Raw genomic sequence first — 118,967 nt, forward strand, 5'->3', positions numbered from 1 at the left:
TTAGTTGAATTCAATTCAGTTCAGTTCAGTCGCTCAGTCATGTCTGACTCTTTGTGACCCCATGGACTGCAGCACACCAGGCTTCCCTGTCCAAACCCGACTCCCGGAGCCTACTCAAACTCATGTTCATCACATCAGTGATGCCATCCAACCATCTCATCCTCTGTCATCCCCTTCTCCTCCTGCTTTCAATCTTTCCCAGCACCAGGGTCTTTTTCAATGAGTTAGTTCTTCACATCAGGTAGCCAAAATATTGGAGTTTCAGCTTCAGCATCAGTCCTTCCAATGAATATTTAGGACTGATTTCATTTACAATGGACTTGGTTGGATCTCCTTTCAGTCCAAGGGACTCTCAAGAGTCTTCTCCAACACCACAGTTCAAAAGCAACAATACTTCAGCGCTCAGCTTTAGTTGAATTAGTACATGCTAAACGAACAATTGGCACCCCGCTCCAGTACTCTTGCCTGGAAAATCCCAGGGACGGAGGAGCCTGTTAGGCTGCAGTCCATGGGGTCACTAGGAGTCGGACACGACTGAGCTACTTCGCTTTCACTTTTCACTTTCATGCATTGGAGAAGGAAATGGCAACCCACTCTAGTGTTCTTGCCTGGAGAATCCCAGGGACAGGGAAGCCTGCTGGGCTGCCGTCTATGGGGTCGCACAGAGTCGGACACAACTGAAGTGACTTAGCAGCAGCAGCAGCAGCAAATGAACAATGAAGGGTAGGGATAGGACCCTACCAGGGTCCTATTTGGTCCCAATCAGGAATCCAGGCATCAACCAAGGATTAATTAATAATAATTCCATGGGGATTTTTATATTTAAAGAGAGCATTTTGAGCAATACTAAACTGAAAATACAATCAAATGAGAAAAAATTTTAATTTGTTACTATTTGTGGGGTTTAATATATGTGGCAAATTCTGAGCTCTCTATTCAAAGAGAACATTCTGACCCATAAAATCTGAAGGTGATATGAAACAATAACAGATTTGGATGCTCTATTGTCCCCTCTGTCCTAGACTCCCTTGTGATAGGCTTAGCTCATTTTAAAAACTGCAACTCAGGGAGGTACCAGATCAAAGTGTCCATAGAACAAAATATAGCCCATTTTCTTATCAGGAAAAGACCAGAAACCTTGGCCTCATTAACACTGAGTTTTTACCCACAGAACAAACAGAACAAGCAAAGTTCTGAATCATCACAATTACTTAACAAATGTCTTCTGTTAGGCTGAAAGTTCTTTCTTATAATATACATTTTTATAAAATTCTGATATAATTTGTATAGAAAATGTCAATATTTCAGGTTCTACTAATTTGGCATTTATGATCATGCAAATCTCTTTCTCGATTTCACCTTTGCATCATCCACAGTAAAGTAAATTAAGAAGGTACATAAAGTATGCATAAGGTAAGTATATAAAAATATAAGGTTTAACCTACCGTGAAAAGGATTATTTCATATGCATTCAAGTGAAGCTGAAATGCTAACCATACATTATTTTAGTCTCTCATGATAGCAAGGACATACAGACTACATCTAGAAAATGGGATACTGCATGCAAAGTCTGTAAATTACAAAGGACTCTATAAGTGCTGAGAAGCCCTGATGTTTACCCTGTAATGAATGAGCTTTTGCCCCAGTCATATGGGGAAAGGTAGCTGAATAAGAAAGTCATTAGTCATTGTGAGCCTTTGGGACAGTCACTGATGCCTGTTTTCTCTTCTATAAAATGAGAATATTTGACCAGGTGAGCTTAAAATTCTTTCACACTTTAATGTTCTATAAGTCAGAGAGTTTATTTATGAAGAGCAGATAATTTCAAGGAGAATAAAAGCCATGCAGAAAAAATTAGAGTATTTATTAATATCATAATAAGTACCAAAATTTTAGAAAAGTCAATTTAAAAATATAGGAATTTGGAAGAAGGATAGATGACTATTAACATGGAGTAGGTAAAAATAATTTTAAAAGATGACGGATTGGCTCTTGAAAATAGGATAAGATTTGTATGGAGGAAGTAGATATTATGAGCAAGAGAGAAATATGGCAAATGAACAATGTACTATTTGTCCTTGTGTTGTAAAGAACTTGCCTACCTTAAGGAAAAGACTTCAGTTGGGAAAACTGAAGAAAAAGACTTAAATTGGGAAGACTTAAAAGATAAAAAGGGCCCTAACAATAGGGAGTTTTTGGATATGAGGCTAAGGAATATGGATTTTATCGAATTAGTAATGGGCAGTGGCTGGAGATTTGAGTCAGAGAATAATAGAAGGAAGAAACATTTCAAAAAGATGAGTGAGGCATAGCATGCAAAGTGGACTGGAGAGGAAACTAGAGCCATGAGTTGGGAAGACCTTCCCTTATAAAAGTGAGTGGTAGGGCTTCCCTTGTGGTCTAGTGATTAAGAATCCACCTACCAATGCAGGGGACACAGGATCGATCCCTGGTCAAGGAATACCGCACATGCCTCAGGGCAACTAAGCCCTTACGCCTCTTGCTTCTTCCTCTTTATGCTTTTAAACTATTTCTTCCTCTTTATGCTTTTAAACTACTGAGCCTGTGTGCTGCAACTACCGAAGCCCTTTTGCCTAGAGCCGTGCTCCACAACAAGAGAAACCACCACAATGAGAAGCCCTTGTACCACAACTAGAGAGCAGCCCCAGCTCCCCGCAGCTAGAGAAAGCCCACGTGTAACGATGAAGACAGCAATGCATCCAGAAGTAAATACAATTTTCTAAAATGAATGGTAATAAAATTACTAGTGTGAATGAAAAATATAGAGAATGAGGAGGCTTTCTGGGGAAAAAAAAAATCAAAAGAACTTGACCACTAATCAGGTATAGATACTATGACCAATAATAGGAAAATCAGAAAACGAAGTTAGTACATTTTTGTGTGAGAACAAGATAAGTTTGAATTTTGAAATGTTTATTCTAAAGAAAGTATAGAAATACCCTGAAGGCGATTATATATATTTGAGCACAGTGGAGGCTTGAAGAAAGATAAAGAAGAACAAGAATGAGACATGGGAAAATGCCCACTCTCAGAAGGTGAAAAGAGAAGCCTAAAAAGAAGATGAAGAATGACCAGAGAGGAAGACAGAAAAAAGAATCAATATAGTGTTAACTATAAAAATATTGTGCTGCTGCTGCTGCTGCTAAGTTGCTTCAATCGTGTCCGACTCTGTGCGACCTCATAGACGGCAGCCCACCAGGCTCCCCCATCCTGGGATTCTCCAGGCAAGAACACTGGAGTGGGTTGCCATTTCCTTCTCCAATCCATGAAAGTGAAAAGTGAAAGTGAAGTTGCTCAGTCGTGTCCTACCCTCAGCGACCCCATGGACTGCAGCCTACCAGGCTCCTCCGTCCATGGGAGTTTCCCGGCAAGAGTACTGGAGTGGGGTGCCATTGCCTGGCATGCTGCGATTCATGGGGTCGCAAAGAGTTGGACACGACTGAGCGACTGAACTGAACTGAAAGTTTCACAAGCATATGCATCAAAGTAGTACTGTTCTTCGCACCTACTAGGAGGCTCTGGAGTTTTCATTTTTTATTTGTTGGAGTTAAATTAGAATAGTCTTGAGGAAGGGGATATGTGTATACTTATGGCTGATTCATGCTGTCGTACAGCAGAAACCAACACATTGTAAAGCAATTAACCTCCAATTAAAAATAAATTTAAAAAAGATCCCTCCCCCCCCAAAAAACTGGAATAGTCTTTGCACTACTAAAAATGTCTGCAAGACTTCCCTGAGTGTCCAGTGGCTAAGAATACATGCTCCCAATGCAGGGGGTCTGGGTTTAATCCCTGGTTGGGGAACTAGATCCCACATGCTGCAACTAAAGATCCCACGTGCTGCAGCTAAGACCCAGTGCAGCCAAATAAATAAATAAAATAAATACATTAAAATGTCTGCAGATGCAAGAGATATACAACAATTATTTAAACCATCATTGATATTTAACTCCAATCAGAACCCAGAAATAAACCCATGCACCTGGTCGTAGATTAATGGTCAATTAATCTGTGACAAGGCTTCCCTGACAGCTCAGTTGGTTAAGAATCCACCTGCAATGCAGGAGACCCTGGTTTGTTTCCTGGGTTGGGAAGATCCTCTGGAGAAGGGATAGGCTACCCACTCCAATATTCTTGGGCTTTCCTTGTGGCTCAGCTGATAAGGAATCCTCCTGCAATGCGGGAGACCTGGATTAAATCCTTGGGTTTGGGAGATCCCCCAGAGAAGGGAAAGACCACCCACTTCAGTATTCTGGCCTGGAGAATTCCTGGGTTGCAAAGAGTCGGACACAGCTCAGCGACTTTCACAGCTTCACAATCTATGACAAAAGAGGCAAGACTACACAATGTAGGAAAGACAGTCTCTTCAATAAATGTGCTGGGAAAACTGGACAGCTACATGTAAAAAAATAAATTTTTATCATTCTTTAACACCATACACAAAAGTAAGCTCAAAAGGGATTAAAGACTTTAAATGTGAGACTGGACACTGTAAAACTCCTAGAGGAAAACATAGGCAGAACATTCTCTGACATAAATCACAGCAGTATCTTTTTTGATTGCTCTCCCAGAAAAATGGAAATAAAAGCAAAAATAAATGGGACCTACCTAAACTCAAGGACTTTTGCACAACAAAGGAAACAATAAACAAAACAAAAAGACAACTCGCAGATTGGGAGAAAATATTTGCAAATGATGTGACTGACAATGGATTAGTCTCCAAAATTTACAAAGAGCTTGTGATGTTTAACAGAATCAAAACAAACAACCCAATCCAAAAACAGGCAGATCTAAACAGACATTTCTCCAAGGAAGACATACAGATGGCCAAGAGGCACACGAAAAGATGTTCAACAGCGCTAATTATTAGAGAAATGCAAATCAAAAATACAATGAGATATCCACCTCATGCCAGCCAGAATGACTATCATCAAAAAATCCACAAACGATAAATGCTGGAGAGGGTGTGGAGAGAAGGGAACCTTCCAACACTGCTGGTGGGAATGTACATCAGTATGGCTACTATGGAGAACAGTATGGAGGCTCCTTAAAAAACTAAAAATAGAACACCATATGACCCGGCAATCCCACTCCTGGGCCTATATCCAGAGAAAAACATGATCTGAAAGGATATATGCACCCCAATGTTCATTGCTCTATTTACAGTAGCCAGGACATGGAAGCAACCTGAATGTCCATTGACAGAGGAATGATTAAGTCCAATCAGCATAAAAGTTAATTCATGCCCCAAAATAATAAAGATAAGCCTTTATCAGCTAGGCCTATATCAGTTTACTGAATCAATATTTTGAAAATACACAATCTCGTTGAAGTACACAACGAAGAGTTCTCTTTGAAAGATATACTCAACTGTATCTTCATCATTGGGTATTTGTGTGGAGGGACACATTGGTTTTTCTGCCATGTCAGACTGAAGGAGCTGAAAACAAAGGAACAAAAACCTTAAAAAGATGAAAAGGCTACATTCCTACAATATAATTTACATCAATAAGAGAATCCAATATAGACATTATCCCAGATTTTGGCTTTCAGTCCATACTATTGACCTGTTTTAAATTATGGGTATTTTTCTAGTTAGGCTTCTATATAATAAAGAATATTATATATAACATTCAACTTATAACATACAGTAATACATTTAATCACAAACACACAAAAAGCATCTAAAGAAAGGTAAACTCCATTTTGAAATCAAAAGGACACAGTTCACTCTTCTTTAAATGACCCTCTGGTCATGAGAACCAGAAATAGGAAATTTTGCTTTTCTTTCTCCCCCTTTTTTTTTCTTCAGTGTAGTCGCCATGGACTGTAACCCGCCAGCCTCCTCGGCCCATGGGATTCTCCAGGCAAGAACACAGGAGTGGGTAGCCATTCTCTTCTCCAGGGGATCTTCCCAACTCAGAGATTGAACCTGGGTCTCCTAGTTCAGATTCTTTACCATCTGAACTATCAGGGAAGCCCATAGTTAATTTACAATATTATATAATTTCAAGTGTACAATAGTGATTCAATATTTTTACAGACTCTACTACATTTAAACTTATTGCAAAATAATGGCTATATTTCCCTGTGCTGTACAATATATCCTTGTTGCTCATTTATTTTATACATATTGTATTGGGAAGATCCCCTGGAGAAGGGAAAGGCTACCCACTCCAATATTCCGGCCTAGAGAATTCCATGGACTGTATAGTTCATGGGGTCACAAAGACTTGGACACGACTCAGCAACTTATACATACTACGTTGTGTCTCTTAAGCCTATATCCCTATCTCACCCACCCTCTCATTCCATAGTATCTTATCAGCAGAGGCTGAGGTGTTAAGAGTGTACTTATTGAAGGAAAACTGGGAAAGCAGAGCTTCTAAAAATCTAAATGACTCCCATAGACATGGAACTAAATTAATGATAGCTCTCATTTATGAAGCACTTATTATGCACCTAGCATTGTCCTGTGTGCTTATGTGCTTTTATTTTAATCCCCAGAGTAAATATGAGATATACATATTTTCATCGCCATATGCCAAAAGAGAAAATTCAGAATCAAAAAAATTAAGGGACTTACTTGCTCAAGATTTCAGTTCTGTCGCAGACACAGGTCTGAACTGATTCCGAAGCTGGTGTTCTTTCCACTGTCCCCACTTGTGGACTTAATATTCTCTGTCTTTGCAACAATTTGGAATGAGGGAGGAGAGGTACAGGAGAGCACACTGTGCTGATTTCTAAGCACCATTGCCTGAGAAGGACATGCTACCCTACTTTTGAGCACAGCACGAAGATACTGAGACTATGAGGCATGTTTTAAAAGGAAATATTATATATGGGTATAGCAAAGAGAAAAGCAAACAGAATTAAAGAATGATTCTGTACCATGGTCTTTTCACTTGACATATCCTGAGGATTATTCTACTTTAATACATAAATTTACCTCCTTTTTCCTCCTTATGGTAAATAGTGGTTTCTATTACAGATAGTATTGTGTTCTGTGATATGATTTACTCTGTGCATGTATTCTCAGTCGTGTAAAACTCTGCAAACCTATGGACTGTAGCCCGCCAGGCTCCTCTGTCCATGAGATTCTCCAGGCAAGAATATTGGCATGGGTTGCCATGCCCTTCTCCAGGGGATCTTCCTGACCCAGGGATCAAACCTGCATCTCCTGAAGCTCCTGCATTGCAGGCTGATTCTTTACCACTGAGCCACTGGGGAAGCCCATGGTTTACTCTAGTCTAGTATATATAATGGCACTCTACTCCAGTACTCTTGCCTGGAAAATCCCACGGACGGAGGAGCCTGGTAGGCTGCAGTCCATGGGGTCGCTAAGAGTCGGACATGACTGAGCGACTTCACTTTCACTTTTCACTTTCATGCATTGGAGAAGGAAATGGCAACCCACTCCAGTGTTCTTGCCTGGAGAATCCCAGGGACGGGGGAGCCTGGTCGGCTGCTGTCTATGGGGTCGCACAGAGTCGGACACGACTGAAGCAACTTAGCAGCAGCAGCAGCAGCAGTATAAATTTAAGATTCTCATGTTTCAGTCAGTACAGAATCCACCTGCAATGTGGGATACCATCTGGAATGCATGAGACCTGGGTTCAATCCCTGGGTCAGGAAGATCCCCTGGAGAAGGAAATGGCAAAAAAGGAAGGAAAAAATTCTAGAGATCTAATGTAAAGCATGGTGAGTGTAATTAATAATACTGTATTGTATACTTGAAATTTGCTCAAAGAATAGATCTTAAGTGTTCTTCTCCCTCCAAGACACACACACATACAAAAAGGTAACTACATGAGGTGATGGGTATTTTAGCTTCATTGTGGTTATCATTTCACATTGTGTGTGTATATATCAAAACATCACATTATACACCTTAAATATATACAATTTCTATCTATATTTTCAATTTTATCTATATTTAAAGTTTTATAATTTTCAATTATATCTCAATAACTCTGGAAAAAAGAGACGATTTTTTAAAAATAAGAGTATCTCTGTGTTACTGCCGACTCTTTGGCAAGTCTGAAGTAGAAAATTTGAAAACTAGAAGTACACGTTAACTTGTTTTTTAAAACCTAATTAATGGTACCTTAAACAAGCAGGGGTTTACTTCTCTCGCATAAATCTAGAGCAGAAGTTTACAAGGTATAGTCCCTGGGCCCCTGAGGATCCCTGACTCTTTTTCAGGGAGCCCATAAGGTCAACTTTTTTCTAATAATACTAAGGTTAATTTGCTTTTTCCCCTGGGTTAGCATTTGCATTGATGGTTCTAAAGCAATGGTAGATAAGTCTGCTGCTACTTTAATCAAGGTTGTAGTGGTGATGGTTTAGTCACTCAGTTATGTCCAACTCTTGCTACCCCTTGGACTGTAATCCAACCTGGCTCCTTTGTCCATGGGATTTTCCAGGCAATAATACTCAAGTGGGTTGCCATTTCCTTCTCCAAGGGATCTTCCTGACCCAGGGACCGAGCTCTGGTCTCATGCACTGCAGGGAGATTCTTTAATGACTGAGCCACCAGGGAAGCTCAGTCAAGGGAGTGAGTATCCATAAAATATTTATACCATGTGTGATGGCACTCTTGAGTAAAACAAGTTATGTGGCTATGAGAAATAGTAACTCCTTATTTTATGGAATGTCAATTTCAACTGTAAAAACAACTGACAAGTACTAGTTTTTTAGGCTTGGTTATTTCTAAGACAGGTTCTTGAAAATAAATGAAGTGTTCTTTGTAACACGAAGGAAATGAACTGAAAATACATGTTGTAAATGGTAAAATTTGAGCTTTAAGTTTTTGGAGAACTTGTATCTACCATCTTGACAGCTTCCAAATTCTTAACAAATTTTCTCAAAAAGATTAGTGACGACATTAACAAATATACATTTTTATATTTTATAGTGAAATATGTCAGCCCTAAATAAACTAAGGTTTTCCAATCTCAGCACTGTAGACTTTTGGAGCTCTATAATCCTTTGTTGTGCACTGTAAAATGTTTCACGGTATCTCTAGCTTCTATCCAGTAGATGTCAGTAGCAGCCCCAGAGTTTGACAACCAAATCTCTAAACATTGCCAAATATTTCCTGGAGGATAAAATCATACCCAGCTGGGATCTACTGAGTTAGGTAACTCAGTAAATAGTTATTTTCCAAATGGCCAATGTGTGACATTACAAAGTCATACATGAGTTCAAGATCCATTGGGGGAATAAGACGGACAAATAGATTTTGGTGGCTCAGACCGTAAAGAATCTGCCTGCGATTAATCAGACCTGGGTTTGATCCCTGGGTTGAAATGATCCCCTGGAGAAGGGAATGGCCTTTGGTAGAGTATCAAAGAAAAATAGTCACAATTATGTGAGAAGACTTATTAAAGGATTCTTTTTTTCCAACTAAGTATCTATATGAAGCCAGATTTTCTTCAGAAATATCAACCAAAACAACGTATTTCAGAAGATTCAGTGTAGAAACTGATATAAGGATCCAACTGTCTTTTTTCTCATCTTATGGTATTAAAAATACATAATATAAAATTTACCATTTTAAGTGCAGTGGCATTCAGTAATTCACATTTCTGTGCAACCATCAGCTTCCTCCATCTCCAGAACTCTTTTCATATTCTCAAATTGATAGTCTGTACTCATTAAACAGTAACCAGCCATCTTCATCCCACTTCCTGCCCCTGGCAACAGCTGTAATTTCTGTCAGTGTCTGTGTTTAACTACTCTGCTGCTGCTGCTGCTAAGTCACTTCAGTCATGTCCAACTCTGTGTGACCCCATAGATGGCAGCCCACCAGGCTCCCCCATCCCTGGGATTCTCCAGGCAAGAACACTGGAGTGGGTTGCCATTTCCTTCTCCAGTGCATGAAAGTGAAAAGTGAAAGTGAAGTCGCTCAGTCATGTCCGATTCTTAGGGACCCCATGAACCGCAGCCCACCAGGCTCTTTCGTCCTCTAGGTATTGCTTATAAGTGGAATCAAACAGTATTTGTCCTTTTGTGACTGAATTATCTCACTTTGAATAATGTCTTCAATGTTAATCCATGTTGTAGTATGTTTCAGAATTTTCTCCCTTTTTAAGGTTGAATGATATTCCACAGTACACATATAAACACCACGTTTTGCTTATTCATTCATCTGTGAATGAATACTGGGTTTCTTTCACTTCTTGGCTATTGTGAAAATACTGCAACAAACATGGAGATGCAAATATCTCTTTTGAGATCCTGCTTTCAATTCTTTTGGTTATCTATCCCAAAATGGAATTGCTGGATATTTTAAGGCTACATTTCAGTTCAGTTCAGTCCCTCAGTCGTGTCCAACTTTTTGTGACCCCGTGAACTGCAGCACGCCAGGCCTCCCTGTCCATCACCAACTCCCGGAGTTCACCCAAACCCATGTCCATTGAGTCGGTGATGCCATCCAACTATCTTATTCTCTGTTGTCCCCTACTCCTCCTGCCTTCACTGTTTCCCAGCATCAGGGTCTTTTCAAATGAGTCAGCTCTTCACATGAGGTGGCCAAAGTATTGGAGTTTCAGCTTCAGCATCAGTCCTTTCAATGAATATTCAGGACTGATTTCCTTTAGGATGGACTGGTTGGATCTCCTTGCAGTCCAAGGGACTCTCAAGAGTCTTCTCCAACACCATAGTTCAAAAGTATCAATTCTTCAGCACTCAGCTTTCTTTATAGTCCAACTCTCACATCCATACATGACCACTGGAAAAACCATAGCCTTGACTAGATGGACCTTTGTTGTCAAAGTAACGTCTCTGCTTTTTAATATGCCGTCTAGGTTGGTCATAACTTTCCTTCCAAGGAGCAAGTGTCTTTTAATGTCATGGCTGCAATCACCATCGGCAGTGATTTTGGATGTTTAAAAAAATCGCCAAACTATTTTCCACAGCAACTGTATCATTTTACATTCCCATCAGTAACACATAGGAGTTCCGATTACTCCACATCATTGCCAACACCTGTACTCTGTTTTTTGACTAGTAGTCATCCTAGTGTCTGTGACTTGGTACCTCATTGCGGTTTAACTTGCATTTCCCTAATGATGAGTGACACAACATTTTTTCGTGTGCGGATTGGTTATTTGTATGCCTTGCTTGAAGAAATGCCAGTTGAATTCCTTTGCCTATTTTTTTAAATATTCATTTTTATTTATTAATTTGGCTGCGTCAGATCTCAGTTGGGGCATAGTGAATCTTTAGCTGTAGCATGTGGAATCTAGTTCCCCAGACCACCGGTGGAACCCAGGCTCCCTGCAGTGGGAGCATGGAATCTTAACCACTGGACCATCAGGGAAGTACCCCTTTGCTCATTTTAAAATCTCAATGGCAGTTTGTTGTTGACTTATGGAATTTTTTATTCATTCTGGACCTTAATCCCTTATCAGATAAATGATTTGCAAATATTTTGTGTATTGTTTTTTCACTCTATTATTACTGTTCTTTGATGGATGGAAGTGTTAAATACTGAAGTCCAATTTATCCATTTTTTTCTCTTTTGTTGCCTGTGCTTTCGATGCCATCTAAAGGAAATATTAATAACTGCCAAAAGAACATCATGAAGCTTCACTCCTATGTTTTCTTCTAAGAGTTTTATAATTTTACCTCTCACATTTAGGTTTTTTGATCCGTTTTGAATTAATTTATGTATGTGCTGTTAAGTCTAAGGTCCAATTTTATTCTTTTGCATGTGCACATCCAGTTTTCCCAGCACTGTTGAAAAGTCTCTCCCTTCCCCGTTGAATGCCTGCATTAACAGATATGCATTTGCAATCGATTTTGGCGAATTCCAATTTTATCTCCGTTAAAAGAATTCCATTCTTCTCATCAGTATATTTGTATTATATATTCAATCGTTATTACTATATCTTTAGTTTCGTCAATATAAAATTGGGGAAGGGGCGGTATTTCAGGACTGAGGAGAGCGACGATTTGTGTGGTCACCTAGGGGACCGCACGGCGCCCCTCGCTGGAGCTTCTGATCGTCAAGGGCTCTCTGGGAGGGTCCTGGGTCCTCTCTGAAGGCGCAGTTCTGCGAGGCCGGGAGCGGGGGCCGGGGACCGGGTAGTCAGCGCGGCCCTGGTGAGAAGCCTACCGGGGGGAGAGGGTGGGAGTTCCCAGCAGGGTCCGTGGGAAGAGGTCGGGCCCCGGCACCGCCGGCGCATGCGTATCGCCGAGCCGGAGCCAGCGCTGCGCGGCCGCCATTGCTGGGAGGCTTTCGTCAGAGCCTGGCTGGCCCCGGCGGCTGGTCCAGCCCCAGGGGCCTGTCACTGGGCGTCATTGGCTCAGGCATCAGGGCCCTCATCACCTTCTCCCGCCTCGGTCGGGACAGGCGGCGGCGGCTGCGGCGTCAGGGGGCGGAGCCGCCCGGGGCGCCCTTTGTCTGTGCCGGCGGGTGAGTGCGGCGCCCGCGGGCGGGTGGCTGGAGAGGGGGCTGGGCGGGCGGGGGTCGCGGGGCGGGGAGCCCTCGACTCCGAGCCCCCCAGGCGGCGCCCTCCGGCTTCTCGGACCCCCTGTTCCCCTTTCATGGGAAGGCCTTCCCATTCCCAAGATTACAAACCTATTTTCCTCTAATATTTTCTGCAATTTATTTTTGTATAGGCGTGGGTGGGTATCATTTTTGGAAAGTTTTTCCCATCTCAAGAGTATTAAAAGATTCACCTTTATTTTCGTCTAATACTTTTAAAGGATTAAAACAATTTTTTTTTTTACATTTTAACCTATTGGATATTAATTTTGTGATAACCTGTAAGATAGAAAAATGCCTTTTCCCCCCCGTCATCTTGCCGTCATCTCTTTCCCACTGAATTGAAATGACACTTATCTATTCTACAGACGTTTGTATACTCACATCTGTTTCTAGCCTGTTACACTGCTCTCACAGTTTCTGCAGTGATACCATTTTGTTTTAATATAAAATAAGTTTTAATATGTGGCAGAGCAGATCCCCGTAATTGTGTCTTTTGATTTAATGAACTTTGTTTCTTTTACTTACTTTGAATTGTGGGAAATATTAAAGGTACAAAAATTACCATTTTCCAAGACAGAATTGATCATGGCACTTAGTAGGTGCTCTATTAAATGGAGAATATTGAAAGTCACTCTGTTGCTGAAAACTTTTGTATACTTCCCTGATGCCATTAGGATAATGTTTTAGTTTCTTAGCAGTGACCTCAAAGCCCTTTTCTTCCAAGGGGCAAGCATATTTTAAATTCATGGCCGCAGTCACCAGCGGCAGTGATTTTGTTTGCTCCTTGGAAGAAAAACTATGACAAACCTATGCAGCATATTAAAAAGCAGAGACATTACTTTGCCAACAAAGATCGATGTAGTCAAAGCTGTGGTTTTCCAGTAGTCATGTATGAACATGAGAGGTGGACTATAAAGAAAGCTGAGCACTGAAGAATTGATGCTTTTGAACTGTGATGTTGGAGGAGACTCTTGAGAGTCCTTTGGAATGTAAGGAGATCAAACCAGTCAATCCTAAAGGAAATCAACCCTGAATATTCATTGGAAGGACTGATGCTGAAGCTGAAATTCCAATATTTTGGCCACTCTGAAGGAGATCAGCCCTGGGATTTCTTTGGAGGGAATGATGCTGAAGCTGAAACTCCAGTACTTTGGCCACCTCATGTGAAGAGTTGACTCATTGGAAAAGACTCTGATGCTGGGAGGGTTTGGGGGCAGGAGGAGAAGGGGACGACAGAGGATGAGATGGCTGGATGGCATCACTGACTTGATGGATGTGAGTCTGAGTGAACTCTGGGAGTTGGTGATGGACAGGGAGGCCTGGCATGCTGCGATTCATGGGGTCTCGAAGAGTTGGACACGACTGAGCAACTGAACTGAACTGAACTGGTGCAAAGAGCCAACTCATTGGAAAATACCCTGATGCTGGGAAAGAATGAAGGCAGGAGGAGAAGAAGACTATAGAGGACAGAATGGTTAGATGGCATCCCCAATTTGATGGACTTGAGTTTGAGCAAACTCCGAGAATTGGTGAAGGACAGGGAAACCTGGCATGCTACAGTCCATGGGGTTGCAGAGTTGGCCATGACTGAGTGACTGAACAACAACAAAGCCCTTCATGACGTTAATATTGCATACTGCTTTGCCTTCCGTCCTTGCACTTTATGTTGTAGGCATACCAAACTGCCAGGACAGGACCCAAAACCCTCTGGGGAAAATGCATTAATTAAATTATATCAAAATTATATCAGAAAAGCCCATGTGCCAAGTATTTTGAAAAATATTTGCTATATTTGAAAAGAGCAAAGGGCTTAAAATTAGAGACATAAAATACTTGCAACATGTGTTAGAGAAAGTACCGTAATATGTAAAGAGACTTGTTGAAAAAAGAAAAGTGTGGGACTTCTCTGGTGATCCAGTGGCTGAGTCTGCTCTCCCAGTGCAGGGCGCCCTAGTTCAACCCCTGATCAGGGAATTAGATCCCACATGCCGCAACTAAGACCCAGCACAGCCAAATAAATAATAATAATAATAAAGGTGAAAATCTTAACTTAAAAAAAAAGTGGACAAAGGATATGCACAGGCAATTTATAGACGAATTACAGCAAATTACAGGAAACCAATAAACAAAAAAAGTGCTTAACCTCATAAGTAATTATAGAATGCAAATGAAGACAAAGATACTTTTCACCGTTTAGACTGGGAAAATATATCAATATTGGTGCTAACAAAGTGTCGAGGCAAATGCAGAGGGGCAGGGCCCCGGTTGTACAATTTAGGAAATATTTTGAGTGGCAGTATGACTACACCTAGTAAAATGTTAAGTGAGTTCACTCTGTGGCTCAGAAATTCTATTCTAAGATCTGTCCTGCTGAAATACTTGCACAGGTGCACAGGGATGTGTGTACAAAGATGCTCATTACAATATTGTTTGTAGTTTGAGAAAGGGATACCACTTAAATGCTAACTATGAGTGTGGTTAAACGTATTGTGGTAGATCTGTACAGTGTAATATTGTGCTGTTATAAAAGTAGAATAAGGTAGTTTGTTATGAAGTTAATAAAAGGAAAGATTTCTAAGATCAGCATTTCCAAAAGTGTGTTTTATGGAACCCTGTTCCCATCAGAAGAGAAGGCAATGTACTCTTGCCTGGAAAATCCAGTACTCCACTCCAGTACTCTTGCCTGGAAAATCCCATGGATGGAGGAGCCTGGTAGGCTGCAGTCCATGAGGTCACTAAGAGTCGGACACGACTGAGTGATTTCACTTTCACTTTTCATTTGCATGGATTGGAGAAGGAAATGGCAACCCACTCCAGTATTCTTGCCTGGAGAATCCCAGGGACGGGGGAGCCTGGTGGGCTGCCGTCTATGGGGTCGCACAGAGTCGGACTGAAGCGACTGAGCGGCAGCAGCAGCAGCAGCATTCGCATCAGATGCCATAAAAAGTACTCTCAAACTAGTTATGTTTGTATATAATGTATAATATACTTGAAATATTCCTCATTCCCTTGGGTTCATAGGAGGAGAAACCTGTCTTCCTAACATGGTTAGTGCAGTTTTTGTTGTGAATATATGGTTTTCAGGTGATTGGGTTTGAAACCCCAAGACATTCTTGTGAATTCAACCTGGCTCTTCAGACCATGGGACCTTTTTTGAATTTTTGCTTGATAAAATAAAGACCTGATCCTTAAAGTGCTTTTAAATTATTTTTGAAAGATCTTCCTATTAGTGAAAACTGGTTGTAAAATGTTAGATTCTTGGCATGTCTTGGCTTGAATGGCTTCTTTCTCTAACAGGGCCATTCCATTGGAACCATAGTTTCCTTTCTTTCTTCCTATTACTTCTCAGAAATGGTTTTATTCTTTGTTTCTATCAGTAGTTTTTGAGAGGAGTTTTTCAGGTCAACTTTTGTGAACGGAGAACAAATGTATTCTCATGATTATTAACAGATCAATACATTTCATTCTGTTATTGGTACTGGTGAAATGCCTGTTTTTTTCTTCTTTCTGGGGAGAAAGCCACTCTATTTGAAAGTCTTTCTGTGGGAAAGGACCACATGATTTCTGTTCCAAGAAGAGGGTGGGAGAGGACTAAGGCTAAATTTGTTGTAGTTGCTGCTTCTGTATCTCTCTGCTCTTTGAGAAATTCTAAAACTGCTTTTTTGATTGTTTTAATGAATTCCACCTCCTGTGGTGCTCTGTCTTTATCAATGAACAGTGTGTATATCTCTTTTTAGACTCCATAGGTCTCTAGGGGACCAACACTGCTGGAGTTCTTCTGCTGACTCTGATGCATCTCATTACAAGTGCTCAGCCTGAAATTGTATCTCTCAAGATCTCTGCCAGGAGGCAGATTCGAATATCACAGTGACGTATGTACATGTAGGATTGATGCCTTTAGTGAAAAAAAAAACAGCAGCAGTGTAATAGCCAACTTCAGGAACCTCCACATCTCAACTCTACATGAAGAAGGCAAGATCCTGAGAGTGGCTGCCCTGGGAAGCAGAAATCACTCTCATGAATATCCACTGTCTCCTGACCCTCTCATGAGATCAGGCACCTTTAATACCTGCGACTGGCTGTTGCCTTTAAGGCACTGGAAAATCAGCCTTCGGGGACTGACAGGGCTGCTGAAGCTGTTAGAACTGGTATGTCTCCTGACTGTTGTGCCCGAAGAGAATAAGGCTTTGGTAACATTACAACTGAAGGACTGCCAAGAGGTGTAGTCATCCTCGTGGAGGACTGAATCCAGGTACTCAAAAAGGAAGGTGAACATTCTGAGAAATGAAAAGAGTGAAATCTCTTTCTGTATTGGAAGGGTCATCTTTTTAATAACGTTTAATGTTTATTTTTATTTATTTATTTATTTTTGGCTGTGCTGGGTCTTCCTTTGCTGTGTGCAGGCTTTCTCTAGTTGCAGCGAGCAGGGGCTACTCTCTAGTTGTGGTGTGTGGGCTTCTCATTGTGGTGGCTTCTGTTGTTGCAGAGCAGAGGCTCTGCAGTGCACAGGCTTCAGTAGTTGCAGCATGTGGGCTCAGTAGTTGCAGTTCATGGGCTCTAGAGCACAGGCTCAGTAATTGTGGTGCATAGGCTTAGCTGCCCCACAGCATGTGGGATCTTCCTGGATCGGGGATTGAACCTGTGTCTCTTGCATTAACAGGGGGATTCTTTATCAATGAGCCAGTAGGGAAGGCATAGAAGGATCATTTTTTTTTTTAATCATTTTTTTAAATTAATTTATTTTTTAATTGAAGGATAATTGCTTTACAGAATTTTGTTGTTTTCTGTCAGACATCAACATGAATCAGCCATAGATGTACATATGTCCCTTCCCTCTTGGACCTCCCTCCCATCTCCCTCCCCATCCCACCCCTCTAGGTGATACAGAGCCAATGTTTGAGTTCCTTGAGACTCACAGCAAGTTCCCACTGCCTATCTATTTTACATATGGTAATGTAAGTTTCCATGGTACTCTTTCCATACATCTCACCCTCTCCTTCCCTCTCCCCATGTCCATAAGTCTATTCTCTATGTCTGTTTCTCCACTGCTGCCTTGCAAATAAATTCATCAGTACCATCTTTATAGATTCCATATATATGTGTTAATATATGATATTTATCTTTCTGTTTCTGACTTACTTCACTCTGTATAATAGGCTCTAGGTTCATCCACCTCATTAGAACTGACTCAAATGCATTTCTTTTTATGGCTGAGTAATATTCCCATTTGTATAGGCACCACATATACTTCTTTATCCATCATCTGTCAATGGACATGTTCTAGCTATTGTAAACAGTGCTGCAATGAACATTGGGGTACATGTTCATTGTACATGTACATGTCTTTTTCAGTATTTGTTTCCTCATGGAATATGCCTAGGAGTGGAATAGAAGGATCATCTTAAAGAGAGTAGAGGAGATGCCTGGACTTTGAGTTTAGGGGTGAGTTTATGCTCTTAAAGAGTAAGAATAACTCCTCAACATAAATTCTCTGGATCACATCATCTCAGTGGTTCTCATCTGCTGCTTGGAATCATTTGGAGACTTCAGAATTTAAAAATGCTGTTGCCCAGGTTCACCTAAGATTGTTAAATCCAAATCTCAGGGAAGAGGGGCTGAGCACTGGCATCTTTTTAAAATCCCCCCCAAGTGAGTAGCTAGTGCTAAAAACCAATGAGCACCCTGAGCTTCCCATATGTCGCAACAAGTGGAGTTGTACCACAGAGAGACAGCCATACTTTAAATTCCTCAGTGTAATAGAGGAACAAGAGTGTCAGAGTTACGTCACCCAGCCTTTAGACTTATGTCTTAGAGGGCTTCTGTCTAAACCGTCTGCCATCCTGATACAAGACAAAAGGTGCAAGATTTAGGTGAAGCTTTAATATCATTCCTTGACAAGATTCTTCTCTTCTTTTCTCAGGAATGCCCTCTCAGGATGCTGTACTTTCCCAGGAAGGAAACACAGAGAAGGAAATGAATGTTGGCTCACAGACAGTCATGTCTCAGGTAAGTTCAGTTTTTTTTTTTTTTTTTTAATAACTTTATTTTTTGGTGTTTTTTTTTTTTTTGGCTGTGTTAGGTCTTTGTTCCTGTGGGGGCTCTTCTCCAGTTGTGGCAAGTGGGACCTACTCTCTAGTTGTGGTGTGCAGGCTGCTCATTGCGATGGCTTCTCTTGTCACAGAGCATGGGCTCTAGGGAACATGGGCTCCGTAGTTGCAGCTCCCAGGCTCTAGAGCACAGGCTCAATAGTTGCGGTGCACAGACTTAGTTGCTCCAAGGCATGTGGGATCTTCTCAGATCAGGAATCAAACCCATGTCTCCAGCATTGGCAGGCTGGTTCTATACCACGGAGCCACCAGGGAAGCCCCAGATAAGTTGTTTTCCTCTCCTCTGAAATGCCATGGTGGCTCGCAGAATGTAGGTACTTTTATTTTTCAATTCTCAGAAGAACTAAGCTCCCCAAGTCCAGAGCCCTTGAGATTCCTGTGACAGATGTGACATATCTGTATGTGATGTTTCCCACCCACCTTCCATACCTCTTTATAGCTCTTCTCTCCTTCAGCATTTTTATCAGCTTGTAGATTCATGTCTGTCCTGGATGTTGTAAAGGCAACACAAGAAGCCGTAGACTATCTTTTAATAGTGCATGTGTGCGTGCTCAGTTGTGTCTGACTCTTTGTGACCCCATGGACTGTAGCCCACCACGCTCCTCTGTCCATGGAATTTTCCAGGCAAGAATACTGGAGTGTGTTGCCATTTCCTACTCCAGGGGATCTTCCCAACCCAGAGAGCAAACCCACATCTCCTGCATTTTTTGTATTGGCAGACGGATTCTTTAAATCACCCTTCCCTTAAATAGCTCACTAGAATTTAAACGCTTGCCATTCAGTCTTCAAACAATGAATGATGCCCATGTCACTGACCACTTGGAGGTAATGGAATTATTAATATACCTGAGGACCTCTGCTGCCACAAATTAATGTGGCAAATTAACGCCACAAATTAAGCCAGCCACAGCATCAGTCCTTCCAGTGAATATTCAGGACTGATTTCTTTTAGGATTGACTGATTTGATCTCCTTGCTGTCCAAGGGACTCTCAGGAAAGTCTTCTCAAGCACCACAGTTAGAAGACATCAATTCTTCAGCACTTGACATCCTTTACGGTCCAACTCTCACATCTGTACATGACTATTGGAAAAACCATAGCTTTGACTCTGTGCAGCTTAGTCAGTGAAGTGATGTCTTTGCTTTTTAGTATGGTGTCTAGGTTTGTCATAGCTTTTCTTCCAAAGAACAAGTGTTGTTTAATAGCATACTCTATAATTTACCCAGTCATCATTTATTGTCTACTTTCCCCTGCTGAAGTTTCATAAAGGAAGAGAATTTTAGTCTCTTGTTCACTAGTATATCTCAAGCCCTATAGGTGACCCATAGGAAGCACTGAATAAATATTTGTTGAACAAACAGGAATTTTGCATATGATAAACCATATCTCAACCCAGTGGTGAAAAGATGGTTTATTCAATAATCAATGATATTTCTGTGGAGCCATGTGTAAAAAGGTAAAGTTGAATCTATACCTCATACTTTACATCAGAACAGTCTTCAAACTGATCAAATATTTAAATATGAAAAACTAAGCCACAAAAGTTACACAAGAAAATAATTTGGGAATTCCTTTATAACCTACAACTGAGAATCCAGAATCCGTAAAAGAAAAGACTAATAAGAAAGAGAGAGGGACAGGAGAGAGAAAGAGAGAGAGAGCCAGCTGAGCAAAGGGCAGAAGACAGAAAGGAGAAGATTATTTTTGGAATCATAAAGGACCTCCAGGAGAGTTAGTGGGGCCCTAAAGGACCTTTCACAGGACTTAAAGGATAGTAAGGAAAATCTTGTCATGAGCTGAAGAAAGGGGACACTTGAAGAAGAAATTTTGGTCAACGTTGTCACCTTCAGTAACAAGAAAAATAGGAACTATACTTAATGGACTCAATGATATATTTAAGGAGATTTTCAGGTAGAAGACTAAAAGTGCCAGGTGTCAGCTTCTGGGTGGTTAAAGTAAAATGTGAGAGGAAAAGATAAACTAGATAAAGAACCATTACATATAAAGGAAGCAGACAAGAAAATATGCTCAACCTCGCTAATCGTCAGGGAAATGCAAATCAAAACCACAGTGTGCTGTCCCCTCACACCTGTCAGAATGGCTGTCATCAAAAAGAACAGAAATAACAAATTTTGGCGAGGATGTAGAGGAAAGAGAACCTTCATACGCCGCTGGTGGCGATGTAAATTGGTGCAGCCACTATGGTAAACAGTATGGAGGTTTCTCAAAAAGCTAAGAATAGAACTAGCACATGACCCAGCAGTTCTGCTCTTGGGTATATACCCCCCAAAAAAACTAAAACACAAATTCAGAAAGATACATGAACCCCAGTGTTCAAAGAGGCATTATTTACAATTGCCAAGACATGGAAGCAACCTCAGTGTCCGTGAAGAGATGGATGGATAAGGATGTAGTGTATGTATACAATGAAATTACTCCTCAGTCATAAAAAAGAATGAAATTTTGCTATTTGCAGCAACATGGATGAACTTGGAGGGCATTATGCTAAGTGACATAAGTCAGAGAAAGACAAATACTGTATGATATCACTTTTATGTGAAATCTGAAAAATACAACAAACTAGTGAATAAAACAGAAAAGAAGCTGACTTGCATATATAGAGACCAAACTAGTGAGAACCAGTGGGGAGAGAGAATGGGGAAGGGGCAATACAAGAAGTAGGGGATTAAGAGGTACAAACTATTATGTATGAAATAAGCTACAAGAATCTACAACACAGGGAATATAGCCAATATTTTATAACAACTATAAATGGAGTATAACCTTTAAAATTCATGAATCACTATATTGAACACCTGTAACTTAAATAATATTGTACATCAACAGTATTTCCATTTTTTTAAAACATCAAAAATATGTATATAAAGGAGCCAGAAATTACTGAGTTTGAAAATAAAACTGTTTCTCATTCACACCTCTCAACATGTGCCCAGCTCAGCTACATTATAGAATTGTTGTTTACTTGAATGGGAGTGTGTGTGGCAGTTATTTCTATGAGTTTCCCACCACTTTGAGTTTGTGAAGGATAAAGGGTGGGGCGAAATACCTATTTCTTCAACTCACAGAAAGAAAAATAGAGAGAAAGCTTTCAAGGAACCATACCTGGGAACTATGCTCCAAGAGCTTCATCTGCCTGTGGACCTGGTGTAGATGATAAGATCCCAGACTTCAAATTGATGCATCAAACGTAGGGGTCTTGAGGAAGATGAATAAAATCTGCATAAGGAAGGGATGTGAATATTTACCTTCAGAGGGTAAACAGTAGCAGGTTGTATTTTCTGAAAATGGCACAATTTCTCCCATTCCATAGGTTCCTCTTATACTGACTTAACTACTCTTATCAGGAGAGGTGTGATTGTGTGCCTTCCCCTTGGATCTGGCTTGTGACTGTGGTGGAACCGAAGCCACGTGACTCTTGAGGCTGGATGAAGAAAGGTGGTTCTCGTGGGAATTTTGCATTTGGCATCCAGCTACCATGCCATGAGGAAGCCCAGGCAGCCTGTGGACAGGCTTGTATGGAGAGGACCAAAGGCACCTGACTGAGCTCCCAACTTTCAGCCAGTACCAACTTGCCAGCCAAATGAATGAGCCTCTTAAAAAGTGAATCTTACAGCCCAAAGTTGAGCCTCCCAGCTGAAACAAAGTGGAACAAAGATGAGCTACTCCTGCTGAATCCTGCCCATGTTACAGATTCTGTGAATAAAATAAATGATTGTTATTGTTTTGAGCCACTAAATTTGGAGGTGGTTTGTTATACAGCAATAGATAATGACACAATGGATACCACCCCTACAGAAGTCAGCTTGACAATATGTATCAAAATTGCAGATTCATATACTCTTTTGCCAGACATCTTGTGGGGAATGTATTCTAGATACAGACTTATATACAACAGCAAAATAATATACTTTCAAAATAATTCACTGCAGCATGATTTATAGTAACAAGAGAGTAGAAAATAGCTAAAATGTCTATTAGTAGACTAGTTACATAAGTTGTGGGATAGTCACACAATACCACACAGCTATTAAAAAAAAAAAGGAGGAAGAAATTATGAACTGATGTGGAGGGATTTCCAGCATAAAGTGTTCAGTGAAAAAAATCAGAAGCAAAAGATTACCTAAATATGCTACTTTGTACAAGAAAGAAGAAACAAAAATATATAAATGTATCAAATTCTTATTTGAGGGAAAAGAGAAATTGAAAGGCTAAACTTGCATCTAATGAGATTGGTTACTTGTAGGACTTAGATGGAAAAGGGGTGAAAAAGAGGGAATGGAGGTGGGCATATGCCAGGAGGGCTTAAAATTGAAAATAAAAAGAAATAAGTGAGCCAAACTGTATTTCAAATTACTGATATAACCACACTGAAAAGGAGTTAACTTTTGAAACTAAATCATTTCTTGTACTCTGTGTCCTCAGGCTAAAAACAAAACAGTTCTCAATACTGAACTCTCATTTGTAGGCTTGTTCTGTGCAGAGACATGTTCCCTGGTAGCTCAGCTGGTGAAGAATCCGCCAGCAATGAGGAGATGCCAGTTCAATTCTTGGGTCGGGAAAATCCCCTGGAGAAAGGATAGGCTACCACTCCAGTATTCTTGGGCTTCCCTAGTGGCTCAGACTGTGAAGAATCTGCCTGCAATGCTGGAGACCTGGGTTCAGTCTCTGGGTTAGGAAGATCCCCTGGAGGAGGGCAAGGCAACCCACTCCAGTATTCTTGCCAGGAGAATCCCCATGAACAGAGTAGCCTGGTAGGCTACAGTCCTTGAGGTTGCAAAGAGTCAGACACGACTGAGCAACTAAGCACAGCACATGTGTTAGCAATACCAAAACCACTTTCTTTAAAATCTAGGATTGAGCAAATAAGTAAACACATTGTCCATAATTTTGTTGTTATTGTTTACTTACTCAGTTCAGTTCAGTTGTATCTGACTCTTTGTGACCCCATGGACTGCAGCACGCCAGACTTCCCTGTCCATCACCAACTGCCAGAGCTTGCTCAAATTCATGTCCATCAAGTCGGTGATGCCATCCAACCATCTTATCCTTTGTCATCCCCTTCTCCTCCTGCCTTCAGTCTTTCCCAGCATCAGGGTCTTTTCCAGTGAGTCAGTTCTTTGCATCAGGTGGCCAAAATATTGGAGTTTCCGCTTCAGCATTAGTCCTTCCAATGAATATTCAGGACTGATTTTCTTTAGGATTGACTGGTTGGGTCTCCTTGCAGTCCAAGGGACTCTCAAGAGTCTTCTCCAACACCACAGTTCAAGAGCATCAGTTCTTCAGCGCTCAGCTTCCTTTATGGTCCACCTCTCACATCCATACATGACTATTGGAAAAACCATAGCTTTGACTAGATGGGGGCTTCCCTGATAGCTCAGTTGGTAAAGAATCTGCCTGCAATGCAGGAAACCCCAGTTCGACTCCTGCATTGGGAAGATCCGCTGAAGGGAATGGCCACTCACTCCAGTATTCTTGTCTGGAGAATTCCATGGACTGTATAGTTCATGAGGTTGCAAAGAGTCGAACACGACTGAGTGACTTTCGCTTTTCACTTTGACTAGATGGACCTTTGTCAGCAAAGTAATGTGTCTTGTCATAGCTTTTCTTCCAAGGAGCAAGCATCTTTTAATTTCATGGCTTCAGTCACCATCTGCAGTGATTTTGGAGCCCAAGAAAATAAAGTCTCTCACTGTCTCCATTATTTCCCCATCTATTTGCCGTGAAGTGATGGGACTGGATGCCATGATCTTAGTTTTTTAAATGTTAAGTTTTAAGCCATCTTTTTCACTCTCCTCTTTCACTTTCATCAAGAGGCTCTTTAGTTCCTGTTTGCTTTCTGCTATTAGGGTGGTATCATCTGCATATCTGAGATTATTGATATTTTTTCCAGCAGTCTTGATTCCAGCTTGTGCTTCATCCAGCCTGGCATTTCACATGATGTGCTCTGCATATAAGTTGAATAAACAGGGTGACCATATACAGCCTTGATGTACTCTTTTCCCAATTTGGAACCAGTCGATTGTTCCATGTCCAGTTCTCACTGTTGCTTCTTGACCTGCATACAGATTTCTCAGGAGGCAAGTAAGATGGTCTGGTATTCCCATCTCTTGAAGAATTTCCCACAGTTTATTGTGATCCACAGAGTCAAAGGCTTTTGCATAGTCAATGAAGCAAAAGTAGATGCTTTTTCTGGAATTCTCTTGAAGGGAATTATAAGATAAGAGAGATATGGGTCAGAGAAGGGAATTACAGATATAAGAGAGGATAGAATAAACCCTGCTATGTTGGATTAGATTTAGAGGTATCAGTATGGACCCATGTTTTTTTCCTAACCAGTTGATCTCTTGACCCATGAGTTTTAATATCACTAAACACAGGGTTGTATATAGAGTTGTGTGTGTATACAGGGTTGGATATGGAGTTGTGTGTGTATACACAGATGTTTTTCTGGAATTCTCTTGCTTTTTCTATGATCCAACGGATGTTGGCAATTTGATGTTTAGTCACTCAGTTGTATCCAACTCTTTTATGACCCCATGGACTTCAGCCCACCAGGCTTCACTGTCCATAGGATTTCCCAGGCAAGAATAATGGAGTGAGATGCTTTGCCCTCCTCCAAGGGATCTTCCCAACCCAGGGATCGAACCCACATCTCCTGCATTACAGGCAGATTCTTTACTGCTGAGCCACCTGGGTAAGACAAGCCGGGTGTCTCATGGTCAGATAAGGGAATTACAGATATGAGAAGAGAGGATAGAATGAACCCTGCTATGTTGGATTAGATTTAGAGATATCAGTATGGACCCATGGTGTTTTGTTTTTTTTTAACCAGTCATTCTCTTGACCTATGGATTTTAATTAATATCAGTAAATACAGGGTTGGATATGGAGTGAAGTTGTGTGTGTATACGTACATCATTGTATATATTCCCCTCTCTCCTAGATACGACCCCTGAGAGGGCCTAGAAGAAATGGTACTCCGGTAGCACTGGATGCAGCTAGTGCCCAGATCTTGGGGTCTAAGTGCCATTTTTCATTAAAGGGAACCAGGCATAGCACTTAAGGATTTGACCAACAGAGCAGAACATGACAGACTGCCTCCCTGTATCAGCTGGGGAAGCAGAGCAGCTCAGTATTTTACCACTAGAAGGAATCAGGAATCCTTTGTCTACTGCACCACCTTTGACTCTTCCCTTAAGGGCCCCTGTAAAGGAAAAACAAAAAGGTTTCTGGCTGAGCGGGGATATACTTAATGTTTCAGGAATCACTGACATTCCAGGACGTGGCTGTGGACTTCACCAGAGAAGAGTGGGACCAGCTGTACCCTGCTCAGAAGAACCTCTACAGAGATGTGATGCTGGAAAACTATAGGAATCTGGTTGCACTGGGTAAGGAGGGCATCTCTGTAAGTCGTGTCTGATTCTTTGGGACCCCATGGACTTTGGCACGCCAGGCTCCCCTGTCCTTTACTATCTCCCAGAGTTTTCTCAAATTCATGTCCATTGAGTCGTTGATGCTATCTAACCATCTCATCCTCTGTCGCCCCCTTCTCCCTTTCTTTTCAGTCTTTCCCAACATCAGGGTCTTTTCCAGTGAATCAGCTCTTCTCATCAGGTTCCTATAGTATTGGAGCTTCAGCTTGAGCAGTAGCAGTCCTTCCAGTGAATATTCTGGGTTGATTTCCTTTAGGATTGACTGGTTTGATCTCCTTGTAGTCCAAGAGATTCTCAAGAGTCTTCTTCAGCACCACAGTTAGAAAGCATGAGGCCAGGATGGAAGAAAGGCAATCAGTTGTGGAGACAAGAGACCTCTGTTTCCTGCTTTCTCCTCTGGTGAAATGTGTTGACTTTGAGATGGGTAGCTTTATTTTGCTGCCTCAGAAGCCTCCCCTTTCCAAATCCAAAGACCCTAAAGATAAAAAAAAGTTTGGAAATGAGTTCTGAGATTTTTGTTCCCTGTGTAAAATTCTAAGACATTTTCCTCTTGAACAGGGCATCAACTGTATAAGCCAGAGGTGATCACTCAGTTGGAGCAGGAGGAGCAGTGGATGATGGGAAGAGTCAGCTCACCAGACACTCATCCAGGTGAGAAGAGAGCATTTGAGTATTTGTGACTCAGTGAAGGAAAATAGTCACTTTTGAAATAATGGAGTGTGCTCCGAACATCTCCCTCTGGGATTTAAAGGATATCAAGGCATTTTTAATGGGTTTGGTCCTTGGGTTGGGACGATCCCCTGGAGAAGGAAATGGAAACCCACTCCAGTATTCTTGCCTGGGAAACCTCATGGACAGAGGAGCCTGGAGGGCTACAGTCCATGGGGTCCGAAAGAGTTGGACATGACTTAGCAACTAAACAGCAGCCGCAGCAGAGGCCTTTTAAAAATTTCAGTTCATATTTGACATTTTTCCAAAGTAAAAATGACTATTTTTTTCTGATTAAACAGATTATATATATATATATATATACTTACTATTTTAAAAATTTGCAGAACACAAAAATTATTTTGAAAGTTTTAGTTTGTTCATAAATACCTTGATATTGCAAATCTCCACAAAGCACTTTCTTACTATTTTTTTGTTTATACATCATTTCAGGATTCTTTAAATCTTTTTCTTTTCCATACCAAAAACCCTCTACCATTTTTACCCATTTTTCATTATTTTTTTTCTTTTTATTATCAAACATGTTAAAGTTGTCTAAAATCTGTAGCCTTGGTTCTCAGTCTCTTGTTCACCTTTGTGATAGGATCCCTGTCATACTTATGTTATTAAAATTGTTTTCTTGGAGATTACCACTAAATTCCTTCCAGTCAAGTCCAGTGGCTAAAACAAACCACCATTATCATGTTCCAGGATCATGTTGCATTTGACTGTGTTGACTTGATTCTTGAAAATTGTCTCGCACCTGGGCTTTCACACCATTCTTGCCTCTTGTAGCCTCTCTCCTGTCTCCCAACCTGTTCTTTTTTTTAATTAATTTATTTTTAATAAATTAGCAAGGGTAAAGCAAGGGTAATTGCTTTAATAAAGCAAGGGTAATTGCTTTACAACATTGTGTTTCTGCCATACATCAACATGAATCTATCATAGCTATCCTACCTGCTCTTTTAAATACCTTCTCTTGCTCTTTATTCTTCTAAAGGCACGTCTTTCTTATGGACTTGGTGTTCATTCTTCAGTACTGTGCTTTTAAGTAGCTTCTCTATGTCATTTTTCCATTTCTACATTTCTAGCCTCAGTATTTCATGTACATTCTTTTCCCAGAGTTTAGCTTTGTTTATGAATGTCATACTGTCATTTTAATCAAGTATTTCAAACCCTGGACCTATTGATTCTCTACTCCTTTAAACCATCCTACTAAATGAGACTTCTTGACCAAAAAAAAAAAAACAAAACAAAAACCAAAACCCCAAAATCTTAGCTCCTTTTTGTGGGCATACCACCTGGTTATATTAGGAAACAGTGGACTGATGGGTATGTGCCAGATACTGAGTCATTAAGCCAAGTTAATGTACCCTATCTTGATTCTTTGCTCAGACACCTTGTTTCATCATTTGGGCTTGGTTTTCTGTCATTCAAACTTGAGCTTTGTGAAGCTGACTCTGACTCAGTTGTCTTTCTTGCTTATAGTGCTCTCGGTTATCTTAGGTAGGAAAACTTACTCCTTTTTCAGCCTCACTGGACCTAAATTTTTAGCCTGACAGGTGGTGCACCCCAGTGCTCTAAACCCTGTTTAGAGGCTGATAATTAAAACACTTTGTCAAGAACCCCTGAGCAATTTTCCTGACAATGATGATTAACATTATTTTCACAAACCTTCCTATCCTGGAACCTGGAGAATAGGAAACTAAAGAAGGAAAATGAAAAACTCCCTTTTCAGGCAAATTGCCAGTGTAGGTGCCCTCACAGAAACCTGAGCTGTTCTTTCCCACAGGTACATATGCTGCCATGTGAAGGAGCCATACTGTCTCCCATTATGTCCCTGCCCAAAGACTCCCAACTCGAGAAAATAATTACTACACTCAAGAAAATTTCCAGGTAATTCCCTGGCAGTTCAGTGGTTAGGACTCAGTGCTTTCACTGACAGGGCCCAGGTTCAGTCCCTGGTTTGGAATTTAAGATCCTGTAAGGTGTGCAGCATGGCCAGAATAGAAAAGAAATTTGTAGACTTCATTATCAACTGTACCTGGGTGGTCAGGGCTTTTGGCCCACAGATGAGGTTGAATAAGTGGTTTCTTTGTATCCTCCTCATCAGGGCAGGCAGCCTAGCAGTGTCCTCCAAGGAGACTGCTTACATTTTTGCATTTTCCTGTGAGACACAATCAGTTGTTTCTCTTATAAGGATGTGGTAAAATGTTTCTGTTGATGGAGGAACTGAGATAGAATGATCTGGCATGTGCAGCCTCATTCTGATGTGCCCTCTCGGGTATTGCTTGTCTCATTGTCTTCTACGTTAGCTGATGTCTATTTAATATCTAGAAATTCTCTTCCTAGCTAAGATGAGACATGGAAAATGTCTGATGGATCTAGCAATGAAAAGGTTAGGAATGATATTAATGAGAGAAGTGACAGGGGAGTAATTAGCAAAACAGTCAGTTTATACATTGCTGAGTAAACAGGGGGTTAAAAAAAAAAAAGTAGAGCTAGTAGTTGGACTTGCCTAACAGTCCAGTGGTTAAGATTCCACACTTCCACTCCAGGGGGTGTGGGTTTGATTCCGGGTCAGGGAACTAAGGTCCCACATGCTGCTGGTACAGCCAAAAACTAAAAAACAGTATAGCTAGTACATATATGGTACTTCTTACAAGAAGCTCAAATGAGAAGGTGAAGCAAAAAAAGAGGGTGACTGCTAGACTAGAAAGAAAGTGAAAGTGAAAGGGGCTCAGTTGTGTCCAACTCTTTGCGACCCCATGGACTATACAGTGGATGAAATTCGTAAAGCCTGAATACTGGAGTGGGTAGCCATTCCCTTCTCCAGGGGATCTTCCCACCCCAGGAATTGAACCCAGGTCTCCCACATTGCAGGCAGATTATTCACCAGATGAACCAGGTAGCTAGACTAGAAGGCAGTGTCAAAACAGGATCATTCTAAGCAGGAGTGATTCCAGCTTGTTTAAAGTGCTGAATGGAAGGGGTCAGGGAGAATGTAAGTAGAAAATAGAAAAGATGGGGCAAGGTTCTAAAAAAATGGGAGTGGGATTAGAGACAAGGAAATTAGAGTAACCTCCACTTGCTGCTTGGGCTACAGTTCGTGGGGTTGAAAGGAGTTGGACACAACTCAGCAACTAATACAATATTTGCCACAGCTAAAAAAGCCCACATGCAGCAATGAAGACCCAGCACAGCCAAAAATTTAGTATTAGTTTTATCATTTTAAACAAAAGTTTAAAATAGGAAGAAATACTTTTGAAATAAACAGATAGTGGGCACTGCAATAGAATAATCCACAGGTAAGATTGAGAAGGTCCTGGACTTGGCCCTGTGTTCTCTAAGCACAGTCTTTTCTGCCTCCCACCTCTGAGCACAGACTTTCTTCTGATATTTCTTATTCTCCTTTCCATTTTCTCCCAATTATGTATATTCCTGATGGATCTCTTTTTATGATTACCACTCATATTTTAAAATTTCTCCCTGCTCACTGCTTCTTGTCATCCTCTTATAGTCTTTGCCCTTGTTACATGGCTTCATTTCTAAACTTTCAGGGCCACATTTTCATTGTCTGCACTCCTGTCAGTTTCATTTGGTGATACACTATGCAACAATTTCTTTTTCAAACAGAGAATACTGAAGTGTTTATATGTTCTAAATTTCTTTTAGATGGGGAGAATAGACCAGAAATTAAAAAATCAAACCATAATATGTCTGATGAAAATCAAACCCATGACATGATAATGGAGAGACTAACAGGAGACAGTTTCTGGTACTCCATCTTAGGTGGACTCTGGGATTTTGATTACCAGTTAGAATTCAACCAAGAAAACCAGCAGAGATACTTAGGACAAGTATCTTTTACCCACAAAAAGATCACACAGGAGAGAGGCCTTGAATGTAGTAGATTTGGGGAAGACTATAATCTGAACTCAAACCTTCTTATGCAACAGAGAATTCCTTCAATGAAAATACCCCTTAATTCTGACACACAAGGAAATAGCATCAAACGTAATTCAGACCTGATTTACTATCAGGGAAACTATGTAAGAGAGAATCCTTATGAATATAATGAGTGTGGAAAAATCTTCAATCAACATCTTCTTCTTACCAGTCATATTCATACTGAAGGGAAACACAGTGAATGCAGGAAGGCCTTCAGCCAGAACTCATCTCTTACTCAACCTCAGATGGTCCTCACAGGAGAGAAACCCTATAAGTGTGATGAATGTGGGAAAAGATTCAGCCAGAGAATACACCTTATTCAACATCAGAGAATTCACACAGGAGAAAAACCTTTTATATGCAATGAATGTGGTAAAGCCTTCCGTCAACATTCATCCTTTACTCAGCATCTGAGAATTCATACTGGAGAGAAGCCCTATAAATGTAATCAGTGTGGTAAAGCCTTTAGCCGGATCACATCCCTTACTGAACATCATAGACTTCACACTGGAGAAAAACCTTATGAATGTAATTTTTGTGGGAAAGCCTTCAGCCAGAGGACACATCTTAATCAGCATGAGAGAACTCACACAGGAGAGAAACCTTATAAATGTAATGAATGTGAAAAAGCCTTCAGCCAGAGTGCACACCTTAATCAACATAGGAAAATCCACACTCGGGAGAAATTGTGTGAGTATAATAAATGTGAGAAAACCTTAAGCCACAGTCCTTCCCTTACTCCACAGCACATAACTCAGAATTTTTAGCTTTGTCCTTATGGGAATAATGGGAGTGGTAAGGAAATCATATGAATATATAAATACAGGAAAAATTGGGCTAGACCTTTTCATCCTGTTCAATATTAGATTATTCATAGTGGGGAGAAAGCTTATAAAAAACTTTTAATGCATAGAAACCAAATAAATTTAGACCTTAAATTTAGCATATTCCCAGGAGAAGTTATACATAGTGAAAATAATTTATTTTATAAACAAGATTATATTAGGAGTCATATTCTAAACTTTTTTTAATGACCAGAAATCCTGTAGGCAATGACCTATTGTTATTCCCTTGTGATTTTTATAGCATTCAGTTTTTAAATTATATAAACATTAATTAATTGAGGCTATTGTGTAGTATAACCAGTCACATTAACTTGAAATAAACAGAAAAGAGCAATATTTCTCAAACTTAAGTCATTTGTGTGTATCCTTTACCAATTTTATCATACTTAATGCTTACTTAATATTTTTCTTTAATAGGACTCAGGGTTTTTAGCCTTGTCCTAGGAAATATTATTTATGGAGATTGTGAGTTTTGTATGCTAATTATATTCTAATTTCCATCGAAATAAATATATAATTTTGAAGTTGAAAATATTCATTGGTGTACCATCTAAGTCTTCTGTACCATCATTTGAGAAGCCATGTGGTAGGATATGGCAATAATAATATTGTTTTTTAGGAATCCTTGCATTATTTTCATCAAACAGGTCCTGGGATCTCTAAGATGAGTCTTAGAGGAGACTAAGGGTCATATTGGTGACCTTTGAAAAGTGATTCAGAGAAATCTACTTTTTTATCCTGTTGTTGTAGTTTTAAATTTCCCTATGGCAAATGTATATTTTTGAATCAAAATTGTTATTTCTGTTACATTTGCAGGTTCAAATAGAGAGGAGGTTTTATTTTATACTGACAGGGACTTTATAAGAATCCCTTCACCTGTCTGCATCACTGTGGAAGTCAGAAGTAGGGGCTGTACCAGAGGGTAAGCAGTGGTGCCACGCTGAGGCAAAGAACCAGGAAAGAGCCTTATTGGTTTATATAAACAACTAAGGAAGCGCAGGGCCTTCCCAGGTGGCTCAGTGGAAAAGAATCCACCTGCCAATACAAGAGCTGTGGGTTTGATCCCTGGGTTGGGAAGATCCTCTGGAGAAGGAAACCCACTCCAGTATTCTTGCCTGGAGAATTCCATGGAGAGAGGAGCCTGGTGGGCTACATTTCATAGGGTTGCAAAGAGTCAGAAATGATTGAGCACACATGCAAGTAAGTGTTACTAGTTTGTTTAATAATTCACTTTATTTATTGAAGTATATTTATGTACCACCTTTTTCCAAAAGGAATTTAAGGTGGTTAAATTTTATGATCACTGCCTTGTTTGACAGAAATCGCAGTTTGATGTTACAAAGCATTGTAAATATAAACCGTCATAAACCATGAATAGCTACATCTAGTGAGCTGCTTTTTTCTTGGCTTTCTGTTTTTCTCTTGGTCTTCTCAGTCTTGGCTGAAGAAGCCATTAGACCAAGTTGGAACCCAGTCCCCTTGCTTTCTTTTTTTTTTTTCTTTTTCTTTTTTTTCCTTCCCCAGTCCCCTTGCTTTCTCACCTTTCTTCTAACATATCTCCCAGCTAAAGACTTCCCCATTTCTTTATTCTTGTGAAGGACTAGATATCATAGGCCTTAAGTCAAAGCTGGAATGATGTAAATTTTTAAAAAAAATTAAAACTCTAAAAAACAAGAAAGTAATGAAATGATTTCATTTCATTGTGGAAGTTAAATTTTTCAAGTACATTTTTGTCCCACACACCAGTGGATGAAATAGTTAAAACCCTGAGATACTGGAGTGAGGGAGGATTTCCAGTAATATCATGTTGAAATACCTTTGTAATGGAGATCAATTTTCAAGACAGAGAAGTTCTGAAAGTGTCTCTTCACCAAAGGGAGTAACATGTAAGATTTATTTGCCCTAAAGAGGCAGAGTATAGAGCTCTCAGGTTTCAGGAAGAGAGAGTGAGGCAAGATGAAGTCTCAGACAGCAGAGGTATAGGTTAAACGAAGTAATGATTAATTATAGTTGGTGAAGCCTTTGATCAAAGTATGCAATCAAGAAAAAAAAACCCTGAATAATCCATAAAGAGTGCTAAAGGCTTCAACAGAAGGCAGTGTATCTCACACAGGGAAAGGAGAGCAGTACAGGATTTTCAGAAGAAGATAAGCAGAATTTGGACAATTTCAGAAAAGAGGAGTCAGAACTGAAGGAGACCAGTCGGCCATGGATTTTCACCAATTCTTCATAAAATTAGAATCTATTACCTATCCTTAGGGTCATAAATGATTATGCTTATATTAACCATACAGTAAACGATGTCATTCTGGTGTGAATTCATTCTCATGTCCTTTGTTATCTTCAACATGTTCTAATTTAAGTGAATCCTAAAAGTATTTATTACATCGAAATTCTAGGGAGTCATAGGAATGGTTTACTCACTCAGAAACCTAACGTTATAACTTATTTCTGTCTAGGAGGGCAAGATATTACCCTTTTACATATGTTAATTCATTTGGTCCCTCCAACCAAGTGATGTTGCCTTTCTTTTATGAAAAAAGATACTGAAGCTTAGACATGATAATCGATAATTATTCAGTTTCTCAGACTGGAATGTCACTAGAACATGGATCATCTTACTCCTAATCCAGTGGATAAAAACAGTGCCTGGAACAGTGTTTTATAGCACTCTGAAAACATTTGATAAATGTATTAAATTTAATAAAATGAATTGCTGCTCAATACCAAAATTTGTATGACTCTCTTTCTCAGAATCTCAGAGTAAAAACAATTATTGTGTTGATAGATTCTCTTATGTCCAAAGGGCTTAAGGGCTGGGAGAAAAATACTCATTTGGATTTTGATTAATTTTCAATTTATTAATTTAAGAAACCAAACGACATTCCTTAAGTAGCCGACATTCCCCTAATTATTCATAGATGTGCAAATAATAAATACTTAAGAATTTCTAAAATGAGATATCCTTACTCTTGTAAACACTGATCAGATTTAAATACATCTAAACATTTCATTAAAGTCTCAGCCCTAAAATTTCAAATGTTATTAAGTGCCTTAAACACATTAAGAAACAGGTAAGAGGTACCCAGAATATCAAAAATGATTATACCAAAACTAGTTATAAAAATGTCGGACTTCCCTGACAGTTCAGTGGTTAAGACTCTGGGCTCCTAATCCAGGGGACCCGGGTTCCATCCCTGGTCAGGGAACTAGATCCCATATGCTACAACTAAAGAGTTCACATGCCACAGCTAAGACCCAGGAATGCTAAATAATATTTTTAAAAATCATTAAATTTTTTTAAAAGGGAAACAGCCTTAGTAGTATCTGATGAATGGAAAAGGAAATGTCATATATATATACACAAAATACTATATATATATATATATATATATATATATATATATTACATTATAGATGTATGTGTATGTATATGTAAATACAAATTCCATCGCTTTATATATACAAAATGAGGCTTCCCTGGTGGTTCAGTAGTAAAGAACCTGCCTGCCAACACAGGAGACACGGGTTTGATCCCTGATCTGGGAAGATAACCTGGAGAAGGAAATGGCAAGCCACTCCAGTATCCTTGCCTGGGAAATCCCATGGACAGAGGAGCCTGGTGGTCTACAGTCCATGGGGTCGCAAAGAGCTGGATACAACTTAGCAACTAAACAACATCAACAACATATACAAAATACCATAGACTGCTAAGTGTCCGACTCCTTGTGGCCCCATGGACTGTAGCCTACCAGGCTCCTCTGTCCGTGGGATTCTTCAGGCAAGACTACTGGAGTGGGTTGCCATGCCCTTCTCCAAGGGATCTTCCTGACCCAGGGATCAAACCGTGTCTCTTCGGTCACCTGCATTGGCAGGTGAGTTATTTACCACTGAGCGACTTCACTTTCACTTTTCACTTTCATGCATTGGAGAAGGAAATGGCAACCCACTCCAGTGTTCTTGCCTGGAGAATCCCAGGGATGGGGAAGCCTGGTGGGCTGCCATCTATGGGGTCGCACAGAGTTGGACACGACTGAAGCGACTTAGCAGCAGCAGCAGCAGTGCCACCTGGGACCATAGACTGATTTATAAAAGCAGAAATTAATTGCATACAATTCTGGAGGCTGGGAAATCCAAGATCAAGGTGCCAAAAGATCTGTGTTAGTAGGGACCCATTTCCTGGTACCCTCACACAGTAGAAAGAAGTTTTCTTGGAGTCCTTTTATAAAAGAGATTGAATCCCATTCATGAGGGCAAAACCTAATCACTTCCTCAAAGCCCCATCTCCTAATATCTTCACCATGGGGGTCAGGATCCAAAATAAGAATCCTGGAAGGATACAAACATAACAGTGACCATGAAGAGAAATAGACGAGAAGAATGGGTTGGGGAAGAGCAGAGGGAAGAGAGAGGAAGATTGAATATGAGAATGAATGTTAGGTTGGGGGCTGATGGCTGAGAAAGATGTTTATCAAATATGGGTACCTTTTAGTCTTTTTGAAAAAGCATCTAATTTGTGTGTTACCCCATGAATTATTGCATGTTGTTTTTGATTTTCTGAGTGCCAACTTCTTTATAGGTTAATTTTCTGTTGGTGCAAGCAGCAGAATTGACTCTTCAGAACACCTCCACCAGGATCCATTATCCCCAGTCACCTCCCATTCTCCCATCAGAGCACTCAAGATTCATATTCCTGGAAGGTAATCTGATTAGTCCAGCTTGGGCCTTGTGCTAAATGAAGACAGAGCATATTGATTGGCAGACCCACTGAGGGTGCTGTAAGGTGAGCAGAGAAAAAGAGAGTGAGCCGGGCATTCAGGCAGAGAAAGATTTATTATCAGGTCAGATCAGTCGCTCAGTCGTGTCCGACTCTTTGTGACCCCATGAATCGCAGCATGTGAGGCCTCCCTGTCCATCACCAACTCCCGGAGTTATAGGAAGAAAGAAAGAAAGTGACTGGCTTTAGAGAGAAACCAGTGCCCTCCCTTTATAGCCAACCCTTCTTATACCCTATCACTGGGAAATTGTGCCCCACAGAGAAGGGGCCTCAGTTTATCTTTAGCCCACAGCTGGGGTCTTGTGGTCATGTAGTGAAGGTATCTCATGGTCAGATGGTCATGTAGTCGAAGGGGTCTCCTGGTCAGGTGGTCACATAGTCTTGAGAAACTGGCGCCAGCAGGGAAAAACAGAGTATCACCTTAAGGAAAAAACGGGATGCCCACCAGGGCAATGTGGCCACTGTGACTTCATCCCTTGTTTGTCAGGTCGCCACGATGGGCCATATTTTAACTATACGCTATGAGCCCCTTGTGAACCCTAACATTCCAGCCTTTTTGATATAGGATATGGGCTGAAGTCCCTTCAAGAAAATTAGAGATACCAAGGGAACATTTCATGCAAAGATGGGCTCAATAAAGGACAGAAATGGTATGGACCTAACAGAAGCAGAAGATATTAAGAAGAGGTGGCAAGAATACATAGAAGAACTGTACAAAAGAAGATCTTCACGACCAAGATAATAACGATGGTGTGATCACTCACCTAGAGCCAGACATCCCGGAATGTGAAGTCAAGTGGGCCTTAGAAAGCATCACTATGAACAAAGTGCAGGTGGTGAAATTCCAGTTGAGCTCTTTCAAATCCTGAAAGATGATGCTGTGAAAGTGCTGCACTCAATATGCCAGAAAATTTGGAAAACTCAGCAGTGGCCACAGGACTGGAAAAGGTCAGTTTTCATTCCAATCCCAAAGAAAGGCAATGCCAAAGAATGCTCAAACTACCGCACAATTGCACTCATCTGACATGCTAGTAAAGTAATGCTCAAAATTCTCCAAGCCAGGCTTCAACAATACGTGAACCGTGAACTTACAGTTGTTCAAGCTGGTTTAAGAAAAGGCAGAGGAACCAGAGATCAAATTGCCAACATCCGCTGGATCACGGAAAAAGCAAGAGAGTTCCAGAAAAACATCTATTTCTGCTTTATTGACTATGCCAAAGCCTTTGACTGTGTGGATCACAATCAACTGTGGAAAATTCTGAAAGAGATGGGAATACCAGACCACCTGACCTGCCTCTTGAGAAATCTGTATGCAGGTCAGGAAGCAACAGTTAGAACTGGACATGGAACAACAGACTGGTTCCAAATAGGAAAAGGAGTACGTCAAGGCTGTATATTGTCACCCTGTTTATTTAACTTATATGCAGAGTAAATCATGAGAAATGCTGGGCTGGAAGGAACACAAGCTGGAATCAAGATTGTTGGGAGAAATATCAATAACCTCAGATATGCAGATGACACCACCCTTATGGCAGAAACTGAAGAGGAACTAAAAAGCCTCTAATGAGTGAAAGAGGAGAGTGAAAAAGTTGGCTTAAAGCTCAACATTCTGAAAGCTAAGATCATGGCATCTGGTCCCATCACTTAATGGCAAATAGATGGGTAAACAGTGGAAACAGTGGCAGACTTTATCTTTTTGGGCTCCAAAATCACTGTAGATGGTGATTGCAGCCATGAAATTAAAAGATGCTTACTCCTTGGAAGGAAAGTTATGACCAACCTAGATAGCATATTGAAAAGCAGAGACATTACTTTGCCAACAAAGGTCCGTCTAGTCAAGGCTATGGTTTCTCCAGTGGTCATGTATGGATGCAAGAGTTGGACTGTGGAGAAAGCTGAGCACCGAAGAATTGATGCTTTTGAACTGTGGTTTTGGAGAAGACTCTTGAGAGTCCCTTGGACTGCAAGGAGATCCAACCAGTCCATTCTAAAGGAGATCAGTCCTGGGTGTTCTTTGGATGGACTGATGCTAAAGCTGAAACTCCAATACTTTGGCCACCTCATGTGAAGAGTTGACTCATTGGAAAATACTTTGATGCTGGGAGGGATTGGGGGCAGGAGGAAAGGGGACAACAGAGGATGAGATGGCTGGATGACATCACTGACTCGATGGACATGAGTTTGAGTGAACTCTTGGAGTTGGTGATGGACAGGGAGGCCTGGCATGCTGCAGTTCCTGGGGTTGCAAGGCGTCGGACACGACTAGTGACTGAACTGAACTGAAGTAATGGGCCAAAGTCAGTCTTCTGTATCCGCTTTGCACTGGTTTGGGGCAACATCATGGGGTAAGATTAGAAAAGGCTGGAACGTGGGTTAAGGGAAGTCTGAGTGGGCTTTAAGTTTTTGATAATTGGAGAGAGTTAGAAATAGTTCATCGGAGAAGGACCTGGCAACCCACTCCAGTACTCTTGCCTGGAAACTCCCATGGACAGAGGAGACTGGTAGGCTGCAGTCCATGGGGTCGCTAAGAGTTGGACATGACTAAGCGACTTCCCTTTCACTTTCCACTTTCATGCATTGGAGAAGGAAATGGCAACCCACTCCAGTGTTCTTGCCTGGAGAATCCCAGGGATGGAGGAGCCTGATGGGCTGCCGTCTATGGGGTCGCACAGAGTCGGACATGACTGAAGTGACTTAGCAGCAGCAGCAGCAGCAGAAATAGTTCATGAACAGTCTGGTTGGTGAAGGCTCGTAGGCAATCCTGGAAAAGCTTTGAAAAAAAAAAAACAAAAAACCTCATTAAACAGGAGCCGAAAGTCAGAATGAAAGTTAATATGAGAAGGGGGCCCAGTAAAAGTAGAACCCATGGCATCCAATCCCAACTGCTTAACCAGTTTTCCCATGAATTACTGAGATGTTGACGTATTCTTAAGGCCCTATTTTTCAGATTCCTTGCTGCCTCCTTTACAACACCCGATTTATTGGCGTAGAAACAGCAGGCTTAGTCTAGAAAAAAACATAGGCCTCCTTTTTCTGCTGTGAGAAGATCTAACCCTCTTCTGTTTTGAAGGACCACAGCTGCCAGGGAATCTAGATGGCTCTGGAGACTGATAAGGCTGGCGGCTACTTCTTCTAGGCTTTCAGTGAGATCCTTAGAGAGACTGATAGTAGTTTAAAGAGGTCATGAGCCCTGCAGTTCCTGTTCCAATCCCTGCTGCTATTCCTAAGCTTATCAATAAGGGAATGAATTGAATTGCTTCTTTGGGTCGGTTGTGGATTAGTGGGATAGGAGGGTTTGGTTGTTAGGAGCAATAGAGATATACCAAGTAAGATCAGGGTTATTTAAAGGGGCTGAGGAGATATGGGAGAAGTAAGGTATCAAGTCTTCTAATGTCTCATTCGGAGAAGGCAATGGCACCCCACTCCAGTACTCTTGCCTGGAAAATCCCATGGACGGAGGAGCCTGGTGGGCTGCAGTCCATGGGGTCGCTAAGAGTCGGACAGGACTGAGCGACTTTACTTTCACTTTTCACTTTCATGCATTGGAGAAGGAAATGGCAACCCACTCCAGTATTCTTGCCTGGAGAATCCCAGGGACAACGGAGCCTAGTAGGCTGCAGTCTATGGGGTTGCACAGAGTCGGACACGACTGACGTCTCATTGCAAGTGTGAATTGGAGGCTCAGAAGAATTAGGGATGAGGGTGGCGGGGTTAAGAGTAGGGCAGCGTTCAAAAGAGAACTCAGGAGATTCTAGGAGGGTTGAATTAGTTGGATACGAGAAGGTGATAGAAGAGCCATGGCCTTGTGTGAGAGTAAGTCCTTAAGGTCATGTGTTGAGCGAATGACCGTGGGTGTCCCAAAAGTAAGTTTTTTGCTTTCTTGAGCGAGAAGTGTAGCTGCAGCCAGAACACGCAGGCAGGCTGGCCATCCCTGTATGGTGGTATCCAGTTGTTTTGACAGAGAAGCAATGGGGACAAAGTAAGGGCCCTGCATCTGTCCTAAGACTCTTAGGACAGTTTTATGTCTTTCAGTGTGTAGAGTATAAAAGGGCGAGAAAGATCAGGCAGTGTTAAAGCTGAGGCCAAGAGAATAGCTTGTTTTAGAGCATTAAAGCCCGAACATACATTTGACTTAAAAGTATTCAGTTCAAGAGGTTCAAGAGGCACCGCCTCTCCCCCCTGCCCCCAGTAGCTGGGTATAGAGGTTATGCTAGGAGGGCAAAATTGGGGATCCAGAGGCGTAGATACCCAGCCACGCCCAAAAAGGACAGAATTTCTGTTTTTGATGTAGGAAGTGGTAGGACAGATATAAGCGACTTTCTATCAGTAGTTATATGTCTCTTTGCTGATGTCAGGAGAGCTCCAAGATAGGTGACCTCAGGAAGGGAAAGTTGAGCCTTAATAGGAGATACTTGATAGCCCCCAATCAGCTAGGAAGTCGAGGCGTTGTATGGTATGTCGCTGAGAGTGTATGAGTGAGGGGCTACAAAGGAGAAGAAGAGCATCTACGTATTGGAGGATAGAGCTTGGGGCCTGGGGCCCTGGGCACCTTCAGTCTCCAGAGGTGAGTCCAAGGAGTCTGGGCACAGATGGGCCCGAGGACTCCTGCTCAGGACCGGGAGGAAATGTCCGGATCCCTAGAGGGAGGTTAGGGCAGTCTACCTTCCAATGTCCCTTTATGCCACAATTACTACATGGACCGGGAGGGGGCTTGGGCTTTAGGCATGAGCCGGCCCAGTGCCCTTCTTTACTGCACTTGTAACAGGGCCCAGATGATTTCTTTCCTCTGTCAGAGGATTGGGGTTTGGAGTCGTGTAGGGCAGTAGCTAAGAAATGATATTTAGCATGATCTCTCTGGGCCTTTTCTGGTTTTGCCTGTTCTTCCTGGTTATTGAAAATTTTTAAAGCCAAGTTTAAAAGATCTTGTTGAGAGGTTTGAGGGCCTTCCTCTGCCTTTTTTAGCTTCTTTTGAATGTCTGAGGACTATTGGGAAATAAAATGGGTATTAAGGACAATACTACCTTCTATTGAAGTTGGATCTAATTTTGTATATTTTTGTAGGGCTTCTGTTAATCTAGCCAGAAATTGTGCTGGATTTTCATCTGGCCTTTGAGTTATTTCTTTGAGTTTATCAAAGCTAACAGCTTTATGTCCTGTTTCTTGGAGGCCTGCAATAAGGCAAGTCACCATGTGATTACGAGCTGTTCGCTCAGGACTCCCTGCCTGGTAGTCACAATTAGGGTCGTCCCTGGGATTGGCAGCTGAGCCTACAAGCTTAGTGTCATCAGTTTGATGTATTTCATTGGCAGGAGCCTGAGTGGCTTGCCAGACTTGTTCTTTTTCTTCTGGGAGGAGGGTTCAGTTCAGTTCAGTCACTCAGTCATGTCCGACTCGGAGACCCCATGAATCGCAGCACGCCAGGCCTCCCTGTCCATCACCAACTCCCAGAGTTTACTCAAACTCATGTCCATGGAGTCGGTGATGCCATCCAGCCATCTCATCCTCTGTTGTCCCCTTTCCTCCTGCCCCCAATACCTCCCAGCATCAGAGGGTGAGGCAACTCTTCGCATCAGGTGGCCAAAGTATGGGAATTTCAGGTTTAGCATCAGTCCTTTCAAAGAACACCCAGGACTGATCTTTAGAATGGACTGGTTGGATCTCCTTGCAGTCCAAGGGACTCTCAAGAGTCTTCTCCAACACCACAGTTCAAAAGCATCAATTCTTCGGCGCTCAGCTTTCTCCACAGTCCAACTCTCACATCCATACATGACCACTGGAAAAACCATAGCCTTGACTAGACGGACCTTTGTTGGCAAAGTAACGTCTCTGCTTTTGGTAGAGGAGCTGCTACTGCTAAGTCACTTCAGTCGTGTCCAACTCTGTGCGACCCCATAGACGGCAGCCCACCAGGCTCCCCCATCCCTGGGATTCTCCAGGCAAGAACACTGGAGTGGGTTGCCATTTCCTTCTCCAATGCAGGAAAGTGAAAAGTGAAAGTGAAGTCGCTCAGTCTCTTAGCGACCCTATGGACTGCAGCCTACCAGGCTCCTCCATCCATGGGATTTTCCAGGCAAGAGTACTGGAGTGGGGTGCCATTGCCTTCTCCGTGGTAGAGGAGAGTATAATGTAAATATCATGCCAGGTCAAGTCATAAGACTGGGTGAGGTAGATGGACATGAGTTTGGGTGAACTCTGGGAGTTGGTGATGGACAGGGAGGCCTGGCGTGCTGCAATTCATGGGGTCGCAAAGAGTCGGACACGACTGAGTGACTGAACTGAAATAAGTGTCAGGGTCAGAGGAAAAAGAGCCAAGACGTTTTTCGATTTGAGATAAATCGGAGAGGATGAATGGGATGTGCACCCAAACAACACCTTCTGTACCACCCACCTCTAATAAGGGAAGAAGGGAGTGGGAAAGGATTCAGGGTCCTGTCTCTTTAAGGCCGTTCGCAGCTGGGTAAAAGGAGGGGATTTAGGGAGGTCGGGATAGGGACTTGAGTCACCGGTAGTAGGGGGTGGAGCCGAAGCCCAAGAGCCCCTTTCCGAAATAGGCCTGGGGGGAGGGTCGGAAGCGGCGGCGGCCTGCGCCTGAGAGGGGAGAGGAGCCAGGGGAATGAATGTAAGGTGGAGGTTGTGGGACCGGGTCTGCTACGATAGGATTAGAGGCGATTGGAGGTGCACTGTGGTCAGAAGGGTCAAAAGAAGAGGAAAAATCCAAACAGGGATCAGGAGATATAATACTGGGGGGATGTGGCCCAGAATGGGCTAAAAGTATTTGAGAAGTAGAAGAGGAAGTACAGAGAGAGGGCCAAGAGTGGAGAACAAAGAAAGCCTGAACATAAGGGATCTCTGACCACTTGCCATTGCCGTCGCAGAAGTTATCGAGCTCCCCTAAAGTAATGTAATCGAGAGTTCTGTTTTCTGGCCACTGGGCCCTATTATCCAGTCGCCACACAGTGTGAGAGTAATAAATGAATCGCTTTGGCCTTCTTTCTCCTTGAAAACCCAAGGTTTTTTAGGTTTTGGAGAAGGCAGGCTAAAAGGGGTAGGTTGGGACTGAGAATTTCCCATTATAGTCGAATAGGGAGGTAGGGCAAACAAGCGCGAGTGAAAAAAAGGAGGAGAAAGGTCCGAAAGAAAAGGCGTCCCTGTTCCCACGGCCTTCTCAGACAACGACAGGGTCTCTCATGAAATGGGTGTCCCCTATTTCAAAGTGAGACCAGGGCCCAAGGGCCGTGGGATCCTCCACCTAGCGCTGCTGCTGCTAAGTTACTTCAGTCGTGTCCGACTCTGTGAGACCCCATAGACAGCAGCCCACCAGGCTCCCCCGTCCCTGGGATTCTCCAGGCAAGAACACTGGAGTGGGTTGCCGTTTCCTTCTCCAATGCGTGAAAGTGAAAAGTGAAAGGGAAGTCGCTCAGTCGTGTCCGACTCTTAGCGACCCCATGGACTGCAGCCTACCAGGCTCCTCTGTCCATAGGGTTTTCCAGGCAAGAGTACTGGAGTGGGGTGCCATTGTCTTCTCCCCCGCCTAGCACTAGGGCTTCAAAAACCAGATGAGAGACAGAGGATCTAAGAGAGCAGGAATTCACTCATCCCTGCAGGCGATGAAATGAGAGCCGGTGTGTGGATGTCAGTCCAGCAAGGTAAGTGGAGAGTCCCATCTTGGGGGCTCGTCCCAGTTTCTCTGGGAGGTCCAAGGGAGGGAACCACAAAGGTGGGCTCAGGAGAGGAACCAACCTAGCCATGGTGGGTCTTCCCTCCCAGGTTTTGGCACCAGAAATGTAAGGCGAGCATGGAGAAAAAGATAGCAAGCTGGGCATTCAGGCAGAGGAAGATTTATTATAGGAAGAAAGAAACTGGCTTTAGAGAGAAACCAGTGCCCTCCCTTTACAGCCAACCCTTCTTATACCCTATGATGGGAAATTGTGCCCCGTAGGAAGGGGGCCTCAGTTTATCTTTAGCCCACAGCTGGGGTCTTGTGCTCATGTAGTGAACAGGGTCTCATGGTTGGGTGGTTACGTAGTCTTGAGAAACTGGCACCAGCAGGGAAAAACAGGGTATCTCCTTAAGGAAAAAACAGGATGCCCAGCAGGGCAATGTGGCCACTGTGACTTCATCCCTTGTTTGTCAGGTCACCACGATGGGCCATATTTTAACTATACGCTATGAGCCACTTGTGAATCCTAGCAGGTGCAGATAGATACAGGAATTCAAGAAGTGCTCTCACCCCAGAAGACAGGACACTAAGGGGTGATGGCACTGTACCAAATCCACCAAAATGGCACAAAGATTCTCTTAAACTGAGGACATTGAAGATACTGCAGATGCAGGGAAATAAAAAACAAAAAACCTTTTCAGAATGTTCCTTATCTGACTACAGGCAGAGCTTTCTCAGAGTGAAAGTGAAAGTGAAGTCGCTCAGTCATGTCTGACTCTTTGCGACCCCATGGACTGTATAGTCCACCAGGCTCCTCACGACCCCATGGACTGTATAGCCCACCAGGCTCCTCTGTCCATGGGATTTTCCAGGCAAGAATACTGGAGTGGGTTGCCATTTCCTTCTCCAGGAGATCTTCCTGACCCAGGGATTGAACCCGGGTCTCCCACATTGTAGGCAGCCGCTTTACCGTCTGAGCCACCAGCGAAGATTTCAAGCTGTTGTTACTTCCCTCTCAGGGGAGATTCCAGCTAGAAAGAAGATCAACCAACCACGGACACCAGGATGAGAAATTGCATAAACAAATACTATCACAAAGTGTTGAACTTTCTGTGGTTCTCATAAAAGCCCATTTGCCTTGTGTAAAAGTCCATTTGTTTTCCCAGAGGCCCTTTCTCCCTCCTTCCTTTCCCCTGTTAAGTTAGTATATGTTGTTCAGTGGCTAAGTTGTGTCCAACTCTTTGCGACCCCATGGACTGCAGCATGCCAAACTTTGTGTCTTTCACTGTCTCCCAGAGTTTGCTTGCTCAAACTCATGTCCATTGAGTTGGTGATGCCATCCAACCATCTCTTCCTCTGTTGCCCCCTTCTCCTCCTGATGTCAATCTCCTGCTTCTAGTTTTGGTATCTATATCCCCTACATCTAGTTTTTCAAGTCTCTTCATCTGCTCTTGAGTGCATTTGTGAATAAACCTTGTCTTTTTGCCTGGTGAGCTATTATCAATTCATTCACAGTCCCCCACCAACACAAACTTAAATTAGTAGAGGGAAAGTTTTCCTCCCAACAAGGGTTGGAAAAAAATCAACAGATGTTTACTACCTTTGATGGTGTGAAATGATTTGATTTACATTTTAAAAAATCACTTTGAGTATGTTATTGCTGTTGTTAGCAAGAGAGGTTTTAAGCTTGCTTGTAAAAGAAAGGGATTTAAGTTCATAGCTAGAGGGAAATATAATATCTTGGGAAAGTTTTTGTTTATATGAAATAATGTACATAAAGTTATAGGGTTTCCCTGATGGTTCAGTGGGTAAAGAATCCTGCAATGCTGCATATAAAATAATTACCACTTCTATAGATAATCAGCTTCCATTTCTGAAATTTCAAACATCTTACACTATCCCCAGCACTAAGTGTGCCCTTGCCCTTAATTCTTTATCTGAAAACACACTTCAATCTAAGGATATGATCGCTGTTGTTGTTGTTGTTTTTACATCCATTAGGTCTCCCCTAGTCTAGCAATTTCCTAACAAAAGCCTCGTATATTCCCAGACTTTCTTCTATCTGAGAAGGCATCAGCAGCAGTCTGCTCATGGCCCATCTAAGATCTTCCTAACTGGCACACATATATATGTACCCACATCAGACTTCTCACAATATTGAGAATTAACACCTAAAGTCATACCAGACATAAAGATCTACAGAAGTTTATCTTAAATGCAACTGCTGGGGGTGGAAATGCTTAAGCATTTCAGTCTCAGCGTTTGGCAGCCTCCAATGTTTCAGTGTTTGATGAATGAAGCTCCTTTTATTTGGAAGGCCTTGTCCAATGTCTGGGAGCTCAACAAAGCAGAGAGAAACTAAGTGGAATAGGTAGAGGCCAACTCCCCAACGCATCGGACTAGGTACGGGTGCAGAAAGCAGAGATCAAAGTCTTCAACGGAGCTACAGCCCGCGGCTGCGATTAAGGGGGAGTGGGTGGAGCCCTGTCTTTAACCCCGCCCACGACTGAGAGGACTCGGAGCCAATGAGTGGGCGGCCTGGGGCGGAGCGACCTGCGTACGACGTGACGCCATCACGCTCCGGTCGGCCCTCTGCCGGGCGTAAGCCGAAACTGTGGAGTTCTGAGGTGGGTTGTTTGCCAGTCCCGGAGCGCCGCAGCGTGGGAGCCCTCACTGAAGGCGAGGCGAGTCGAGTTACATGACCTCGGGTTTCAGGGGCGAAGGGAGCAATCACCCCCCAAACCTTCCCCAGGCTGGGCGACATGAACTCAGTATTAATTGATCTCGAAAGGAATGCCAAGTCAAGGTCTACGGTGGGGTGGACTCCCGGGCCGCCTCGCCTCAGCCTCGCTCTCCCTAAGTAGCCGGGCTCTGAGCCTTTAGGGAGAGGCAGCCCAGCGGGATGGAAAGAAGTAGGGACGCAAGGGAAAGCCAGCGTTTATTCGCGCTGTTGAGCGCCTTACGGGTTAAATCCTCGAAGCACTTCTGTGAGTAAGCCCAGTTGTTATTCCCATTTGGTAGAGGGGGACACTGAGGCTTGAGGTTAAAATTACAATAGTGAAACGTGTAAACACCTCTATAAAGTGGTGATTCCAGAAGGCCAACAAAGCTGTTTCGAACTTGGGCGGTTCTAGTGACAAAATTCTTTTGGTGCGTCACAATCGTCAGGCTAAACTTTGGAATTTATTTTCAGGTGACCAAAGCCACATCATGTCCGTAGTTCGTTCATCCGTCCATGCCAAATGGATCGTGGGTAAGGTGATTGGGACAGCAATGCAAAAAACTGCTAAAGTGAGAGTGACCAGACTTGTTCTGGATCCCTATTTATTAAAGGTAAGGAACATCGCTGTTTGCAGATGGCATTGGTGAACCACCAACATGTTCAGGGTTCTGAGCAGAAACACGCTGTCAGGGAAGATGGGCTCAGCCAGTGCTGCACATCAGGCGTTGCGCTGGTTGGTGGATGTAACACAAGCATGATTCCTGGTTCACCTCGCATTTTAGAGGCTGCACAGAGTTCATTTCAATTCAACCTGATGACACTGTTATAGACATTCTATGTGTAGAGTACTGCAGAAGGTAAGACTCATTCTTCCTTCCCTGGTTGTTAAAGGGGAGCATTTTTTTTTCCGGCCATTCCAGGCCACATGTGGGGTCTTCATTCCCCAACTAGGGACTGAACACATGCCCCCTGCATTGGAAGCACAGAGTCCTCACCACTAGACCACCAGGGAAGTCCCAAGAGCATTCTTGATTATATAAGATCAAGCTGAATCTCCAAAAGGACTTTATCCAGGAACTTCTTCGGAGGTCCAATGTCAAGTCTCTGCCTTCCCAATAGGGGTTCGATCAGGAATTAATACCCTACATGCCATGCAGTGCAGCCAAAAAAAAGATTTTATCCAGAAGACCAGACTGGGGGCAGGAGGAGTGAGGGAAGTCATTCCAGCCATGGTGAATAGTTTGTGAAAGTTCCTTTAGCCATGTATTCACCTAAAACAAATACACTGCCAGTTATTTATACAGCAAAAACAGGTTTACTTGGGATCAGCAGAGAATTGCAGATCGGGGTCTGCAACCATGATGAGCCACGTGTCGGTCTCCCACAAAAGCGGAGGTGACCAGAGAGGAGCGTGCTTTTACAGAGGGGACAGAAATTTGGGAGGGGACGGTAAGGGACGGTAAACAAAGAGTCTGTGGCGTTTTGTTGGCTGAATTGTTGCTGGGAAAGAAGAGAAGGAGATCTTTCTTCCTGTTGAGCTCTCATGACAGGGTATGAGAGCTTCCCCTTCTGGTCTCCCAATTGTGAGTTTTTTGTTTTTGTGTTTTAGTAACTTATTTATTTTTGACCGTGCTGGGCTTCTTCATTGCTGTGCGTGGGCTCATTAGTTGTGATGCACCGGCTTAGCTGCCCTGAGGCATGTGAAATCTTAGTTCCCCAACCAGGGATTGAGCCCATCTCCCCTGCCCTGGCAGGTGGATTCTTAACCTCAAGATCACCGGGGAAGTCCCTTGACTCTGTTTAATTGAAGTTTCTGTTTATTAATTTCTTACACATGAAAAGGCATGACACTGTACTGGAGCAGCGAGTGCTTTGGCGAGGTTGAGCTCAGATCTGGGCACTAAGTAGACCTTGGCTTTGAATGAACGCGAGAATGATTGGAATCGGAGTGGGAAGAGTCTCCTGTGTAGTAGTTTTGATTTCAGCCTATGAGAAAAGGAGACAGGAGGTAAGGAAATAGGTGAGGAGGCTATTGCAAATGTCTAGGATGGAAATGGTAAAGGACCGAACAGTCCGTGGAGCAGTGAGGATGGCGTGGAAAAGGTAGGTTTTGGGCAGGAAGGTACAGAGTCCTTAATTACATAGATGTGCTAGGGAGGGAGGGGCAAGGGCCAGGGATGTTTGTGCATGCAAGGTTAGGCACCCTGGTAGGCACAAGTGCTGTTTGTTATCTAGGATCAAAAATACAGGGGCCCTTTCAGGGTCTTATGAAGCTGGATAGATCCCAGCCAGGAGAAGAACAGCCAATCTCATCATCCTCCCAGCCCGTTGACTGCCTCGAAGCTGCTCCGTAAAATGGCTTGATCCCAAAGCAAAAACAAAAATAAAACCACAGAAGCAAGCTGAAGAGTGACAGCATGGTCATTGGTCTTAGAATCATTGGTGTATACTGGCTGTCTTTTGCTGTTATTTTTTAATGTTGATTTATTTATTTTTGGCTACATCGAGTCTTACTAACAGTTGCATTACATGGGCCTCTCTCTAGTTGCGGCACTCAGGCTCCAGACCAGGTTGGCTCTGGAGTTGGGGCATGCGGGCTTAGTTGCCCCATGGCATATGGGATCTTAGTTTCCTCGACCGGGAATCAAACCCATGCCCTCTGCATTGGAAGGCGGATTCTTAACCACTGGACCACCAGGGAAGTCCCCTGGCTATTGTTTGCTAGCCGTGCACCTTCCTTAACCTCCCTGAGCTTGTTATCTGTTAAATGGAACTACCTGCTGTGGCGGGGTTGTCTGGAGGAAGAAATGGTTCTGGTTCTCATCTGTGGCTTGTTTGCAATACTTTGAGCGAGGCATGGAGCTAAGTGCTTTACATACATTATAACGTTTTGTTCTGTTGATAACTTCGGATGTTTTTTGGCTGGAGAGAAGACTGTACCAGGAAGGAAGAGTTTATTTATTTTTATTTTGGGTCTTTGTTGAGGCTCTCCAGCTTCTCTTGCTGCCACACTGGAGCTCAGTAATTGTGGCGCTCAGGCATAGTTGCCCCGAGGCAACTATATGGAATCCTAGTTCCCTGACCAGGGAATGAACCCCCATCCCCTACATTGGAACGTGGATTCTTAATCACTGGATCACCAGGGAAGTCCCAGGAAGTTTAAATAGTGTAGAAAAGGATGATAATTTAGAGCAAGGATACTGCAGGCAGTGGACTTGGAGAACTCTGGGACAAGATCAGCTCTGGAAAAGTCATTGTTGTTTTCCAGAAACTAAGCGGCTAATTTTTGCATTGGAAGCCTCCATAAATATACTGTTGCTCATTCGCTAAGTCATGTCCAACTCTTTGTGATCCCATGGACTGCAGCCCACCAGTCTTCCCTGTCCTCCACTATCTCTCGGAATTTGCTCAAATTCATGTCTATTGAGTCAGTGATGCTATTTCCGTCTAACCGTCTCTTCATCTGCCCCCCTCTTCTCCTTTTGCCTTCAGTCTTTCCCAGCCATCAGGGTGGATTTGGAAGGTGGATTCCATAAGTATATTACCTGTTTCTTTTCCCCAAGTCCCAGCTTGTTTTCTGGACATTCCTTTTTCAGACTGTCTACTACCTTGCCAGGTCATCAGTGGGAACTACTGATGTGTTTCCTCCTTCTCTCAACAGTATTTTAATAAGCGAAAAACCTACTTTGCCCACGATGCTCTCCAGCAGTGCACCGTTGGGGATATTGTGCTTCTCAAGGCGCTCCCTGTCCCAAGAACAAAGCATGTGAAGCACGAACTGGCTGAGATCGTTTTCAAAGTTGGACAAGTCGTAGATCCAGTGACTGGAAAGCGCTGTGCAGGAACCACTTACCTGGAGAGCCCAGTTGATATGGAGACCACCCCACTAGCCAAAAACCTGGAAGAACTCAGTCTCTCCACAACACAGTGAAGGAGGATCGGAAAACAGAGCCAAAAGGGAATTTCTAAGTTTACTCCATGGAAAAATTTTTCTCAGTTTCCTCACAAACCGTCCAGTTTCTTGTCTGGTATTTATGAAATCGCTAAAAGTAAATGAAGTAAAGTCTTTGTTATAATTTTTCATAAAAGTTTATGGTCATGTTTCAGATTTTCTTCTTGGTGGACGTACTTTTCTGTTACACAGAGTATACCTAGCAATCCACTACATTGTTCTGTAAGCTCACTGTTTTAGAAGGTATATATATTTTTCTCATTCAAAGGAATCTTGAATGTATCTTAAAACTTTTATTTTGGGAGAAGAAAACCTTTTGCGATCATAAACAGATAAGACCACATTAAGTGAATATTTCAGTTCAGTTCAGTTGCTCAGTCGTTTCCTACTCTTTGCGACCCCATGAACTGCAGCATACCAGGCTTCCCTGTCCATCACCAACTCCCAGAGCCTACTCAACTCATGTCCATAGAGTCAGTGATGCCATCCAACCATCTCATCCTCTGTCGTCTCTTCTCCTCCCACCTTCAATCCCTCCCAGCTTCAGAGTCTTTTCCAGTGAGTCAGTTCTTCGCATCAGGTGGCCAAAGCATTGGAGTTTCCGCTTCAGCATCAGTCCTTCCAATGAACATTCAGGACTGATTTCCTGAATATTTAGTTTTGATCATATATATTCAAAATTCAAGTTTTTCTCTGATTTAACCACAGAAACAATATGCTTGGGTCAGACTTTATCTGATTAAAGTCTCTATTAATTAGAATGTTGGCACGTAGAAAGTAAAACTAAAATTCTATCATTTTTCTTTTATCCTGTATCCTAGGGTAGATTAAATAGGACTGAGTTCTTAAAATCCATACATTGATGAAGTAGAGGAATTTCTCATCCATGCATCTTTTTCTTTTTCCCTCAGCTACATCTTGCAGCACTGGGATCTTATTTCCCTGACCAGTGATTGAACCCCTGCCTGCTGCACTGGGAGCTCGGAGTCTTTTTTTTAAAACCTTTCCTTTTGTGTTGGTGTATACAGCTATACAAATTAACAGTTAACAACGTTGTGACAGCTTCAGGTGAACAGCGAAAGGACTCAGCCACACATATACACGTATCCATTCTCCCCCCTAATTCCCCGGGAGCGTGGAGTCTTTTTTTTTTTTTTAACTTTTCCTTTTGTGTTGATGTATAGCTGATTAACCATGTTGCGACAGTTTCAGGTGAACAGTGAAGGAACTCAGCCATACCTATCCACATATCCATTCTCCCCCAAATTCCCGGAGTGTGGAGTCTTAACCACTGGACTGCCAGGGAAGTCCTTCACACAAGCATTGAAGTTGGAGAGTTTCAGAGTTTTAGTGCCGTTCATTGATAAACCATGATAACTTAGATTTTGACCTGATGAAACACTGAGCTACACATTTCAGTGTTCTGGCTCCCAGAAGGGACTTGGAGCATATTTCAACCTCAGCTAATAAGTGTATTGTGCAAGCACTGGCTTCCAGTAATAACCGCAGGCCCTGCCCTCCCCCAACCCCCTCCCTCTCCCACCCTGCCCCAGGCTTCTAATCTGGACAGGTATGCACAGGTGCCTTCATGGCAAACACAGAAGCACATGGGTGTGGGAGAAGTTAGGTAACTTTCCAGAAAAAGTGAGAGAATGCTAGAATTGAGTCTTAAAGGAAGAGTCTCCAGGTTAGTGTGTGAGGCATGCGGAAAGAACATTCCAGGCAGGGGGAAGGGAGTATAAAGCCCTCAAAGGATGAGAGAAGAGTGTAACCATGGGGTTCTGGAAGTGGTGAGCACTTCAGGTAGAGAAGTAGGCAGGAGTTAGACGTGGCTCAGACAGTAAAGAATCTGCCCAGATTGCAGGTGACCCGAGTTCGATCCTTACGTTGGGAAGATCCCCTGAAGAAGGGAATAGCAACCCACGCTAGTATTCTTGCCTGAAGAAATCCATGGACAGAGGAGCCTGGTGGGCTACAGTCCATGGGGTCGCAGAGTCAGACATGACAGAGCAACTCACATTTTCACTTTCGTAAGTGGTAGTGGGTTATTCAGCATTTGGGGGTGGTGCATACCCCCCTACAGCATGCAGGCGTGTGGGGTCTTGGTTCCTTGACCAGGAATCAAACCCACAAACCCCTGAAGTGGAAGTGGAGAGTCAACTACTGGACTACCAGGGAGGTCCAGGTTATGTAACTTTAAAAAAAAGAATCTATTTATTTGACTGCCAGGTCTTAGGTGCAGCTTTCAGGATCTTCCATCTTCCTTGTAGCATGAGGGATCCTTAGTTGGATCTTGTGAACTCTTAGTTGGGGCATGTGGGAATCTAGTTCCCTGATCAGGGATTGAACCTGGGCCCCCTGCTTTGCTAGTGCAGAGTCCTAGCTACTGGACCACCAGGGAAGTCCCATGAAACATTTTTAAAGAGTAAGAGTCAGTAAGAATAACAGCATCAGTGTCAGGAATGAGAAAGATGAGAGGGAGGCAGTGACCTGGTCCTCAGACCTGAACTAAGTTGGGCAGGGAAGTGAATAGAGATTGGGTAGATGATGTGCCAGCCTCCCAGGACTTGGCACCAGGGAGGGTGAGCCAAAGGGAGGCGCTTCAGTGTTTTATCTAAGTGGGGCTCTGTGGTACCAGTTACCGCGGAGGGATCAGGACACCTGTCCAAGTTATCTCAAAAAACTCAAATATTTTAAATGTTTACATGTACACAGTCATTTTTATCTTAACATAGATATTTTTCCTGACAATCTCATAAAATTCTGCTCCAGGAAGATGCCCTCTGTTGATCCCATGATATTTGAACTGAAGCCACACACCTGTGAAATAAGAGTACCTCCCTCCCCTCAGGAGAAAGCATCGGGTTAATGCAACTTCAGAGCAAAATGATGGTGGGAAAAAAGGTGCAGAATGAGGGACCTAACACTAACACAAAAGCCAGGTCAGCAAAGACATGCCTACCAAGTTTACACGTCAGGAAAATAGATTTGAAAGATGTTGTCTCCAGAAATAGCACTGAGAAATCAGGGGAAGGTGTGAGAAAGTCACATGGACACCACTGGCTTGAAGAGGCCCTGCCTCCCACAGTGCTGACAGGATGTGTCCTTTCCGCCCTGGGGAGAGCTCACCCCAGCCTCCCTGTTGGGTCTCTGCATCCTCCACACTCTCATGAAGTGTAAGCCAAATGAAGAGCTCAGCCTCCAGCCTCCTGTCCCTGAGTGCCTGGGCCTCCTTCCCACCTTTGCCTCTCCCTGGTGTGGTCACTTCTCTGTCCACAGGACCCATTTCTGTCCCTGGCGGCTCCTTGCCTTAATATATTAGAACATTGCCCCAGTCAGAGCCTCCTCCTGCCTTCACCTCCCAACCCCAGTCCCACAAGCCCAGTTATTGCCCCCATCACTCCTACGCAGGGACCACCAGAAGGTAGCAGAGATCTCCCAGCCCCACCCAGTCCTGAGGGCACTTTCCTCTTTTGGGACTCCAGCTGGCCTCCAAATGCTCCCCTTCGCGGCTGGGGAGCTCCTCCCAGTTTCTCCCCCCTTTCTGTCTAGCTCCCCTCCTTTACATATTTATATATTTATTTGGCTGCATGCATCTTCAGTGCAGCAGGTGGGAATCTAGTCCTCTGACCAGGGATGGAACCTGGGCCCCCTACATTGGGAGTCTTAGCTACTGGACCACCAGAGAAGAGCCATCTAGCTCGCTCTCTGCCCACCTTGTCTTGGCTGCAGTTGCATGAGTATACCTGTGGCTCTTATCTTTCTGCAGGATCCATTTTCCTCATACAGTGCCATCCTGGCCCATGCCTTTAAGTTGTGTCCTTGGCCAGGCGGAGTTGTCCTGCCTCCTTGCACAGGTCATCTCCTTCCCTTGGGACTGAGCTATCCTGCCAGCACACCAGGGTCTAGGTTCCCCTTCCCAGGCACCAGAGCAGGTTACATGCTTTCCCGTCCCAGTTCCCTTCTCTCCATCTCGACACTTGACACTCCATCATTTCACACCCTGCCTCACTCGACTGGGACTGCTTGCGGGCGAGGACGCGGCCACCGGTGCTGAGATCAACAGGAACATCGGAGTTCTGAGACCACAAAAGAACGTCATTATGCTTCCACCCAGGATGCTTCGATTAAAGCGTAATTTATTTTTGAAAGTCAATATATTTACACGGTGCGAAGTCCAAAACAAGGTATATGGTGAGAAGCCCGCCTCCCATCTTCGCTCCCCAGGCCCTGGATTCCTCTAGGAACCGTGTGGATTACTCTCCTTGTGGATCTCTCCACGTACGTACAAGCCTGGCCCTTGTTCCTTTGGCGCACCCTGTGCTGCGCACCGAACTCCTTTCGCTGGCGCTTAAAGTCTCAAAATCGGTTCCTCTCCGGTTTCCCGCTCCTTTCTCGCAGCCGCGGGACCTCGGCGCTGTGACCCACGGCGGCCGCACAGCGCCCCCTGGCGGCCGCGCCCCCACACGGCAGCGGTCGCGCGCCCCGCCCCGCCCTGCCCCGCCCCCGCCTCGGCGGGCCCTGCCGGGGGAGGGGTCGCGGCGGCTGTGGCGGCGGCGGCGGCGGCGGCGTCAGCGGCGGCCCGGGCGGTGGGAGCCGAGGCGCCGGAGCAAGATGGCGGCGCGAGTGCTGCGCGCTGGCGGAGCGGCCTCAGCCAGCGGCTTCCTGCGGCGGGCCAGCCCCGGGAGCCTCCTGCCCGGGCTCCGGTGAGCAGCGCCGCCCTTTCCGGGAGCGGCCGGGGAGGGGCCGCTGCGGGGCGGAGGGCGCGGGGTCCCCGGCGCGGGTCCCGCCGCGGCCGCGTTCCCCACGGGGCCGGGCCGCCCGGGTTGCGGGGCGGCGGGACCGGGGCCGCGGTCGGTGCGGTGGGGCGAGCTGGAGCCTCGGCGGGGTCCGAGCGCCTGTCCGGCCGGCCGGGCTCAAGGTCATGGCGAGAACGACGCTCGGCGCCGAAGCCGCGTCCGCGCGCCGAGCCGGCCCGGCCTGCGGGACCTTGACCCGGCGCGACCCGGAGCGGTGGCCGAGCGGCGGGCGCGTGGCTGAGGCCGCAGGCCTTGAACTTGGCCCATGAGGCTCCGGCCGGACCGCCCGAGAACGCTGCTCGCCCGCGCGAAGCCTCAGTGTCAGCATCCGCACATGGCAGTAGAGACACCCTCACGTCCTGGGTTGTTGGGAGGAAGAAAATAAAATAACGCATCGTCCGGGGTGAGCTCTCAGTGGAGGTCAGGGGAGTGGTAGTGAAGAAGTGTATTTAAAAGTAGGTAGCGGACCAAAAAGTATGGACAGTTATCAGCACTGAGTCGGCATAGGGTTCATGTTTAAACTTTTTTTTCTAACCTCATTGGATTCAATGTTCCGTTTTCTGAATCCATCCCTGGCATCGCCAGTCCCCTTTTCCCCAAACTGAAAAAGCAAAGCCTGTACTAAGTTGCACGTCAGTTGCTGAATCGGTGTCTGCTAGGTACTTTGAACGTTTATGTTTTTGTTTGTTGATTAAACAATGAGCCCGTAGAAAATGCAATTGACACTTAAAGAGGGAAGGAACTACCTGCTTGTTAAATGTTAATGCGGGCCAGCTTGATTCTGATATGGTTTATTTAACGTAATCCTGTAACAATCTTAAGAAGTAATAGGATCTGCATTTTAGAGAGAAGGCACCTCAGAGAACTTGAGACACATGGCTGGAAAAGGCATTTGAACCCAAGTTTGGCAGGCTTCAGGCCTAGTACCCTTCCTGGAACTCATGCTCAAGTTTTGTTTCACAATTTGATATTGTTTCCAAGTTGATCAACAAGTCAGTCTCCTTTTATCTTTATTCTGTTATTTAGTATCTCCTGTTGCTTTTTTCACACAAGTGATAAAAGCCCATGAAATTGATATTTTATTCTTGACAAAAAAGACAGCTGACACTGATAGTGATCACCTAAGGCACCCCACTCCAGTACTCTTGCCTGGAAAATCCCATGGATGGTAGGAGCCTGGTAGGCTGCAGTCCATGGGGTCGCTAAGAGTGGGACATGACTGGGTGACTTCACTTTCACTTTTCACTTTCATGCATTGGAGGAGGAAATGGCAACCCACTCCAGTGTTCTTGCCTGAAGAATCCCAGGGACGGTGGGGCCTGGTGGGCTGCCGTCTATGGGGTCGCACAGAGTCGGACACGACTGAAGCAACTTAGCAGCAGCAGCAAAGTGCCCAAGATCACTTGAAGCTTGTAAACTGGAGAACTGGACCTGGTATGCCTGGTACCCCCATTTCCTGGTGGGACCAGTGCTCTTGACACTGCTTTGTCTTTATCCAGGGTCCCCAATACCTTCTGACTCTTTCTTGGGCTCTAGTCTGCCTTAACTGTAGGTGTTCTTTAGGACTCAGTCTTGTCGTTCAGTCCCTTCCAACTCTGCAGCGCCATGGACTGCAGCACACCACGCACCCCTCCTTCACCGTCTCCTGGGGTTTGCTCAGATTCATGTCCATTGAGTTGGTGATGCTATATAACCATCTCATCCTCTGCTGCCCCTTCTCTTTTTGCCTTTAGTCTTTCCCAACATCAGGACTTTTTCCTTCATTGGAAAGGACTCAGCCTAGACCCAGTAAATTCATTGATTCTCTCAAATACTGGGTGGATACAATGTCATTGAGGCTCTGTTGACTTGAGCATAATAGTGCGGTTGCTTTCCCCAGGAAGCCATAGTGAAAACCCTTGTAGACTTACAGAATGAGGTAGGTGCCATGGGGGAAACTCAGGGAACCTCCCACCCAAGGTCATGGAAGGCCTTTTTGAGAAGGTGATATTAGGCTGAGACCTGAAGGATCAGTGGCCATGAAGGCCCCAAATGGAAATAGTCAGGCATGCTAGGAAACCCCAGAAAAATCTAGAAGCAGAAGTGAAGACAGAGAACAGGTGGCCAGGAGCGGTGCTGGATAATTCCAGGCCTTACAAGCCATTTTGAAAGCTTGGATTTTATCCTGAAAGCCATGGAAAACATTTAAAGGTGTACACTCGAGTGTGACTTCATCTGATCTACGTTTTTAAAAGATCAGTCTGACTTTGAAAAGGGGACCACATCAGGATGGTCAGCTGGATAGATCTTGGTGCCATTCACCGAGAGTCAGCTGTTCCAAAGGTGAGCGTGCCCACTGCATGCCAGGGAGACATCAGTGAATAAGGCACACGGGTACTTGCCATCTGGGAGACTGATGGTCATTCAGAGGAGGAGGAACAGGTACAGGGAGGGGAGAGGGTGGATCCAGGGCAGTTCTGAACCTGGTGAAGCTAGAGATGGCTGTGAGCTATTCAGACAGAAAGGCCCAGTAGGCAGTTGGCCTTCTGGAGTTGTATGACTCCTCCACGAGATGTCTGAACCGCATTTGAGAGTTGTGAGCATATAGGAATCCAAAACGTTAATAGATCCATGGGTTTCAGTGTACTCTATTTGATTGACATTTTTCATAATAAAGTGGTTTTTTAAACTATGGGAATGGGTGCGATTGCTTGAGGAGTGTGAATAGAAAAGAGCTGAGAAACAGACCCTGGGACATCTGGTCATTTACAGGCCGGACACAGGAAGGAGAGGCAGCGAGGGAGCCAGAAGGGGCAGCTGTGAGGTCATTGTTATGGGTCAGTGCCCGGGCAGGAGGTATTTCAAAGAGAGAGTGGGTCAGCTGTGCCAGATGCTGGTAAAAGGTTAAGATGACAGAAGAAAATCGCTTACCAGCAGGGGCATTGTGGCTGACCTTGCAAGAGTGGTTTCAGGGGGAAGGCGGAAGTGTTCCTGGGAGGCCTGTTTGCCACACACATCTTAGCTCTGCCCAGTGCCAGGCCCCCCTGCTCAGCTGCTTACTGAACTTTCCCCCCAGGCCCTGGAAATGACCATGTATGGAAACTTAACTCATCTTCCTCCTGCTAAGCCTGCTTGCTCCTCCTGGGCTCGCTCTCCCCACTAAGGGAACATCTTTCACAGAGTGCCCCAGGCCAGGAACCAGAATATCTTCCCCATGCCCTTCCCCCCCTGCTCCTGCCCATCTGGTCAGGTGCTAGACATGTTAATTCTGCCTCCGGCATGTCTTGACGTCTTGACGCTGCCTCTGCAGGAACACTCCCCTAGCTCAGCTCTGGGCAGCTCGTGGCTAGGTTCCTGTGAAGAGTGTGGACTTGAAGCCATTGGTGACGGGGCAACTGGAGAACTCTGAACAGGACCATCTCTTGCTAGAAAGATCTCTGTGACGTGAACCTTGACCAGGTCTTCATCCCTCTTCCCTTCCACCCCACCTCCACCAAGAAAAGCTGTAGACAACATTTTAGGAACCATTGGGGATATTTTAATATGAAGTAGGTATTAGATATTATAGGATTACTGTTTTCCTTAGATGTGATATTGTTAGAGATTCAGTTTGTCCTTGATCTCAGGAGCTGTGTGCCGAAGTATTGAAGGATGGAGTAGCATAATGTCTGCACTCTGGTTTCGTATGGTTTGGTAAAAATAAACAAAATACATATAAAGACTCAGGACAAAATAGTCATCATTTTTCCATCTAGATGCAGGGCATAGAGGTCTTTATTGTACTGTTCTTTCATTTCTGTGTTTGAAGTTTTTCAAAATGAAATGTTGGGGACAGCTCTCTCTAGCAGCCACGGTGAAGACAGATTCACTGGGATTCCGGGGGTGTTGGGTGGTGGGCAGGGGAGTCCGATAGCTCCTGCTTTAAGGCAGGACTCTTCTCTAGATCCAGTCCTTCGGCCTCCCCTCTGCCTTTCACCCCTGCCATATTCACACACTCCTGGCTTTGCTAGCAGGTAGAGTTCTGCTTCCGAGAATGTCCTTCCTCCCGCCGGCAGCAACCTGACAGACTGCCCCCCATCTTTCAAGTCTGAAGCTCAACAAGTGTCTCCCCGGAGAGCTGGCCCATGTCTCTGTGAGGCCACCCCTCCGCGTCCTCTTCCCCACCCCCGCCACACCCACCACCTCCATGTCCAGTAGGGGCTCCTTCCTATTGCTTTGCGCTGTGATTACTTCTGTCTGCCTGCTTCCACAGCACAACGAGCTCTGTGAAGTCAGGGCTGGGTTTATTCCTCAGCCTGGCACGCACAGTGCACAATCAGTAGATAACTGGTGATGAGGCGACCAAAGCTCTTTGCCCTACTGCTGCCTCATCCCATGGTCTCCACGGATATATTTCCCTTCTGTAATTTGTTCCAACTGAACCCAAAACCATCTTCCATACCTAATCAGGACCCAAGTCTCCTCCTCTTCACTTCAGGAGTTTTTCCTTTTGTTTTGTTGGGTTTTTAAAAAAATTTTTTGCCTTGCCATGCAGCCTGTGGGATCTTAGTTCCTGAACAGGGATTGAACCCAGGCCCTTAGCAGTGAACGGAGTCCAAACCACCGGCCCACCAGGGAATTCCCAGGAGTATCTTTTGAATGTATTCTTTCCCCTTCATCCCTCCTGTCATCGTCTGAACCCAGGATCATCCCTCGGTCTGTCCAGCGAGTATCGAATGCCTCGGCTGTGCCTGGTACTGCGGGGCTGCGTACCCAGCCAGGAGCCATGCCCCGTGCCTTTCTTTCTGCCGTCCACCTGCCTCACACGGCCAGGCTGCTTTTTACACCTAGATCTTTTCTGAAAACTTGCTGGCATTGCCCCACGTGTAGTATAGAGTGCAGCCCTCCCTGCCCACCCACGTTGCCCTCCCATTGCCCAGCTCCATGTCCTCCCACTCCGTGTTCTCTTGCCTTCCTGAACACTTTGCTGTTCCAGAAATATGCCACATAGCTTGACGACTCCATACCCCTGGACACGTTGTTCCTGTGACTGGAATTATCGCTGGCTTCGTGCACCTGTCTTGCCTGTCCTCCAAGTCGAAGCTGGAGTCTCTGCCCTGAAGTTCCTCCGGCTCCTGGCTGGCCAAGGCCAAGACGGTTCACTCCCTCGAGTTCCCACAGTGCCTGCGAGTCCACAGCGTCCATGACTGCTCTGGCTGTTTACTGATAAGTTTTTCCCCTGAGACCGGGCAGACTCAGCATCTGGTCATCTTTGTATCCACTGAACCAGGCACTCAATGCTCGTTCTGTTTAAAATCTAGTGTTTGGGGGAATTCCCTGGCAATCCAGTGGTTAGGACTCTGATCTCTCACTGCCAAGGGCCCAGGTTCCAATCTCTGGTCTGGGGTCTGAAAAAATCCCACAAGCCCTGTGAGTTAGCCGAAAGAAATAATAATGGTAAATTAATAAAAGAAGTGTTTTGTTGGATATGCTGCCCCGTACATGACACTCCGTAAAGTACCACCTGACGTGCATATGATGGTGTAAAAACAGCTGATCCCTGTGTGTGTTGCTCTCAGTAAAGAGCCAGCCCAACCCAGGCCTTAGAATCCTGGTGGCTGTTGGCATGGCTACTTCAGCCCACTGCCATGGTTCAGTGAGGTGGACTGGGCACAGGGGGCAGCTCCAGTCACCTGCCACTCGGAAGATTTCAGAGGTCAAGAGTCATTTGGCGCTGATACTGGGTGACACTGCCTTTCATTTGTCAAGACAATTGCTACCCAACTTTGACAAGTAAACAGCACGTGGGTTCTTATGTGTGTCCCGTGATGTTGACTGTTTCTTACGTTAATCTTAGTTTACAAAGTGTTGTCATAACCCTTACTTCATCTTACCCATCCTAAAGTAAATCCCTTTGGTGTTAAAAATCTGGAACAAATGCTTACTTGGGGCGATCCATGTGGGTGAGGTGTCCCTTATCAGTGAAAATAGTTTGAACTTTATAGTTAGATCTGGGTTCATATTTTTTATCTTGCCGCTTCTTAGCTCAGGTTGGACTTCTGGGGTCCAGTAGTTAAAATGCAATAGTAACCTACCTTGCTAGATTGTTCTGGGGATTAAATGAGAAGACATACACAAATTGTCCAGAGCTTGACAGGAAGTATGTGCTTATTAACTTGTAATCCCCTTAAATTCTAAAGAGGAAGGGAAGAATTACTTCAGAATTTTTTTCCCTCCAGATTTAGCCTGTCAATAATTCTTTATTATGCTCTTATTTTACAAAGCATTAAATACACTGAGTTAAATAGCAATATGTGTGTGCATGGCATATGCTTGTCTATGTACTTCTGGAAGGATTCATTAAGAACTGGGAGTAGTGCTTACCTTGGTGAATTACTTCTTAATGAAGTTCCTTAGTACTGATATTTTTAGAAACTTCCATTGTATTTCTTTCCTAGTTGTTCATAATTGTTATTCCTAAAGTCTTAAAATTCATTTAACCAAAACATATTTTTAAACACAATTTGTTTAGTAAATTTGAAATCTAAAAGCTCAAGGAACTATACAAACTCCTGCTCACAAATCTTAAAACTTTCTGCTTTGCATATCACTAATTTTATATGCTTGCCATTTTTCTTCATGATATTATTTAACACAGTATCCAAAAATGTGGTGTGTTTAAAATACTTCAAACATGGGATTTCCCTAGTAGAACAGTGGTTAGGACTTGGTGCTTTCACTGCAGAGGACCTGGATTCAGTCCCTGGTTGGGGAACTAAGATCCCACAAGCCATGGGGTAGGACCAAAAAAAAAAAAAAGGAAAATACTTGAAACAAATTGACAAAATATTTTTATTGAAATGAATTTTACCATGATTCATTTGGAGAACTGCCATCCTCAGAAGTAGTTTATATAACTAACGAGTGAATTGAAAACAGAGATAAATACCATATGATTTTGATTTTTGCTAAAGGGCTAATACTTAAGGGCTTCCCTGATAGCTCAATTGGTAAAGAATCCGCAACGCGGGAGACCTGGGTTCAGTTCCTAGGTCGGGAAGATCCTCTGGAGAAGGGAAAGGCTACCCACTCCAATATTCTGGCCTGGAGAATTCCACAGACTGTAGTCCATGGGGTTTCAAGGAGTCACACGACTGAGAGACTTTCAAAGATCTAATAGTTTTTATATATAACTTTTTTTTTTTTAGTTTTTTAAAGTTTTAAAAATAATTTTTAAATTTCTCACCATTAATCAGGTGCTGTCCTGCATGTTTTAAGTATGTTTACTAGGGGTTAAACGTGTACTTAAAAATATACGAGAGGTACTTTCCTGGCTCAGTGGTTGAGACTTCCCCTTCCAGCGCAGGGGGTGTGGGTTCAATTCCTGGTGAGGGAACTAAGATTCTACATGCATTATTTTATTTAAAATACTTGCCCTTTTAACTTAAAAATTGTTACTGAAGTATAGCATACATTCAAGAAAGTACACAAATTCTAGATTTATAGCTTGATGAATTTTCCCAATATAAATACAACCATGTAAGCAGCACCCACATCAAGATACAGGACATTACAAGCCCTCAAAGCCCTTCTTGTGTCCCTTTCAGTGAGCTCCGTCAAGGGTAACACTACCCTGACTTCTAACACCTTAGGTTAATTTTGTCTGGTTTTGAACTTGTGTGTCTGGCTCTTCCACTCAGTGTTTGTGAGAATCATCTATGTGGTGTGTGAATTGTAAATCATTCATTCTTTTTTTTTTTTTTTTTTTTTGCCATGCCATGCAACATGTGGCGGGGAAGGCAATGGCACCCCACTTGAGTATTTTTGCCTAGAAAATCCCATGGACAGAGGAGCCTGGTAGGCTGCAGTCCGTGGAGTCGCTAGAGTCGGACATGACTGAGCAACTTGACTTTAACTCTTCACTTTCATGCATTGGAGAAGGAAATGGCAACCCACCCAGTGTTCTTGCCTGGAGAATTCCAGGGACGGGGGGGCCTGGTGGGCTGCAGTCTATGGGGTCGCACAGAGTCGGACATGACTGAAGTGACTTAGCAGCAGCAGCAGCAACATGTGGGGTCTTAGTTCCCCGACCAGGGGTTGAACCTGCAGCCCCTGCATTTGAGGACCACAAAGGAAGTCCCTATCAGGCTTTAATTTTTAAAATCTTTTCTCAGGTTATATATACCTATCTAGCTTACCCATAAAGGAGTTTTTAAACGTGCACTTTTAGATATTTTAGCTAATGTTAAGTATAAAAATAATATATGTATATGGAAAATTCACGAGTGCAGAAGGGTATACAGTGAAAAGGAAAACTCACTCCTCACACCCTGAGCCCAGTCATAGCCCGGATATCCTCACTGTGAGCATTTCACTTTGTGTGTGTATTTAGGGCACTGTTCTGGGCCTTTGTCCATGGAACTCATCTCAGATACCAACATGTCAGTGCGTGTAGGTCTACTCATTCTTTTTAATGACTGTATTCTGTCCTGATTTTGGATCTGCCTTGTTTGATCTGCCCAGTCACCGTAAATGGAGTCCAGATTGCCTTTACCAGAAACAAACTGGAAGGCAGTAAGGAATGCTCGCCTGCATTCAACTGTGTGCGCTTGTCTAAATATAGCTGCCCTTCGGACATAACTACAAGTGCAGCCCTTAGGTCAGAAGGCCCGCACGGTTTGCATTTTGCTGTAGATAAATGCCACACTGCCCTCTAGGGAAGTCACACAAATTTGTGATCCCACTAGCAAGCATATGGGAGTTAAACACTCAGCTAAAATTTCACTGGTAAAGTGTTGCTTGTTAGTTCAGTCAGATTTATCATCACTAGGACAGTGTGTACCGTAGAAGTTCAGTTATAAGATGAAAATTAGCAGGTCATTTATATGTTAGTGAGGTTTATATTCTTAGGTTTTTGTGAGTTAAAAATCTTGACTCTAGGGGTAAGATAATTTTAAGGAAGGAATTCATGTCACTTTCCATATATTGCTTTTCACGTTTTTTATTGTGGTAAAGTACATAAAACATTTGCCATTTTTAAGGGTACAGTTCAGTGGCATTAAGTATATTCACATTGTTGTATAATCGTCACCACTGTCTACCTGCAGAACCTTGTCATCTTCCTCACCCATTAATAATATCTCCCCATTCTCTCCTCTGCCCCTGGAACGTACTGGTCTACTTTCTTTCTCTGTGAATTTGACTGTTCTCAGTTTCCGTGTATGTTTTTTCTATGTTGAAATTTTTCCTCAGAGAAGGGAAGAACACAGCAGGACTCATGGAGATGCACGTGAGGACTCTCCAAGGATTGCCGAAGTTCCTTCTCTCACACTTTGCTCCTGCATTCAGAGTGCACATTGTTGGCATGGAAAGTGGACACATGATATCTCAAGTTCTAGAACTGTGCTTCGAATGTGTGCCCAGGGAGTGCTTGCTGAACGGATCGATGAGTCTATGAAAACAATGGGCCACGCACTACCACCCAAAGACCCTGACATCTTTGTACCTCTGATTAAACTCAGATTTTTGCATTTGTGATCCCGTAGGAAATTGACGTCTTCCGATAACAGACCTCGAGAGGACAGCTGGTTAAAATCCTTGTTTGTCCGGAAAGTTGACCCAAGGAAAGATGCTCACTCTAACCTCCTAGCCAAAAAGGAAACCAGCAGTCTGTACAAATTACAGTGTGAGTCCTAGGTTTGCTATCTTCAGAGTTAACGTTTTTCCCTTGGTTCATAAGTTTATCGTTGAATTTTCTTTTGTTTCAGTTCACAATGTTAAACCGGAATGCCTAGAAGCATACAACAAAATTTGGTGTGTATACCAAACTATCCTTTACTTGGGGAAAAGTAATGATTTTAATATTTGTTGGTTGTGCTAACCCTTGATAGCAGAACGAGATCTTTCATGCCTCTTCTTAAAGCTGAACATTGAGAGGCTCTTAAGTTGAGCTCTGTGTGGGGTTACCAAGAGCATTCTGATTTTAAGCACTTATTCACCGAAGTCTGCATAGACTGTCAGACTTTGGAATGTTACTAGACTTTCAGGTTGGAAGGAACCTTGCCAGTCTGTCCAGTCCAGCTACTCATCCAGCGCTTGAGTCCTTTCTGGAGCCCTTCCTGACACTGTTCTTAAATACATTCATATGCTCCATCTCTGGGCAGCTCTGAACGCTAAGAGTTAGATTGCATGTCCGTGGGACTGCCCCTGCTTCCGGTGTTATGCCTAAGCACCCCTGCAGTGTAAGAGCCTGTATGATGTCAGTAGAGCTGCCATTTCTTTCCAAGTCTTCCATCTGCCTGGGTTCAAATCCATTCAGCAGATTCTTAGAGTGATGTGAAATCCATATACTTTTATAGAATTTGTAAACTTTAAGACCAAAGAGAATTACGTGCACCAGTTCTTAAGTTAATAGAAATAGCAGTTCAATGATCCGTTGTCTTCAAACATGATTTAAAAGCACTTTTTAAAAACCATTCATATCTGCTGCTTTCATGAGAAAACAAATGATTTTGTTACAGAATCAGCCTAACTTTCAGAAGCAAAAAAATCTTTTGTTGTTTTATTTTTGGAGGTGGGTTGCCAAAGGTAACATTAGCGTAGTTTCATGCTCACCTCAGCACTGTTCTCTTTATTTAAAAAATGACCTAAAAAACAAAGCAGATAGTTTTTCTCTAAATCTCATTTCATAAGATGAAAATTTTCTGTATGCTTATATTTCCCTGGATTATCTTCCCTGTCCTATTTTTTTATCAGTTCATCTCCTGTCTTAGATTCCTGGCCATCTACTCATGTTTCTATTTGAAAGTCTTGTTCTCACTTCACACTCAAAATGTAGAATCACTTTGCTCCTCCTGCTTCCCCATGTGTGACACTCACCGTGGTTTTATTTGACTCTCGCCTTAGTTTTCTGTGACCAGTCCGTCACTAAGGGCTGGGCATCTTCATTTGACATGCATTTTGCTTCTCTTTGCTTGTTTCCCTCTCCAGGCTGGTTGAGGCCCATTTCCAAGTAGCCCTTCTGACTGCCTTCCTGGGCTTGAAGCTGCCCCAGTACCTCAAACCCCATGCCCCTACCCACTGCAATCCATTACCCAGAAGTTTGTCAAGTTGGTCTGCTTGAGTTCTGTTTTCTCCTTCATCCTGTTTGTTTTCCTTTTCTCTGGAACTTTCAGCAGCAACCTATTTCCAGTACATAAAGACTTAACACCTGCCTGGTTTTTAGGGGCTCCAGTAATGAGGTTCTGCCCAACCCATTCATTCTGGGTACTAGGGTTACCTACCTAACAACCCCGATTCACCTCGGTCATCTGTGCAGGCTTCCATCAACCGCTCTTGCTCCAGCGCTGGGTTCTTTACTTTCTGCTCATGTCATGGGGCAAAAAGAAAACCCACTTCCATTTCCCTAACATAATCATCTTTCCCAATTTCCACCAACCCCATGTTACTTCTGAGCATTCATGTGTCATATATCAAATAGATTTAATATCTGATCTTAATTTTAAAAGTAAATGCTACCCTTCAAAAAATAATATGTGGTTTGGTCATCGTACTTGGTCAGAAAGACATTTGAGTTTTCAGTTAGTTAGACATAAGACCATTCAGAGCTTTTCTCCATTAACTAGTCACATCCGCCCTGTCTTAGGGCCCCAACATTGGGTGATGATCACTAGCTTAATATCATCTGATGTCAGCAAATGATCTGAACAGGTTCCATTTCTGACCCTTGATACCTTTTTGCACCCATTGTTGGATCCGTATTGTACTTTTTTGTTATAATTTTTCTACTCAAAAAAGCGTGCAGGTTTGAGCTTTCCTCTTGGTGTGATTCAGCTGTGCCTCTTCCCTTTGTCTTTCCCTGTCCATTAGAATCTGCACTGTGGGAAGGTTTCCGTGGAACAAGGCCCTGCCACCTCTGCTAATGTGACACCCTGGCATGACCCACGTGTGTTGGACGGCAACAACCTGGGTGCTGTGTCCAGTGTGGGACTCTGCGATACCTTTCACATCCCCTTAGCTGGTTGAATATGCTTCATGTTGTGTCTTTCATTTGGATTCTCCTGCACCGTGGATGCCCTTTGGGATCGGTGGGGTGGAGGTTGCTTCCAGACTCTGTTGTGTTTCAGCTTCGTCTTCTTCCTTAAAGCCCACCCTCCCTGCCCCTGCTTCCTCTGCCTCTTGGGCTGCTTCTGTCATCTCCCCCATCCTCAACATTACTTTCTTCTCTCTCTCTTCTCGCACGTTCTTTCCCCATTACTCTCATCCATCCTATCTTTGGAACCACCAGAACTTAGCTTTTATACATATCACCATTCCTAGGTGCTTTTTTCCCCTGAAATGGTGAATAATGGACTCATAGTTGTGGAATTTGGGGACCTTTGACTCTTCTTTATCATTTTTATCAATATACTTGTGTTACTTAACCACTGTTCTAGATAGCTGGGTTATCAGTCACCTAAGCATTTGATAACTGGGCCATTAGAGTTTTACAACAGAATTCAGCTAAAAGGCTAATTCTGTAGTTTGTTTCATCATAAACATATTCTGAGGTCAGTTGTCAGAAGACAGAGTAGATGACCTTTTCCTATTATTGATCATGTGTTATCCATCTGATGTAATTTTGTTGCTTGTTTAATTAGTGTTGCTCTTTCTTCTCTTTAAGTCAAGAGGTGTTGCCAAGGATTCATGAAGATAAACATTACCCTTGTACTTTGGTGGGGACTTGGAACACGTGGTATGGCGAGCAGGATCAAGCTGGTAGGAAGCAGAAGTCTTTGGAATAAACACTTGTTCCTTAAGCCTTTACTGTCATCACTTAAATGATTTTCAACTTAGTGCTTGTTTTTATAATCAAAGCTTTCCAAATCTTGATCTAGTGTTATGGTTGAAGTAGTTTCTCAGTAAATCACCGCAAAAACTCCTTTCTGATCATTTTTCACATTTGAATCTATTTTTGAAACTTTACGGTATAACTCAGGCTAACACACATTACAGTTTTGTACTGTGTTAACACTAAGCATATCTGGAATATTTTCAAGGTCAGAATATCATAAAGGTCTAAATGTATGTTATCTTTTAAAATATGTTTCAGTTCACCTTTGGAGGTATGAAGGAGGCTATCCAGCCCTCACAGAAGTGATGAATAAACTCAGAGAAAATCAGGTAATGATTTTGAAAAATGTTTGCTTATTCAAACTATTGATACAGTAGATGTTGCTGCTGCTGCTGCTGCTAAGTCACTTCAGTCGTGTCCGACTCTGTGCGACCCCATAGACGGCAGCCCACCAGGCTCCCCCGTCCCTGGGATTCTCCAGGCAAGAACACTGGAGTGGGTTGCCATTTCCTTGTCCAATGCATGAAAGTGAGAAGTGAAAGTGAAGCCTCTTAGTCCTGTCTGCCTCCTAGCGACCCCATGGACAGCAGCCTACCAGGCTCCTCCATCCATGGAATTTTCCAGGCAAGAGTACTGGAGTGGGGTGCCATTGCCTTCTCCGTAATAGTAGATGTTAGTACAGAATTAAATGACTCTTTTCTAGCATCAGTTTTTGTAAGCAAACTGTTAGTTTTCGGTAGTAAAGATTTTATTATTTGGTTTCTTGAGGTTGTATTTGAACAGAGTCATCAGTAATACTGTTAAAATAACAGTTCTTATTGTAAAAGTCAGTTGTACTTTGAAACTGATAAGCTGGTACGTTTGAAGCCAGTGAGTCAACCTAGTCACCACAGTCAGCCTGAGTTACCTAACACATACCTGCTTTAGGAACTGCCAACCACACATTCTTCACCTTGGGCTGACTTTGCTGTCCTCCCCTCCCTTCACTAATAGAAAAGTGTTCATGGAGAAATTCTACCAGCTTAACATTATTAGAGAAGGAAGTGTTTTGTGTAGATTCCCTGTCCCTATATAAATGGCTTTTGGATTATCTGATATTTTGAGGTGTCCATGTCATCTGTCTTATAATACTGTCAAACACTGTCAGGAGGACCTAAAAGCGTAGGAAATTAAATTTGTTTCCGTTGTCATTTAAATAATCAAGATAATGGTGAAGTTTATTATCTAAACCTGGACACTTTTGAAAGTGAAAGGGAATGCTAATAGCCATTATGCTGACTCAATGAGATGTGAGCTGGGACTGTCTCAGGCCAAGGGACCCTGTTTATAATAGTATTCTACTAGAGGGGGAACATACATGTTACTCAAGTGGGTTTATATTGTATGTAAATACTAGCAAGTCTCATGAGCACCTTTTTCACTCAAAGGAATTTTCGGAATTCCGTAAGGCAAGAAGCAACATGCTTCTCTCGAGAAAGAATCAGCTGCTGCTGGAGTTCAGTTTCTGGAATGAACCCATCCCACGGTCAGGACCGAACATATATGAACTCAGATCCTACCAGCTCCGAGTAAGTCCTGGAACAGGAGTTCACCATGTCCCCTCGTTCTTTGTGCAGCAGGACGCACACCCCTGGTGTCGAGAGCAGTCGCTGGGCATATGTTCTGTGATGTGTGCTTGGCTCATTTTCTCCCCTGTCCAGTTCTTCTCATTTCCTTTTTTGGTTTGTTTGTTTTTGTATTTTTTTTTTTTTTGCTGTGCAGTATGTGGGATCTTAGTTCCCTGACCAGGGGTCGAACCCATGCCCCTCTTCATTGGAAGCAGAGAGTCTTAACCACTGGACCACCAGGGAAGTCCCTTGTTTCTTTTTTTTTTTTTTTAATCTTTCTTTCTCATTCTTTCTCTTCTTTTAAGGATATTTGTGTTTTATAGCCTTAGACATAAGAGAAAAGACCTAAAATGCAGGACCAGGTACATTATATAGCATCTATTGTCATTGAACTAGAGCAACTAATAAGCGTGTGATATCTGAATACATTATACAGCACTGTAAGAGAAAAGGGGAATAATATTTCTACGACTTTCTAGGTGTTTCCCTGCTAGGACACGACTAAAAAAAAAAGCCCAGATAACAGCATAGTTAAAGTGAAAACATATCAGTAGATCTCAGTGGTCTAACATTCAGTATTATACTGGGGGGAGAAAAATCAAGGAATGTCTGTTAGGTTTACTTAAATTGACTTATTTTAAAATTTCAAAGTAGGGACTTCCCTGGTTAGGACTCTGTGTTTCCACTACACAGGGCATGGGTTCCATGCCTGGTGGGGGAAGCAAGATCCCACATGCACAGCAAAAAAATTAATAAATAAAAAACTAAAATTTCTCAATAAAGTCTGAATAGGTACCAACAATTTAATCATGAATGGCCTGACTGTGATTTTCATAGCTGTAACTGGATGACCTTAACTCTTACCCTTGAGTATATCTTGTCTCCTTAGATGAAGCCATAGAATTATTACTCCCACCACAGGATAGGTATGAACAGAGTGCATAATGTTGTTTTGTTACATTTTTTTACTTGTTAGATCTCACATTATTAAAAGTTAATTTCTTAGTTAGTCTTGTCATTTGGTATTTTTCATGCTGCTGTTTCCGTATTTCTTCACAGAAGGACTAACAAACCAAATCCAAATCTCTTTTCAGCCAGGAACTATGATTGAATGGGGCAATTACTGGTGAGTATATGACCAAATGATGAGTTTGTAAGTCTTAGACTTAGATTTGTAAGTCTTAGAGTCTTTTACACCATAGTGTTAATTCTAGAAATAAAATCTGGGGTTCATGCACAATTTGATATTAGACTGTACAACTAGAGAGAAAAATACCACCAGTGCCCCTTCCTTCCCCCCCTTGCTTAGCTTCAGTAATTATCAACACATGGCCGGTCTTGCTTAAGTCTAAATGCCCCTACCCAGAGTATTTGAAAGTAAATCCCAAACAACATAACACTGCATCTCTGGGAATTTGAGTGTGCACATATCTCCCAAGAGATAAGGACTTTTTATAAAAACAAAACCCCAGTGGTACATTCCTATTCTTCTTGGATATTATCTTTTCTGAAATGTTGCTTTTGTCACATAAACAGAACACCACAATGATATAACTGCTTCCATTTCTTCTTTGTTTAATTAGCGAAATACCAATTTTTCCATCTTATATATATATACAGATTCAACAGAATCCCAATCAAAATCTCAGCAGACTCTAAAAATGCAGAGGACCCCAAAATAGCTAAAACAGTCTTGAAAAAAAGGAACAAAGTTGGGGGACTCACTGCTCAACTTCAAAACTGACTACAAAGTTAGAGTAATCAAGACAGTATGGTACTGACATACAGACAGGCATTTAGATCAATGGAATAGAATTGAAGGACAAGAAACAAATGTTCACGTATGTGAACAATTAGTTTTTGACAAATGTACAAAGGCAATTCAATGGGGACAGATAGACTTTTCATCAAAGGGTTCTGAGACTTTGGATATCCTTGCAAAAAGATGAATTTAGATCCCTACCTCATATTATATACAAAAACTAACTGAAAATGAATTGTATACCTAGGTGTAAGAGCTAAAATATAACATTTTCAGAAGAAACATAAGGGAAAATCTTTGTAATGTAAGGTTAGGCAAAGAGTTCGTAGATAAACACCAACATCACAATCTACAAAAGAAAAAAATTGATTATTATTCACCAAAATTAAAAACTTTTGTGTAATTCAAAGGATACAGTTTTAAAAATTAAAAGACAGGTCATAGACTGAGAGAAAATTTTGCAAATCACATATCTGATAAAGGGCTTATATCCCAAATATATAAGGGAATCATACAACTCAATGATGAGAAGATAACCCAATTAAAAAATGGGCAAAAGACTTGTAAAAACAGTTCTCCCAAGATATACAAATAGCCAGAAAGATGAAAAGATGGTTAGCATCACTGAGCATAAGAGAAACTCAAATCAAAACCACAAATATATGCCAACCATCTCGTACCCTTTAGAAGGGCCATTATCAAAAGAACAGAAAATATCAAGTGTTAGCAAAGATACAGAGAAGTCGGGACCCTTCCATAATGTAGGTAGGAATATAAAATGGGGCAGCCATTATGGAAAATGTTTTTTCATACAGCGCTTCTTAAAAACATTAAAAATAGCATTATATCTGATGCAACAATCCTACTTCAAAAGAATTCAAAGCAGCTTCTCAGAGAGAGATTTGCACAGCGCTGTTCATCACAGCATTCACAGACATAAGAGGGTGGAAGGAAGGTAAATTTCCTTGGACAGATGAATGGATACATATGTGGCATGTACATATAGTGGAATTTTATACAGCCTTTAAAAAGAAGGAAATTCTGCCACATGCACTGTTAACCTTGAGAACATTGTGTTAAGCAAAGAAAGCCCATTATAAAATGACAAGTACTAATACAAAGTTTCTAAAGTGGTCAACACCAAAGAAACAGAAAACAAAATGGTGGCTGCCAGGGCCTGGGTGGGCGGAGGGGAGTTGGTGCTTAGTGGGTAGTTTCAGTTTCGCAAGATGAAATGTTGGAGAGATGTGTTGCACAACAATGTGTGAATAGACTTGGCCCCATTGGCCTGTACAGTAGGAGATGTTGAGGTAAATTTAATGTCAGGTGCTTTCTACCATAATAAAAAAATTGTAAAATAAATTTGAAAAAAAAAGTTAATAGGCAAAGCATTTAAATAGACATTTCCTCAAAGGAGCTCTGTGAATGCCTGATAAACATGTGAAAAGCTGCTCCATGTCCTTAGTCATTGTGGAAATGCAAAGTACACCACATTGAGATAGCGGTTCATACCCCCTGCTGCTGCTGCTGCTGCTAAGTCGCTTCAGTCATGTCCGACTCTGTGCGACCCCATAGACAGCAGCCCACCAGGCTTCCCCGTCCCTGGGATTCTCCAGGCAAGAGCACTGGAGTGGGTTGCCATTTCCTTCTCCAATGCATGAAAGTGAAAAGTGAAAGTGAAGTCGCTCAGTCCTGTCCGACTCTCAGCGACCCCATGGACTGCAGCCCACCAGGCTCCTCCATCCATAGGATTTTCCAGGCAAGAGTACTGGAGTGGGGTGCCATTGCCTTCTCCGTCATATGCTTACTGCTGCTAAGTCGCTTCAGTCGTGTCCGACTCTGTGTGACCCCATAGACGGCAGCCCACCAAGCTCTGCCATCCCTGGGATTCTCCAGGCAAGAACACTGGAGTGGGTTGCCATTTCCTTCTCCAATGCATGAAAGTGAAAAGTGAAAGTCAAGTCGCTCAGTCGTGTCCGACTCTTGGCAACCCCATGGACTGCAGCATACCAGGCTCCTCCGTCCATAGGATTTTCCAGGCAAGAGTACTGGAGTGGGGTGCCATTGCCTTCTCTGTCATAGCCCCTAGGGTGGCTATAATTAAAAAGAATAACAAGTGTTGATGAGGTTGTTAATGAATTGATGCCTTTATACGTTGTTGGTGGGAATGTAAAATGGCACAGCCACTTTGGAACAGGAGAGCTGTGACTTTTTATTTTCAGTTTATATATGTTCTCTTTTCTTCAGTTATGAAATTTATTGCTTTGGGCTTGATAATCTCTAAGATCTTTTTACCTCCAAAAACAGTTCTGGGACCTTTCTTTCTAATGAGTCTTTTCTTCTTAGATCATCAAGGCTAACTAATACAAGATAGAATTGCCTTTCATTTGAAAACTAAGAAAAACATATTTGATTGTATGCTATTGTTGGGGGAGTGTATAATTTCCTCGGTTTTGTCTTGCCACAGCAAAGATTTGAAATGGTGGACCAGTGTTACCGCTTGGTTACAACTCAGTTTTATTTGGCAAGCAAAGGATAGTACACCCTCAAGGTGTGAGGGCGGGCCAGCCCAAAGGAGAGGCCCTCCTCCTTTGGCTTCCTCTTGGCTTCCTCCTTTTATGTTTTGTCTCCTCCCCACTGAGCCGGCCCTATGCAAATTGAGCTAGCCAAGAAGGGGGCGTGTTTGTTTCACCTGATGTTCTCATTCCCATCTGTAGATTTTCTTTTGTTCTGTTTCTCTGGGCTTTTCCTTTCTTTGTCATTTAGCCACTGCTATTTTAGACTCCTTTTGCCTATTCTAACTGCCTAACATTCCCCCCTCAAGAGATGGGAGACCCAATTCTTTGGGAATAGGGGTGTCGAGGTTTCTCTGGCTACTTCCTGCTGAGCTGGGATGGTGAGGGGCATTGGGTCTCCTCCTCTTGGTAATCTAAGCCTCAGAGTCCTGATAGCGGTGTCCATCTAAGTAAGGGTGAGTGATATTTTCCATGGTCCGGTGTAGTTTGATATGTCTTTGTTGAACTGGCACTGCATATTGTAGCTTGTTGACCTGGGCAGAGAGAAAACAGGTTAGACAATTGATAATACATGGAGCAATCATGTGCAGCATCAATATGGTGATAACAGGGATTAGTAGGGGCATTAGCCAATCAAATTCCCCCTCGCCAGGAGAAGGCTCCCCCAAAGAGAGATTGTAGCCACCCTGAGAACTCTCCAGCTCGTTCTTTGAGATCCTATAGGATCTGAATATTTTTCTTGAGGATTATGAAACTTTGTTCAGCTTAGCTGGAGGTATTTCCCAGAAACAACACTCCTCATTCATGATGGCTCAAGTCCCTCCTTGTTCAGGGATCAGGTAATCTGTCTCCTATCTATTTGGAGTACAATTCTGGACAAGCTGTGTTGGCTCTTCAGAGCTATCCTGAGAAATCTTATCCCCAGAAACATAATTTGGGGAGTGTTCATTAGAATGGCGCTCATTTGTAATCCTGAATAGGTATCTGCCCACCCCAAAGGAGAGGTCCCAATCTGCCTTGGCTTCCTCCTTTTATACATTTTGTCTCTCCCCCCCTGAGCCTGCCCTATGCAAATTGGGCTAGCCATGACGGCTGTTTGTTTGACCTGACGTTCTCACTCCAGTCTTTGGATTTTCTTTTGTTTCATTTTCATGGGCTTTTCCTTTCTTTGTCCTTCAACCACTGCCATTTTGGATTCCTTTTTCCTGTTCTAACTACCTAACACTTTGATTATAGACATCATTTTATTAAGGAATTGGTGAGTGATCCCCCGAAGTGTAGTAATTTAGTTGCCCACAGGATAAAATCACTCATTTCTATTTTTCCATGTTACTAATTGAGACATGTCCAAGGTGGAATCCACAGAGAAGTACTGAGTGTATTCTTCGGTTATTTTAAAAAATTATTTACAAAGCCCAGTTCAGCATGCAATTTATATTTTGGCACATAGGTAACTATTTAAGATGGTGATCTCCTCTTCAGTACATGCTTCTGATTATTTCCAGGCTAAGGCAAGTATGTTTTCTTTGCCTACTGAGAAAGTGGATGAGAAAAATTCCAAATGAAGTGAACAATCCTGAGCATTTATCACTATCGATGAATATGGAGGGTTTTCCCCTCTTTGGGTTAAAATGCACACTATAGTGATTTGCCTAATTTTAATAATTAACTAATCAGGTTTGTAATTTTGGGTGATGATTATGATCATGTAACACTAAATGTAAGGTTAAAGAAATTAGCATCAGGGACTTCCCTGGTCGTCCATGATTAAAGACTCCAGGCTTCCAAGGCACGGGGTGCAGTTCGATCCCTGGTCAGGGAACTAAGATCCAACATGCCACGCAAAATAAAATAAAGACATCTCCATTTTTTAAAATCAGGACTGCAACCACGTATCTCATGCTGTTTTTATTTTAATAGTTACGAATTACTCTACACATTTTACAAAAATGACTAATATTGCTACAGAAATGTAGATTGACATCTAGTGTACATTAAAATAGCTTTCAGATACATTCAATAATTTAAAAAGTATTCTTTGTTCTGAACAACTTGCGCTGGAAATGGAAGAAACTCACTTTTTTAACATACCTGATACGGTATCTGAACATTGTTTTTTTCTCGTAGGGCTCGTGCCATTCGCTTCAGACAGGACGGTAATGAAGCTGTTGGAGGGTTCTTCTCCCAGATTGGGCAGCTCTATATGGTGCACCATCTTTGGGGTATGTTTTTTTCCCTTTCATTTTTACATTCCTGGGATTTCAGAATTCATTACTAAATAAGTTGTCCTAGCCTGTAAATCATACCTCAGGTCAGGAACCTGGAACACTGCAGCTGACCCAGATGCCCCAGATGGAAGGTAGGTGTTCAGCCCCCAGCACAAGAGGTCCACAGTGAAGGGTCCCCAGACGTGCAGCTCATCGTGAGCTGGTGAGATGAGAGCAGGGCTGAGAGGTGCTGCGGCCTTTCACAGGGCGATCCCAGCCTCCCTCTCTGAACATCCCTCGGCTCCCTCAGGGACAGTGCCATGCTCCACACAGAAAGATGTCCTCGAAGAGGGCCCACTGCCTGCCTCGGTCTGGATCCATTGTCCTCTTGAGGCATCTTCTCTCGCCTTTGCCGTCCCCACCCACTTTGGCTTGACGCCTCCTTTGGTGCCTTTCTGGGCCTGGCTCGGATGTTCCTCCTCATCCCCCAGGGAGTGTCACTGTCCCCGAGCCCCCAGAGCCTGGTGCCACACGTGTGTTCATGGTCGTGGCTGTGTGTGTCCGTCTCCCTGGCTGAGCAGGAAGCAGGTCGCAGCGGCAGCTTGGCGTACTCTGGGCACATTTGTAAATTGTTGTGTGTCACTCCATCATGTCTGACTCTGTGCGACCCCGTGGACTGTAGTCCACCAGGCTCCTCCATCCATGGAATTCGCGGGGCAAGAAATACTAGAGTGGGTAGCCATTCCCTTCTCCAGGCGACCTTCCCGTCCCAGGGATCAAACCCAGGTCTCTGGCATTGGAGGCAGATCCTTTACCATCTGAGCTACCAGGGAACACTTGTAAATGGTTATTAACATTAAAAAGATGAAAAGCCTGACATTTCCAAACCCTAAACCATATTAATTCACTGAGGTGCGGGTTTGCCCTCTCTGGTCCCACCGAGTGCTGCAGGGGCGTTGCCTGCTGGGGCAGCTGGAGGCTCAGGGACAGGGTGATGTCTGGCAAGCAGACCTATTAAGTATAACTTAACCTTTACAGGCTTGAGGTAGGGATGAGGTCGTTTTTATTGTGAATTTTTAGTGTATGATCTGTCCAGAGGATTTAAACTGAAAAGACAGACCCCTCCCCTTCCTCAGCCTAGAGGGCCCTCTGAGAGCGGCCTCTGTGGTGAGTGAGCATGGGGACTGGAGGGTCCGGACCCCGTACTCTGGCACAGGCCAAGGTCAGACATGTGTCTACTTTCAGGCAGTGCCCATCTCCACCGTCCTTTGTGTCTCCAGCCAGTGTCCCAAATGTCCACTGCCCACTTCCTACCTCACAGGGAAAAAGTATTGAGATGTGCAGAGATGCTTTCTCAGTTGGCCACAACTTACCCTCGCTTATCCATCTTTTTTAGAGAAAGAACCAACACTTACCAAGCACCTCTGTGTGTTGGTTATTTATGCACCATTCCCTTTAACCCTGACAGCCACACACCACCAATGAGATACCATGACCCATACGTGGTAAAGAAATCACCCCAGCCACAGCTGTGCAGGAGCTGGGCCAGCCTCAGACGTCAGCCGGTCTAGCTTCAAAGCAGGTCTTCCCCCAGCAGAGCTCCCCTTCCTGTTACCCTTGCACATGATGCCGTCCTTCCACCCCCCTCCACCAGCACCCCTCTTCCCTCGAGGCCTTGCAGCCGCAGCTGCTCCCCCCACCCCACCTGTGGGCTCCTTCCCTCGGTATGTGAACAGTCTCAGTGCCTCCCATCTTTAAAAGCCTCCCCAAACCCGAAAGTCCATTAACAGATGAACAAAACGTGGTTTGTGCAAATTCACAAAAACTGAACATAGAATGGAGGGTACAGGGGTTGAGGGGAGAGGGGAATTGGGAAGAGATGGTTTATAATGGATAAAGTTTTAACTGGGGCTGATAAAAAAAGTGGCACAATGTAATGTACTTATTGCCTCTGAATTATACATTTAAAAATAGTTACAGTAGGGACTTCCCTGGTGGTCTAGTGGTTAAGACTCGCGCTTCCACTGCAAAGGGAATGGGTTTGATCCCTGGTCAGGGAACTAATATCCTACATGCCACATGGTATGGCCAAAAAAAAAAGAAAACAGTAAATTTTGTTATGTATATTTTACTCCAAAAAGTTTGTTTTAAATAAGAAAACTTTTTAAGGAACACAGGCCTCTCCCCCTGTGTTCCCTGCAAGGGGGGTCCCCACACAGTGCACTAGGGGTGCGCCTGGTCCCGGGAAGAAGACTGCTGCTTGTCACATGGGTGTTAGCCATTTTCACCCAGGTTGTGAAAGGTAGAGGATTTCCTTTTCCTTCTATTCTTCAGTACCTTCAAAATTTTATGTAATCAATTTACACTCCTAGTGGGGAACTTGTGCTCAAATTACTCGGCCTGCATGGTTAGGTTTTCTCATAGGGAGAAGGAAGCCATAAACAGAGACTAGAACTGAGTGGGGAGCCCTCCTGGGTCAGTGGTTAGAAGGATCTTGCCGGATTGGGAAGCAGAAACCAAAGTACCCAGTGAGGTATCTGAATTGTATCCCCAGGACCTGATCCTCGGCCCATGCCCTTCCCTCCACTGGAGGGCTTTTCTCTCCGGTTCCTGCATGTGGACAATGAAATGTCAGTTTCAACCTTGAAACCCCGCTTGGTCACATCGTACCTTCCAGGGAGCTTTCCCTGGTCAGCTGTGTTCTCCCTGTGGAGTCTCCTTGTTCTCCACTGTCGTGAACACAGTCTCTCACCCAGATCGTTGCATGGCCTTATAAATACTGAGTAAAATTGAATCTCCTTTTGCTTATCTGTGGCCTGACAGTTTCTGGTTATGGATTTAACACATTAATGAGGAAGTTCACTTGGTTGGTAAAGGCACGTCTTGAATCCACTAGACTGTAAACCTTGAGAGCAGATTGTTTTGCCTTTCCCACATGGCCTGACAATTCTCAGAATAACCCGCTCACAGTTAGCCCAGCTTAGTAGTAAGTTCATGGAATATAGATGGTCCCTGACTTAGGATGGTTCAACTTAAAATTGTTCAACTTTACGACAGTGCAAAAGTGATCCCTGTTCAGTAGAAACTAAACTGTGAATTGTGCTCTTCCCCCAGGCTTTTGGTACAGTCTCTCATGATGCTGGGCGGTGGCAGTGGTCACAAGGGTGAACAGCCAGTAGGCTCACAACTATTGTGGTTTTCACTTTCTGTGCAGTATTCAGTTACATGAGACACTGAACACTTGATATGAATAGGCTTGGCATCAGATGATTTTGCCCAGCTGTAGGGTAACATGAGTGTTCTGAGCACGTTTAAGGTAGGGAAGGACTTCCCTGTAGCTCAAACGGTAAAGAATCTGCCTGCAATGCAAGAGATCAGGGTTTGATCCCTTGGTCGGGAACATCCTCTAGAAAAGGGAATGGCAATCACTCCAGTATTCTTGCCTGGAGAATCCCATGGACAAAGAAGCCTGGCGGGCTACAGTCCATGGGGTCACAAAGAGTTGGACACAACTGAACGACTAACACACATAACACACACGAGGTAAGGAAGACTCAGCTGGGATGTTCTCGTGGATTAGATGTATTGAATGCATTTTCGATTTACAATATTTTCAGCTTATGATGGGTTTATTGGGACGTAACCCCATCGTAAGTCAAGGAAGATACATAGGCTATTTGAGAAAACAAGATGAGCAGCTGAGTCAGCACTTACTGGACATCCAGTTGACCCTTGAACAACACAGGTTTGAACTGCATGGATCTTTTTCAGTTGATACACACAGTACGATGCAACCAACCCACAGCTGGTTGAATCCGAGGGTGCACATCCATGGATACATAGGGCCAGCAGTGGGACTTGAGCACCTGCAGGTTTTGGTGTTCATGGCAGGTCCTGGAGTCATTCCCGGACCCTGTACTAGTGGAATGTAGGGCATTATGTTTGGCTAATTCTTCTGTGTGGCTATTTTTAAGCTTACAGGGATCTTCAGACCAGGGAGGATATACGGAACGCAGCATGGCATAAACATGGCTGGGAAGAACTAGTGTATTATACAGGTAATATCTTAATAGGCATAAAGTGCTTCATTCTTCTCGTCTCATTATTTTAATGTTCTTTCACCCTGAAGCTCATGGTGTATTTGAAAAAAAAAAAAATAATATGTAGCTGTCAGATGGTGAATTGTAAGGTTGAGGGAATAGAGAAATTGTCATATTTTTCTTTGATAGTTACATGACTTTTTCAATAGAGAATATTCATTCTTTCCAGTATACATGTTGTCTAGTACAGTTTTCAGATCTTTGTGTGTTGTAAATTTTACATCATTACATTTTTTTGTACATTTCTGTATTCTCTGAAAATTTATCATACAAATAAATTTTTTTCCTAAGCTTTCTCATCAGAATTGTTTATTCCCTAAAGCATTACAATTTAATACAGCAATTAAAATAATTTGGGGAATTACTTCGATATTTAAACTTTCCATATGTATGTGTGTATGCCTGTGTACATACATGTAAGCCTATATATCTGTGTATACTCATATATGGAGAAGGCAATGGCACCCCACTCCAGTACTGTTGCCTGGAAAATCCCATGGACGGAGGAGCCTGGTAGGCTGCAGTTCATGGGGTCGCTAGGAGTCAGACACAACTGAGCGACTTCACTTTCACTTTTCACTTTCATGCATTGGAGAAGGAAATGGCAACCCACTCCAGTGTTCTTGCCTGGAGAATCCCAGGGACAGGGGAGCCTGGTGGGCTGCCATCTCTGGGGTCACACAGAGTTGGACACAACTGAAGCGACTTAGCAGCAGCAGCAGCAGCAGCATACTCATATGTGTATATATAATACATACACTATGAAATCCTAGTTGCTTGATTTTTACAAGAAAACAGCCAGACTGAATAGCACCCAGTGACACCAGTGCAGGTAATAAGCACCACCCATGTTGCACGTCAGGCACACTTAAGCCTGTACCCTGCCAGGAAGATCGAAGAGTAATTTGTTCTGGAAAATAACTATTATCTTGTCTGTTAGTTCATATATCATAAATCCTATAACTGTATGTGGCTTTGCTGCTTATTCTTACACTTTCATCAGGTCCCAAAGACATGTTTCCTCAGCACTGACAGTGTTACAGGTACAATGTATTGTTGCTGTATATAGGATACAGTCAGATTATTTGATTCTATATACATTTTAATTCAGTTCAAAGGACCTTTTAAGAAAGCACCATTTTTCTCACAATATAGACTTTCCTGGTTGCCAGCACATGAAATACATCTCCTGACAGAATATTTTAATGACACATGATAGGGTGTCAGCTGGTCTGTCATTAGCTTGTATATTTCTGCCCGAGACCAGTCCTTAGTATTCCAGTACTGATTTCAGGCAGCACGTCTTCTGAATGAATATCCTCAGCAGCCTACTTGTTAGCATGTATTTATTGCCATCTGTTTAGAAAACAGTGAGCCCCAGTGATTCCGGCCCTTGTTTTCAGTCCCACTGATTCAGGAAATGGAATCCAGAATCATGATCCCACAGAAGACCTCGCCCCTCCAGTGAAGTGACGGAATGGAGATGTGCCTACAGAAGTTTATGTGACAAGTGCTTGTCATCAATCAACTTGAACTGTGTTACAAGTGAGAGAGAAACACTGAAGTGTAAACTGCTGTATATAGCTTGTAAGAGACCTCTTTTCTTTAAAATTTACATAATCACAAGACAGGAAACTATTACAGTTTGGCTGATTGTAACTGTGCTGTAGTCCTCTGAAACATCCCCAAGTTTGTCGAATGTACCGTATAATATTAACACCAAGCCACCTCTCCCTACCCCCCAGGAAAAGAGAGCCCAATTGAAAATTGGAGTCATCTCCAAGTAAGAATCTAACCATGGGAAAAAAAAAAAAAGTTAGCTATTTCTTTATAAAGAGCAAATCTGTTTTATAATTACAGATTTTTAAGACAAATTTCTTGTATCAGGAAGAAATATAAATTTCATCATGTTTCTGTAGCATTTTTTTCTGAGTTTCAGACTAGGAACAAATTATAAGTGTACTCAATACCTGGAAATGTTTTGCTTCACTCTTATTTTTAATGTCAGCATAGTAAACTGTGTCGTTACTGAGGGGGAAGTGGTTGATCGGTAATTCAGTCTCCACTTTGTGTATTGTGTTGTCTTTATACGCGAGGAAAAGATGGCTTGAACCTGTGTATCATATGTGACTTTGAAATGAACACCTTGAATAGCACTAATTTTTATTTGTAATATTTTTCTACAACAAAACGAGTAGCACTAGGAAAAGAGGTTTTATTTTGTAAAAGGTCATCTGTGACCTGCATTTTAGTAAGCTCACAGCAGATTCTTCCAAGATCATGAATGGGGGGAGGGGGGTGTGCATGTTGAGATTTAAACTGACATAAAACTGCATACTTTGTCTAGCTCTGATTTCATTTTTTAATAGTGCCAATTTTGTGACTGTAATCATGTGAAAGTCCTGTTGAAATGAAAAATTATATCTGACCCCCAGATCAAAGAATTTATGTTAAAGTGTGAATAAATCTCATATCAAATGTCAAGCTTTTACATGTGAATGGTTTTCTCCAAGAACATATAAAAGTTAATAAAAATCCTCTTAATTTTCACATATTACATGTATGCGATCTTTTTTAATGAACTGATGCTGAGAGTGAGCCCATCACTCTTGAAAGATGGCTTGTCCCAGTTCAGCGGGCGTGTGTGAGTCTACAGGGTAAAATAAGCTCATCAGCTGCTGCTTATGGCCACGTGGTAGGTGTTATGGGGAGTGGGTGTCTGTATACCAGTGCATAATGGTCTGGTGTTGGGGAGTTGGGGCGCTGATGGAAGAACAGGCTCTGCTCCTTGATGGGGTACTTGCCCTCTTTGGTTGGGTCCTTAGCCTATGAAATGTGGAGGTGGAATTCAGTAGCGTCTAAGGTCCCTTCAGCTCTGAATTTCTGTAACTGGCCCTTCTTGCTGGCACAGGAAGCAGTGGGGGAGAGTGGGTGTAGTGAACTCTGCCATAGCAGACCTGAAGTTCAGCAGCTACTCTACTGATTAGATGCTCAGAGCATGTTTGTAGGATGAGAATGAATCATTGAGATGGAACTGCTTACTAAATTACTTAATGAAAACTGGTAGAATGACTATTACTAGTAAAGGTAATCCAGCTATTCAGAACTGAACGAAATGCTCTGGACAGAGGGAATTTTCACTTACAAAATTATGTGGGCTTGTAAATGAAACAAACCCTGTAGAAGTTAAGAATCTTCTGTTATTCACTGGTGTATTAGAGTTCTCCAGAGAAATAGAACCAATAGGCTATCTAGATATATATGTATTTGGGGGAGAGAAGGATGGGGAGTTTGGGACTAGTAGAGGCAAACTATTATGTATAGGACGGACAAATATCAAGGTCCTACTGTAGAGCACAGGGAACTATAGTCAGTGTCCTGTGACAACCATAATGGAAAAGGATATGAAAATGTGTGTGTGTGTGTGTGTGTGTGTGTGTGTATAACTGAGACACTGCTGTACAGCAGAAATTAACATTATAAATCAACTGTACTTCAATAAAAATTTTTTTGAAAGATGTATTTAAGAGGAGATTCATTATAGGAATTGGCTTGTGCCGTTATGGAAATCAAGAAGTTCCATAGTTTGCTGTGTGCCAGCTGGCAAACCAAGAGTCCCAGTGGTAGGATTCTGTCCAAGTCCAAAGGCCTGAGAATCAGGGGGAGCAGATGACGTAAGTCCCAGTCTGAGGTCAAAGGCCCAAGAACCAGAAGCTGTAGTATCAGAGCAGAAGGTGGGCATCCAGCTCACGAAGAGAGTGAATTTGTCCTCCTTTCACCTTTTTGTTCCATTTGGGCCCCCAATGGATGGGGTGATATCCACCCACCCTGGGGAGGGCAGTGCACCTTACCGTCTATGGGATCTCCTGCTAATGCCTTCCAAGAAAACCCTGACAGACACACCTGGAAATAAAGTTTTACCATTTGTCTGGGCATCCCTTAGGCCAGACACGTTGATACATAAAACTAACTGGGCTTGAGAACCTCCCTAAACTGCCTCATCTACCTGACTGCTCATCCATGGGCCGTTTGGAGTGAGAACTTGGATGTCTAGGTGCTGAATATCAATAGACTATGAAAAACTGATCTTTTAGAAATTGTTTGCTACTCTCTTTTTATCTTGCTTTCTTAAACAATCTTTCTGTTCAAAAAAGCACAGAGCAATAAGCCAAGTCTAAAATGGAATTCTGTCAGAGTACACCCTCCTCTAGAGTCTTGAGCGATTTCTGTTCTAATTAAGTCATTAGGTTTCACAACTTGAGGCAGTAAAAACTGGGTTTTGGCCTTCATTCGATTCAACAAACACTGAGCTACTGTTATGTGCCCAACACCAGGCACTTGGAATAACATAAACAAAACATGATTCCCTGTCCTTGTGAAGCTTGCAGTCCAGTGAAAGTTCAGTTCAGTTCAGTCATCAGTCATGTCCGATTCTTTGCTACGCCATGAATCGCAGCACACCAGGCCTCCCTGTCCATCACCAACTCTTGGAGTTTACTCAAACTCATGTCCATCGAGTTGGTGATGCCATCCAGCCATCTCATCCTCTGTCGTCCCCTTCTCCTCCTGCCCCCAATCCCTCCCAGCATCGGGTCTTTCTTTTCCAATGAGTCAACTCTTCACATGAGGTGGCCAAAGTATTGGATTTCAGCTTTAGCATCAGTCTTTCCAATGAACACCCAGGACTAATCTTTAGAGTGGACCGGCTGGATCTCCTTGCAGTCCAAGGGACTCTCAAGAGTCTTCTCCAACACCACACTTCAAAAGCATCAATTCTTCGGCACTGAGCTTTCTTCACAGTCCAACTCTCACATCCATACATGACCACAGGAAAAACCATAGCCTTGACTAGACGGACCTTTGTTGGCAAAGTAATGTCTCTGCTTTTGAATATGCTATCTAGGTTAGTCATAACTTTTCTTCCAAGGAGTAAGCGTCTTTTAATTTCATGGCTGCAGTCACCATCTGCAGTGATTTTGGAGCCCCCAAAAATAAAGTCTGACACTGTTTCCACTGTTTCCCCATCTGTTTCCCATGAAGTGATGGGACCAGATGCCATGATCTTAGCTTTCTGAAAGTTGAGCTTTAAGCCAACTTTTTCACTCTCCTCTTGCACTTTCATCAAGAGGCTTTTTAGTTCCTCTTCACTTTCTGCCATAAGGGTGGTGTCATCTGCGTATCTGAGGTTATTGATATTTCTCCCAGTGATCTTGATTCCAGCTTGTGCTTCTTCCAGCCCAGCGTTTCTCATGATGTACTCTGCATATAAGTTAAATAAGCAGGGTGACAATATACAGCCTTGACGTACTCCTTTTCCTATTTGGAACCAGTCTGTTGTTCCATACCCAGTTCTAACTGTTGCTTCCTGACCTGCATATAGGTTTCTCAAGAGCCAGTGAAAGGAGACTAGCAATTAAATACAAAACTTTGTAAGCTACATGGTATGGCAGAAGTTGATAAATGCCATAGTGGAAAAAGGTAGAATGGGTAATGGGGATCACGAATCTGGGGGTGGGCTGGGAGGGGCAGTACATAATATTAAAAATGTTTGGTCAGAGTTGGCCTCACTGAAAAGCTGAGGTTTAAGCTTAAACTTGAAGGAGGTGAGTAAGTTAGCCAGTGTTTGGGGAGAAATCCCTTTATGCTGAGGGGATGGCTACAGCATAGGCCCTAAGGCAGGCTCCTGCCTGGTGTGCAGTAGAGACCACTGTGGCTGGTGGAAGAAGAGGTCACGAAGCTGGATCCATAGGGGGTTGGAGGCCATCGGAAGGTCTTTTACTCTGAGGCAGGATCCGCTGGAAGGTTTTGAGCAGAGGAAGGGCATAGTCTAACTTACACTGTAAGTGGTGGCCCAGACTAGGAGTAGCAGTGGAAGTAGGGAGAATGGTCAGATTCTAAATATGCTCTGACAGCACAGCCGAGATGATTTGGTGAACAACTCGTTTTGGAATGCGGATGAGAGGGGGAAAAAAAGTTTAATGACTTAATTTGGCCTTGGCAACTAAAAGGATGGGGAAGGCTGAAGGCGGAAAAGATCTGAGGTGTGAAGATCAGGAATTTTGCTTCGTTTGAGTCTGACATGTCTATGCAGATACCCAGGTGGGGTATCAGGTAGGCAGTTGGGTATGTGAGTCTCAAATGCGGAGCACATCTGGCCTGGAGTTAGAACTGTCGGCATATAGAACTGAAAGTCAATGGACAGGGCTTCCCTGGTGGTCCAGTTGTTGAGAATCAGCCTGCCAAGGCAGGGGACATGGGTTCAGTTCCTTATCAGGGACGCTTCCACATGCTGTGGAGCAACTAAGTCCGTGCAATACAATTAATGAAGCCTGTGTGCCTAGAGCCTGTGCTCCACAATAAGAGAGGCCACTGCAATGAGAAGCCTGAGTACTGCAACTGGAGATGGCCCCTGCTCGCAACTAAAGAAAGCCTGCGTGCATAGCAATAAAGACCCACTGCAGCCAAAAATAAATGAGGAGTCAGTATAGATAGAGAAGAGGACCAAGGTGAAGACAAACCAGGAAGAGAGAGTGAGAAACCACCAAGGAAACAGGAAGAAACTCAAAGTGGGATTTCATGAAACACAAGTGAAGAAGGTCCATCAAGGATGAGATTATCTGTGTCAAACACTAGTGCAAGGTTGGGTTGGATGAAGGCTGAAAACAGATCATTAATTTAGTAACATGGTGGTCACTTGGTGACCTTTGACAGGAGTGGTCTATAAATAAGGTAATTTATCAAATTAACACTTTATTTTAGCAATTCCTACCCAATTTGTAAAATTCTTTTATTAAACCCCTGGAGTAGAACAAATCTTATTAATTTGTCCAACTAATAATTTTCCCTGGCAATATTAAACTTCCAAACTCATTTTCCACTCACTGGGTATAAGCCTGGTGATTATTATTTATACAAGCCAACTCATTTTTAATTCTAGTTCACGTGACATACTATTTTTTACAAGCCCTCTTGGAACCTCACTTTGCTCTCCTCCCAACTCGGACTTGATAGAACCTGCCTCTTTTCCCTTATCCTCACAGCTGCCTGTGAAAGATTCTTTTTCTTCAATTCTACATTAAACTTTCACATTTCTTATTAAATTGATAATTTCAGTTTCTGGCTGAGACATAGTAGATAAAGATGCTTGATGAGTCAATAGAAGAAACAGGGAGAAAGGGAAGGAAGGGAAAAGGAAAGAAAAGAGATTGTCAGTTCTAACTGGAGAATACACAGAGCTCTCATAAAGAAGGGCAGTGACTTTATTCCTATTCTTCATGTTCTATAAATCCTTAGAAATATGATCTGCCTAGACAAGCTCCATAAAAGCAATGTATTGATAAAAGGGAGACAAAAAACATATATAGGAACTTCCCTAGTGGTCCAGTGGTTAAGACTCTGTGCTTCCAATGCAGGGGGCATGGCTTTAATCCCTGGGCAGGGAACTAAGATCCTCTACATGCCTCATGGCATGGCCAAAAATATATATACATATAAATGTATATATATACACACACATATATGTACATTCTGGGTTGGAAACTGTGATCAAAGTATTACTAAAACTAGCACTTTTTCCAGAGTTCAGTAACCATTAAAAATGAAACCACTTTCCTGGTGGTACAGTGGTTAAGAATCCACCTGCCAAAGCAGGGGACACAGGTTTGATCCTTGGTCCAGGAAGAGTCCACATGCTGCAGAGCAACTAAGCCCATGAGCCACAACTAGTGAGGCTGCACACTGCAACCCCTGAAGCTGGTGTGCCCTAAAGCTGCTCACTGCGACGACGAGCCACCGCGATGAGAAGCCCACGCACTGCAGTGAAGAGCAGTCCCCACTCGCCGCCAACTAGAGAAAGCCCACACACAGCAACGAAGACCCAGTTCAACCACAAACAATTTTTTTAAAAAAGAAACCACTTGAATTTTTTGCAAAACGGTCTTCAATCCTAGGTAAAATTTCTTCTGTGTATTATGTTAACACCTGTGATCACAGCTTAGGGTGGATGCTCTTGGCCCCAGTAAAAAGTTTATGCTGTAGTCATGCATAAGATAAAGGATGCTGTGCAAATCACTGGCCTGGGTTCCAGCTCTGAATGAGAGCTCGTAGTAGTCATTAACTTGTGAGCTTGTTTCCTGTCAAAAATAGGACAGTGACCTCTATACTGCTGACCTCAAGGTTGTGAGAATCACATGAGGAAACAGTTGAACACATCTTGGGAAATGTGAAAATAAGCAGTGTGACTCGGGACTTCCCTGTTGGGCCAGTGATTAAGACTCCTCATTCTAGTGCAGAGGGTGCAGGTTTGATCCCTGGTCGAGGAGTTAAGATTCCACATGTCTTGAGGCCAAAACACCCAAAACATAAAACGGAAGCACTATGGTAACAAATTCAATAAACACTTTAAAAATAGTCGTCAAAAAAAAAAATCTTAAAAAAAAAAAGCAGCGTGACTTGTGACCAGATGACTGTCCAAATTTGCTGAACCTGATCATAAAGATTCTGAGGGTCACAGAGCAAGAGCCACCACGCTATGCCATCACGACTGAGGCCGACCATTTCCATCTCTGGCATCTCCTGCTCCACTCCTGCCCACATCTAGAGCGCTGTGCCCTGCTCCGGGAGTGGCAGCCAGGTGGGCCTCCCTAGATGTTGTGAAGAAACACTTGTCTCCACTGTAAGAGAGAATTGTTCAGTCACTCAGTCATGTCCAACCCCGCGATCACATGGACTGCAGCAAACCAGGCTTCCCTTTCCTCCACTATCTCCAGGAGTTTGCTCAAATTCATGTTCATTGAGTCAGTGATACCATCCAACCATCTCATCCCCTTTTGCCTTGTTCTCCTCTTGCCTCCAATCTTTCCCAGCCTCAAGGTCTTTTCTAACGAGTCGGCTCTTCGCATCAGATGGCCAAAGTATTGGAGCTTCCACCTCACATCAGTCCTTCCAATGAATATTCAGGGTTGGTTTCCTTTAGGAATGACTGGTTTGAACCCAATTCTCAATGTTAGTCTGTTTCAGAATGAAAAATGATAGACCTCACAAGGATAGGAAACCACATAACACTGTCACCGCCTTCTGAACCCTGTCTTGGTGCCACTGTGTACAGAACTCCTGGAAGAGCTTTTCTGTGGCTGTTTCCAGTGAGTCCAGAATGAGAAAAGCATGGAAGAGGTTAGCTCAGTTGTTGGGACGTGTCAGACTCACCCTCGACACAACAAAGACAGGACTGTGCCTGCTGCTTCTGGGCAGCCAGTGAGAGCTGGACAGCCTGGGGGCGGGAGGAGGGGCCGTGTGATTGGTGTAAGAGGTTCTCTGTGGGTCTCACGATTCCTCGGCAGATCAGACACCCCTGAGCCACATTCAGCACGCACCTCCTGTTCAGGCCGCTTCTCAGGCCTGGTGGTTAGACACGGAGGGCAGGGGGTTGGACGGAAGCCCTGTCCTCCACCCGTCCGCCGGGCTTGCTCCAGCTCCTACACACAGGGCGGTGGCCAAGGTTGAGGCGCTTTGCGGAGCTCTCCACAGTCCGGCCTGCTTGGTCCTGCCCACTTTGTGGCACTAAAGCTGCGAAACAGCTTTGAGGACAGCTGCCAGTGAGAGCTCACAATGGCGAAACAACCGCCCTCTTGTCTGTGGTCTCATTTAAATGTTGCCAAACCTATGTCATAAGCTCTCCTCCAGAAACTCTGATTTGGAAGGAGGTTTGGTTCATCTGATTTGATTATTTGGCTAAATAATGATCTCATTATTTGACCAAAGTTGATTATTTGGTTAAATTATAAATTTTTCAAATCTCTTCTGATGTTAAACCCTCCTGGCCTTTGCTACTTAATTATCCAACAGTGTCCACTCGAGGCTGCCTCTTCCTGAACCTGTGTGTCTCTGTCTTCCCCCCATTTCCCACCAGGGAGTGTATAAAATCTCAAATTTTCAAACCAGCAAGAGTATAAAATCTCAGATTTTCAAAGCATGTTCTGATATGTCCCCTTTAAGGCCGCTGCTCAGAATAAACATGAACCTGGCCTTTTGGATCCTCCCAAACCACTTGTGAAATAGTTCAGAAATAGTTCAGGGACTTCCCTGGTAGTCCAGTGGCTAAGACTCCTCACTCTCAATGCAGGGGACCCAGGTTCAACCCCTGGTCAGGGAACTAGATCCCACATGTCACAGTGAACAGTTCAAAGGTTCCAACTAGAAGATCCCGAGTGCCAAAACAAAGACCTGGTACAGGGAAATAAATCAGTATTTCAGAAAAAAAAAGAAATGGTTCGTATAAGTTCTGATGAGTTATTCCTTAATTCATTTAAGGGAAAATGCTGATCTTTATTTGAAATGAATAAAATTTGTTTTTAGTTCTTTTTGGTTTGTTTTTAGTTCTTTTAATTCATGTCATTATCAAATATCCATTTTAAAAAATTGGAGTATAATTGCTTTACAATAATGTTGTGTTAGTTTCTGTTGTACAATGACGTGAATCAGCTATGTTCAGGTACATCAGTATACATATATCCTCTCCCTCTTGAGCCTCCCTCCCACCCCTCTAGGTCATCACAGACACCAAGCTGAGCTCAAATATCCATCTTTTAAGATCAGTACTTTCAACCCTCCACTGTTACCTTTTTTAAAAAAGCCTTTGTAACATTTCCTGTGTGACAAATACCAAGAGGGAAGAAAAGGGCTTCCATCCCTCACACTCAACACTGCCCCCAGGGGTGGGGCTGATGGTGGATGCGCTGTGACCACTTCTGTGCTCAGCAGGATCTCCACCCCTGGGTTCCTTGCCTGGAGGTTGTTCCTACTCGAATACTTAAAGTATCTGAAATATTGGATACTGAAATACATGATAGGCAGAATTAAAATTTCGACAACTCAGAAATTCCCTGGCAGTCCAGTGGTTAGGATTCTGAGCTTTCACTGCCAAGGGCCTCGGTTCAATCCCTGGTCAGGGAACTGAGATCCCACAAGCTGAGTGGTGTGACTCAAAAAAAAAAAAAAAAAACCTACAAATTTGTTTTGATATGTGGATAAACTTTTATTTATATATAAAGGGAAAACCAATTTCATTTAAAGCTGCCTAATCCACATTCCCAATAGTGAAGGTGTTTAATTTACCATCCACCTTCCAAAGGCTTCAAATCAAACATAGCTAGAATTGATTGATTGATAAAGAATTGATAGATTGATAAAGAATTCAGATTATAAAACTCTCCAGGCAATTAAATGGTCATAATAATACTGGAACTACAGTTTAAAAAAACAAACCACAATGTTATGAGCCCTAACTATCGTTCACTTGGAGGTACAGATAATCAATACCAAATTCATATATTGGGTTGTAATCAGCAATTGGAAGCAAACAGTATCAAACTGCATAACTTTTAAAAATTAACCTGAAGTTATGAACTTTATAAAAATGGATCTTATTCTTCCAGTGCTCCCAGAAGCTCTACAAAATCAGTGATGTACCATTCCGCGTTATCCTTTACTTGCTGCCTGATCACATTTCCTCCGAATCCAATGAAAGCATCCTACGAAGAGAAAGAAAGGGAAATAGTTTATAAGGAGAGAGAGAAAGAGAGACAGCAGCAGCCTAGGGAAATAAGTATTACTGAAAAGAAGAAACTCTGAACAAAGACAAGTGAGCCTGGCATCACCTGGGATGCCCCCCTCCCCAGCTCCCTGTGAGCCTGCTCATCTCCTAGCCTGCTCATCTCCTCCCCTCCTCCCGCCACGCAAATAAATGAGCCTGACCATCACTGCAGCAGAAGCACTCAGCTGGACACTGTGGGCTTCAGAAGAACTGAGGTCCTCGGAAAATCAAGACAACTGCTTACAAAAATAAAACCCGGGACTTCCCTCGGAGGTCCAGTGGTTAAGACTTCTTGCTTCCAATGCAGGGGGCCCAGATTCAATTCCTGGTCAGGGAACTAGATCCTGCACACCACATCTAAGACCCTGCACAGCCAAATAAATATATGTATATATTTTTTTAAATAGGGACTTCCCTGGTAGTCCAATGGCTAAGACTCCATGCTCCCAATGCAGGGGGGCCTGCGTTCAATCCCTGGTCAGAGAACTAGATCCCACTTGCTGCAACTAAAAATCCCAAGTACCACAATGGAGCCTCAGCACAGCCAAATAAATATTAAAAAACAAGTAAATAAAACCACACCAGGTGGCAAACATCTGAGTTCTAAACTGGGTGGCAATCACATCCAGGCCAATTTCAAAGAAAGAAGATTGAAGAGAGGCCTGTGGGGCTGGGGAAATGCCCGAGGCATGGAATCAGGACCATGGCAGAATATCTCCCAGCTGGTGTCCTGCGTGAACCTGAGGGACCCACCCCGCTGCCCGCAGGGAGGCCTGTTATCATGGGCTGAAGGAGATGACAACCCCGGAGTATGTTAGCAGCACTCTATTTTTCACTGGTAGAATGATTTAAAGGTGCATTGTTTCATTCACTTCTTCTCAGTGATACCTTCTCTTAGTCAATGATCTTTTGAAATTTTTTGTGGCTGCACCCTCACAGCATGTGGAATCTTAGTTCCCCGACCAGGGATCACACCCATATACCCCTGCACTGGAAAGTGGAGTCTTAACCACTGGACCACCAGGGAAGCCTCATTGTTGTTAGTCACTAGTTGTGTCTGAATCTTTTGCAACCCCATGGACTGTAGCCTACCAGGGCTGATGCAATCTGTCCACGAGATTTCCCAGGCAAGAATCTGGAGTGGGCTGCCATGCCCTTCTCCAAGGGAAATCCCATAGTCAATGGTCTTTTTAAGTGGTATTTTCTCTTTTTTCTGCCAGGACACAGACACAATATACATTGATTTAGAAGTACAGATTTATCTTACTTGCCCTTTCTCTTCATTTTTATTTTCATACCATACAATGGGGGAAAAATAAGTAGATTCTTACATTTAGATAAATCGAGCCTCTTGAACTCCTGCCTCTGCGGCAGCCCTCTGCAGGCCAGCACCAGTTCCACTGTCCTAACACCCTGACTTGTTCCTTCTTGGTCCAGAGGCTTCCAGGACTTCCCATGACCCAAAGGTAACACCAGACAGCCTAGTGCGTGGGGTCTTCTCTTGCTGAAGAGAAAGCCACTCCCACACCTCCCTGCCCACTGGCCAGCCTGAGACTGCGCTGGTCCATCAGGACTGTGCTCTGCTGCTTCCCTTCCCCCAGAAGCCCTCCCCGCCAAGTTCTGCCTGGCTCCCACATGGTGACTGCTAACTGCCCTTTAGGGCAGGGCTCCCACTCCCGGGCCACACACTTGGTACTGCACACAGGAGAAGGTGAGCAGCAGGAGAGTGAGAGAAGCTTCATCTGTATTTACAAACTGCTCCGCATGGCTCGCACTCCTCCTGAGCTCCACTTTCTGTCAGGTCAGTGGCGGCAATTAATAAATGCAAAGCCCTTGAATCATCCAGAAACCATCCTTCACCCCTCCACCCCTGGTCTGTGGAAAAATTGCCTTCCACGAAACCGGTCCCTGATGCCACAACCCAACCTTTGGGCGCAGATTAGGGTGCAGATTCCTCGGACCACCTTCCAGGGCTACAGACCTGCACACACACCACCTTCCCTTGGTTCAGTCAGGCTGTGTCACCTTCTGACCGATAGGATCTTCTGCACTTTGTAATTCTGTCCTTCTTGGATACCGGGATTCAGGGCCCCCTGAGAGAACCCTGCATTTTACGCCTTGTACTCTGATATCCACTGGCCTGGCTTTCAGTACTTAGTCGGCCCTGACATTGGCTGTAAATCATTTAAGAACGCATTATTTCAAACTGACTCAAGTAATGTTAAAAGGATCCCCAAAAATTCTTTAACCACTTTTAATTAATCATTGACAGACAGATGTTATTTTTAGATCTGAGGAAACTAGGTAGTGAAATGTTCACCACTATATTTTTGGTTCAGTTTTTTTAAGGTAGAACGAAATGTTAGAGTCACAGTCCTATGTGAAATGGACATGTGCTATTTAAGGTATTGGCTACAGTCCATGGGGTCCCAAAGAGTCGGACACAGCTGAGTGACTGAGCACACGTGCACACACACACACATACATAGAGCACTTATTTCCTGCTAGTCTCAGAAAGCAATGGAAATGCAGAAGAAGAATAAAATGCTTTAATATGGCCACGGTATTGAATCTCCATGACCCTCAGTTACCCCATCAGTAAAAAGGAAAAGATGATACTTTTTACTTCACAGGGCTGTTATGAAGATTAAATAAGATAATGTATGAGGAAATAGTTTATCAAATATAAAACACAAATTCTGGTTGTAGTATAAGAGCTGCATTAATTGTGGAAATGAAGCCAAACCTCATTAAGCACATACTTGGGCTAAGAGGCAGCAGCCATACTGCAGGGACAAGGGGTCTTTGGAAGTTTTAAATGGGGTTTAAGTTCCTTATTTGCAACCTTCCTTGGGTTTGCAAAAAGTCAATTAATATATTGAGATTGAACGTGTTTTATTTGTTTTTTTTGTTTTATGGTGATACAGGTTTTTGTTTCCTTCTCACAAGCTGCATAAAAATGAGTATGCTTAATACATACAGCAGGAGGACAGGCTTCCATGTCTGTGGCTCCATCTCCAACCATGACGATCTTCTTAAAATGAAATTTTTCCTTTAACAATTTAATAACTTTTCCTTTTCCACCAGATTCAGCTGTTGGCTGTGTCTCATCAAAACCTGCATATTCACCTATAAAACAGATCCACAGAATTAGATCAGTAGGGCTACTTTTTTGCATAGATGATATCCTCATTTACATACCACTGGCAAAGCTAAAAATGGCCTTCCACACAGCCTGGACTTTCACATTTATTTCTCAGAATGAACAGGCTATGCTTTTAAATTACAAACTTCTTGTCAAGGTTATTCCTTTAGGTGATAAACATCTTGCAGTTAATTGGTTTTATCTTCTAAGCTTTCAGTATAGCAAGTCTCAAAACTTATTGAAATGGCAGAACACCATGAAACAGTTATATAGTCATTTAAAACATGTTATTATATAATTTCTTCTAAGAGGAGATTCTAATTTACATTTGATGGATTATTTCCATCTTACAGTAATTACTACACTTATACTCTTTTTTTAATGATTTCTATCTTAAAAACTCTTCAAAAGTGTTCTAGTAACACATTTAAATGTTTTTAATTAATGCCATTTGGTTTTAAGAATGCCAGCTACGCCCTGACATAACTGGAGACATCTGAAGATGACGAGAAGATCACAGCTGCGGCTCTGTGACAGTCCCGAGAGGGGCCAGGAAGCGCCTCCAACAGGCAGCTACAGTGCAGTGACGTGCTCCCAGATTAACTCTCCTTCCTGAGTCAAACACACGAGTCAAGTTGGCTCTAATACATGAGAGCTTTCATAAAACTGAAATATACTGACTGACAAAATAAGTCATATGGGTTACATGACATTATTTACTAAAATGCAGACATGTATACACAGACAGATGATTTTATGGATACTGAAGGTAGGAGAGATGATGCCCTAAGTGTATCTTGCAGAGTAAAGGATACCAAGGTATGAAAGACATCAGTAAAGAGAACCCTCTATCTCAGCATTTAACTCTGACACCACCTTGCTGAAGCTGCATTCCAACAGACATTAAATACTAAAACTGATTAGAGGGGAAAATGTGACCATGAAAGTCTTACCATTAAAGTAGAACTTTAGCCTGTTGGCAAATACATTGGTTGATGGAATGTTGAGCTTTGAAGCAACATGCTCCACAATGCTCCTAAAGCCACCAGATATCAGGAAAACCTGAACATTTCGTTCTTGTAGGCGACTTACTAGCTCCCTGTAAAAAAAAAAAAAGGAAACTGCAAATACCAAATGCTGATCAATACAAAAGTGAAAACAGGAAACGTGAAAAGGAAACTCAAATATTTATTTCTCCTAATGCATCTGTCCAAGGTACATCAGACAAGGTATATCGCCTAGTGAATTAATGTTCCATATATGTTTTTCTAAATGCACTTAGAAATTAGTGGGTGGGGCTTGACTGCTTTAGGAAACCATTCCACAACTCTGTTCTGCCCATGGACCTAGAAACACAAGATGAAGAGGGGATCTTGGCTCTCTGTTGGGAGAGAGGGAAGGCAGACATGGGCAGGACCAACCAGCCAGACAAGACCAGTCACAAGGACCGAAAGAACCACACGGAAGCTCTACAGTAATGAAGGACATGCCCCCAAATGCAGGTGCTGAGAGAGAGGCAATGTGCCCAGACTGGGCATCCCTTACCTTATGCCGGGGGTCAGGTGCGGGGGGTGCTCTGCTAGGAGCCTCTGCACCTGTTCCCTGGAGGGCTGGATCAGAGCTAAGCGCTGTGTGAGGGCAGCCTTGAAAGGCACTGCCCCGCCCATGGCTTGCCGTGTCCTAGAAGGAGGAAGACCCAACAATCAAGCCAGCCAAGTCAGCTGTCATCAAAGTTTACATGCCCACCCTCCCCAGCTCCTCTCAAGGTCCATCCACAAGGACGGTGCCCCACCATACAACAGACGTGCTACGTTGCCATGGGAGTGAGTGGGGCCAGGGAAAAACTATGGAGGGTTTGCTTGAGAATCACATTAATATTCTGCATCCACAAATACACCATCCAGTGAGCTGAGAAAAATGCATGTACTATCCACAGGTACCTTCCTTAGAAGCCGTGAGCACTTGTAAACCAAGAAAGAGACTAAAGGCCAGTACTCTTTATACACACACACATACATATAATTTAGCATGTTAAAAACAATCACATCAAAGAAAAGTATACAGCGGCTTCCCTGGTGGCTCAGTGGTAAAGAATCCGCCTGCCAATGCGAAAGATACCAGTTTGATCCCTGGTCCAGGAAGATACCACATGCTGTGGAACAACTAAGCCCGTAAGCCACAACTATTGAGTTGGTGCTCTGGAGCTCAGGAGCTGCAACTGCTGAAGCCTGCCCGAGAGCCTGTGCTCCACAACCAGAGAAATCACTGTAATCAGAAGCCCATGCCCAGCACAGCAAACAAAAAATTTTTAAAGTATTCAGATAAAAAAATGTCATAGATGACATAAGAATAGTGTGCATATATTTTTGCATATATATATAAATCTACAGTATTTACCACTGTTGATTTATATATATTTTGGAGCAGCTCTGATGCTGCTATCATAAACCAAATTGTACACCTTGGTTTACTAGGCCAGGCATGCTTGCATCAGATGAAGCTGAACATGAAACAGTCTAGGACCTGGTGAGTGTGGGTGGCACAGGGGAGAGCAGAAGGGAGGAAGGAACTCTTACCTGGGCATGCGTGGAGACACTGAACCAAAACTAGCTTTCTAGCAAAGCTCTAAGGCCATACTTTCAACCATGACACCAAGCACTGGACCCCTGGAGATCTGGTAGGTTATCTTTTTTGGTTATTTGTGGTCATCAATCCCCTGGTCAAGCTAAGGGTATGTCATCCATATTTATTTGTCAAAGTGTATATATTAGTGTTATATATACACTTTTTTGGCAAAAATATGTGTATAAATGGGAAGTCCAGTGGTTAGGATGCCATGCTTCCACTGCAGGGAGACAAGTTTGATCCCTGGTTGGAGGGAACTGAGGTCCTGAAAGCATGTAGTATGGCCAAATATACATACATACACATATATACGCTATGCTTAGTTGCTCAGTCATGTCCAACTTTGTGACTCCATGGACTGCAGCCCACCAGGCTCCTCTGTCCATGGGGATTCTCCAGGCAAGAATACTGGAGTGGGTTGCCATGCCTTCCTTCAAGGAATCTTCCCAACCCAGGGATTGAACCCAGGTCTCCCACATTGCAAGCAGATTCCTTACCATCCGAGCCACCAGGGAAGCCCATGAATAATGGAGTAGGTAGCCTATCCTTTCAATAGGGGATCTTCCCAACCCAGGAATTGAACCAGGTCTCCTGCATTGCAGGTGGATTCTTTACAAGCCGAGCTACCAGGGAAGCCCATACACATACACACATAGATTTATATAAGCCCATATACATATATATATATATATATATATATATATATTTATATAAATGGATGGTTGGATGATATACTACACCAACAAATTCAGCTCTAAGTGATGGAAGAAAATAACCCAGTGCCCATATTTCATAGGAAGGGACTAAAATCAGGGAATTGTGGCTCTGGTCCTGTACATCATTCAAAAGTCACTCTTCTTTTGCAATCCTCTATCATTTCATAAGGTGAATAAATACTGTTCCTACATTTCTGACACGGCATCCTCAACCCCACAGAATTTGGCCAGCTCATCAATTCCTTCTTCTTGGATGACGGTGCTATCGACATCAAAGCACACTGCATCAGCTGAACAGAAAAGATTCCTCAACTCTGAATGGGAGACCATCTTTGGAAGAATTTTCCTCCTACAACAGAAAAAGATGGATCTATTTAAAGACATAAAATATAATCATTTGTTATTGTTGTTCAGTTGCTAAGTCCTGTCTGACTCTTTGCAACCCCATGGACTGTAACACGCCAGGCCTCCCTGTCCCTCACTATCTCCCAGAGTTTACCCAAGTTCATGTCCAATGAATTGGTGATGCCATCCAACCATCTCATCATCCTCTGTCGCCCTCTTCTCCTTTTGCCTTCGATCCTTCCCAGCATCAGACAAAATATAATCATAAAAGGTCTAATTTTGCCTACGAATGTCAATATATTGTATTTCCCATCAAAGTCATTCATTTTTTTTAATACAAATTAAGCACCTTCTAAATGTCAGGCTCTGGGGCTACAAAGTTGAGTGGAGACCCAGATTCTGCTTCCAGGAATGAAGTCTAGTGAAGGTTATCAATTTATGAATGTATTTGATTTTCAATCAATATTCAGATACATTTGACCTAACAATTAGAGCAATAAGGCAAGTGCTACAATGGAAATGTGCATAAGACACTGTGAGCACACAGAGTAAATGGTTAACCTTGTCCATAAGACAGGCTTCCAAGAGGTACTGGCATTTGAGCTGAATATTGCAGAGTAAGTGGCCTTCTGCATGGGCTTGCAAAGGGAAGGGTATCAGTTTGTTGTGTCCTGAGAATAAGCCAGAGGGAGAACAGCAGCAAGGAGCGGGGTAGTGATGGCAAAGGGAAGAACATGTGCAAAGACAAGGCAGCAGAATGATGGCTGATGAGTTGGGAGCTGCCCAACGGCCCAAGCCAGCTGGCAGGCAGTGCACGGGCAGTTAGTATGGGCGGGCTAAGGAGCTTTTTTTTTTTTTGACTTTTCTGGGTTTTCATTGCTTCACACAGACTTTCTTTAGTTGCGGCAATCTGGGACTACTGTTCGTTGTGGTAGGTGGACTTCTCACTGCCATGGCTTCTCTTGTTGCAGAGCACAGGCTCGAGAGCTCAGGCTCAGCAGTTGTGGTGCATGGGATTAGTCGCCCCACGGCCTGTGGGTCTTCCTGGACCAGAGATCGAACCCGTGTCCCCTGCATTGGTAGGCGGATTCTAATCCACTGGACCACCAGGTAAGTCTTAAGGAGTTTGGATTTTAACATTCTAGCTAACAGAAGGACTTACCTGGTGGACCAGGAGCTAAGACTCCATGCTTCCAATGCAGGGGGCCCAGGTTCAATTCCTGGTCAGGGAACTAGATGCCACATACCTCAGCTAAGAGTTCATATGCTGCAACTAAGACTTGGTGCAGCCAAATAAGTAAATATTGGGGGGGAAAAAAACCTTTTAGCTAATAGGAAACCTTGAAAGGCTTTACACCTCAGAAGTCCGAGCTAAACATACACATGAGTCTGTTTCCAGTGCAGAGATGGTAACTGAAGCCACAGACTGCTGGAAGAGAGAGTAGAGAAAGAGAAAAAGAAGGCTGAGGACAGAGCACAAAGGAACAGGGCAGTCAAGGCAGGAATCTGTGAAGGAAAATGAGAGGGAGAAGTCACAGGGAGGAACTGAGAGACCACAGTGCCGCAGAAGCTGCAGAGGATAGTTTCAAAAGAAATCTGAGTATTTTTTATTTTTTAAGAAAACTGGGGCTTCCCTGATGACTCAGTGGTTAAAAAAAAAAAGAAAAATTCCACCTGCCAATGCAGGAGACACCGGTTCAATCCCTGGTCCAGGAAGATCCCACATGCCAGGGGGCAGCTAAGCCCAGGGTCCATGACTACGGAAGCCCTTGCACCTTAGAGCCTGTGCTCCACAACAGGAGAAGCCGCTGCAGTGAGAAGACCATGCACTACAACAGAGAGTAGCCCGCGCTCGCCACAACTAGAGAAATGCTCAAGTGGTAACGAAGACCCGGCGCAGCCACAAATAAATAAACTTACTTTTTAAAAAAGAAAGAAAATCAATGGCCTAGAGTCTTGGAAGTGAACTAGATCCTAGAGGTCGTCTGGGGCCACTCTCCCATCAAAGAAACTAACACGTCATGTACAAGGTACACGGACCATGCAAATCACATAAACAGCGGCTGACAAGTGACTCACAGGAGCCTGGCCAACCCACTTTGTAACTCATTACAAACCAGTGCATTGGGTAGAACCATCCAGTTCAAAGTTAACATGGGGGAAAAAAAAATCTTTCAAGCCAGGGGTCAGCAAAACACAGCCAGTAGGCCAAATGCAGCCTGCCACCTGTTTTTGTACAGCCTGTGAAGAATGAATTTTACATTTTAAATAGTTGGGAAAAGTAGAAAAGTAGTATTTTGTGACACATGCAAGTCACATAAAATTCAAAATTCAGTGTCTGTAAATAAAATGCTATGGGAACATAGCCACGTTCATCATTTATGTGTCTATAGTGACTTCCCCAAAACAGCAGACAAGCTGAGTAGCTGTGTCAGAGACATGGTCTGGAAAACCTGAGATACATACTGTCTGGCCCTTTAGAGAGAAATTTTGCTGATCCTCGTTTCGAGCCCTTACAAGAGAGTACTCCAAACAGGAAACATCAATTTCATTGGAGTCCCACTAAAAACAGGCAGAGGAGGGTAAATTAATGAATCCAGTTAGATAACAGAATTTAAAACTCTGCACTGACATTATCGACCTAAATGTGAATAAGTCTCCACAGAAGAGGAGAAGTATTTTTCAAAAACATGAATACAAAACACATCTGCTACTGGTTATCTACTGGGTTTTCTATAAGAGATGATGGAAAAACCTGATCAACTTTTTGGCCAACACAACACAATCTGTTTTTTACCCACAACATCATGTTCTTCTTCAAGCTGACCACTCAAGTTAGAGGACCAACTTCCCAGGTTCACATATCTGCTCTTGGAGGCTAAGCTTCTTTGCTGGTTGGTTCTCTTAATGTAATAGCCCAGGGTCCGTACTTGGTCTTCTCTACCTATATACACTCCTTGCTAAGTGCTAAGTCACTTCAGTCATGATCAACTCTTCGTGACCCTATGGACTGTAGCCCACCAGGTTCCTCTGTCCCTGGGAATTCCCAGGCAAGAACACTGGAGTGGGTTGCCATTTCCTCCTCCAGGGGATCTTCCCCACCCAGGGATCAAGCCAGAGTTTCCTATGTCACCTGCATTGGCAGGGGGATTCTTTACCACTAGCGCCACCTGGTCACTCCTTAGATGAATTAATTTATCCTTGATCATAGCTTTAAATGCCAGTTCTATGACAGTAACTCCCAATACACAGCTGCAACTCAGTTTTCTCTCCCAAACCCTAAACTCTATCTACTTACCTGACTTCCACTCAGATGTTTAGTGAACATCCCAGACATAAATCATAACGTCCAAAACAGAACTCCCAGTGTTCCCTCCCCTCCTCAAAACTGCCATTCTTGCAGCCTTCCTTCTCTCTCTTGATGGCAACTCCACTCCTCAGTCACCTTTAACATTTCTCTTTCCCTGAAATCCCACATCCAGTCTTTCAGGAAATGCTATTTGTTCTGCCTTTAATTTTTTTTTTTTTTTTTTTTTTTGGCCGAGCCCCACAGCATGTGGGATCATAGTTCCCTGCTGCTGCTGCTGCTGCTAAGTCGCTTCAGTCGTGTCCGACTCTGTGCGACCCCTGAGACGGCAGCCCACCAGGCTCCGCCATCCCTGGGATTCTCCAGGCAAGAACACTGGAGTGGGTTGCCAGTTCCTTCTCCAATGCATGAAAGTGAAAAGTGAAAGTGAAGTCGCTCAGTCGTGTCCGACTCTTAGCGACCCCATGGACTGCAGCCTACCAGGCTCCTCCATCCACAGGATTTTCCAGGCAAGAGTACTGGAGTGGGGTGCCATTGCCTTCTCCAACAGTTCCCTGAAAAGGGATCAAACCTACACCCACTACAGTGGAAGTGTGAAGTCTTAACCACTGGACCTCCCGGAAAGTCCAGTTCTTCCTGTAAGAGCTAACCAAAAAAAATTTAACCAAAGTATGACCGCTTCTCACCACATCCACTGCTGTTGTTCCAGCCTGTCACAAATGTTTCTAGCCAAGATTGTACCAACAGCCTCTTAAAATGTCCCCACCCCTACTATCTGCTCTCAACAAAACAGCCAGAGAATCATTGTAAGCTATAAGCCAAATCATGTCACAATCTTAGCTCAAAATCCTTCAGTGGCTTTTCATTTTACTAAAAGTAAAAGCCCAACTTCCTATGATTACCAATAAGATCTGCCCCCCAACTCTGGCACCACCACCACCACCAGCATGCCCTCCCCATTACTTCTCTGGCCTCATCTCCTACCCCTCTCACCCTTGTTCACTCTGCTCCAGCCTCACTGGTCTTCTTGCTGCTCTGCAAATACAGCAGGAAGGCTCCCCTCTTAGGGTCTTTGCTCTAGCTTCGCCCTTGGTGGGAATGCTCATCACGGGGAATGGCAACCCCGCTTGGCCAGTTCCCTCAGAAGCAGTTTGCCCAGATGTCAACCTGACCATGCTGTTTATCACTGTAACCCGCTTCCCTGACCTTACCCCTGACATTGCTGATTTCCCTCATGATGCCCTACTTCTTTTCTTCCGTAACATCGCTCATCTTCTAACACCTGATAACACATGTCTATTATGTGTTGTTTATCTGTTCCCATTAAGATGTAAATTTCACAGGAGTAGGATCTTTATCATCTTTGTTCACTGCTGGATCCTTAGGACTGAGAACGGTACTTGGCACATAGTAAGGCTCAGTAAGGCTTCCCAGATGGCACTAGTGGTAAAGAACTTGCCTGCCAATGCAGGAGACATAACAGACTCAGGTTCAATCCCTGGGTCAGGAAGATCTCCTGGAGGAGGGCATGGCAACCCACTCCAGTATTCTTGCCTGGAGAATCCCCATGGACAGAGGAGCCTGGCAGGCTACAGTCCATAGTGTCACAAAGAGTTGGATATGACTGAAGTGATTTAGCACACGCACAAGGCTCAGTAATGTGTGTAAATGAATAAAGCTCAAATGCCATCTTCACTATGAAGTCTTCCCTGATCCCCTGATCTGGAAAAACATCTCTCCCAGAACTTCCACAGTACTTTATGGAGACCTGCTTTAAGATATGGAATTCATAATATTCCAACTTATCTTATATTGATTTATGTGCATATCACTTTCACTCCGGGATGGCAAGCTCTTTGTACTAAAATACAAAATTTTCCAAAACACCTATTGTTTTGAACCTTTTCTGAGTGGATACTCAATTAATTTCTGAAGGTTGAATGAATAAATAAAATGATACAATTGTGAATTACATACCCACAGCTAACGATTTTTTAAAACTTTTTATCGTGGCAAATTTCACATACATATAAAAACAGGAAGTATGAATACATGAACTCCATGTATTTATCATCCTGTTTCAATAATCATAGCAAATCTTACTTCATCAACAACCCCACTATAAAAGGTTCTGCACCCCAATTCCAACAAGGGGGTTGGGGTTCCCACACATGCAAGCAGTTCTTGGATACCAGCAGGGTGTTCTACTTTTCGATTCAATTCTGACACTATCTACCCAGAGAGGGCATCAGATTCCACAGGTTAAAGGTTTAGTCCACAAGACTGACCCCACTCCACCCCCGACACACACACACACACTCTCTCTCTCCAGATGTCGGTCACAAATCCAGATTATCATCACCTGTGCTTCTGACTGACCAGCTATAGAGTGGAGGTTCCAACAACCCCTCCTTGGGTTCAATTAATTCATTAGAGCAACTCACAAAATTTACGAGGTTTATTATTAAAGGATATAACTTAGGAAAAGCAAATGAAAGAAATGTACAGGGCAAAGATATGTGGAAGGGGAGGACAGCTTCCATGCCCTCTCCAGGCTTGACGTTTTGCCCAAATCTCCATGTGTTCACCTACCCAGAAGCTCTTAGAACCCCGTCCTTTGCGGGTTTTGAGAAGGCCTCATTACAAAGGCACACTTGACAAAATCATTGGTCACTGGTGCCCGAGCTCAGCCTCTAACCCCTCTCGGGGTCATGTCAGTGGGACTGAAGGTTCCAACCCTCTCATCACATGGTTGGCTCTCATGGCAAACAGCCCTCATCCTTAGGTAGGTCCAAAAGTCACCCAGTCACACAAGAGACATCTTTATCTGTCTCATCATGGAAAATTCCAAGGGTTATAGGAGCTCTGTGTCAGAAACAGGACAGGTCCAAATACCTGTTTATTACAAATCACATTCTCACACCCACACAATTCTATCTTTGAGATAAATCTGACTTATCTCAAAGTAAACCATATCATTTCATACAAAAATATTTCAGTGTATATACTTAAAAGGTAAAGGCTCTTTTTAACATAGTCATTTGCATTTATTAACTATACTGTTGGCACCTGCCTGTATGCAGGTTTGGCCACTGACAATCAAATTAGGTTAATCACAGCACACCTCAGAATGCCCCTGCTTATCCATTTCTCATTATTAGCGTAGAAATCAACATAATGTCTCTGTTACTTGATTCATTTATGCCCTTCATGATTCAAATCCTCTCCATTTCACCAGTTTTTTCCCCACCACTTTCCTCCCCCCACAAACACTCACATACACATACACACACTTTATGCTCAAGGGATACAGAGGACTTCTTGCTCCTTAAACATGTCATGGTTTTTTAGTTCTCTTTATCTTTGCAAATGCTGTTTATTCTGCCTGAAATCACCTAATTACTCATGTTTAAGGGGCAAATTCCTATTTATCCTTCAAGGTGCAGATTAATTATTTTCCCTATACTATCTCCTTCATAATCCCCTCCAAGAATTAATTAATTACCCTCATTCCTCTCCTAGAACGTGAGTTCCTTCAGGGTAGGGACCTTGACTGAATTACTTTTCTGTTCCAGCACAGTAGGTGTTAAATTGAAATGTTTCAGGAATTAGAGCTGAATCTAAGCAGTTAATGAGAACCCAACACAGAATCGAGTACATTACTGTTCTCAATTAAACAACTCCAATTTAGTATGCTATTACCCTAAAATTAAAATCCTTAACCAGAAACGATGACTACAACAGAGAAACAGAATCAACACCATATATTCCGAAGTTGGAAGGAAGCTCAAAGCCATTATCTGGGGCTAGTCCTGTGCCTTTCTACAGGAACAATATAGATACATCCATTTACCAAATTAACTAATAGAGGTATAAGGAATTAAATGCTTTACCCAAGGTCATACAGCTCCTAAGCGATGGCCAAAGAACTGAAATTTGGATCTCAAATGCACAGAGACAACATAAAAGATGTGGATAAATTAAGCAGAATTAAGTAAAGTTAGACACTGTTAAGAACATAACATGGATCCAGGAAATGTCAAAGACTTCCACCAAGAATTCAGACTGGGACTTCCCTGGCAGTTCAGTGGTTGAGAATCCACCTTGAAGTGCAGGGGACATGGGTTCAATCCCTGGTCAGGGAACTAAAATCCTACAGGCCATGGAGAAACTAAGTCCACGTGCCAGAGCTGGAGAATCCATGCGCCACAATGGAAGCTCCCACATGCTGCAACTAAGACCAACACAGTCAAATAAATACAAATATTTTTTTAAAAAAGAATTCAGACTATTCTTCAAAGACAGTGAGGCCAGTGCACAGTGCCACTCTGTGCCCAGCACATGATCTGGGAACCACAGAATGGGCACCACCTTCAAGACGCTCTCAGTCTCATTGGATGGCTGGACAAATCATCATTGCTCACATTTGAAAAGCCAGAGCCTTGAGCCTCTTTCCAACCACTGATACCAGCAATAGCTTCAACCAGATCATGAGCCTCAAATACAAAAGGAAACATACATTTACTCTAATGAAGTGAGAACTGATTTCTACAAATCCGGATGAACAGTAGTCCTGACTTGTAACTCAGAACTGCTGACACCTGTAGGTTGCACTGTGGGTCCCAAGACAGGATGTTTGAGACAAACTATTGGAGGACAGAGGGAACAAAAAGTACCCACAAACTGAGAAGGCATCTTGAGAGCGACAAATGAGGCAGGCAGATCCATGTAATCAGGGTCCTTGGAAACAGGACGTGCACTCCTAAGCCAAGACTGATGAATGGGTAAGTAGTCTTGGGGGTGCTGGAAATATGTCAGGGAGGGTTTTCATCATTGTTTGGGGACTAACAGAGCGTAGAGCTACCTGGCCCTGATGATTATTAAACAATGTCTATTAACTGCAAAGCCCTTGATGACAGAGAAGTGATTCACTGCACAATGCAGTTCTGGGTAGGGTCAGAAGGACAGGAGAAACTGTAAGGACCCAAGACGGTGCTAGTTATGCTAACAGCCATGCACAAACATTACACTGAAGCTACCTGGAAGGCTAATTTTTTCCTCTGTGCCCTCCCTAGAAGACAGAGCTAGATTATATGACCTTAACCTTGCCCCCAGAATGCTTGAGCCAGGGGATATGCCCTCCACTCCTCAGCTTACATGGGTTTCAATCCCCTGCCTAGACTACAGAGCAAATTCAGCTTCCTTCAGCACTTCACAGCCCCCACTGTAAAATGCTCTGCCTTCCTGTTCACTTCTGATTCCCTCTTTTTTCATTGTCTCCACCAGGAGTGACTCATGATTCGTACAAATTCAAAATCCTCATAGTTCCAGGGGCGGGAAGGGAAATCTGCTGAGTAAATTCAGTTGCTTCAAAGTGAATTGTGTACATTAGAAAAACTGTTGCTGGAGAATGGACTCTGGAGCCCTCACATCCAGACTAGCAGGGAAGGGGGACAGGACAGGGATGGAAGAAATCCTGGTGGAAAAGGTCTGTGTTTAAATGGCAGTTGCCAAGCCTGGTCCCAACCCCTAGACCACTGCCTTCTGGGGCTCAGGACAGGACTCCTGCCCACCTGACCCCAAGCAGGTCCACCTTGGGGAAGCAGAGGGCCAACTGGTAAAGAAGCCACAGCTGACAACCCCTTGTCACCTAATCCCAGTTCCAAAAGTACAAAACCAAGCTTTCCTTCAAGGCCAACCTTAGGAATTCTGATGTTAGATAAGAGGGAAAAAACTTTCTCATCCCAACAAACTCTCTTCCAGCTTCTCATCTAAGTGTCTCACAAGGGACATCTAAGATCACCTTCACCAACTTCCGCTTTTGCTGGGATTGACCTCTTACCTTCACCTATGTAAGGACAAATATAAGCTGGTACAGAGGTTGAGGAAGCCAACAGAGCAAAGCTTCCTGGACTCAGATGGGCATCATCTAGGGTGGCTTTGGTCCTGGTGGTGAGGCTGTATGGGGCCCTCCAAGCAGTGAAACAAGGCCGAATGGAGTCTGAGAGGCTTCTGGATCAGAGGAGAGTCAAAGAGCCTTCCTCTAACTAGGACGGGGGTTCCTGCCAATGCATTTATAGTACATTTTATGATTTAAAACAAAACAAAACAGATCTTCCTCAGGGAAACCGAGATTGTATGTGTACCACTTTACAGCAGACAACTCTTTTTACGCAGGTGAAGAGTAAACTGATAAACATATAACACTGACAACGACGACAACAGCAGACAAAGCGGACTCACGCGTCTTCAGTGCTGGATTCCCAGGAGACAATGGTCTTCTCTTCCCACTTCTTTCCTGGGGGGGTGGGGGGGGGATAAAGAAACACAGCATAAAGTTCTGACTACATATTTCTTTAAGAGAGATCTCGTGAGTTCTACAAGAGTAAGAACCTAGAAAGAACGGGGAAATCAACATCAAGGTCCAGACACAGGAGAAGAAAGAGACCGTCTAGCTTCACTATCCTCCCTCTGTAGGACTGGAACAAAGAAAGGTCGGCTGCAAAGTCTCCTAAGGCTACTTTCTCTGGGAAATACTTCACATCTGCCTCCTTCAAGCTCCACAGAAGAGGAAACATGCCCTTTTCTGTGGCTCTAAACCAGAAAAAGCTTCGAATCTGATAGAAAATCACCTACACCTGATTGGCATGGCTCAGAGGCAAGGGAAAGGAGAGGAAAAGGGCAAGAGGATCTTGGGGGAAAACAAAATATAAATACAGAGAAGCCAATGTAGGAACATTACAGACTGTACAAAATGGTCCCTGCTGTCTTCAAAGCGAGGAAAGTCAGCAACATTCCAAGAATAGTCAGAGAGGAATCCTGCTGCCTCGTAAGAAGGGAACAAAGCCAACAACTTCCAATTATTATCCTCATCATTTAAACTGTAAAAAGAAGTGGACGAAGGTGCTAAATCTCAGAAGAAACAAAGAGACAAAAAGCAGTTAAGAACAAGCAGCAAGAAAGAGCAAAGTAGGGCTTGACAAAGGACAGACGACAGAATGGAAAGAAATCTTCTGGGAGGTTCAAATACAGTCCTCACTGCACTCAGAAAGGGCTTGGTGTACCCTTTCTCTCACCAGAGTCATATAGGATAATACTCCCGAGAAGGAGGAAGAGAACAAGCTGTTCTCAAAGCCTCATACCTGAGCACACAAGCCTAGCATGTCTTCCCCACACTGCCAAGCTTCTGCAGGTGTTCTGAATCCCACTCCCCTGCAGGCCCGGAGAGGGGCATCCTATTGGCCCTCCCTGGAAGCTGCTCCTCTTAAGAGACAACCCACTGCCCGGAATGGCAGCACAAGAATGGTACTATTTCCAATTTTCTTCTTTTTTATTTGTTTCTTTTCAAGCATGAATTATTTTTTTATGTGTGTATATATTTTATTTTATTTTGGCTCTGCTGGGTTTTTCTTGCTGTGCCTGGACTTTCTCTAGTTGCAGCCATTGGGAGCTACTCTTTGTTCAGGTGCTCAGGCTTCTCAATGAGGTGGATTCTCTTGTTGCAGAGAGCGGACTCTAGGTGTACAGGCTTCAGTAGTTGAGGCTCACGGGCTCCAGAGCCCGGGCTCAGTACTTGTGGCACATTGGTATTTGCCTGGAGGCATATGGGATCTTCCCAGACCCAGGATTGAACCTGTGTCCCCTACATTGGCAGGAGGATTCTTTACCACTGGACCACCAGAGAAGGCCCTAACTTGCTTCTTTAATATAGATTATTATTTCTCCTTTGATCCATTTACATCTAAAGCAGAAATTCTTTTAATTATAAAGGCAGGCTCTTTTTCTCTTCTAATTTAGAATTTTTACATTGCTACTTACCTTTTTTTTTTTCAATTGGGCATGTATTAAATCATGTGAAAGCTTAAAATGTTCTTTCTATTTTGTTTCACCAATATGAAAATGACAAGACTCTGATAGTCATTATACTGAAATCCTACCTGGTAGTTTTAATTATATATAGAAATATTGAAATGGACATCCTTCCCTAACCTGTAGTCCAATGACAAATTATGTAATAATAATAATAAAACTTGTAGTCCAATGCCAAAAATCAACTCCAAATGAATCAAGACCTAAACAAAAAAGCTAAAACTATAAGACTTCTAAAATGTAGGAAGAAAATTGCACTCCTGTGGCAGGCAGCCTCTAAAACAGCCCCTAGCAGGAATTCCCTGGAGGTCCAGTGGTTAGGACTCTGTGCTTCTGACCCCTGGTTGGGGAACTAAGATTCCGCAAGCCACACAACTTGGCCAAAAAACCAAAACAAACAAACAACACCTAATGAACCAACTTCCTATTCCAACCCATCTCTAACCCCCTGCCCTTGAGAGTGAGCTGGGTTTAGTGACTCTCTTCCAGTGAACAGAATGAGGCAGAGGTGATAGGATATCACTTGCAAAATTAGACTGACACAAATGAGTGTGTATAACTGTGAGATCTGAACAAGCTCTATGGATTGTGCCAGAGTCAGTTCCTTGAGATGTTGGCCTCAGGGGAAGGGACATGAAAGAAGGAGAAGTGCATGAGATTTCCCTGTATATTTCTTTGCAGCCCGCTGTGAATCCATAATTATTTCTAATCACACACAAAACATGTGTTTTTTAAAGTGAGTTTATCTAGGGAGATTCCCTGGTGGTCCAGTGGTTAGGACTCAGTGCTCTCACTGCCAGGGCCTGGGTTCAATTCCTGGTCAAGGAACTAAGACCCTGCAAGCCAGGCAGCATGGCCAAAAAATAAAGAGTGTGTGCGCCTGTTGTCACTTTAAAAAAAGAATGTGGCTTCCATTCTTGCCCCACCCCTACTCCTTGCTCTACAGGAAGGCGGCTGCCATGTTGGTAGCTGCCCTAAGAGAGGTGCATTTGGCAGAACTGGCAGCAAACAGCCAGGGAGAAACTGAAGACCTCAGTCCAACAACCCTCAAGGAACTGATTCCCGTCAACAACCAGATGAGCGCGCTAGGAAGCAGATCTTCCTCCACTGACGTGTTCAGATAAGTTGACCTTGGCCAACTGCAACCCCTTAGTGAAGTCGCTCAGTCGTGTCCGACTCTTTGCGATCCCATGGACTGTAGTCTATCAGGCTTCTCTGTCCATGGGATTTTCCAGTCAAGAGTACTGGAATGGCGTGCCATTTACTTCTCCAGGAGATCTTCCTGACCCAGGGATCAAACCCAGCTCTCTTGCATTGCAGGCAGATGCTTTACCCTCGGATTCACCAGGGAACCCCTTAAGAGACCCTATTAAGAACCACCCAGGGAAGCTGTTCCCAAACTTCTGACCCGCAGAAACTGTAAGAAAATAAATGTTTGTCTTTTAAAACTGCCTAATTTGGGGATTATTTGTTATGCAGGGATAGCTACCTAATAGAACAACCATAATTGGTAAAACTTTTCTTAAATAAAACCCACATAGCATGAATAATAAAAGGAAAAAATGATAGATTGGACTTCATCAAAATTAAAAACTGCTTTTCAAAAGACACCATTTAGGAACGGGAAAAAAAGGTAAGTCACAGAATGGGAGAAAATATTCACAATCCACATATTTGAGAGGACTTTTATCTAGAATATAGAACTTTTACAACTCAATAAAACACACAACCCATTAAAATATGAGCAAAAAGAGATCCTAAAAGGCATTTCAAAAAAGATGTGCAAATAAGCTCAAAAGAATAACTTTAAAAAGATCAACAATATCATGTATTGGTGAGGACACGGAACAACTGGAACTCCCATACAATGCAACATTGTACAACCACTTTGGAAAACAGTTTGGCAGTTCCTTACAAAATTAAACATTTATTTACCTAAGAGTCAGTCATCAATCCTAAACCTGGAGGTGTATTTGAGAGAAATGAAAACACATTCAAAGCAACTTTATTCATGATAGCCCAAAACTAGAATAAACATCACTGATAGATAAAGGGATAAACAGAACACTACTCGGCAATAAAAAGGAATAAATTACCAATGCATACTATAACATGAATAGCTCAATTGGTAAAAAATCTGCCTGCAATGCAGGAGACCCAGGTTTGATCCCTTGGTCAGGAAGATCCCCTAGAGAAGGAAATGGCAACCCACCCCAGTATTCTTGCCTGGAGAATTCCATGGACAGAGGAGCCTGGCAGACCACAGTCCATGGGTTCACAAGAGTCAGACATGACTTAGTTACTAAACCAACCACCATCATAACATGAATAAATATTTAAAAAAATATTATACTGACCAGAAGAAGCCAGACACAAAAGAGTATGATTCTGTTTATATGAAACACTAGAAAATACCAACAAATGCTATAATAACAAAAATCATTATAGAGACCCTAGGAAACTTTTAGGGGAGATGGAAGTATTCTATTGTGATGGTGAATATAAGTGCGTACAACATTGTCAAAATTCATCAAAACGTACACTTAAAATGGGTGCATATTGTTGCATTAGATTATACATCAATAAAATGTAAGCTTAAAAATAAGTTATAAGGGGTACTTCCCTGGTGGTTCAGTGGTTAAGACTCTTTGCTTCAAAAGCAGGTGGTTTGAGTTTGATCCCTGGTCAGGGAAAAACTAAGATTTCTCATGCCGAGTTTACCGGCCAAAAAAGAAAAGTTATTAGACATGCAAAGGATAATCTGAAAACTTAAAACATCCTGAGTACTTTGTTTTCCAATATGAAAGCCACAGGACTAGGATCATTACATTGAAAACACATCGGGCAGTGGAGATAACATATACAAATGCTGGACTTCATTTTTCTTCCCTGATCCTCATTCCAATTCGGTAGTCAAATATTTCAAGAGTAAACACCATGTGCAGGTCACATATAAGGAAAACTTAGAACGTTAAGTTTGATGAATGGAAGCATTATTTATTTAATTCCCGGCTTGAAGCCGTATAACAATGTATCTGATAAGTACATTTTTAAAACTCGAATTCTGATGAAAAAGAAGTTGACGAAGTCAGACACTGCAACTCTAAATTCTGGAACTTTTCCTACTCTTGTACTGATGACTCCCCTATGCGGGATTGCATCATTCATTCATGCTGTTTGGTAACAGGCAGCAATAGGATAAAACAAGTGAAAACCATCAAAAGCAAACGGATGAAAAGAAAGCCTTGAAATCCCATGACATAATTTACCTATCCCGATGAAGAGAAAGAAATGCAGAATCATAAAGGCCCCGGGTACAAGACAGGCGGGCCGCTCAATCAGAAAGTTGGGCACACGGCGGCGAGAGAAACACTTGCCCAGACTTACCCCGGCACTGCTGCTCCTTCCTGGGCCGCTGCCACCGCCTTCAGGTCTCCCGCGGCTGTAAAAGTTCCGACTGCAAGGGGCCGAAGGTTGGCTCCGACGTTCAGTCGTGGAGCTTGAGGGAGGTGACCGGTGCAGAGCACCAGGGACTTTATCAATCACCAGATCCGCTGACAAGTGCGGTGGCTTCTTGCGGGATTTGCATCTGTTTTATACTCAACTGGAGCCTGCAAGACCTCCTCTTTGCAGAGCCGGGCTGGGAAGAAGCCCTTGGCCCCGCCCCCGAGGGAGGGACTCCCTGAGCCCGCCCCCTCCTCCCGCCGGGGGCTCGGCGCCGGCGGACCTCGACTATTTGGCGGTGGACGCTTTCTTGCGAAGCCGCGAGCCACTCCACCTCCACTTTGCAGAGGAGGAATGGCACAGCTCCGGTCCTTTCCCAGCGCTCCCCACCGTCACCACCCACTTGGGATAAGAGTCGGTGAGAGAAGAGAGGGACCTCTGTACTGATTTTGCAATTAACGAAAGCCCCTTAGGGGCTTTTTTTTTAAAATCCACACTTGGCTTATGCTCTTGTAGGAATTTAAGTCCCAAGAGAACTGCAAAAACTGCTCACATTCGCAACTAAAATGCAGAAACCCATGAGTGACAAAATGAGTCTTTGCACCCCCAGCTTTTTGAGGGGGTCCTCTTACTTTCTTCTTGGTATCACATGCCCAGCTAGTTTTATGTTGACTACTGTAAATAAGGAGTCATTGCCCACAAACGTTTACCTTTGGGCAGAGCTGTCTGGAGCTAGGCAGTAAGGTCCTACCCTAAAACAACGGAAACCTCGGATACTGACAGTTCACGTCCGCAGGCTCCCTCCAAACTGGTGATTCACACAGAGGGGATGCTGGAGCGAGGTTGGGACACAGCATCCCTGCCTTTTGCTACCAGACCTCTCAAAAAACACAGTTCTATCCAGAAACAAGAGTCCTGATGCTCCGAGGTCACATGTGACTTTGAAGTTCAATATTCTCACATTTCATCAGTAAGAAAATGTTTGCAGGTTTGGGGCACAACCTATTTTTTTCCCAGATCTGCCAGGGATGGTTTTGATGAAGGACAAGAAGGAGGAATTTTGATGATTTGAAATATGAGGTACAAGATTATATAATTAATAGGGGAGGACAAAATAAGGGGGTCTAAAAAATAATCTTGTCAAGAACCTGTTTATAGTCTATATGGTAAGTAATTTAGAAATACGGGGGAATAGAAGAAACAAGGTGATAAACACCAAATACTTGTATATAAGTATTAAAATGGTAATTGAGAGTTTATTTCAAGAGGAAAAGAAACAGTAGAAGAGTCCATTTTTGCTATTATTCATATTTCATAGATGCTTAATGCTAAATAGATTTCAGGTAAAATATACCAAATAAAATCTGTCAACTACTTATGATGCCTGTACCCACCTCACATTCACACCTGTATTAACACTTGTGGATGTGAGGTGGCAGTGTTGTACACGGCACACTGTTTAGCTAGAACACATACTAGAAAAAAAAATTGTCCAGGGAATTTCTTGGTCATTCAGTGGTTAGGACTCTCACTGCCAGGAGGCTCTCACTGCCAGGAGCCCAGGTTCAATCTCTGGTTGTGGAACTAAGATCTCCAGCCACACAACACGGCAAAAAAAAAAAGTTTTCCAGAGGAGGTTAATGAGTAATCACAGATACATGGAACAATCAGACAAAGGATAACTATATAAACAGATTTTAATATGCTTCATTGTTGTTCTTCTGGAGTAATGGTAAATAGCATACCTGAACCAAATATAAACATATTGTAAGTCTAATAAAAACATCAGCAAATTTTTTTGCAAACTTGTAACTGGTTATTAAAAAGTTAATATTGAGTTTAATCATAACTGGTTATTAATACAAGTAATACTAGTATTCCTGAAAGGTTTTCTATAGATATTTCTATAAGCTAACAAATTTTCTAATGATTAACTATTTTAGAATCAAGTGCTATTTTTATAAAGTAATTCAGTGCTAACAAAATAGCCTTCTAAAATATAGTACACTGGACAGTCACTCTAGGAAACAATATAGTATTATTTAGCAACACTGAACCTGTACATTTTCTATGACCCAGCAATTCCATCTCAAGAATGCACTCAGGGACTTCCCTGGTGGTCCAGTGGTTAAGAATCCACCTTCCAGTGCTGGGGATGTGAATTTGATCCCATCTGGGAACTAAGATCCCACATGCCATGTGGGGCAACTAAGCCTACTCACCACAATGAGAGAAACCCCAAGCACTGTAAGGAAGACCAAGTGCAGCCAAAATTAAAGAAAAAAAAAAAGAATGTACTCAGAAGTCATACATGAGTGTCAAGAGTCACATATGAGAATGTGTGATAGTCAAGTAAGTCACACCCTGGAAATATATCCATGATATGTCATGAATAAAGCAGGTTGCAGAACATTATATACACCCTGATTCCCAGTTTTGAAAAAGAACTCTGTGTATGTCTATAAACATGTGCAGTATATATGAGTCTCTATATAGTTGTTAACTCTGGGGAGTAAAAAGAATGAAGAATTTACCTCGCTATATTATTTGGCTTCACAGATATAGAAAACAGACTTGTGATTGCCAAAAGGGGGGTGGGGGTTGGGGGTAAGAAAGATTGGGAGTTTGGGATTAGCAGATGCAAACTATCATATATAATATGGATAAACAACAAGGTCCTCCTGTATAGTATAGGGAACTATATTCCATATCCTGTGATAAATCATAATGGAAAAAAATGAGAAAATACATATATATATGTATGTATGTATAACTAAGGGTTTCCCTGCTCAGATGGTAAAGAATCTGCCTGCAATGTGGGAGACCTGGGTTCAATCCCTGGGTTGGGAAGATCCTCTGAAAGAGGGCATGGCCACCCACTCCAGTGTTCTTGCCTGGAGAATCCCCACGGACAGAGGAGCCTGGCGGGCTATTGTCCACAGGGTCACAAAGAGTCGGACATGACTCAGCGAGTAAGCACATGTATAACTAAATCAACACAACACTGTAAATCAACTATACTTTAATAAAATTTAAATATATATATTTATAAATATATAAAGAAGACCTAACTTTAGAAGACCTAACTTCTCTTAGGTCTGCACTTACTTTGCAGGTAGCACAGGTTTGATCCCTGGTCAGGGAATTAAGATTCCATATGCTGCACAGCATGGCCAAAAAAAAAAAAAAGAAAATTCATTCTTAAATTTCTGCTCCTTTCGCAGTTTTATCCGTATTAGTCAAGATTCTCCAGAGAAACAAGACCAACAGGATGTGTATCTATCTATCTATACACACACACACACAACCAACCTCACAGGGTATCTGCTGTTAAAGTGAAGATATTTAGGGTATCATCTGTTAAAATGAGAGAGAGAGAGGACTTCCCTGGTGGCACAGTGGATAGGAATCCGCCTACCAATGCATGGGCCAGGGGTTCAGTCCCTGGTCCAGGAAGATTCCACACGATGTGGAGCAACTAAGCTGTGCACAACCGCTGAGCCTGTGCTGTAGAGCCTGCAAGCTGCAACTGAGGCAAGTGTGCCTAGAGCCTGTGCCCTGCAGAGAAGCCCATGCACGGCAATGAAGAATAGCCCCCACTCTCTGAAACTAGAGAAAGCCCTCACACAGCTACGAAGACCCAGTGCACCCAAAAAGAAATAAACAAAATTATTTTTTTTTAAATGAGAGACAGGGAGATTGATTTACTTTTTTTTTTTTTTTTTTTTTTGGCACGTCTCATGGCAAATGGGATCTTAGTTTAGTTTCCCCACTAGGGAACGAACCCTTGCCCCCTGCAGTGGAAGTGTGGAGTCTTAACCACTGGACCACCAGGGAAGTCCAAGATTGATTTCCTTTAAGGAATTGGGTCACATGACCGTAGAGGTTTGGTAAACTCAAAATCTGCAAGGTAGGCTGCCAGACAGGGGGCACAGGGGAGACACAGAGTCCAAAGTCTGTCTGCTGGCAGAATCCTGTCTTGCTAGGGGGAGGTAAGTCTTTGATTAATTAAGGCCTTCAGCTGAGGAGGCCCACTCATTATGTAGGATACTCTGCTTTACAACAGAGTATATTTAAATCCACCAACAGAGTATATTTAATTCACCAATTTATTAATAAATGTTAATCTCATCTAAAAAAAACACCTTCACAGAAATGTCCAGAAACATGTTTGACCTCATATGTGGGCACCATGGCCCGGTCACACTGACACATAAAATTAACCATCACAGTCATCTCTAAGTGATGAGATTATGAATTTAAATTTGCTTTTGGTACTTTTTCTATGATTATGTATTATTGTTTTTTTATGTATATTATTTGTATAATAAGAAAATCAAATACATTTTTTTCAATAGTTAGGAAAAAGATTTGCTTTAGGAAGTCTTCTATAATAGCATGGAACTGAGCTCACATATACCATTATAGGTTTTTAGTACATTGTGTACCTTATGTATGCTGGTGTATGTTTGTCTCTATCAGTTCAGTTCAGTCGCTCAGTCATGTCCGACTCTGTGACCCCATGAATCGCAGCACGCGAGGCTTCCCTGTCCATCACCAACTCCCAGAGTTCACTCAGACTCACGTCCATCAAGTCAGTGATGCCATCCAGCCATCTCATCCTCTGTCGTCCCCTTCTCCTCCTGCCCCCAATCCCTCCCAGCACAGGGTCTTTCCAATGAGTCAACTCTTCGCATGAGGCGGCCAAAGTACTGGAGTTTCAGCTTTAGCATCATTCCTTCCAAAGAACACCCAGGACTGATCTTTAGAATGGACTGGTTGGATCTCCTTGCAGTCCAAGGGACTCTCAAGAGTCTTCTCCAACTATATTGGAAAAGCAATCTTTGGAGGGGCCTTCTCTTTTCATGTGTCTATTTACTCCAAGCACAGAACTCTGCCACAAAGTAGACACTCAAAGAATGAATGGCCAACATAGGAAAAACATTACTCAAAATCAGTATGATTACCCCACCTCCTCATACAAAACCTGCCCCTATTCTGGAATTTTCTTCAACTCTTCAGACTCCTAGTCTATAAATGGTAACTATGTAGCATATATTTTGAAATTCTATTTTGTCAGAAATGCCTCTAACCCCTTGGCCTTTCACTATCTCCACTTCTACTGCATTAATTTGAATATTCTACCTATTAAACATATGTTTTACTTAAAAATACATGCTTTGAAAGCAACCTATGATCCCAAAGAGACGTTTAAAAACTAGACTAATTCTATCATTCATTTAAAAAGAAAAACAAACATACAAAATAGCCAGAAAATTTCTGAAAAAAGATTGAAGAAAAGGATCTGGCCCTACCAAATTTTAAAACATATTGTAAAACTATAGTAAATGAAACAATATGGTATGTATACTTACAACAGTACACAAGTGAATACAGTCCAAAGTAGATCCAGAGACACCTGGGAATGTAGCAATGCTAATAATTACAT

General features: G+C 43.2%; 5 protein-coding genes and 1 non-coding gene across 18 annotated transcripts in view; 4 read left to right on the forward strand and 2 right to left on the reverse strand.

Annotated features, from left to right (window-relative positions):
* Positions 1-5,446, reverse strand: part of SEPTIN14 (septin 14) — a 24,321-nt gene extending 18,875 nt beyond the window's left edge. The window contains exon 1 of the mRNA XM_055561598.1: positions 5,393-5,446. Within this exon, the coding sequence (XP_055417573.1) occupies positions 5,393-5,446 (54 nt within the window). The remainder of the gene's footprint in view (positions 1-5,392) is intronic.
* Positions 5,447-12,125: 6,679 nt separating this feature from the next.
* ZNF713 (zinc finger protein 713) lies at positions 12,126-34,301 on the forward strand. Of its 5 annotated transcripts, XM_055561960.1 has the most exons (7): positions 12,306-12,445; positions 16,258-16,772; positions 17,873-17,962; positions 18,441-18,526; positions 25,910-26,036; positions 26,640-26,732; positions 30,465-34,301. In XM_055561960.1, exons 4-7 carry the CDS (start codon positions 18,443-18,445, stop codon positions 31,505-31,507), a joined length of 1,347 nt encoding a protein of 448 aa, XP_055417935.1. In that variant the 5' UTR covers positions 12,306-12,445; positions 16,258-16,772; positions 17,873-17,962; positions 18,441-18,442; the 3' UTR covers positions 31,508-34,301. The 5 variants fall into 5 exon arrangements, with proteins under 5 accessions (XP_055417937.1, XP_055417936.1, XP_055417935.1 ...); XM_055561962.1 differs by lacking the exons at positions 16,258-16,772; positions 17,873-17,962 and adding an exon at positions 28,582-28,685 and having other exon boundaries at positions 12,126-12,445; XM_055561958.1 differs by lacking the exon at positions 17,873-17,962.
* Positions 34,302-46,504: 12,203 nt separating this feature from the next.
* On the forward strand, positions 46,505-50,852 carry MRPS17 (mitochondrial ribosomal protein S17). 2 transcript variants are annotated; one of them, XM_055562197.1, is made up of 3 exons: positions 46,505-46,649; positions 47,216-47,355; positions 50,406-50,852. In XM_055562197.1, the coding sequence occupies exons 2-3, from the start codon at positions 47,233-47,235 to the stop codon at positions 50,673-50,675; spliced, it is 393 nt and encodes a 130-aa protein (XP_055418172.1). In that variant the 5' UTR covers positions 46,505-46,649; positions 47,216-47,232; the 3' UTR covers positions 50,676-50,852. The 2 variants fall into 2 exon arrangements, with proteins under 2 accessions (XP_055418172.1, XP_055418171.1); XM_055562196.1 differs by having other exon boundaries at positions 46,550-46,706.
* Positions 50,853-55,223: 4,371 nt separating this feature from the next.
* Positions 55,224-83,031, forward strand: NIPSNAP2 (nipsnap homolog 2). Of its 2 annotated transcripts, XM_055561173.1 has the most exons (10): positions 55,228-55,402; positions 64,999-65,138; positions 65,221-65,266; positions 68,115-68,209; positions 68,544-68,614; positions 69,713-69,853; positions 70,987-71,018; positions 76,298-76,392; positions 80,352-80,435; positions 81,881-83,031. In XM_055561173.1, the coding sequence occupies exons 1-10, from the start codon at positions 55,311-55,313 to the stop codon at positions 81,943-81,945; spliced, it is 861 nt and encodes a 286-aa protein (XP_055417148.1). In that variant the 5' UTR covers positions 55,228-55,310; the 3' UTR covers positions 81,946-83,031. The 2 variants fall into 2 exon arrangements, with proteins under 2 accessions (XP_055417149.1, XP_055417148.1); XM_055561174.1 differs by lacking the exons at positions 65,221-65,266; positions 68,544-68,614 and having other exon boundaries at positions 55,224-55,402.
* A 7,523-nt stretch (positions 83,032-90,554) lies between these two features.
* On the forward strand, positions 90,555-90,627 carry TRNAE-CUC (transfer RNA glutamic acid (anticodon CUC)). The gene has a single exon. It is a non-coding gene; the product is annotated as a tRNA-Glu (tRNA).
* Positions 90,628-91,484: 857 nt separating this feature from the next.
* Positions 91,485-113,652, reverse strand: PSPH (phosphoserine phosphatase). 7 transcript variants are annotated; one of them, XM_055561754.1, is made up of 8 exons: positions 113,462-113,652; positions 108,449-108,503; positions 101,365-101,460; positions 98,744-98,902; positions 96,758-96,892; positions 96,166-96,311; positions 95,048-95,196; positions 91,485-92,005 (listed from the first exon to the last, which is right to left on the reverse strand). In XM_055561754.1, exons 4-8 carry the CDS (start codon positions 98,881-98,883, stop codon positions 91,898-91,900), a joined length of 678 nt encoding a protein of 225 aa, XP_055417729.1. In that variant the 5' UTR covers positions 98,884-98,902; positions 101,365-101,460; positions 108,449-108,503; positions 113,462-113,652; the 3' UTR covers positions 91,485-91,897. The 7 variants fall into 7 exon arrangements, with proteins under 7 accessions (XP_055417729.1, XP_055417727.1, XP_055417732.1 ...); XM_055561752.1 differs by lacking the exon at positions 101,365-101,460 and having other exon boundaries at positions 113,462-113,651; XM_055561757.1 differs by lacking the exons at positions 101,365-101,460; positions 113,462-113,652 and adding an exon at positions 109,348-109,442.
* Between the last annotated feature and the right edge of the window lie 5,315 nt (positions 113,653-118,967).

This window comes from Bubalus kerabau, chromosome 23, assembly GCF_029407905.1.
Source record: "Bubalus kerabau isolate K-KA32 ecotype Philippines breed swamp buffalo chromosome 23, PCC_UOA_SB_1v2, whole genome shotgun sequence".
NCBI lineage: Eukaryota > Metazoa > Chordata > Mammalia > Artiodactyla > Bovidae > Bubalus > Bubalus kerabau.

Excerpts from the sequence above, each read along its gene's own strand:
- NIPSNAP2 (XM_055561173.1), top strand. The coding sequence starts at position 55,311 with ATGGCGGCGCGAGTGCTGCGCGCTGGCGGAGCGGCCTCAGCCAGCGGC. Across the intron at positions 65,267-68,114 it reads GAAGCATACAACAAAATTTG|TCAAGAGGTGTTGCCAAGGA; the intron begins GTGTGTATACCA and ends CTTCTCTTTAAG. Across the intron at positions 76,393-80,351 it reads TATGGTGCACCATCTTTGGG|CTTACAGGGATCTTCAGACC; the intron begins GTATGTTTTTTT and ends GCTATTTTTAAG.
- MRPS17 (XM_055562197.1), top strand. The coding sequence starts at position 47,233 with ATGTCCGTAGTTCGTTCATCCGTCCATGCCAAATGGATCGTGGGTAAG. Across the intron at positions 47,356-50,405 it reads TGGATCCCTATTTATTAAAG|TATTTTAATAAGCGAAAAAC; the intron begins GTAAGGAACATC and ends TTCTCTCAACAG.
- ZNF713 (XM_055561960.1), top strand. The coding sequence starts at position 18,443 with ATGCCCTCTCAGGATGCTGTACTTTCCCAGGAAGGAAACACAGAGAAG. Across the intron at positions 18,527-25,909 it reads CACAGACAGTCATGTCTCAG|GAATCACTGACATTCCAGGA; the intron begins GTAAGTTCAGTT and ends TTAATGTTTCAG. Across the intron at positions 26,037-26,639 it reads TAGGAATCTGGTTGCACTGG|GGCATCAACTGTATAAGCCA; the intron begins GTAAGGAGGGCA and ends CCTCTTGAACAG.
- PSPH (XM_055561751.1), bottom strand. The coding sequence starts at position 108,623 with ATGTTGATTTCCCCGTTCTTTCTAG. Across the intron at positions 108,504-108,598 it reads GATTTCCCCGTTCTTTCTAG|GAAAGAAGTGGGAAGAGAAG; the intron begins GTTCTTACTCTT and ends CCACCCCCCCAG. Across the intron at positions 92,006-95,047 it reads TGGAAGCCTGTCCTCCTGCT|GATGCTTTCATTGGATTCGG; the intron begins GTATGTATTAAG and ends TTCTCTTCGTAG.